At 34.3% G+C, this 128,172-nt stretch overlaps 18 protein-coding genes, 1 long non-coding RNA gene, 1 other non-coding gene and 2 pseudogenes across 22 annotated transcripts in view; 14 read left to right on the plus strand and 8 right to left on the minus strand.

Moving 5' to 3' along the window:
• Positions 1–4,315, minus strand: part of LOC9300400 (myosin-2) — a 6,942-nt gene extending 2,627 nt beyond the window's left edge. Inside the window, exons 1-16 of the mRNA XM_021014941.1 lie at positions 4,011–4,315; positions 3,080–3,755; positions 2,656–2,757; positions 2,419–2,562; positions 2,178–2,328; positions 2,039–2,066; positions 1,754–1,922; positions 1,575–1,638; positions 1,443–1,456; positions 1,273–1,357; positions 1,009–1,112; positions 770–908; positions 573–691; positions 329–481; positions 150–239; positions 1–70 (exon numbers count right to left, since the gene is read on the minus strand). The exon at positions 1–70 is cut by the window's left edge and continues 8 nt beyond it. Coding sequence (XP_020870600.1) covers positions 1–70; positions 150–239; positions 329–481; positions 573–691; positions 770–908; positions 1,009–1,112; positions 1,273–1,357; positions 1,443–1,456; positions 1,575–1,638; positions 1,754–1,922; positions 2,039–2,066; positions 2,178–2,328; positions 2,419–2,562; positions 2,656–2,757; positions 3,080–3,559 — 1,912 coding nt within the window. The 5' untranslated portion in view covers positions 3,560–3,755; positions 4,011–4,315. The remainder of the gene's footprint in view (positions 71–149; positions 240–328; positions 482–572; positions 692–769; positions 909–1,008; positions 1,113–1,272; positions 1,358–1,442; positions 1,457–1,574; positions 1,639–1,753; positions 1,923–2,038; positions 2,067–2,177; positions 2,329–2,418; positions 2,563–2,655; positions 2,758–3,079; positions 3,756–4,010) is intronic.
• A 6,467-nt stretch (positions 4,316–10,782) lies between these two features.
• Positions 10,783–13,751, plus strand: LOC9302111 (cytochrome c-type biogenesis ccda-like chloroplastic protein). Its single transcript, XM_021015029.1, has 12 exons — positions 10,783–10,897; positions 11,211–11,342; positions 11,562–11,620; positions 11,857–11,987; positions 12,080–12,165; positions 12,265–12,296; positions 12,527–12,688; positions 12,777–12,849; positions 12,952–13,052; positions 13,200–13,292; positions 13,423–13,469; positions 13,558–13,751. The coding sequence occupies exons 1-12, from the start codon at positions 10,831–10,833 to the stop codon at positions 13,631–13,633; spliced, it is 1,059 nt and encodes a 352-aa protein (XP_020870688.1). The 5' UTR covers positions 10,783–10,830; the 3' UTR covers positions 13,634–13,751.
• LOC9300401 lies at positions 13,740–15,162 on the minus strand. Its single transcript, XM_021015041.1, has 2 exons — positions 14,430–15,162; positions 13,740–14,342 (listed from the first exon to the last, which is right to left on the minus strand). The coding sequence occupies exons 1-2, from the start codon at positions 15,019–15,021 to the stop codon at positions 13,954–13,956; spliced, it is 981 nt and encodes a 326-aa protein (XP_020870700.1). The 5' UTR covers positions 15,022–15,162; the 3' UTR covers positions 13,740–13,953.
• A 1,764-nt stretch (positions 15,163–16,926) lies between these two features.
• LOC9302112 (probable ADP-ribosylation factor GTPase-activating protein AGD5) lies at positions 16,927–21,133 on the minus strand. The gene is made up of 11 exons (XM_021014983.1): positions 20,869–21,133; positions 20,152–20,210; positions 19,987–20,077; positions 19,497–19,551; positions 19,319–19,409; positions 18,970–19,201; positions 18,504–18,702; positions 18,197–18,369; positions 17,765–18,004; positions 17,579–17,655; positions 16,927–17,312 (listed from the first exon to the last, which is right to left on the minus strand). Exons 1-11 carry the CDS (start codon positions 20,917–20,919, stop codon positions 17,144–17,146), a joined length of 1,437 nt encoding a protein of 478 aa, XP_020870642.1. The 5' UTR covers positions 20,920–21,133; the 3' UTR covers positions 16,927–17,143.
• Positions 21,134–23,714: 2,581 nt separating this feature from the next.
• On the plus strand, positions 23,715–24,953 carry LOC9302113. Its single transcript, XM_002864279.2, has one exon. It carries the CDS (start codon positions 23,985–23,987, stop codon positions 24,717–24,719), a length of 735 nt encoding a protein of 244 aa, XP_002864325.1. The 5' UTR covers positions 23,715–23,984; the 3' UTR covers positions 24,720–24,953.
• A 2,950-nt stretch (positions 24,954–27,903) lies between these two features.
• LOC9300402 lies at positions 27,904–29,428 on the plus strand (annotated as a pseudogene).
• A 1,151-nt stretch (positions 29,429–30,579) lies between these two features.
• Positions 30,580–32,043, minus strand: LOC110225397 (uncharacterized mitochondrial protein AtMg00810-like). Its single transcript, XM_021015049.1, has one exon. It carries the CDS (start codon positions 31,963–31,965, stop codon positions 30,988–30,990), a length of 978 nt encoding a protein of 325 aa, XP_020870708.1. The 5' UTR covers positions 31,966–32,043; the 3' UTR covers positions 30,580–30,987.
• A 4,076-nt stretch (positions 32,044–36,119) lies between these two features.
• Positions 36,120–36,192, plus strand: TRNAF-GAA. The gene has a single exon. It is a non-coding gene; the product is annotated as a tRNA-Phe (tRNA).
• Positions 36,193–37,579: 1,387 nt separating this feature from the next.
• Positions 37,580–39,090, plus strand: LOC110225391. Its single transcript, XM_021015035.1, has 3 exons — positions 37,580–37,854; positions 37,940–38,276; positions 38,434–39,090. The coding sequence occupies exons 1-3, from the start codon at positions 37,632–37,634 to the stop codon at positions 38,885–38,887; spliced, it is 1,014 nt and encodes a 337-aa protein (XP_020870694.1). The 5' UTR covers positions 37,580–37,631; the 3' UTR covers positions 38,888–39,090.
• Positions 39,091–39,388: 298 nt separating this feature from the next.
• Positions 39,389–42,594, minus strand: LOC9302114 (receptor-like protein kinase THESEUS 1). Its single transcript, XM_002865994.2, has one exon. It carries the CDS (start codon positions 42,168–42,170, stop codon positions 39,612–39,614), a length of 2,559 nt encoding a protein of 852 aa, XP_002866040.1. The 5' UTR covers positions 42,171–42,594; the 3' UTR covers positions 39,389–39,611.
• A 13,542-nt stretch (positions 42,595–56,136) lies between these two features.
• On the plus strand, positions 56,137–58,349 carry LOC9300404 (PAP-specific phosphatase HAL2-like). The gene is made up of 4 exons (XM_002864282.2): positions 56,137–56,417; positions 56,729–57,392; positions 57,460–57,817; positions 58,070–58,349. The coding sequence occupies exons 1-3, from the start codon at positions 56,264–56,266 to the stop codon at positions 57,761–57,763; spliced, it is 1,122 nt and encodes a 373-aa protein (XP_002864328.1). The 5' UTR covers positions 56,137–56,263; the 3' UTR covers positions 57,764–57,817; positions 58,070–58,349.
• Positions 58,350–62,151: 3,802 nt separating this feature from the next.
• Positions 62,152–63,852, plus strand: LOC9300405. Its single transcript, XM_002864283.2, has 2 exons — positions 62,152–62,923; positions 63,315–63,852. Exons 1-2 carry the CDS (start codon positions 62,428–62,430, stop codon positions 63,695–63,697), a joined length of 879 nt encoding a protein of 292 aa, XP_002864329.1. The 5' UTR covers positions 62,152–62,427; the 3' UTR covers positions 63,698–63,852.
• A 1,996-nt stretch (positions 63,853–65,848) lies between these two features.
• Positions 65,849–67,416, plus strand: LOC9300406. The gene has a single exon (XM_002864284.2). It carries the CDS (start codon positions 65,970–65,972, stop codon positions 67,038–67,040), a length of 1,071 nt encoding a protein of 356 aa, XP_002864330.1. The 5' UTR covers positions 65,849–65,969; the 3' UTR covers positions 67,041–67,416.
• An 825-nt stretch (positions 67,417–68,241) lies between these two features.
• On the plus strand, positions 68,242–70,057 carry LOC9300407. The gene has a single exon (XM_002864285.2). The coding sequence runs from the start codon at positions 68,343–68,345 to the stop codon at positions 69,450–69,452; it is 1,110 nt and encodes a 369-aa protein (XP_002864331.1). The 5' UTR covers positions 68,242–68,342; the 3' UTR covers positions 69,453–70,057.
• Positions 70,058–71,126: 1,069 nt separating this feature from the next.
• On the plus strand, positions 71,127–71,854 carry LOC9300408 (annotated as a pseudogene).
• Positions 71,855–94,387: 22,533 nt separating this feature from the next.
• LOC9302116 lies at positions 94,388–96,499 on the plus strand. The gene has a single exon (XM_021022332.1). It carries the CDS (start codon positions 95,185–95,187, stop codon positions 95,836–95,838), a length of 654 nt encoding a protein of 217 aa, XP_020877991.1. The 5' UTR covers positions 94,388–95,184; the 3' UTR covers positions 95,839–96,499.
• Positions 96,500–96,798: 299 nt separating this feature from the next.
• LOC9300410 (trafficking protein particle complex II-specific subunit 130 homolog) lies at positions 96,799–104,862 on the minus strand. Its single transcript, XM_002865996.2, has 21 exons — positions 104,525–104,862; positions 103,920–104,149; positions 103,464–103,645; positions 102,950–103,133; positions 102,581–102,671; positions 102,202–102,362; positions 101,999–102,088; positions 101,740–101,901; positions 101,377–101,438; positions 101,053–101,143; positions 100,655–100,818; positions 100,282–100,495; positions 99,644–100,189; positions 99,343–99,555; positions 98,821–99,211; positions 98,642–98,732; positions 98,440–98,524; positions 98,143–98,329; positions 97,418–97,719; positions 97,213–97,303; positions 96,799–97,114 (listed from the first exon to the last, which is right to left on the minus strand). The coding sequence occupies exons 1-21, from the start codon at positions 104,586–104,588 to the stop codon at positions 96,936–96,938; spliced, it is 3,780 nt and encodes a 1,259-aa protein (XP_002866042.1). The 5' UTR covers positions 104,589–104,862; the 3' UTR covers positions 96,799–96,935.
• A 32-nt stretch (positions 104,863–104,894) lies between these two features.
• On the plus strand, positions 104,895–107,503 carry LOC9302117 (universal stress protein PHOS32). 3 transcript variants are annotated; one of them, XR_002331304.1, is made up of 4 exons: positions 104,895–105,699; positions 106,741–106,841; positions 107,062–107,114; positions 107,206–107,503. XR_002331304.1 is itself a non-coding variant. In XM_021022316.1 (3 exons), exons 1-2 carry the CDS (start codon positions 104,979–104,981, stop codon positions 107,067–107,069), a joined length of 729 nt encoding a protein of 242 aa, XP_020877975.1. In that variant the 5' UTR covers positions 104,896–104,978; the 3' UTR covers positions 107,070–107,114; positions 107,206–107,503. The 3 variants fall into 3 exon arrangements, 2 of the variants coding, with proteins under 2 accessions (XP_020877985.1, XP_020877975.1); XM_021022316.1 differs by lacking the exon at positions 106,741–106,841 and having other exon boundaries at positions 104,896–105,699; XM_021022326.1 differs by lacking the exons at positions 106,741–106,841; positions 107,062–107,114; positions 107,206–107,503 and adding an exon at positions 106,506–106,714.
• A 4,430-nt stretch (positions 107,504–111,933) lies between these two features.
• On the minus strand, positions 111,934–113,144 carry LOC9302118 (zinc finger protein CONSTANS-LIKE 2). The gene is made up of 2 exons (XM_002865998.2): positions 112,369–113,144; positions 111,934–112,287 (listed from the first exon to the last, which is right to left on the minus strand). The coding sequence occupies exons 1-2, from the start codon at positions 112,846–112,848 to the stop codon at positions 112,138–112,140; spliced, it is 630 nt and encodes a 209-aa protein (XP_002866044.1). The 5' UTR covers positions 112,849–113,144; the 3' UTR covers positions 111,934–112,137.
• Positions 113,145–115,189: 2,045 nt separating this feature from the next.
• LOC9302119 lies at positions 115,190–118,315 on the plus strand. The gene has a single exon (XM_002864289.2). It carries the CDS (start codon positions 116,041–116,043, stop codon positions 118,234–118,236), a length of 2,196 nt encoding a protein of 731 aa, XP_002864335.1. The 5' UTR covers positions 115,190–116,040; the 3' UTR covers positions 118,237–118,315.
• Positions 118,316–119,696: 1,381 nt separating this feature from the next.
• Positions 119,697–120,299, plus strand: LOC9300412 (calcium-binding protein PBP1). The gene has a single exon (XM_021015244.1). The coding sequence runs from the start codon at positions 119,813–119,815 to the stop codon at positions 120,206–120,208; it is 396 nt and encodes a 131-aa protein (XP_020870903.1). The 5' UTR covers positions 119,697–119,812; the 3' UTR covers positions 120,209–120,299.
• Positions 120,300–123,970: 3,671 nt separating this feature from the next.
• Positions 123,971–125,504, minus strand: LOC9300413. Its single transcript, XR_002329755.1, has 2 exons — positions 125,149–125,504; positions 123,971–124,889 (listed from the first exon to the last, which is right to left on the minus strand). It is a non-coding gene; the product is annotated as an uncharacterized LOC9300413 (long non-coding RNA).
• Between the last annotated feature and the right edge of the window lie 2,668 nt (positions 125,505–128,172).

Raw genomic sequence — 128,172 nt, forward strand, 5'->3', positions numbered from 1 at the left:
TTAGATCTAAGCACTCTTGATTGTCTACAAATTCGACCTTAGTCCAATCAATTCCATCTTCTTCATATTCCTGAACAGAGAAAATAATATTAATGGAGCAGCAACGCAGAAAGCATGTATTTAGTATCATTTACACAAAGAAAAATCACCTCTTGTTCAAGTTTGAATAAATGCCGGTTGAAGTGTTGCTGCAATCTTTCATTTGCGTAGTTTATACAGAATTGTTCAAAGCTGTTATTCTGAAACCAAGGAGAAACAGATCATTATCGTAGGATTCAAAAAGAAAAGAGATTAGTAAAAATCAAGAGCAGATATGGGTACTACTAACCTTAAATGATTCAAACCCATATATATCAAGGATGCTTATAGATCTTCCTGTACGTGATTTACCAACTTCCAGTGCAATGTTTATTTGCTCAACAAGCCAGTCAAAAAGGTTTGCATAAATAAATTTTGCTATTCCATCCCTCATGTCAGTTGCCTGTAGGTGAAAACGGTACAGCAACTCATACATCACCTAAGATCGATGTATACGAAAACAAGTAGCTAGAATGATGACTATTAAACATTACCTGCCGCAATGTCAGTTTTTTAGCAATACAATCTGTACCAGCTTGAAGTTTACGGGTGGACAAAACCACCATAAGCTCTTCTGCGTTGCAGCCCATTAACATAGCGGCATTGGCGACAGCTGTAAGAAATAGCAGCCAAATGGTAAGCAAGTATCACCAGGTTATAGTTTTTGATCAAGTAAGACAGTAGATTCTACCTTCATCCGCTACCACCTCCACATGATTTTCATTGTCAGTAACTCGGAAAGATACATTTCCTAGCCACAACACTGCCGCAAGCAATGCAAATGCCCGCTCTTGATGCTCTTTAGGGATTTGAACAATGTCAAAAGCTTCCTGCAGATATACAGATATGGTTGTGAGGAAAAAAGAAATACCAAAAATCTGGCAATGTGAAGAAACAGAGGCCAGCACTGGAAATAGATAAGACAATTACCAGTAGTTTGTGAAATTTCTGAGCATCATCAACACCGGCAATGGTCAAGCAATCACTCTGGCTCAGGTACGTATACTCACTGGCTGTTTTAAGCTTCAATCTCTCTACAAATAAACCATATAAATAGTAGTTTATCCAAAATAGAAAATAATCAGTATTATATGTGTGACTGTGTTCTACTTCAGTAAGGACACGTCTAAAGAATGTTATCTGTGGCCAAATAATCAAGATGCTGGTATTTGAAACTTCAATTTCAAATGTTACCTTTAAGAATCGGCGAAGCACCTGCACACAACTCATAAAATATATGGTAGGATCTTTCGCCATTGAACAGCTGAACCACTCTTGACTGGTCAAACAAGACTACCAATTAGTCACCAATGGATAAGTAGTGAACGTCAGATGAAAAATCTTCTCAATGGAAACATAATTACCTTCTCTAGTAGAACTATGGGCATTCAGCAAGAGTAGTTACGCAAAACATGGGGAAGAAGACAATAGAAACAAGTGAGCTTGAAATCTAAACAATATGACAAACAATAATATAAATGCTCAAATCGACTCACAAGTTTCAAGTTTGGCTCCACATATCTTTCCCATTGCACTAAAATGAATTTCTATGAGTTTACCCTGTGCCAGTTAAAATATACTGTTAAATTAACTTCTCAATCTACAAAAATGGTGGTCAAGCTGATTGATAATAACTTTGAAATATATGGAAGGGGAAAAGGAACAAACAACTCACAAATCGGCTAGAGTTAGCATTCCTTGATGTTTTAGCGTTCCCAAAAGCTTCGAGTATGCAGGTTGTCTTTAGGATTTCGTACTCTACTCCACAGCTACCTCCACCAAGAGCTGCCAAGTACTGCATTGCAAATTTTGCAGTCTCAGTTTTCCCAGCTCCACTTTCTCCACTACAGACGATAGTAATCAATTCATAGTTGTTGTTAATACCAGCGAATCACATCAATGATCAATCTATATAAAAGCATTCAGAAGTCTACAAAATTCAGACTGAAAAGACTTGTACCTTATAATAATAGACTGGTTCTTCTCTTCTGCATGTAGAAAGGTTCAAAATGTAAGTGCCAGATATTCATTAGAAGACCAATTAGGACTTCTCAAATCATGAAAATACGAAAAGGGGGAATATATATGCATCTCCTCACCTCTCATCATCTCATCATAAGCGGCATCCGCCACAGCATAAACATGTGGAGCATCCACAGCCTTCTTCTGATAAGCTGAGATAACATCATTTCCATAAATTTCGACATCCTTGAATGGATTGACCGCAATCAATACTGGTCCTGCTTTACTCTGAAAAAAAAACATGAAAGTTAGTTAGAAATTAAGCACCAAAAAGTGAGAAACTAATCAGAAGAGCCAAATAATGTTCAGTAAACTCACATAAATCACGTCTTGCGAATATCTGACACGAAGGTTATAAAGAACAGATGGTTCATTTAGATAACTGAGCTGTATAAGATCTTCAACACCTTCCAATATATCTGGGTTTGCAGGAAAAAGCTCTTCAGTAGACACTTTCACAACCTTTTATAACACCAAATCACAGAAACCTGAAAGTCAGACTGCAGAAACTCTTCAATATCATATGGAGAGTGCAACATCCTTGAGAAAACTTACATTTTCAGTGGACAACATAACAAACGATGTATCAGCAGAAGTAGATTGTATCTTCCCCAGTTGCCACAGCCCATTAGATACCCGACACCAAACTCGAAGTTTCTGAAATACAATACAAACACAGTAACCACAAGTTCCCAATAACACTATCCTAATTGTAATCAAAGAAAATAAAAACCAAGTTCTAGATCTCAACATTTCATATGTAATACACTAAACACAACCGTGACACCTCCAAGCAAAGCTATCTACCACGTACCACTTATTCTAATCAATCTATTAAGCCTCTTCCACATACACTCCCAGGTTAAACTTTCCTCACCACAAAGTTCAAAAACTCACTGCTCAAGTCACATCTTAATAGACTCATTCCGAATCCCAACACTTGGAAAAAACTCAACTTCACTATGAAACAAAAAGTTACCTTCTTGATGAAGTACTCAACGTTATTGTTCCACTCAGACTCAGGTTTATGCTCCTCCGTATTCTCCACCGGACTAACTTTAGCACTACTAATCATCATACCATCTTCTTCCTTCTCTGCTGCATACGGAGACTCTGACCTAAGACCAGTCCTCATTTTCTTACTTCCAAAACTATTCCTCTTAACACCCAAATCCTTCTCTTTCCTCTTCCCACCTTCCTCTTTCCTTTCCGATTCAGCTTCCACCGCAGGCGTCGCAGAAACAACACTTCCATTCTGATCTTCCATTACACTACTAACATTAAACTTCGCCGGAAGTGAACGACGAGCCGACGGAAGACGAGCTCTAGAATTAGGCCGAGAAGGAAGCGCCGGTGGCATATCTTTAGGCCGATCACACTCATCTTTCTGACGAAGAGACTCAAGCATCTCCTCTAACGAGCTTTTCGCTAGTGTGTTCGGCGATGCCGATAACATCATTCCTTAACTTTTTTCAATCACAAAATGAATCAAAGTTGAAAACTTTCTAAAAACCCAACACCAGAAAATCAGAAATCTCTTGTGCTGAGTCTTAATTGAGAAGCATTTCACGCAATCCAAGCTTCCATAAACCCTAATTTCTCAAATCACACGCCTCGTTAACCATGCATACTTCCTCGAAACCAGAGAAGAGCTTCTTGGGAAAGGAAAAAAAAAACAAAAATCAGAAATTCAGCGAAGAATCTCTCAACATTTGTTAAAACGCAACACAAAATTTAAAATCTCGAGGCTCCTTCTACATTTCTCATGAATGGGTTTGAACAAAAAAAAAAAAAAAATCTGACTTAAAAGAGAAATCAACAAAACCTGATCTTTAAACAAACCCAGAAAAGAAGAAGAGAAAATGAATTGAAAAGAAAAAAAAACGAAAGAGAGAGAGAGCGAAACTTACGAGGTCAATGGAAGAGACGAAGACAGAGACTCTCTCAGGTAAGTTTGTTACAGGAAAAACAGGAGAGGAAGAAAGAAAGAAAAAAACAAAATTTTTCCTGGGAAAATTTTAAACCCTAGGATTTTCTTTCTTGTTCTGAGAAAATGAGGATTTGTTTTCTCGAAAGGATGCAACTTTTTGGAAAGAAGAAGATAGAAGAGTAATGAATAATCCTCTGTTCTTCTTCCCTATTTTTCTCTTCGACCAAAAAAAAAAAATTCAAATTTTTTGTCTTTTGTTTTTTCTTTTGTTCAGACAAAAAAGGGTCCGAATCTGAATTATATTAAATATTAATGACTCAAAATTTCAAAATTAATTTGTGAAGATAACGTTGGTCGAAAATAACGTTGTTATAATCTGAATCACTAACGTTCTTCTTTTAAAGTGACCCTGTGTTTTAAGAAAATTACCATTAAGGCAGAATTTCAAATTATTAACTAGGAAGTAAATGCTCACTTTATATAATTTTCGGGTAGTAAAATCATCACATTGGTTACTTTTATATCATTTCACTTATGTATATTTTAGTTTAGTTAAAATAAAATAAAAATAGATGAAAAAGTAATGAATAAATATTAAAAGGTATAAGGAAACTAATAAACTTCGAGAAATTTTTCAACATGATTATTTGTATTAGATATTTATACATCATCACAAAACTAATATGATATATTTTAGTTTTTAATTTGTACTAAATTTCAAAGTCTATATTAAAATTGCTTAAAACTTTTGTTTATTTTGTAATTTTGTAAAATTATTATTCATTTCTTTATTCTTTTTGATTTTTTCATTGTTCCCTCTATAAATTGATGATATAGTTATCATTGTAGACAAAACAGTCACCTAATAACTAAGGTTTTTTACTCTTTTTTTTTTTAAGAGAAAACATAACTTGTTTAAAACACTAATCTGGCTATAGTGTCTGCTTAATCTAATAATTTTCTAACATTAATCTCCTGATTTTGCTATAATCAAGAGTTATATGTTAATATGTGTGTCTCCACTTACTTTGTTTTACATTTTAAAATCGTTATATCTTTTATTTAATTTTTGTCAACAAAGTTCAAACTAGCTCTTAGGTTATTTAAATTTTGAAAAAAACAAATGTACTAATTTAGTGAACATGAATAGACGTTGCCTTAATATTAAAATAGATCCACAAATGGCCAAAGTCAAAAGTATTTGTTTTAGAACGTGACACGTTGGAGGAGGGAAGACTGGTCGTTAAGGCTTTGGTTGATCAAAAAATGACGATAATACCTCTCAATCAAGGCGCTCACGTTAATGTCTCAGTTCCAACTACCCTTTCGATTCTTCTCCACAAACTCTCACCCCCTCCTTTGTAGTAGGGTTTGGATACTTTTTTTCCGTTATCTGTCTTCGATATGTTATGCAAATTGTATCCATCTAAAAGAAGGTACAAGTAGTTTTCGAATTTGGTAATAAAATACCATAATTCTATTATCCATATATATATATATATAAGTTAAATATTGGATATTGTTTATCGTATATTATTTCCGAGTCGAATACATATACTAATATTTTTTTATCGTAAAGATCAAATCGAATTAACGAATATTCTAAAATTTAACTGCATTTACTTCGTGGCTAGCTCCAGTATAAAGTTTTTTTTGACACTGTAGTTTGGTAAGAAATGAAAATCTTTATTTTCTTGCAATAATGTATTATATAATTTTCGAGACTTTAAAATTTTGCCTTCGGTTTGATTTCCCTTAAAACTTTAAAGCGTTATTTTCCCGTAAAACTTCGGGGTTTGTTTTCGGTTTATCCTGCTTTGTACTCGACATTGTAATATCTTTTGTGTATTTTAAAAATCTTCCAGTAAAAAAAAAAATATCAGTGACTAGTAGATTCGATATTAGTAGCTGGTATAGCTATCCACAAATGTAATCCTTCTTCGTAATATAACTGCCCTATCATTCTTTACTTCGACGCCCGAATAAAGACCTTCCAAATACACATTAAATAAATTATGTGACGGACACACGAGTTTGTAAATTTGAGTTTTATCATGGAAATTATTGATAAGTAATGTAAATAGAAAATGAATAAAGTAGACGTGGCTTCCGCTAATCTAGCAAATAAAAGAGCACTTAATTAGCGAAAAAGGCGTAAGAGCAAGTCAACAATACAATCCGGCTGAACAAATAAGGTGTCGCAGTCTTTTTCCATTTGGAGCTTTATAAAGTTAAGAGACCAATCGACAACAGAACAATACTAATACATTAATTGGTTACCCTTTTAATTTGTTCATGCCACGAATTGTTTGTTTTAATGTGCTTGACATTTAAAACCAAATATACGTTTTCCTTTATCAAAGAAAAAGTAAGACTCTAATTAATTTGTAGCTATAGAATTTCTTAAGATTTAGTTAGATATAAAAAAAATTGTTTAAAAGATGGAAAATGCATTGTGAAACCGTGAATGTTGTAAAGACATTGATTGGAAAATAAATTAGAAGTATTCTGATCAATTCTCACTAGATGTTCTTTAAATTGCAAGCGACATAATTTTGGAGCTAATTTGATGCGAGGTCAAGTAGATCCAACTACGAAAAACAGATAATTTTTAGATAGAGATAATATGATCGTTATTATTATTATTTAATCTGAGAACTTCAACTTCAAGTCAAAATCTAGTAACCAAAAGAAAGAAAAGATACGTCTAGTAGAGAAAAAATCAATTTATGACCTAAATCCACGTACGTGTAGGACTGATAACTAGACTAGACTAAGATTACTTGGTTATTTTAAAATTACTTGTAGATGATTGGTTATATAAAAGTTTTAACTTTTAATGAATCATAAACTTTGATGCCGCTGGTGGATCCTTATCACTCTAATCAAACACATTGTTATGTAGACTAGTTGATTGTTAAACATGCTTTCAATCAAAATTAACAATGATTAGATTGGAAATCTTTAATCAAAATAAAATAAAAACAATGATTAGTTCACGTCAATACTCGCCGATCTCAAGGGTATGCAAATATGGCTCATTTGATATAAAATGATCTCGGTGCGGGTAATTATTCTACACGCACCCGTAAGTATTTTAATAAGATCATTTCATAATCACAATGTTAAAATCTTTTAAAGCATGTCTACATTCGATGTTTACTTTTGATTTGGAGTATATATTATTTTTCTTAGGTTAAAGTAGACTACTTTTGATGTTTGCGGTCCAATTCAATGTGTTCGTACTTGATTATGAATGTACATAATACTCGTGATTTTTTAATGTGGCTTGTACAAATTTGCATTTTCTTATCAGGTTTCTTACGTAGGAACACATTAAATATCACTATATCAGGCTTACTGCATTCAATAGTTATCAATTTATAACATCAACGACCGTAATCGGCAATTAAGTTACCATCACTTCGCTTAACTTATGGTTTTTGTTCATAATATTTTCATTTTAATTTCGATCGGTAATTTTTTTTGTTAACCGGAGGAAATCATAGACCAAAACTCAAATTAATCTTTCAAAGTCCAAAAAATTTGAAATTTTATTTTAGAACGTCTACGATTAGGTTAAAAATGATTGAAATCGTAGTAGAAAAGACTCAAAATTTATTTAAAAAGCATTACAAAGTTACTTTTTATTAATTCGAAAATTTGTAAATTAGATCATTTTCTTACCAACTATCGATGGTAACAAATAGATATGCATCTTTTTCTAAGCATATTTTGATATTTTATGCAAGGCAAGTCAAACTTTATAAAACATTTCATCAAAAAAGTCAAATTTCTAATTTTATTGTCAACTTCTACCCGCTTAGACCATATGCAACGCAATAACTTATAGGATAGATCTTAGAATATAAAAATTATTAAAATAATGTTTTTTTTTCTTTTTTCCAACAAAAATTAATCATTAACCAACAAATGACCCTAGAACTAGTATTAGAACAGATCTTGATGAAGACCACAATTCAGCTTGTTCTTCTACTGTTTGAATATTTTCAATTTTTTAATACCTAAGATCACTACATCAGTTGCCCCGATAAATATGCCCTTAAAACATTATATACTCCTACTTAATTTAGTGATTGGTTAGAATTAATGGCCATATATAATACAAAATATTACACCAAATCAAATTTTTTTATATTTTTAAATTTCAACATTGTAAGATATATTTTTTTAACATTGTAAGATTTCTCTAGTTCTAACTATAGACAATTATATACTTTTTGTTTATTTTCCTTAAAAATGTAGACATGCGATGCGATGCGATGAGTTAAATGCATAGCATCATTGAACATGATGGAGAGAGTGTGCGAGTAATATCTTAATTTATTAATTTTCTGACATATCCACAATGGAATGTCCCCATTTACACTCATGTCTCTTCATGTCTATCCCCAGTCCGTTGTCCTAAAGTCTCTGACATTCTTCTTCTTTTACTTTTTCTCTTAAACAACATGCTTCTGTCTTTTTTCTTGTTTTGTTTTTGTAGTGCTTGTATTAGAAGTACGAGAGAAAACGTAATTCGCCAGGTCGCCTAAGTATCAAATTTATCAGTGTGGATCAAAACTTTGAATCGTTGTGGACTTGTAGTAATTGCATGGCAACTGTAGCCGATATATGTGCATGAGGACTTGAAATAACGTCTTAAAGATTGATCTACTAGGCTAACCACACAAAACGACCAAAAATGATTGAAATCAGACAATTAAATTATCAGTAATATTTCCAAGCAGACCAATTATTTCAAAGAATGAATGGTTACAAAATAAAATCATATTCTAATGGAAACTATGAATTAAGTTATACGTATCATATGCTCGATATAAAAATTTGGTATAGCTATTATCACATGCTATATGTGAGTTCAAGATTTTACCGATAGTTGCTAGCTCCTTAGAGCATCATTATAGGGGATGTTAGCTGAATCTTAGGTATTAAAGTTATTTAAATTAAATAGTTAATACCTTAATAAGCTACGGAACGTTTTTTAGCTAAGGAATTTAAATCACTTTAATACCTAAGAGGTGCCACGTGTCACGTTTTGATTGGGCGGATTTCACATATTCTACAGATACGCTTTCTAATTTCTTCGATAATAGAGCTCGAGTTCGTGATCGAGGTATGCATCAACAATTGAAGAATGATTTGGTCGAACATATATGGACAAAATACATAAGAAATTAAGTTTAAAATATTTGTGATTTATGTTATAAATTGTATCTCATGTATGTTTTAATTTTTCTAATTTGCAACAATTATTAAATTTTCTATAATTATAAATTTTATTTTTATATTAATATTTTTTTTTCTAAGAACCACATGTTAAAAGCCTACCATTAATCACACAAAAATCTTAACTCAAAAATACTATCTCTTAACAATCACTTTTACAAATAAATTATTTAAAGATTACTAAGATCTATCTCTAAGAAACTACCTGATGCTCTTAAAAAGAAATTGTTGGATCTTTTATATCAAATAAATCACGATTATTGAACTTTATGAATTGAAGCGACGTCTGAATAAGGGAAGAAACATGTAATTGTAATCTGTACCGTTCCATTTAAATAATTTAAATGTTGGATAAGAGTTTCTTTGAAATCCATGCATATCTTAAAATTGTCCCCACGAACCAGTGTCGACCACAACTTTTGATTTTAATACGTGTGAGTGAATGTTGGCTAGAAAGTATAACCCTAAAGTGGGCCAAAGTGTCTTTTATAAAATTGGTTTTGTTGAAAAGTTTGGTAAAATCAAGCTAAATATAAGATGACAATTGAGTTTATGCTTTTAAAAATTCACACTACTCACTAGCCCACTCATTGTGCGATGTGATATTAATCACAATAGTCAAATTTAACCCGAAAAGATTAAAAAAAACAAAAGATCTACGCGTTTTATAATTTCTTGTTGTTTTGGTAGTTTAATGGGCTTGTAAACATAAGCTTATAAGAGCATGATTAACAATGATATCTTAAAAATGATTCTTAGAAGTATTAAAGTTAAGAACTCTTAGTTTTGGGTCTTAGCTAAGCCACTTTTTTTAGTTTTGGGTCTTAGCTAAGCCACATTTCTTACTTAAGAACTCTTTAAGATACCCTTGTTAATGGTGGTCTAAGTACCATGTAAATATTTAGATGGTCTAAACTCGCATTAGTGTTCGATTGCTCCCTTGAGAACGTAAACCCATTTTAGCTAATAAACCTTTGAATCCATGTACCGGACTCGGCCGAGAGATGGATGGGTTAAATGTAACTACGATGCAACTTTCTCAAGTATTGATAGCATAACACATGCTGGTTGGTGCGTAGGAGATGAGAAAAGGTTCTCTAAGACCTTTAGCAGAGTCGTGTTCGAAGGCGAGTGCCCTAATCTACACCACAATTTGATGGGAAAAGAATCTAATGTAGGAACTGAACCATTATGTTATGATATAAAAGTTTGTTCCACAAGACTTGTAGCTAGCTATATGCTTAGAAAGAACTGCTAAAGATCGACGCTGACCGATTAGCCCGAATGGGAACTTCTAGTACTCCCTACTATTCTGAATCTTTGTATTTACCAATTTGGTTACCAGATTGGATTCATAGTGAATCTACACACCAATCATTAATATAAGCGAAGTTCACAAGTAATTAAAAAAGAAAAAAGAAAGATAATTAGTATAGTGGGCCTTTAGGCTTAAAAGATTCAGCCCATTAGTATATCATTAACAGTGAGCGAAAATTAGAAGACTGTGAAGCGAGAGAACCGTTAGACGACGGACACTTATCTGGAGAGCCATGAATCTAAGTGTGAACCGATGCATCACCGGTGGATTCTCCAGCTGCAGACTCACTCGCGGTGGTGGTGAGTTTTTCTTCTGATTTGGTTTTTAGTGTTACGAAAACTTAAAAGGATCAAGATGATAAACCGTTAGGGTAATAATAATCCTTTGGAATTTTGATTGAAGATGATGATGTATCGTTCGCATAGTTCTTAGTTGGTTGTATTAGTGAGGATTCTGATTGTGATCAGGAAATGAATAATCTCTTTGGAAAATTTTGAAATTGGGTCTCATAAGTCTCCTTGTCCTTATAACCACCATATCCACATGCTAGTTATCTTCTTCCTTGTTCTCTTATTGGGTCATTGGTGATTTTGATTTCTCTATGGACTACAGAGAAAAAATGGGTTCGTGCTGCCAAGAACTGTGAGCTGCAGAGAGAGACAAGTTTAGTGTCTGATGCTGTTTCTTTACATAGGAAAGAGAGCAAAAGTATGAAACTTGCGATGCTTGCTAGTGGTTTAGGAGGTAATGTTACTCTCTCCTCACTTCTGTCATTCTGTTTTATGGACATATTTTTTAGGGGGGAATTTTGTAGTTTCTTAATCTTCTATCATTCTACCGGAAAAGATGAGCAAAATCTAGTTTTTTCCCCCTTTTTACTTCTCTAATAGAAAGCACTATTAATGATGCTGAGTCTAAATTTATCTGATTATGAACACTTTCGACCTTTTCTTGGTTTTCCAGTGGCAAACTTGGTAACTTTTAGCTCAGCAAAGGCCGCAGACTTGAAGATGATTGTCTTGGTAAGGTTTAATCATAGATTTTGATCTTATTAGATTGTCTCTATACTTCTCTGATTTCTTGAGAATGTCTAAAGTTGTGTTTTTTTTTTCTCTGTGGACCTTATTCTCATGGGTTAGATCTCAATATTTTAGTTTGGAATTGCTTATGCTTTTCTGCCTTGAGATGCTTCTGCTTTCGACCATTATCTATTTGCTGTTTGTTTGTAAAATCAGATACTAATTTTCCCTTAAGACAGGATCAAGCCACTTCCATTTACATTTTGGCTGAAGGAAGCCTTGGAGATTCAGTCGGGAATTTCTTGTATTCAGCTAACCAACAGGCTAACGAAGCTGTTCAGGATCAGCTTTCAGCTCTCAGTGTAACAAGGTTTGTTTCTCGGGTTCTCTCTCAATACGCGCATTTCTGAGAGTTCGATCATCGAGTTCTCTGGCTCTCCTGCTAATTTATCCCTGTTGTAGTTTGGCAGTAATATTTGGGGCAGGCCTTGTGACAAGTTTGTCTCCATGTACACTAAGTGTTCTGCCTTTAACACTTGGTTATATTGGTATGATAACTTGCGTTTCTCACAAGTTATTTTAGAATCTTAGTTTGATGTTTTAATTATTGCCTCACCTGTCCTTAATAAGGCTGTAACATACTACAGGTGCATTTGGGTCTGGCAAAAGCAGAGGTCAGGTTAGTTACTCTCCAGATCAGATTTCTAGATAATAGCTGCCACCTTAGGAGTTGGTTGGATCATTGTCGTTGCGGAATGAAAAAATGTAAAAGAAGTTAAAGTTAGGTTCTTTTAAACAATTCAAACCTCCCTCAAAGGAACAGTAAACTCAGCCCCAGTCAAATGCATCATTCTTTTTATTCGCATTTATAGTAGTTTTTAGTGACCTTTCAGTTCTCCTTGCATTTAGGTTATTGGAGACACAGTTGCTTTCGCACTCGGATTAGCAACTACCTTAGCACTTCTTGGTATAGTAGCCTCTTTTGCCGGAAAAGCCTATGGACAAATAGGACAAGGGTTACCAGTAGCTGCATCCGGTCTGGCTATTGTAATGGGTTTGAATCTCCTTGAGGTAATTTTGTTACAATCAATTTCCTACTTATTTTTGCATCAATTGGAATGGCCATGTCTAACATAATGTATTTCCTCTCTTCGTACAGATAATCGAACTTCAGCTTCCATCTTTCTTTAACAACTTTGATCCTCGTGCTGCAGCAGCAAACTTCCCATCTAGTAATCCTTCTAAGACATTCCTTTGTGTGTGTTTTGGAGATCAAACTGTCTTTTACTTTTCTTTTGCAGTTTCTAACACTTTGTTAACAAAATATTTGTTAGGTGTGCAAGCGTATCTAGCCGGTCTCACATTCGCACTTGCTGCATCACCTTGTAGTACTCCAGTTCTAGCCACCCTTCTTGGCTACGTGGCTACTTCCAGGGTAATTCCCTTTTGTCTCCTTCCATTTGAAATTTTATCATCTCAATTATGAATATGAGAACTTTTCTACTCAGTTATCAAGTTTTAAGAAACAGTTTGAGTTTTAGCAAAACGCTGATATGGATAATGCAATGGTTGTGAAACACAGGATCCAGTAATTGGTGGAAGCTTACTGTTAACATATACAACAGGTTACGTTGCTCCACTCATCGTGGCTGCTTCTTTCGCCGGAGCTTTACAGGTATCATTCACTTCTTTATTCACCAAATAGTGAGCTGCAAAATTTCCTAGTTAAGGTTATAAAAAGTTTTGTGACGACTGATGAATTTGTAAAAATCTGCATATTTATTGTGACTTGATATTTTCTGCAGAGCTTACTTTCCTTGCGAAAGGTCTCTGCATGGATCAACCCCATAAGGTATTTTAGAGCCATCCTAAAGCAAAATGATTTTCATATTTTTGATTCACTAAATCTCTGTTCCATTATTTTCTATGTTTTGGTTCAGTGGTGCTCTTCTACTTGGAGGAGGTTTATATACTTTCTTGGATAGGCTTTTTCCTGCTGCTACCATGGTCATGTAAGTATTTGTACAAATAAAACTACATTACTCATTTCTGCCAAAAAAAACAAAAATGTTTGTAATGGTAAATAATTATTATGTAAAATTACAATCACTAGTCACTACTGTTTTACAGATAATCCTTCATTTGTAACCACACGAGTAACGTGATTTTTTCGCCCCAAAAGAATCATAACAATCATAAACACAAATTTTTGTTTTTCCTACTTCGCATTATTTTGAAAAAACCTCTTTAAGTGGTTCTAAAAAAGAGTCAAGTCAACTTTTGCGACTGTGCCGTCATTTTCTCCTTCACCGACACCTAAACAAAAACCCCAAAATTTACAAAGGAGTCCCTCCATTTACCATTTCATTATATTTAGCCAAAGATTCTAATCTTTGCAATCTCATCTCTTCGTTAAACTTCTTAATAAACGCTTCCACGCGGCGATTCAACTCCTCCTGTCCCGGCGACGGCTCGCGTTTCAACACCGTCTTCTCCTCCTCCTCCGCAGGGGTATTTATGTCATTTAAATTCTCGGACTTTGTCATCTTCTTTTTTTCTGGTGAGCTTTGCACGTGAGCTCTTTCTTGCCACGTGTCGGATTTAGTCAAGTGCTTAGTTAACGGCGTTGAACGTCCTTCCGTTATCTTCTTCCACGTCGTCTCCAGCGTGTCTTGTCTCCTCGGTGGCTTTGTTACTACTCCCAACGCCGTCTTTTTATTTCCACCTGCATTAACGGTGACAGCTCAGCTCCTCCCTAAAAATTTACGATTTTGCCCTCAACATATGTATATTCAAAATTTAAATATTTTACCTTCTGAATTAGATTTAAGAGATTTTTGCTGATGAAATCGCGGCGGTTTTCTCGTACTATGCTTAAGAATCGAAATCTCCGGCGAATCATTCTTTAGTTTTGGCATCTCCGTCTCCTGTTCCGGCGAATCGCTGCTCTGTTTTGACTTCTCCGCCTCCTGAACTTCTGGAAACTTCTGGGCATCCTCCACCGTTGAATTAATCGACACGTCATCGATTTTCTCAACAAATCCGGTATAATCAGAAACCACATGAACCACGTTTAAATAACCGGTATCGATATCAGAAGGTAAATGAACCGGTACCAAAACCGGAGTTATTACTTCAGAGATCTCAGAACCATCGACGGAAGACGATTTATGAGTGAGTTTAGAAGTAGCGACGATGCAGACGATGATACAGTTGATGACTAAGTAAAGATACGGTGGTTTTAAGAGGAAGACGGTGTTATCGTAAATAATCGGAAAGCAAGAGACCACGAAATGGGAAACGGGAGGAACGGTGAGAATCACCGCTGTTGCAATGGATAAAACGCCGGCGATTACGACGGTGGCCGTAGTTTTGAAGGAAGAGTTAGGGAGAAGAAGAGGCATTGAGAGAATTGGTTTGCTTTGGGAATTTCAAATTTGTGAGTTCGGTGGTGGTTCTTATCTACAAAAATTAAATAAAGAAAGATTGAGAAGTGTGTGTATTTATATAGAGAAATGGTGAATTTAAAAATGTGGTCCGTGTTTGTGTGGGCTTTTCTAATAGAATCAAAAGTGGGCCTATTTATTGAGGGGGCTTATCTGAGTGACACGTGGCAGTTTGGATTTGACACGTGGCAGTGAAGTTGGAAACTTATAATATAAGCTTGCCTAACATTTGCAACAAGATTTTTGACAATATAAGTACATATTTTATGCATTGTGTGTGATTAGAGAATTGTGAGATACGCGAATCTACCACCTACGTACCAAGTCGTACATTTGGTTTTTGTTTTTTTTCACTTCGCAACAACATTTTTGTCGATTGTCTTAAGTTTATTTATTTTTTTGAGGGGATAAAGTTTGAGTCTTAATTTTATGTATTTCTAGTATTAATTTGAGGATATGTAAAAAAAGAAATCTCAATTTTTGGTTTCTTATTGTAAAATTATATAATTTGAGAAAATTTATTGGTTTTTAGCAAAACAAATAAAAATAAAAGTAGTTACTGTTGAGCTAGGATTTTTAGGTTGTGTAGGCCGTTTTTCATTGACATTGTAAAATTAATAGTTGAAAGTCAGAGTGAGAATGCGAATTATGATGTATGTGAATAATGCTTTAGATAAGGACATGCAGATGTAACATAAAATAATTGAGATGGATGCATACGTATACATCGTTCTCAATTCTAAACGTTCAATTTTGTTTGCATATTAGTGTGCTTATATTAATAGTAGATTTGATTTGACAATTCAAACTCATGAAAGATATATATCGCATTACGGGTCAACAAGCACAACAAAATTCTACCGACCATTTTGGATTTTTGTTCGTGATACTGATTGATCTTCTTATGCATCATAAATATTGGCTATATCCTCTATATACTATAATAGAACTTAAACTTCAAACTTCTGCCCTAAGGTCGGTACAAGTCCGACATGGTATTTTTGGTTTAGTAATCAAATGAGCAAGGCTAAATTCCCACGTGGTGTTGTAGTTTATGTTTGTATTAGATCAAGGACGATAGACGTGTAAAAGAAAACAAAAAATAACATTAACAAATACAATGTTGTGTACAACAACTTAATGTGATGATGTAATTAACTAATTTGATCAAGCGAGGATTTGAAGAAATGGTATTTACATATTTACTTTATCATCACCGTTGATTAAAATTTTGCTTCTTATAGATTATACAGTTTACAATTACATCAATATTTGAACATATCATAAAGTAACGGATTGCTTGCATAACAACTCCTTTTAAAGCTTATCTAGAATTGAATTGGTTCACGAATTCTATCTAAATAAAACATCTAGTAACACAAAAGGTAAACAAAGGTTGGCGAGTGGGAGGGAGGTACACAAAATTGTGGTGGAGGAGGAGAATGAGCTTTAAGCCATTTGACCGAAAGCCCGACAATGCCAAACTCAACCCTTTTAAACGCTAAAACAGCCGTCCATAACAAGAAACAAGTTCAATATCAACACGTCGCCTTTATTGATCTTACCAATAAAGGTCGATTTATTTGTTTTCTTTCAAAGGCTTTTCGAAACCGTTTCTTTGTTTTGCTTAGTTCCAAAAAATTGTTATGTCACAAACTTTATACCCAAGTAAAGAATGTATAACTTATTTGATTTGGTTTAATTAACTAAAAAAATATTAACGAAAATTTAAAAACGACTACCAAAGAAAAGAAAACACAAATTAGCAGTAAGTGGAGGAGAACAATCCACGTTCTGTGGCGGTCACACCCATACATACTCACATTCACATGGATAAATCTCATTTTTCTTTGCACCCAAAAAAATACAAATCTCATTTTTCTTTCTTCTCAAGAATTACATCTATTAATTTTTCGTCAATCGAGTAAAATCATAAATCAAAGCCCTGCTACAACACAGGTCCATAGGGAAAAAAAATATGTTTAACAACTGTCCAGAGATGATTGTATATATATTCTTTTGGTTCTTCAAATTTGGAACAAAGATGAAAAGGCAAATTCGGAAAAAGTCTCTCTCTTGATCAATGTTTTGTGAACATTCCATCCATCAAGGAAGAGAAATCAAAGTCTTTGCCTGATTGTGAAGATGGTGTGGTGCTTGTTGGTTGTGCCGCGGATGATGACTGAGGTTTACCGGTTGAGTTTGGGGTCATACCGTTCACTTGATTAGCTTGTCCCATCGTGTAGAAACTGCATTAGTAGTAACAACCAAAAGATCATATGAGAGTTAGGTTAAGCGCTTTGATAATCTATTGCAAGATGTCAAAAAATGGACTTGACACAGTGGTGTTCATGACAACAAGAAAGCACTCTTTCACCAGACTGGACATATTAATACGAATGTTGGTTTAGTATCATATATTCAGACGAGACACACGGACGGAAGGAAAGGATACGGTTTAGCGTTTCAATGTTTTCAGAAAAAACAAAAAAGAGTTGCAGTTTTGTGTGCATACCTGGACGATGGGTATTGTAGCGTGTTCTCTTGCGGTTGTGCGGGTCTCATGTTCATGTTTGCGTTCATATTCATGTTCTAAAATTATGGCGATGTAACAGAGAGCAAGAATTAGTGAGAATTTTGCAAGAACTTGGTCAATGGAAATATTGATCTTGCTATAAAAAAGGAAAAGGGGAGATCTTACTTGCATAAGTTTCTGGAGATCAGCTTGACCACCTACGGGGTTAGTCATTCCGGGGATCTGGTACCCACCGGTGTTTGACCAATTTGCAGAAGCTACGTTAAGAGCATTAGCAATAGCTTGTTGATTCACGCCGTTTGGAGTGCCTCCAGCAGCTTTCGCTGCAGCCATGTAAAGGGCTTGCTGCTGAGCGAGCATAGCAACCTGTTGCTGATGCATGGCAAAAGGCGATACTATATTCGTCTGTAAAAAATAGAACACACATAGTTATATCACTTGAATCTGGTCTGGTGTTCCAAATGTCCAGTGTTGAAGAAATCATAGTAAGTGATAATAAAACACAAATCATATCGTTCGCTATATTTGTAATTTTAAGTTAAATAACGATACAGAAAGGAAACTTGGAAAGCTGAATATAATTGACTAATAATTTACCTTCTCAAACAGGCTCATGATATCACCTTTCACATCTTTTGGTGCTTGTTGGGTTGTTAAATTAGGTGTGTCTTTAAACAAATCCTCAATCCCAGTAGCTGGAGCTGGAGGAGAACTGCTCTCAGCAGGCTTCGCTGTGACAATTTTCTCTGCCGTTTGACCACTTCCAGCAGCTACAATTGTAGGATCAGAAATTAATATATTACTCCAAAGCATTTTCAAGAGAAGAACAATTAACATAAAGTTAACAAGGATAGGAAAACTGTGCCACGATGTTAAATTATGCACATGCTAGATAGATACATACACTGAAAGCCAGCCCATGAATTATCATCGGCAGGAGTTGCCTCATCGGCAGGAGTTGCCTCATCCATTGATAGCATGTTAAAGAGATCAGTAGCAAAATCCACCTTTGGAGGATCTGATGCTGGTGCAACATTTACTGCTTGTTTCTCCGTCTCCACTGGAGCGGCTGCAGACTCCATTTTCTGCTGTGGCTTTATAACCTGTTATTTTTTAGCATCATGTATCAGAAAACCCGGGGTTTGGATACTGTAAGAAAGAGACGTTGAAAGATTATGAGGCCCTAAAAACACAGTGAGTTAAATAATGATCTGACAGCTACAGCATATGCATTGACAAAAATAATGATCTCATAGCTGCTATCCTAAGATTATTAAATAAGATCAAGGAATACGGATTCTTAATAATGATGAGTAACTAAATGTAAGGCTGTTTAGTTATACAGATCTTCTGAGAAGTATTTTTGGTACCTGACTGGGTCCTTGGGGAGGCACGGGAAGACTTATCCTTGTTGCACCAACATTATTTCTTGTTCTAGATACTGGAATAGTTTTCCTCTCCTCAAACAAATTTACAGGACTACTACTGTGCCCATGCTCATATCCAGGCCCGCTTCTCTCCACAGATTTCCGTCGTTCCTGCTCGACTCTAGGGGGTGATCTACCCTTTTCCCCTCTAGAAACCCATCTCTTCTCTTCATACCTAGAAAAGTCATATATCACAAGAATGATTTCAGCGTCCATATGAATAGCAAGATAGACAGTTCAATGAGGTGGAACTAACTGAAAAGTTTGTACAATGAAAAAGAGAGATACATACTTTGCACGTATGAAATTCTCAATTCCAACTCTATCATAGTTTGGGGGTAGCTCTGCTTCCCAGTAACTATTTGCTTTCTCATTTCCCATAGCTGCATGCATATAAAAGATTATATACCTTACATGGGGTAACCAACTCCTGGATCAGTCATAGAGCACTAAGTTTGAAAGACACTTACACTGTATAAATGCAACCTGCTCGGGGAGCCATGTGTCCAGAGTGGCAGATCGAACCTGCACTCATCAGCCCACTCAGATTTTTTGGTAGAAGAAAAAAGTAGCTTATGCTTCTAAAGTTAACATCTACTCGACAAGAAGGACCCAGCTCATACAAAAATCAGAGGGAAAAACCGAATTATGTACTTTTTGTACAGAAATGCTTGAAGTTCGTGTGTAAACACTGGATAGATGACAATTTTTTCTAGTTAAGGAAATGGTGGCACAAGGAGGTGGGGAGATTTAATGCATTCATGTCAGACTTTTCAGCTCTTGTGATGGAAAATATAAAATGAAATTGCAAATATAGAAACCGAGCAGAAAACCAAATTGAAAATTTGTACAGAGAATTTGAGCCAAATGGAATGAGTTATTAATCGAATTAATATCTGAGCTTTCGTATACAAATGCAGTATCACGAAAACAAATGTAGAAAGGAAACTGAGAGACAACCTTTGATATGTGTACCCCAAGACTCCTGTGAATCCCAGAACATTGCATGCAGATAAAGATACCTAAATTAACACTAGCCCATCTTGGACCTCTGCAAGGCAAATGGAATATATAAATGAACCAGCATAATAATGCTGATAATTCACATCTGGTAGAAAACCATACTTTGTTTTACAGTCAGCACATTCCCTGTTCTCTGGATGTTTAAGAAGCCCTTCAAGAATCTGCAAATAAGTAACACCAAAATCAAGTGAATACTCAAGCAATAGACTCTATAAACGAAAAAATTATCTTTGCAGCCACAGGTAGGAGATAAGTTTCTGTAAATGAACACCGAAGTTCTCGAAGACTTGACATACATCATTTCTATAAAACATGTATGCATCACCAACCCACAAAAGCTGTCCCAACTACAACCAATAGTTTCAAACACGGGAGATAACTCAAAGCCTACCAAGCACAAATGAAAATCCCTAGGGGACGCTAAGCTCCTTGGATCCCTTTGTTCCATTGTTTCCAAAAATCAAGCAATTGAAAACGAATTTCAATAGGAAAACACTAGAATTCAACATTCAATGAGCCGGGGTTGAATAGAACAATCATCATAAATTCAAAAACCCGATCGTGATCTGTTGTTGTTCTTAGACAACAAATCGAAATAGATAAACCGATTTTCATTGCTGATGAATAATATTCTAGCTCAATCGATCGAAAAGCGAAGGATCGACGATACAAAACCTCTCCTAACTACAGGAAGTCGAAGAAAATGAAGAACGATAGCTGCTAAAACACAGATCCAATCGAATTGAGATCGATCATAGATTCCCAAATCCACAAAGCTCGGAGAAAAAAAAAAAAAACAAAAAATCAGAGATTCGAGACCTTTCTATGGCGGGCATTAAGCTCCTTGGAGACGTTGGCTTTCTCGTTCATGGCGGGTAGATAAAATCGAAGAAGGAGAATCGGAGAAGAATCGGCAAAAGAGGAAGAAGAAGAGCTGAAGAAAAATGATCTACGGAGACGACGAGGTCAAAACAGTCTTTTCCGCCTTCAGCGCTCTTCAATATCTCTCTCTTCTTCTTCCTCTTGAAAAAGAAAAATCCTTTTGGTTTTTGTCCTTTGAGAACGAGCGACCAAGAGAGAGAGATGGGTCAATACTCTTTGGACCGTTCAGATTATGGTACTGGTTTACTAATTCGGTTTGATTTTCAATTTGGTTCGGTTTAAATTCATTTCGGTTTAATTGTAAATAATTCGGTGACTGGGTAATTACACTTATAAACACACGAATATTTGTGAAGTGTAATCATATAAAAGTGGTTAATTAGTTTTAATGTAAATTACTACTACTTTGGTTTTGATTTATCGAAAATAAGGTCGGTTTACATGGCGGTTAAGTGTTTTTTTGATTGGTCATATATAAGATTTAGAGTGTTGCGGGTGGGAAATAAATCACATGGCCATCTCACCTGTTATGGAGTTGTTGTTGTATTGATTCCAATTTCTTTGTTTATTTATGTGATATTTATGGGACGCGACATATTTTATTTGCTAAGATTTTATCTGATGTGATGAGTCAACGAATGTTCCAACCAAAACAAATTTTATTTCAAAAAAAATATAGTATATTATTATCTTTTGGCTTCTTAAATTTCAAAATGATATTTTGTTGTCAATGCGAAACTAATCCTAACATTAGACAAACTCTAAATTTAATGGGTATTAGGTAATGTACTATGATATGTTGTGTGTGAATAAACCTAATTAAAAAATTTATAGTCTAATAAAGAAGTGGTCTATCGCGAGCTCTAAACCTCAGTTATCGGTTTGGTCTTAGTAACACTTCACTTATCTGTACATGTGGAATCTCATCGAGAGTTATCACAACTCTTAACCCGAGGCCTTCTAAGGTTTCTAACTCCATCCACATATACTTTCCAGTTTTGAACATAGATCCACTTACTATATTTCCATTTTAAGTCGCCTTTAGAAGAGATTTATGCGACAAACTTTGGCAATGTAATATGCTTTTTAGGGGCTGCGACGTCGCGATTATGATGGGATGAGCTTGGAAATATGGTCATATATAGCCTTCCTTCTTTGTTATCAGTGTGAGGACCAACTTTTCATGAGTATATATTCCACATCTAGAAGCAAGGTTTTACTCATATAGTAAATGGACGACTGCTTACTTTTGCTTCTCGAACTAACACCTAAGTCACAACGTGGGGTGAATCTACCAAATATATTAACAATGGGCTCGTCTGCCTAAGGTTTACCCAACAAAGATTATTTATCCAAGTACCTTTTAGTTGTATTAGAGGACCTTTTCGCTCTAGTTAGCCCATTTATAAATATGCGCGTTGTATAGTCATTTGAAAAAAAAGATAACTATTTTGGGCGAGTGTACAATCAACTCTCTCAGAGCCACTATTCTCTCTTGGGTGTTTCTAGAATTCTATTATGTTTTACGGTAAAAAATATATTATATGTGGCTTTGATCTTGTTAGAATTTACCTCTATGTTTTGTTGGGTCACAAACATACCAAGAAATCTCCTAGAAGATATTTCAGACAAATATTTAGTATTTAGTTTCATCTTAAAACTTTCGAATGTTTGGAAACCACCTCAAATGATTTGATAAGCACGTTGTCCATAAGTTTTTATTAACATTAACCAGATCAGCCAATAGAGTATATTTGTCCAATAGTTTCATAGGGCCACTAAAGAAAAACATGGCGTTAATCGTATTCTTGATAATATATTCTAAATATATATGACTGGCCGGGAATAAATAAAGTTCATGCACCTCTTTCCCCTAATAAGTATATCGAAAGTAAAAAAGAAGAAACTAAGAAACCGAAAACAACATAATTAAGGAAATACACAATTTCTATTATCAATATTAAGTCAGAATGAGAAAGCAGAATCAATAAATGGAGTAAAGCTGAACAAGACATAGCTGGAGTGGCAAGTGCAATGTTTATAAAACACTTAAAATTTAATTTTCTATATATAAGTGCGTTTATGTTTTTTTGTATTTGCAATCGTTCAATAAATGAAAATAATTTTATATTAAGTGTCGTTTTAGATTTTGAATTTTGTTTTCAAATAAGTGTGGTTTTGTGTTTTCAATGCATATATTTGGTAAAATTTTCAGTTTTAGCCTTATTAATTTAATGTCCTGACCAATGAAAAAATGATATATATAGATAAGGCGTAAAACAGAAAATTTATTTGGTTTCTTAATATTTGTATAAAAACTTTAAACGACACTTATTATTAAACAGAAAGAGTATTAAATATAATATTTTGATTACTTGGTTTATTAATTGTTATTTATTTTAACATATCAGTTAACAAGAAAAATGACTTTCGATTTTATAGAAGAGTTAGTAGTTTGCAACGGTCAATTTAACGAACCAAAGCGCGCCATTTTTAATAAATATGAAAAGAGATAGTTTATAAATTATTTTTATATGCTTTTACACATAATCATGCCTTATTTTTGAAATGAGTAAATAAATTTCAGATTATAAAAAGCCAATTGGTACATGAATCACACACAACTGTTATTTTGGAAGACAAAATGAGTAAAATCAATATGGTTAGAGAGAAACAACCATATTTAAAAACAAAAAAATTATATAATCAAACACTCGTGCAAATATAAGATATTGAAATTTAAATTGAACTATAACTTAAATTGGTGTATTTTGACACGTACGTGAAATGGCACTTTAAAGAACAGAAAGTCTAAACTCTAGATAGTTAGAGACACACCAATATCTTTTAAACAAAACTATTGAATTCAAAGTAATTTTATGGTTTCAATTAATATTTTTTTCCTCTTGGAGATTTTATACCTTAAAATAGAGAAACATAATTAATAATGCACTCAATAAATAGCGTTTCCCTTTCCCTAAATCACACAAAAGAGATAAGACATCACATAACTTTATAACTCTCAGCAAATTAAATTTTACAAACAAATTGTAATGGAGAACCAATCTATGTCTTCTTCAAGCTCCTGCCCACACAAACATGATCAAAAACTCAAAAGTTCCGTTGTGGCCGTGGAGGTCCTGGAGGAGGAGACAGTGAACAATCCGGACATGTATTATAATAAGATCTACATCTGTTACTTGTGCAAGGGAGTGTTCCAGACCCCTCATGCCCTTGGCGGTCACGGAACCACCGAGAAGGACCAAGAATTGGAGAGGCAGCAGAAGATCCAGATCGAGTCAAGGCTTTCTAACAAAGACAAGTCTAACTTGATCTTTGGTGGGTCTTCACAAGATGTTTTATCAAATGATAATCATCTTGGACTCTCTCTTGGTCAGTCCATAGGAGGTAGCAGCAGCAGCAGCAACGTTTACCCGTTGGTTAATGTTGGAGTCACAGACATGAACATGAACAACTATAGCTCACATGATTTACCAAATGATATTAATCTTGACCTTACTCTCGGTCCTTCTAACTCCATAGGAGGCAGCAACGATAACAACATAACTAACTCATATGTCAATGAGGAAGTCACTAGAAAAACCACGAATATGATCATTCCCGTGCGTCCCCGTGTGTCTAGATACCATTTTGTTGCTGGAAACCCGCTTGATTCAATCACTAGAAATATTCCTGATCCTTCTATTGCTCCTCCTCATCGAAACACTTATCTTTTTCATGATTCGTTTTCTTTACAAGAGAATGGCTCGGGCTCAAGTCACTCATAAAGTCTCCTCTCAAAGGGAAAGAACAAAGTCATGGTGCCTGAAGATGATGATAAGCATCAGTAGAAGAAGATTGGGCGTTATTATTATTTATTAAGTTTTCTATGCATTATTTAGTATTTCGCTTTCAGTTTAGAGGTATCTTATAACTATTGAGGTATTTGATCTCATATTTTCATTCAATTGTTTTTCTCTTTTTGTTTCCTTCTTGTCTTATATATAAATGTTCTTTTGCGATTTGTTAAGCTTTGATTATTTCATAAATCCTTTTATTTTTCAATGCTTATATCTCATGATTGTTCTAAAGATCTCTGCAATTTTCAAAAGTCATTGTCTAATTATTTGTAGGCGAATTTTATCTTTCAAAAGCCACAGAGATTCTGAGTTTTGCTTGAAACCCTTTGTTAACGAGACGTTATATCGATTCAACTTAAAATATATTAGTCTTTCCGATCTTATTATTAGTGTTGTATACTTGTAACCTCCCAAATTTGTTTTACACATGTCATCATCTTTGCTTTCAGGATTTTTTTTTAACAAAAAAAGAAGATAATTATCCTTTTTATATATTAATGTTAATGAATATAGTCTAGTTATTGAACCTATATATACAAAATATTGAATTTAAGAAACCATATGCAGAAAATTGGAATCTAGAGTCTGGTATAATAAAATGTTATCCTAGTCACAATTTACGGTTTACAATTTGTGATATGAGGAGGTTAAGATACTTAGGAAAATTTGGTAACACAAAGTTTACAAAACTGGAATTTTGAATATTTTGGAAAGTAACTCGAGTGATGATATAGAATTGAAATTCTCAGGTTCTCTATATATCATTGCAACGACTATATATCGTCTATTTCTAGAAATGAATGGATTTCACTTCGTGGCCTAGAGTTACGTTTCCCAATCGGACTTGTTTTGATTTGATTTGCGAGATGTCTCACATAAAGTATGATGGAACATTAGTGATAGAAAATAAGTCTTATGTAGGGTAAAGGAAGGATCTCAGACCTCTAAAATATTTTTTAGCTAGGAGTTGAAGTTGCAAGAAATTCAATGGGAATCTACCTTATCAACGTAAGTATGCGCTTGATATCATATCGGGAACTAGATTGATGGGAACAATCCTTTATGTTTGACGGTGAAGTATATTTTATATGACTTTATTTTTGTCATAATTTACTTCTCTGTTTGTTGGGACAAGAGACACCCGAAGGATTTCCTATAAGATGTCTCACACAAACATTTTGTAGGATTTTGTTTTATCTTAAACATTCGAATGTTCGGAGGCACTTGTCCAAATGTTTGATGTGGTCAACCAACCTCAAATAATTTGACGCGCATATATATCATCCATATTAATATATATCAACATTTATGGTTTTGTATTCTTAAACATCAAACATTGTTGGAATAGCTGTACTTTGATAACATATAAAAAGACACTTTCGGAAGAAAAAAAAAAAACATTAAACATGTTGTTAACAGATCTCTTATAAGTGGCTCTCACATTATTTTACCCAATGACATACATTAACAACTGATTACAATGGATGTGTGACTAAAACGGTTTTTCTTGGTTTTAGATTTCAGTTGGATCTGTTTGTATGTGAGAATATGAGTAGTTCGTTTTTCCAATGTGGAGCAATAGAGCTTGATATTTTGTACATGTGGTATCGATGCACACTATCTATTATTCATTTATCTTTGTACCACTAGCTACCACATTTGCCTCATTTTCTTTTGCATCACTACAACATTTGACACACTAGCTGGATAGAGAACCTCAACATTTCAATTATATATTACAATCTTTTAATGAAAAACTGGCAGCATTTTAATAATTCAACTTTATATTAGTTAATTTTTCAATTAAATATTTTTTGTTTTCAGTTATATTTAGGAAAAGAATTTGTTTATAATTAACTTTTCCGTACAACGCAAATTAAGTATCTGGTTCAAACAAGTTTTTGTTTGGATCATTTACGTCGAATAGGTTTATTATCTATATTTGGATCAAAGTTTTTTGTTAAAGAAAAATAAAATTTGGAATAACTGTAATCTTGGCATATAATGATTTCCCCAATTTTTTTTATATTTCTGTAAAAATTGAATACCTAGTAAAAATTATGTGTGGTGATAAGTCCTTAGTTATGGTCTTATGGATAACTAATGTATGTTGGGAAAATTTGTCCATAGGGCCACTAATTAAAGAAAAACATGGCGTTAATGGTAGTCAACTATTCACATGTTATATCTTCTAAATATATATGACTGAAAATGCATTTTAGGAATATTAAAACTGGCATTCTTTAAAGTTCATGCACCATCATTATTTATTTTAATTTTTTGAACAAAACACTATCATTATTTAAAATTGCCTTCATTGTGGGTATTTTTTTCCTAGTAAGTATGCCGAAAGTAAATAAAAAGCAAAGAAACAAAAGAAAACATAGAAAGTAAGAAACTGTAAACAATATAAATAAGGAAAATACACCATTTCTATTTATCATTAAGTCAGGATAAGAAAAAATAAGCAAATGTAGTAAAGCTGACTAAGACATAGCTGGAGTTTGTAAGTAAAATAACTTAAAATTTAATTTTCTATATACTGTGTTTCCGTTTCTTTGTATCTGCTATATGTATATAATAGAGAAAATAGGTGAAAATTAGAAAATATAATCTTGTATTAGCTTATTATTAGATTGTTTTGTTACATATCAGTTAATATTTTTTTGTCATATATATAAATAAATAGCTATATGAAAGCATAACATTCTCTTTTGTGGAAGAGTTAGCCGTTTGCAATGGTCGATTTAACGAACTAAAGCCCGTCATTTTTAAAACTATGAAAAGAGATATTTTTAAATTATTATTTTTTACTCTTACACATAATCATGTATATAATGTAACAATTATAGATAGTTATATTTGAACTGAGAAAATAAATTTTAGATCATACAAAGCCAGTTGGTACATAATGAACACAAAACTATTATTTTGGAAGACAAAATGTATAAAACCAACATGGTTAGAAAAACAACAATATTTTTCATGGTAGTTATATATAACACATCATGTAAATAAAATCTAGTCAAATTTGAATTATATTAATTAAATTGGTGTATTTTAACATACGAAGTATCATTGTAGAAAAAATAAAGAATAAAGCCAAGATAGTTAGAGACACAACTATTTCTTTTAAACAAAACAATGTATTCAAAGTAGCTTTACTGTTACAATTAATAGTTGTTACCCTTGGAGATTTTATACCTTAACGAGAGTTCAACACATTAATTAATCCCTCAATAAATAGCATACGTCTCCGGAGATGAGACATCATCATCACTCACTTCTACCTCTCAGCAAAGTTTTACAAAACAATGGAGAACCAATCTATGTCTTCTTCAAGCTCCTCCTCCTCCCCACAAAAACCTGATCAAAAACTCAAAAGTCCCGTTGTAACCGTGGAGGAGAAGGAGACAAGGAACAATCCGGAACAAAGGTCTCCTCAAGAGGTTGTGGCTGAAAACACGATCCTTGAGTTGCCTACTTTCGGATTTGAAGTTGTCCGAACGAAAAACAATACCGTGCTATATCGTCCCAAGACTAACAAGATCCACTTCTGTCATTTTTGCCAGAAGGTGTTCAAAAATGGTTATGCCCTAGGCGGTCACCTGAAGTGCCACAAAAAGGAGCGAGAATTGGAGAAGCAGCGGAAGCTTTCTGGTGGTACTTCTCTTGCTCCTTTCCAAAGCTTTCCATTGCTCTCTTCCGGCCCGTTTATGTATGGCCAAGGCGGTAGCAGCTACAAGCGGAAGATGACCGATTCGATGCCTTCTGGTGGTACTTCTCTTGCTCCTTTCCAAAGCTTTCCGTTCCTCTCTTCCGGCCCGTTTATGTATGGCCAAGGCGGTAGCAGCTACAAGATGATATTAATCTTGATCTCACTCTTGGTCCATCGTCTAAGTCCACAGGAGGCAGCAACAATAGCACTAACCCATCGTTCCCTGGGAATGTGTTCACTCCCATGCGTCCTTGTGTGTCTGGATACAATTTTGGTGCTGGAAACCCGGTTGATCCAAACACTAGGTATCTTCCTCCGTATGGAAACAACAATCTTTGTCCTGATTTGTTTTCTTTACAGGGGAATGGTTCGGGCTTTAGCCCCTCAAAAAGTCTCTTCTTAATGGCACAGAACAAAGCCATGATGCCTCCTTTTGCTTCACCTTATCCAACCACCAATCTTTGTTATGATTTGTTTAATGGTTGGGTTTCTAGCCACTCAAGCCTCATCTCAAAGGGGGAAAACAGATTCATGGTGCGTCCTTTTGCTCCTCCTTATGGAAACAACAATGCTTGTCCTGATTTGTTTTCTTTACAAGATAATGGAATGGGCTCTAGTCACTCAAAAAGTCTCATCTCAATGGAAAAGAACATAGCCATGGTGCCTCCTTTTGCTACTCCTTCTCGAACCACCACCGATCTTTCGCTTTCTTTACAAGAGAATGGTTCGGGCTCTAGTAACTCAAAAAGTCTCATCTCAAAGGGGGGAAAGGAAGTCGTGGTGATTGAAGATGATGATGATGATGATGATGAGGAGGAGGAGGATATCGTGACAATAAGTTGGTTGAACAAGAAAAAAAGATCAAGACGCGAGTAGTAATTTATCTATGTCCCTTTGAGTTTTTCAGTTTTCAGTTTTCTATTGAGACTTATGTTCACCTCTCTTCTTCTTTTTTCATGCATTTGTTTTTCTCTTTTTGTTTCTTTGTTGTCTTTCAAATGTTCTCTTTCCGTTTAGTGTAATGTTTCGATTAATTCATCAGTCCCTTTTCTTCAATTCCTTTATCTCATGATTGCTCTAAAATTTCTGCAATTTTCCAAATTCATGGTCCAGTTATTCGTAAGCGAATTTATTTTTCAAAGGTTAAAGAAATTCTGCATTTTGCTTAAAATCATTTGTTAAAGAGACATTAATTATCTTCATTGGTTGTTAACTTGTAAGAGACAGAAATATCAAGGGACTCTTTCCGATCTTATATTTGTTGTAACCTCCCAAAAAATAAGAGGCAGAGGTTCTTTTGCCGATTAGGGTTTCGCTGGTTCCGGTTTATTATCTATTGATTTCATTCGGTTTTAGAGTAACTAATCGGGCCCATCCAAGTTTGTGGATTGGTTATTATACGGTTACTTTGTATTAAGCCCAAAATAAAAAAAAACCCCAAACTTTTTTACAAAGAGATAATTATACTTCAATCAGGATAAAACTTAGACTCCATTCTTCAAAGGTCCTTTCTATTAAACAAAAATCCAAACTATTTTGTTTATCTTGTTCAAGAGAAATCTCTTTTCTAAGATAATTTCTTGTAGACATTTATTCGATAGCATGAAGATCGAGGTCTAGAAGTTGATAGTATTGAGAATTGTCTACTGGATGAACTGGATTGTTTTCTCAAACCAATGAAAGTCAATATATATATATATATATATATATATATATTTTTATTATAATGAAAGACTATTCATCATGCAAATTTGTATGTTTTCACTTTGCAAACCACACTAGTGAGATTCTAAGACAAGCTGTTTCAAGACATCTCATGTCGTGTCTCTAGCTCTATAATGATGAAGCATCTGACTAGCTTTTGTATTGTTTATGTTTTGATGTTATTGTGGGAAAAGAGCATCAAACTAAACATCTGAACGTAACGTTTTCGATCCACACAACTCCTTCCTTGAAGCCAAGGCCAACTCCTTAAGTCTCGCTCTCACTGCTTCTGGCGAAAGATCAGGCTCAGGATGACCTCTCACAAAATGTCAAAGAACTCTTGATCGTATAATCTTGATTTCTTAGTGTTTAGGTTCCATGTTGGTTCCTTTATATAGAGGTTACAACTTAAGCATGAAGTTAACCTAATACATTAATCAAAACCAACTAAGCTAAGCCCATGAGGCCCAATACCCCCCCTCAAGGTGGAGTGTGGAGGTTACAAACACCCAGCTTGACAAGAAAATCTTCGAATTGTTGTCTTCCCAAAGCCTTCGTCATAATGTCTGCGAGTTGACTAGTGGTGGAAACGTGTTTTGTAGCGATGACACCTCGAATAATCTCATCCCTGACAAAATGAACATCCCGAGCGACATGTTTGGTTCGAGCATGGAACACCGGATTCGCAGCAAGCATAATCGCAGATAAACTGTCGGAATGAAGAGTAATGGGAGCAGTAACCTCAATACCAAGCGTTGGTAGTAGTTCACGGATCTAGAGTAGTTCACTTACGGTGTCGGCCATGGCTCTATATTCTGCTTCGGCCGATGAACGCGATACGACGTCGTGTTTTTTCGTTTTCCAAGACAATGGTGAGTCGCCTAGTTGTATAAACCAGCCGGTGAGAGAACGACTAGTGATAGGACAAGCACCATGATCGGAGTCACACCAAGCATTTAAAGTCAAAGACGTGTTGGCCCGAAGTAGTATACCTTGACCGGGGCTATTCTTTAAATAACGAACAACGCGTAGAGCAGCATTCCAATGAGCTTGTTGTGGATTATTCATGAATTGAGATAAGATGTGAATGGCATATGACATCTCTGGTCTTGTATTCCCCAAGTATATGAGCCTACCAACAAGACGGCGGTAACGAGAAGGATCATGAAAAGCGTCGTCCTTTGCAAGAGACAACTTGTGATTTTGCTCCAAAGGGAAAGTGATAGGCTTGACGCCCATGAGACCCGTTTCTGCGATAATGTCGAGAGCGTATTTGCGTTGACACAAGTAGATCCCTTCAGGGCTGCGAGCTACTTCAATTCCCAAAAAATACCTTAAGGGTCCAAGATTTTTCATGTGAAAACATGTGCTTAAGTAATGCTTGAACTTGTTAACAACGTGAATTGAGCTGCCCGTGATTATCAAATCATCGACGTATACAAGGACATGAAGACGAGTATCACCTTTTTCGAGAGTGAATAAGGAGTAATCGGAGTAATTTTGCTCAAAACCGTATGTTTTCATAGCACCACCAAGCTTGGCAAACCAGCAACGTGGAGCTTGTTTCAAACCGTAGAGTGACTTGCGTAGACGACACACTTTCTTATTATCATCTGTGCGAAAACCCGGAGGAAATGTCATGTAAACTTCCTCGTCTAAGTCACCGTGAAGAAACGCGTTATGCACATCCATTTGATGAACTTCCCAATCAAGAGACGCAACTTGTTGTAAGAAAGCTCTAACTGTAATCATTTTGGCGACGGGCGCGAAGGTTTCTTCGTAATCGATGCCTTCTTTTTGATTGTTTCCTAGGACCACTAGTCGAGCTTTGTGACGTTAAAGAGAACCATCGGCATTGAATTTTAATCTGAAAACCCATTTGCAGCCAATTGGTTTCTTTCCATGTGGAAGATCCTCTACAGTCCAAGTACCATTCTCTTCTAATGCTTCGATTTCATCTTTCACGGCGTATCTCCAATTTTCATCTGCAATGGCGTCTTGATATGTTTTTGGTTCATGACTTGAAGTGATAGCAAGTACAAAAGCTTGATATTTTTCTGAAAATTGCGAACTGGATAGGTAATTGTCGATTGGATACGGCGTGGCGGACGGAGAAGGAGTGTAAACAAGAGAAGTCACGTAATCGGCAAGCTTCGCTGGTGGTTGTTTCTTACGATACCCGAAACCAAGTTTCTCTGGCTCGGAGACAGTTTCCTCATCACTAGAGGTCAATGGCGTGATGTTTGTGGCTGTTACATCATCATCGGAAGTAGCATGATCAACCGGAGATGTGGATGTAACAGGGGTTATGTCTGTGATTACGGCTGCAGGTGACGGAGTAGATGATGCAGAGGTCGGAGTAGGCGAAACAGAGTCGTGTTCTGGAGGCTGCGACGACCCATTTTCCCGAGGAGATGGTGAAATGTCAGTGGCTGGTGCATCAAATTGATCAACATCAAGATCGTCATTATCTTGAAGCAAAACTATGTTGTCATTACTTAAGCTCGGGGAAGAAGACAATGACGTGTTCAGCTCGATAGTATAAGGAAACACAGATTCGCGAAAAATAACATCGCGGGAAACTGTCACCACTCCAGTTTCAATGTTATAAACCCGCCAGCCCTTTTTTCTAAATGGATAGCCTAGAAAAACAGCTTTGGTACTCCGCGGTGCAAATTTATCACCTCCATGTTTCTGGTTATGGACGTAGCATAGACAACCGAAAACGCGAATATGATTCATTGGTGGAGGACGTTTATATATCAGTTCAAAAGGACTTTTCCCGTCAAGTATTTGAGTCGGAGTACGATTAATTAGATAACAAGCTGTCAAGGCGCAATAACTCCACAATTCAATTGGAAGATTGGCTTGAAAACGGAGAGCTCTAGCTACGTTTAAGATATGGCGATGCTTCCTTTCAACGCGTCCATTTTGTTGCGGAGTACTAACACAAGATGTTTCGTGTATGATCCCGTGTTCAGCAAAATAATCCTTTAAGCAAATAAATTCGGATCCATTGTCACTCCGAACAATCTTAACTTGAGCAACGAATTGTCGTGCAACGAGAGTTATAAAATCCTTGAGTCGCAAAGGTGCTTCTTGTTTTGAAGGAAGTAAATAAATCCAAACAGCTCTCGAATAATCATCAAGTATTGTTAGAAAATATCGAGAACCGCAAATAGAAGGAGTGCGGTAAGGACCCCAAAGATCGCAGTGAATAAGTTCAAAAGCAACACTCGTCTTATTATAACTCAAAGGAAAAGATTCTCTGGTCTGTTTAGCGCTAATACAAACGTCACAAGCCGTTGAATCAAACTTAGTACTAAAATCCAAAAACTTAATCATATCCAAAGCCTTAGAGGAAGGATGTCCCAAACGTGAGTGCCATAATTCCATAGATGACGAATCCACTGAATGAATGGCTGCAGCAACTTCCACTCCTCTTAAAAAATAAAGACCGTTCTCTTGTTCACCTGCGCCAATCAGGGTCTTGGTGATGCGATCCTGAATAATACAAAGCCGATCAGTAATCTGAAATACGCAATGACGTTCTCTAGTCAACTGTGAAACTGAGATGAGATGGCACTTCAGCCCATCAACAAAAAATACGTCCTGAAGACACAACGTGGAACCAAGCGAGACACAACCCTGTTTATTGGCCATAGTGTAACGACCGTCGGGTAGTTTGATAAGAACAGGAGCCATATCGCGAACATCAAGTAAGAACTCAAGAGTGCCTGTCATGTGATTAGAAGCACCAGTATCTATAATCCATGATTCAATGAAGTACTTACCCGAAAGGTTATTGGTGTTGTTGAGTTTCCGGTTTGCAAGTGTCTGCACTAATGAGTCCCATTCTTCATTACTCAAACCAATGATTCCAACACGGTCTGCAGCAGTTAACGGAGATGTGGATGTAGAGGGAGCTGACGCTGTGTTCAAGCTAGCCGAGACATGATTTACTTGACTAGTCGTGGAGCTTTTTGAACCCACCGATGTTGTTGTTATTCCACGACTAGCACCGGTTGATTTTCCAGACCTGTTTCGAGTATTTGTCTTGGCATTTTCAATCCACCAGTCCGGGTAACCAATCTTACGGAAGCAGTTGTCGGCGATGTGGCCGGTGCGACCGCAGATGGTACACGAAACAGAGCCTCCTCTGTTTTCAAACGCAGTGCGTGGTGTAGTTGTTTGAATAACAAAGCTGACTCCATCGGCTCTTTCTTCATGATTATTATTCACGTTTTTGGATTCTTCATCAAGACAGAGAGCATTATATGCGTCTTCAAGACTCGGGAGAGGAATGCGTGAGAGTAAGTTAGATTTTACGGCTCCATAAAGATTGTCGTCGAGACCCATAAGGAACTGATGTAATTTATCTTCCTCACGCTCCTTGCGAACCTCTTCCATTGTCTTAGCTTTCTGATAATCTGCGAGACTGCCCCACAGCTGAGTTAACTTGCCATAATAAGCTTCAATAGCAAGTCTTTTTTGTCTACAGTTGGCGAGCTCTGTCTTCAACCTTTGGACTCTTTGTCCATTTTTCACTCCAAATCTCTTCTGAATATGTATCCAGAGTTCGTGAGAATCATTGATGTGAGAGATAGAGGATGAAAGTTTTTCTTCAATCGTGAGTTTAATACACGACACCACTAAAGCGTTATTGGCGATCCAGTCTTCAAAATCAACGTCGTCTTCCGGTGGCTGAGGTATAGTACCGTCGACGAAGCCGAATTTCTTTCTTGCTTTTAGAGACAAGCGAAGGTTGTTGGCCCATTCATCATAGTTAGGACCGCGTAGCAAAGGCTTGGAGATCAAGGTGCCGGGATTGTCTCCTGAGGTTATATCATATGGCGATATCCTTCTTCTAGTCTCAACTCTTGGCTGTGCTAAAACGGATGTTAAAGCAGAAGAGGAAGAAGATGAAGTAGAAGATGATGTAGCCATAAGAAGATTTCGATGTAGAGAGTATCGAAATTTAGGTCAAAGAAATTAGAAACAGAAAAAATTGAGTGTTTAAGCGGAAGTTTTAGATCTTTAGATCGAGCAAAACCCTTTTGTATTTAGGTTTCCGGCTCTGATACCATGTCAAAGAACTCTTGATCGTATAATCTTGATTTCTTAGTGTTTAGGTTCCATGTTGGTTCCTTTATATAGAGGTTACAACTTAAGCATGAAGTTAACCTAATACATTAATCAAAACCAACTAAGCTAAGCCCATGAGGCCCAATACAAAATCGTCGCTTCCATATTCCAATTCCTCAGATTCAACCTTCTTAAAGCCCATGTTTCCAAGCCGGCGGATGAACGGTGCCATCTCCTTATAATGTGAGAATCTTGGAAGAACATCTCTACAAAACTCAGATTCATTCCAAATGATGAAACTGTTCCCGTTATTGCTCCATGAAACTATTGAATTCGTTGAAGGATCATCCACAATCTTATATAACTTTTTGCGGAAATAACGGCATCTATCTTTGCCATTATTTTCACGATCCATTCCCTAAACGCTCGAGATCACCCTAAAACCAAAACACACCGACGAGACAGAAATTAACTAATCAAAATTATAAGCAACAAGACAGAAATAATTAGACGAGAATCATATAACTTATAGAGGGGAAAAAAAGGGATATGATTATCGAGATCCAAACCTCGCGATTGTTTATTGTTTGTGCCTCTAAAACCAAACCTAGGAGGCTAGGACAAAAAAAAAAGCTTCTAATCTCACCGATCACGGTTTATATAAGATACTGAGATTCTTATTGGTCGTGAGTCGTGTCGCTATCTATGTTGATGAAGCACCTGACTAGGAATTTCACAAAAGATTTGTAATTGTTTTTTCTATTGCATAAGGTTTTGTAATTGTTTCGTCTATATTATATTGTTTAGGTTCTGATGTCATCGCGGGGATAGCTCAGTTGGGAGAGCGTCAGACTGAAGATCTAAAGGTCGCGTGTTCGATTCACGCTCACCGCATTTTATTTCTTAATTTTAGTTCTCCTCCAAAACGACACAGCCTTGATATTTCAGAACTAAAATTCAGAAAAATAAACTAACAAATCTTTCTTAATTTCATTTAGTTTGGATTTTCTTATCTCCTCTTTTATATCCGCTATATTTTCAAATTTTCATTGATATTTTGGAGGAACGTATTCATTTTCAACTTTTCATTGATATTTTGGAGGAAAGTATTCATGAATATTAAAATCACTAATGATTCATGATTTTAGATCCATGAATGAAAAATAGTTTGACTTGTTTTATTTCATAATAATCGTTCGGAAGTTGTGATTAAGTTTATCCTAAGTCACTTTAGTATAGTTTCATTATCTTCTCTTCCGTTGATAATCGGGCACAAGGTATCTAGAGTTACAAGTATAGTATATAATATATATGGCCGGTTAAGAACCAAATTCTCAAGCAATTCATGTCACTTAAAGTAGTTTATGAAGTTATGTATAGGTTTCTGATATATCACATTTTAAAATAATTAGATCTACAAGATTATTCGTCTATTATTGACACCATATAATTTACACCAACACTTGTAAAAGAAAAACTTTATTTGAATGTGAAACAGCTCTTGTAAGATAAAAGTATTCATGTATTTGTAGAAAATTTTGAAATTCAAAATGTACAATTGATGCATAGATATGAAAAAATAAAAAATAAAAATAGAACCTTACTTTGAAATATCAGAAACTAAACCACACAATTTGATACTTTTTTACCTTAACCTAAAAAGAAATCTAAGCACCTAAGAATCAAATTCCTTGGGTTGAGAAAACCAAAAAAAAAAAAAAAACCATAGAGAATAATTACATGAATTATAGTTTTTCTGAAAACATAATACTTGGTTCACGTATAAAATCATCCTTGTAACACCATGAATGAACCAATATCAAAAGATTCTAACAGGTCACAGGTTATATGTATAACACATGCTCAACAAAATGTCATTGTCCTGTTTATTAGGACCGATAAATGTGGATCACACTGCTTTCTTTCCTAACAATTTAATAACTTCGTTCTTATAATATATCAAATCTACAATGTTTATATATTTCTTGACGTATATATGTTCTTACCGTTATACTAAACATTTAACATTTGGATTTATAATATAGTCGTCATTACAAAATTAATCTTAAAACGGTGCCTTAAATTGGAGAAATTGTCATATTTTTGCTTAGAAACGAAGTAGTAAAAAAAGGTTAAGTGAAATAGTTAATGGTGTCACCGCGAAGTTCGTCCAAAGGCACACAGTCTCCAACTTGTATCTCAATAATTAATTAACATAATAGCCCCTTTATTAAGCAAGGATTTGACTTTTCACTCCTATAAATTCACAATCAACAATTCTCATCATCACCAAACAAATCACTATCCTTCTCTAATCAAACAGAAGAACAGAGATGGAGATCTCAAGAACCCTTTTGCTAGTGATTTCTCTGGTGGCTGCAACTTGTTTCTTGCAAGCCAAGGCAGCTGGAGTTTATTGTAGTAACCCTTACACTCGATGTTACCGCAAGTACATTAGATGTCCAGAGGAATGTCCATGCAAAACCGCTATGAGCTCCAAGAACAAAGTGTGCTACGCCGATTGCGATAGACCTACCTGCAAATCCCAATGCCGCAGTAAGATTTTTCGATTTCTATAATCATAAAGCTTTCACACATGTTTTGTGCATTTTCAAGTAAAGATCATAATGTTTTTTTATAGTGAGGAAACCAAATTGCAACAGACCTGGATCAGCTTGTTATGACCCGAGGTTTATTGGAGGAGACGGCATTGTGTTTTACTTCCATGGAAAGAGCAATGAAGAGTTTAGCCTCGTCTCTGACTCTGACCTTCAGATCAATGGTAGGTTCATTGGTCACAGACCCGCTGGTCGTGCGAGAGACTTCACATGGATCCAAGCTCTAGGATTCCTCTTCAACTCCCACAAATTCTCCCTCGAAGCCGCGAAAACCGCCTCATGGGACAACGAAATCGACCATCTCAAATTCAGTTTCGATGGCCAAGATTTATCTGTCCCAGAAGAAACTCTCTCCACCTGGTAAGTATTTAATTTCTTATGTCAACAACATGTGAGCTTGAATCTGGATGGTGACATAGTGATGTCATGGTTGATACTTGAAACAAACCTTTTATGGAACAATTTTCCTCTGTTTTTTTCCGGATTCTTGAAACTTATATGTTTTCTTTACAAACAGGTACTCACCAAACAAGGACATCAAGATTGAGAGAGTGAGCATGAGAAACAGTGTGATCGTGACAATCAAAGACAAAGCCGAGATCATGATCAATGTGGTTCCAGTGACAAAAGAAGACGACAGAATCCATAGCTACAAAGTACCATCAGATGACTGTTTTGCACATCTTGAGGTTCAATTCAGATTCTTCAACCTTTCACCTAAGGTCGACGGAATCTTGGGACGAACCTACAAGCCCGATTTCCAAAATCCGGCTAAGCCTGGAGTCGCAATGCCAGTGGTTGGTGGTGAAGACAGCTTCAAAACTTCTTCACTCCTCTCCACTGACTGTAAAACTTGCATTTTCTCTGACTCACAAGCAGAGTTTGATTTAGTTAAGTCAGAGATTAAATATGCAACTTTGGATTGTACCCGTGGAGCGTCTTCTGGATACGGAATCGTGTGCAGGAAGTAAAAAAGAATCATATAAACTTGGCTTAAAAGAAGAATAATGCCAGAGAGCAGTAGCTTCTACTGGAGATTTTCCAAAGTATAATTAAGTGAAGGAATAATATGTAATTTGAAATCTATTTGTATTGTATCATTCACTATATATTCTAATGTTGTATTAACGTTAATGATATATATTGTTCCAATAAATACTATTTAATCTACTAATCCAAATCAATAAGTTTATGGAGAGTGCAGAGGGAAAAGTGTCAATGTGTTATTAAAAAAAATTAATTTGTTACAATCAGTATGTTAAAATAAATTTCTGGTAAGATATCAAAAGTTGGGAGAGCGTCAGACTGAAGATCTGAAGGTCGCGTGTTCGATCCACGCTCACCGCAAATATGTAATTTTAATTTTTTATCTCCTCTTTCAAACACTGAAAACGACGTCGTAGTCACACTAACTCATAATCGAGATATTAACAAAACAAATGTATAATGAATTTTAAAAAATCTGAAAAGTTAAAGATATAATCACATTCTGATTCATGATTTGCTTTTAAAAAACATCAGTACTCACTATATTACAAAACAAATACACCGTAAAAATTCGAAAATAAATCCTGAATGAATCATTTTGTTGTTTCCAACCCAAAAGTCTTGAATAAATATGTTTCTTTCTGTAAATTTTTCAAAAACAAACAATGCTCTGTCTCTGTTTGTTTCACCAAATGTGTTTTTCTTCTTCTACCTTCCACGAGGATGAACAAGCTGCGAAAACACAGCACTAGTAGTCGCGTCTTCCGCATCATCATCAGTCCCGGTCCCCGAATTTACTCCTCTGTCGATTATACTCATACTGTTATCAAACGGTTCCATTGGCGCCATTGGGATCCCTGGAATGTGGTTTGTGCTATTGTCATCAGGTTCCATTAAAGCCGAAGATGTTTCTTCGAGCTGTAACGCGTACTCCAGATTCCACAATACATCTCCCATAGAAGGCCGGTCCACGCCATATTCTGCTAAACATTTCTCTGCAGTTTCGCCAAATTTCTTCAGTGATGCTGGATTCACTTTACCGGTTAAGTTACTGTCCATGATCTGATCGAGTAGACCCTTTTTCTGCCACACCATTGCCCATTCCGCTATGTTCACTTGTTCCCTCGGTAATACCGGGTTTAAAGCCGGTCTGCAACAGAGAACTTCCATTAGGACAACACCGAACGAATAAACGTCGGATTTCTCTGTTAACTGCTGTCTCCTGAAGTATTCCGGGTCGAGATAACCGAAGCTTCCTTTAACCGCCGTGCTCACATGGGTTTGATCGAGTGAAGGGCCGGTTTTGGATAGTCCAAAGTCTGCAACTTTAGCGACTAGATTCTCGTCCAGTAAGATATTCGTGGTTTTCACATCGCGGTGTATAATGCTCTGCGATGCACCCGTGTGTAGGTAATGTAATCCTCTCGCTGCGCCGATGCAAACCTCGAGTCTTTGTTTCCATGACAATGGAGGAAGATCAGCTCCGTAGAGATGACTCCTCAACGGTCCATTCGCCATGTACTCATAGACCAGAATCATTTCAGACCTCTCGTCGCAGTAACCGATTAGAGAGACGAGATGTCGATGTCTGAGTTTAGACAGCATTTCGATCTCGGTTCTGAACTCAGCCATACCTTGTTCAGATCGCGGGTTACCTCTTTTAACCGCGACTTTAGTCCCGTCTTCTAAAGTTCCTTTATAAACCCGACCAAATCCACCAACACCGAGCAACGAGCTCTCATCGAATTTATTAGTAGCATCCATGATTTCTTGAAACATAAAGCAACGGCCAAGATGCGTAGAAGCTAAAGAAATGCAACTAGCTGTGGCACTCTTGTGAGAAGCGGTTGATTTGGTAAGAGTCTGAGAGAGTCCATATAAAGGCAATGGCAACCAAGGATGTCCATTACCGCCTTCTTGAGGACTCGTCGACCTCTTCTTCCTCGAAGCAGCCAAACAGCAATAGCAACAAACCGCGATCAGCAGAACCACAGTAACCGCACCAACCGCGGAACCGATGATCACCGCTTTCTTCTTTTCCTTATCTGATCCTCCAGGAACAAGTGACTTAACAGAAGAAACACCGCTTAAGCTCTTAGCTTCATTACTAATCTTCAAAACCTCTAACCCATTCATAGTCGCATTCGTGATATCAGCTTGCGAATCAGGTCCAACGCTAACGGTTAAAACACCGGAAGATTCAACAGAACCATTGGAGATAAAATCCTTAAAGTAAGGAACTTTAAGACCATTAGTCAACGTAGAGAGATCAAGACTTCCAAGAGCAAGATCATCATTCACATAAAGATTGAAAACAAGCGTGTTCAAAGCTTGACTCACAATATCACAGAAATGAACACGAACAAAGTACCTGAACTCTGGATCAACAGGAAGAACCCAAGTAACATTAAAACTTGGACTCGCAACATTAGCCTCACCCATTGTATCAGCAGTAGCATAAACCATGTTAGGAGCTGTTTCTTGAGTCACAGAAGGAGAGTACTTAATCGAAGAAGGATTCGCTGTTACAACAAGAACAGAGCTATTAACATGAAGATACTCTGCATCGTTATCCCATTGTCTTCCCAATGTATCGTTTTGAGAAGTCAACAATGGTCCTCCCATGTTTAATCTATAGACTGTTTCAAACGCAAGCTGAGAGAGACCACTAAATGGTGTTGAAGGGTTAAGAGCCAAAGCTTGATCAGGGATAAGATTATCCGGAACAGAGACAACTTCAATAGCGTTGACAAAGACCACCGAATTGTTTGAAGGAATGAAACTTAAGGTCAAGAACTCTGAAGTGACATTGACAGTGTACTCTTTGAAGATGTAAGAGCCGTTGAAGTTGTTGAAAGAGAAGTTGTTCAAGAGCACGAAGTCGTCTGTTACGACAGTGATTGAAGCACAGGTTAAGTTCCAAGTAGAGTTCTTGATTGGTGAGAAATGAAGACGGATCCAATGTCGACCTAAAGAAGTGATTTTGAATCTGTAAGAAGCTAAACCGGAGAAAACACGAGCGGTTTGGTAGATGGAATTGGTTGAATTGGAAGTAGTTGATGATGTTGCAACAGAAGAGTTTCCGATTTTGAGTACAAGAGAAGAGTGGAGTGAATCTGGAACAAAGATTCTGTTTTGGAAAGTTATGTTTTGTGATGAGCCACAAGAAATCAAGTAATTGTCTGGCGGATTAAACAAAGCAGATGAAGTAGTAGTGTAACAAGAGAGGAACAAAAGAAGAACAAGTAATGATTTTGTGAACACCATTTTTTTGTGAAATCAAGAACCCTAAAACCCAAATCGAAAAACGAAGAAAACCCACAAGCTCAATGCTAAAAAGGATTAAACTTTTTGTGTTTGGAGATTGTGTTCTTGAAGAAGGTTGAAGATAGAGAAAAGAGTAGGGATTTTGAAGCTTTAGGGTTTGGATTCACATGGCGAGAAGAGGCAAATGGAGAAGAATGTGTGTGTTTTGGGACGAAGAAGAATCAATGAAAGACAAGAGAGCAAAGGAAGAAGAGAAAAGGTAGAGACTTTTTTAAGTGTTACTTTCTGCAAAACTTGTTTCTTTAGATAGATAGCTCATAGCTCTTTCCAGGCTGGTTTGATTAGGCTGTCATATTATTATTACAGAGGAGAAGCAACTCAATGGAAGCCTTCACAAAGGCCCTACACAAAGAGAAACAGAGAGAAAGAATATAGGATTAAAGAATAATAATAAGCTTAGTTTTTTTTTACTTTATAATAATGATTAATTAGTTAAGTTTTTTTTGTCTCTTGTAACTTGTACTAATGAAGTTGCATAAAATTAGCGGCGGGTATTAGCTGTTAATTTGAGTATTGTGTAAGGTATTTTTCAAAAAGATAAAAAGAATAAGAAAACGTTTATGTCTTTTGGTAGTTGTAATATTGTGGGTCACTTGTTTATCAATTACCTTTTGTTTCGATTACATTTTGTGTTTTTTCTATGGAACTATCTTTAATCAATTCATTTTGTTCATTTGGATTTCTCTACGAATAATTTTTCTACATGTATGTAAATACTATTCCCTACGTTTCGTTTTAGTTGTCGTTTAAAGTTTTTTCACACAAATTAAAAAAAACATTAAATTTTCTGTTATACCCTTTATTAATATATCTTATAAATTTTTTCATTGGCTAAATCATTAAAACAATAGGGATAATACTGGAATTTTTACCAAACATTTGCATTGTATTACGAAACAAAATTTAAGTCCTAAAACGACAACTAAAACGAAACGGAGGGATTATGTAGTAAAATTTGAGCTGTAGTTTTTTAGTTTATAGGTTATCAAGATTATTATTGTAAACAAAACAATTAAGAGTAATACTAGATCAACTAACAACACTAGAAATGCCAAAAAAAAATTCTTAAAAAAGTAGTTAACGGACAGGTATATAAACTACTGTGATAAAGAATGTACATCTATGATAGTAACTGATTCATGGTCTTAATTAAAATGAAGATAAAATGACAAAAGAAGCATATTAAAAGTGACAGAAGATTAACCAGTTGATCTCTGTAGACACTTGTTATAGTATCATAGTCATAATTCTTTGATATCAATCAAGTAGGGAATATTAGTAAGATGGATTTCGTAGACCAAAAATATGATTTCAATGTTTTTTTGTCAATAAAGTGGTAGCCGGTGGAAACCTAACTAATATTGTGATCGTGTTGCATTAATGGTGAAAAGAAGTTGTCTCTTAAATATGTTTCAACCACTAAGTTAAATAGCATTTGTTAGCATATATACTAAAACAATATACAAGAGCTTTTGATTATTTGGTAGCAAGAGGTAGATGTATAACTTATAATAACTGTTGAAAATAGGTCAAACCAGCCAAGTTCCCAACTAATTTATTATGGCATGAGTGAATCAATTAATTCAACTCATCTATTTATGGTTTCAGATTTTTAATTTAAACCAAACTAGCTACATTAGTTTTGGCTAGTTTGGTAAAGTATGATATATGCTATCTATATTATTTTATTTTGGTAAAGTATTATGCTATCTATAATATTATAGTGAAACCTCTAGGACTTATATGAAACTCGAAATTGAATATTATTTGTTGCCCAAAAACTCGAAATATAAATAAATAGTGGTGAAACAATTTTAAGTGGAACCCACAAAACGCGGCTTTTGGAGGACGGGAATGGTGGACAATGATGACGGCGCCGTAACAGACGGTGCTTCTCTTCGTTTGCATTTTGTGCTTACACTATGCATATCACGAAACCAAAACTGTGACGTTGTTTAACGGCAAAAAAACACACACACATAGAAGAGAGCAAATATACCCAACGTAACAACAAGATTTTGATTTGTCATGCATTCATAAGTTGTTATTTTTAAAGTTAGTATAGAAATATTTTGTAAATTGTATCTCTTTATAAAATATTTATTTATATTATAGTTTACAATTGTTATTATGTAACGGTATATCACGAGTCGACGAAACAATTGTTAATAAACTGAAGATTTAACCCGTATTAAAGCGGCATGTTAATGATATTTATAAATATTGATTCAAATTCGTCCGCCATATAAACCCGTTCCGAAATATAATCCGTTCCGTAATTTCTTAACCCGTCCCGTGATTTGTTTTTATTTTAAAATTTAATGATTATTTATTATATATAAAAGTTTACAAATCATATCATTCTCTAAGTCATTTATATTTTAATAAACTGAAGATTTAATCTGTATTAAAGCGGCATGGTAATGATATTTTAAAATTTTATAAATATTGATTAAAACTCGTCCAACATATAATTTCGTTCCGAAATATAACCCGTCCTGTAACTTCTTAACATGTCCCGTGATTTGTTTTCTAAAAGTAGTAATTTTTAAAATTTAACGATTATTTATTATATATAAAAGTTTGCAAATTGTATCATTTTCTAAGATATTTATATTTTATAGTTTACAATTGTTATTAAGTAACATTATACCACGAGACAATTTTTAGTTTTATACAATCTTTTCTAAATGAGATTCTTTTAATATGTCTAATATTGTTGATATTAAAAAAAAATAAAAATTTAATCTGTATTGAAGCGGCGGATTAATGCTATTTTAATATTTTTATTATTGTTGATTCAAAAACCCGTCCCGCCAAACCCGTCCGGCGAAAAAACTCATTTATTTTATAAATGTTGATCTTATTTATGATATGATTCTGAATTATTGTCTAAATATTTTAATCGATGTATAACGTTGAACACACATTTTCGTCAATTGGATAATATATGTCCGTTTTAAAAATTTCGAATCACAGTATATGCAGAAAAAAAATTGATTTTTTTTTTTACTTTATGTATTATATGATGATTCAAAACAGTTAAAAACAAATCAAACAAAAATGATAGGAGAATCATAATTCTAAATCTTAATCAAATCTTCTAAATATCTAAATTATTAAATATGGAATATCCGGTGTATGAGTTGGGTTAAATATAACCCAACCCAACAAACTTTTTATGACTAAAATTTGTAAACGGGTCGGGTATCCAAAATATCCGAGAACAATTTTACCCACCCGACTCAAAAGTGACTGCAAAAATACTAGTATAGATCTTATTCATCATGTATATTTAGAAAAGTTAAGGATAACTATTTATTTTTTACAAAATAGACTTTTTTTCTTTAATAACGTTTTTGGATCGACAAGATCCGATCCATAGCCAATCCTTAATACGCGAAGTAACACGATTTCGTGGAATCGAACTCCAGTTGGAAAAGTGGAGTTAAGTAGATTTAAAAATCTCTTTTAGAGTATTAAATCTTACAAACCGAAATTTATATTTTCATCGGTAATCCTTAGAAGATGAAATCATTTTGCGATTTAACAATTTTTATCAACAACACAATTTATCTTAGATTGTTATATCATTTATAGTAAAAGAATATATAGTATTAATTATATATTTTGCAGCTAAATAAAGTTTAATTATTGTTATGTTTATTATTTCGTTCTGTTTTAAAAAATGTTTATGATTTCCTTAGTATAGTTTTATATTTTTAGATTTTAAATTGTATATTAAATAGAAAACAACAATTTTATGTTAAATGTTTATATTCCCTCCGTTCTTTTATAAGTGATGTTGTAAGCTTCTAATTTTGTTCTTAAACAGATGATGTTTTTAATTTTCAATGCAAAATTAATTATTTTTTTATTAGTTTTGACGATTTATATTTTGTAGATTGATTTTTTATTGGTTGATTAGATAATAAATGATGTTTTAGTTTAAAAATAAATAAAAATTAAATGATTTTTTTATGTATATGCATTCTCTTATAACATCATTTATAAAAGAACGAAGAGAGTATTTATGGTGAGGTACTTTTTTTGTTTGATTACGTACTTCGTTAGACCTCATATTTCAAACATGAAAAAGACTATGGTCTTTAACGTGTTAATATATCTTCTCGTTACATGTTGGATTAAATAAGGTCTATATATATATATACATATATTTTGGGAATTTGCCAATCATAAAACGACATGAAAATTTCGTTCTCGTAAGCAAAAACGTAATTTTAAAGCAGCAAAAAGTAAAAAGAAAATGCAATTAATATTCTAAGAAAAATAAGATGATAGTGGAGGATGAAGTCGTTAGGTCACACCATGTGCTTGCACATGTGCTCGTATATCAAATCACATGATTCCTACAGCTGAATCTTTATCATTTACTTTAAAATTTTAACTTATTATTATTCGAATGCTGGAATTAGAAGACGACTACGTACTAACTTATAAGACTTTTTAGATTTGTTTACTTAATTAATCATTTATGGGACCTTAAAGGCACAAAAGTTCATATCAATTTCAGATTAACGCGTTGAAATTATATTTAGGGTTTGATTAAAATAATCCATCTTTTAATTATAATGTTCGTTAATTATGTATCAGCTCGATAATCAGACAATGGTCCAATAACTTCTCGAAAGATAAATTGATTGGAAAATTTCAGTGATATAATAATTATTTCAGAGTAATTCGCAGATTATTTAGTATTTACACACTTAATCTGTTTCAACTAAAATAAACTTGTTATCAAACTACAAGTTTCTATGATATGTTCTATCTCTTTTCTGTGGTTGTTAGTTTTTATAAATCACTAGGGACAAACATCATAATGTGTCATTTTCGAGGAAAAGACATTACATAATATCCAAATTGTTTAATTAACAATAATTCGCTTACTCACCTAAGATTAGAACATGTTGGACCCACTACCAAAAATCATTAACCACGTCTAATCTTTGTTCCAAATGTCAGTATGATATAAATCAGTTTGTCTTGTTCTTCCAAACAAATCGCTGTTGAAACGAGAAATAAAACTACCATCGAACTATTTTTAATCGTGGAATTAGTTATTTGATAATGTATCCTTCATACAATGCATATCCAACATATTATATATATATATATATATACAAACAATATATACGATACATATATCTACAGTTGTATAAACAGTTGTACACATAAATTGGAATTACAGCACAGTGATAAACATTAACATACACACATAGGATTCAGAGTTAATGTGTCAATTTTTAAAACTAATTGGTGTTTTATCGGGTGATGGATAAAAAATTAAAGAGAGGTTAATTATATGTGAATATTTGGTTAATTTAGTAGCAAACATGCTTTTATTGCAGGATTATTATTATTTTAGCTATTTTAAATATAAGTTTCTTTTGCCAATTTTTGACTCTTAAATGTGGATGAGATTCAAGAAAAAGAGAGATTATTCCTCTTATAAAAATGAAATGAATATTGAAATGTGGGAAAACAAAATGAAATGAAAAACGTTGGTCACGTCGAGACCGTCAATCACGTCGAGGCCGTGAATCCAGCCGAGAGCCGCGTTTCGTTCTTTAGCCTTTTTTTGGTAAATAATTTGAATAAAAAATATGAAACCAAAAAAATGAAGAAAATAATATGTCTAACGACTCTTTTCTTTGACTCTCATCATCTTTCCTTTTTAGGTCCAACCATTTCTTCTTGTATTATCTATCAAATATCATGAGATCCAAAATCAACTTGTAACTTCCTTACTGAACTAGACACACATATAGATAACCAACGAAGAACTTGGGTTCCTTAAAACCGTTGATTCAATCATAATTGTAAAACCGAAAATGCAATCGATAAAAATAATTTCTTTAGGTCTAACAGTTTGATTACTTAACATTTGTTATTGTAAGTTATAATGTCTATTTTCAATTTCGAATGTGAGGTTAATAGCATATTCGTTCAAAATTATGAACTTTTTCCTCTTTTGATTTGGGATGGAATCTCATTTTGGATTAGTGTATACATGTTTGATGTTTCTAAGAAGCAGTTAATAGATGGAATGACCCATATAACTTATATGAAAGTTAAGTATCTTTATTCATATTTAATGTGGAAATCTTTTTTTTGAATGATTTAATGTGGAATTTAAAAATTCTTTGGTAGAAACATCGAGATCTTTCTGTGATGGAATTGAGAATTTGAGATTTTCATTGTTCATATTGAGGTTGTGGTTTTGTGAGATTCTTGAAACTTATGTAGTAGTGAATTAGTGTGTGGTGGTTATATGTTGTTTGATCGATGTTTGGTTTGCTTTTTGTTTGGCCTCAGTGGGTGGAGGAACCAAACTTGCTTGTTACTCGTTTTGAGTACGCAAATCTCTTCCATAACGTGACAGATTGGTATAGCGCTTATGTTGTCACTGGTTTGCCTAATCGACCACACATTGTTTTCGTTGATGGACACTGCACGGTATGCTCCTCTTCTTGTTCATGGTCATAATCCTTTCATGAGTATGTTAAGTCCAGTGTCTTGCAGTTGCTCTTGGTTATAGGATATGGACTTTTTTGTGTGTTTATGGGTTTAAGTTTTACTCCATTATATTGATGTATAAAAAAATGAATCTAGTAGGAGTTTCATGTCCACGTTTTGAACCTTTTTGCAAATGCAGCTAGAAGAAACATGAAAAGCTTTGTTTTCCGGAATTAGATACGCAAAGAATTTCACCAAACCGGTTTGTTTCCGCCTCGCAATCCTTTCCTCGTTGGGATATGAAACCGCACTTTTCAAGGGCTTGACCGGAGAAATGCCTCTCTCTTTTTTTCATCTTTGGAACTAAATTTTCTGTTTGGGTTTGAGAGTTGAGACCAAAACCATTGTTGCTTACCTCTGCAACAGAAGCTCATTTTGCCATATAGCTCAAGGCCGGAAACAATGTTGCTTATTGGATTCCAGGGAATGCTTTTTAAGTCCAATTCATTTGATGATCAATATGTCATGGATTCTTGCAGTCTAAGCATGTGGATACATTATTGTAAAAACTATAATTATAGTTTTGATCCAGTGGCTGGGCACAATGTGAAGTTTCCCTAAATACATTTATGTTTTCTAATTTTTTCACCAACCAAATAATATAAAAACATAACTAATGTAGTTTCGACTTGAGTGAAAGACTTGCTGGGAACAATGTGCTTGTTGAGAAGAGGTACAAAAAGTTTCCAAATACTCGCAAAGCCATCCAACCGTTTAGGCTTTCAAATTGAATCTTTTGCATAGTGTTGAACTGTACAATCTTTTGCATCTTGCATAGCAATGGAGTTTCATCTTGATAAAAAATCTCTAAACTTAAGATGCAATGTAAATAAACTTTTCATATAAACAAGCTCTATAAGATGGAATCGTAGGACAAATAATCATTCAAAACAAGAACTTGTAGAGTGTAAACAGTATCAGTTGACGAGAATATCAATGGCTGAATCAAAAACAAGAAAACATTCACTCGCAAACTGACAAGTAATAAGTAGTGACCATCTCAAAAAAAGATGAAAAGAAACATAGTTCAGTGAGAAATCTAACCAAGATAATCTCTAGCACTCAATCCCTTAATACAACGTTGGAAAGAGCCACCGAGTCCCTGGTTCACATTATAAAACAACAAAATATAGAGATTGTATCAACTCATCAGAAATTCTTTAACTTTGAATCATATGGTCAAGTCATCCAAACGTGTAATGGACCAAACGAAATAATGGTAGTAGTAATAAATAAAGAACGCATAACTATAAGGGAAAATTAGATTGAGTACCACTTTTCAGAGAAAGTTTAGGTCCAGTACCACATTTGGGAAAAGCTTTTGAAATGTACCACATTTCAATGTCACATGCTTAAAGCCGGACGAAATTGTCCTTGATGGAGAGAGAAGTGTGTGTCAGAGAAAGGGACACCTTCCGAAATTTCTGCCGTCTTTTTTCTCTTTCCTGCGCATTGGTAACCGTTTTCGTCCCTCTGGCTGGTAAAACAAAGTTGTCCCCGAGTAAATCCAGATCTTCGTCTTCGGCTCTCTGGCAGAATAAAATAAAGATCAAGTTGTCCCCGAGTTAATCCAGATATCTGGCTGGTAAACCCACATCATCTGGCGATGGATAATTAAGAGATGTTGTCCCCGAGTAAATCCAGATCGCTGCAGGCTGGTAAAACCATATCATCTGGGATTCATGATAATAGAGCAAGCTGATGAAATCGGGGACAAGATCTAGACGCAACAGAGAATTTTCAATCAGGGACAAGATCTGGAGACAAAACGGCGTCTGACTGTAGCTCCTTCCCCTGACACATTCCTGACGCAAGCAGAAGGGTAAAATCGTTCAACCTCTACCACACAAATACCAAAAGTGGTATGGATGCTAAATCGATTTGCAATGTGGTACATTTGCTAGGAATTTCTAAAATTGTGGTACATTTGGCAAAATTCCCTAACTATAAACTATATAAAAAAACACAAAAAAAATATGTAAAACAATTGTTTGGCCACTATAATAAAATCTCGCTAACTACGTATGTTGGCATTCCTTTTTTTTTTTTTTTTTGGTTTACAATTACATGTACTGTACGTCTATTTATTATTGATTTATATAGTCCATCATTTTTTTTTTCTCAAATATATTACCCTCTCTGTTTTGGTTAAGATCACATATTTTAAAAAAAATTATTTTCTTTTTTAAAACCTACCATTTAAGAGTTGATTTAAAAAATTCAACCGATTAGAAAATAAACTGCAGAATACAAACAATCATAAAATATCAAATACATTTAAAGTTGCATAGAAATTTGCAAAACATCATATATTTTGAAACAAAATAAAAACTCTAAAACATCTTATATTCGAAACAGATGGAGTATATCAAACTATCAAAGGGGAAACAAAGGCTTTTAAAGCCCACAAATATTGTGCAGAAATAAAAGTGAGGTTCGACAAAGCCCACCAAATTAACATCAACTACATAAAGATGTTTGACATGAATACAGGTGACATATGCAACACATGTTGATGAGTCATCGGAAGTATATATCGACATCAACCTTCGCCGCCGACGAACACCCAATCCGGTGAGAAAAGCATCGCCGAAACATTGCACGAAGAATCTTTGTTACCACCGAAATAAATCTGAACGGTGCTCCAATTAAAAACCCAAAAAAAGATACTATCATTATCTATACATAGAAAACTTCATAATTAGTTCTCTCTCCTACTACTATTTCAAACACTCTGTTCACTTGATTTGGACCAATTTACCCTTGTCTTATTAATTGTTCTCACTTTTTCGTTTTTTTCATCTTCTCTTATATTATTTCTTTAGTTTTTATCACAGCTTCTTTATCATGATAAATACATATGTTAATGTTTATGTTAGTTGATACCAACCATATAATAAATAAGTTAACACAATACATAATGATTTATCACATGACGATTATAATTTTACCAGTGGTGATGGGTGATGATGTTACCGACAGTAATAATTTTACAAGCGGTGGTCATAATTAAAATAGCATCGGAAAAAGTATGGCTGCAAAAGAATTTCATAGTGGATTGAATCGATTGAGCTACAAAGTTCAAGACCTTGGCAGAATTATGGAATGAGGAATTTGCCAATTGGAGTTTTGATGAGGTTAATCGATCCAGATAGAGGAATGAGCATTGTCGACGACAAAGACCATTGTCACATTTTTCTGGATTCGATTCTATAGTACGGATAACAATTTAATTAGCAACGTATATAAAATATTAACATATTTTAAACATAACAATTATATTATCATGATAAATGAATATGCTAATGTATAAGTTAGCGGAAATGATCAAATTATTAAAATAGATAAACAGGGTAATACATAAGTTAGCTTATATAATCATATAATAAATGTTGTAACACGATAAATGATAAATGGTAGTTTACCATGTAACTTGTAAAATTATCGCGATATAATATGACTTATCATGTTAATCATGTAAGAGAAAGACTAATCCTTTTTTATTGAACTGATAGATACACAAAAAAAAAAAAACATTGATTCTTAATTTTAAATCGATAAATATTCATTTAACACATTATGTGTAACCTTATCGTGTTAGCAAATTATTTAGCATATTAAACGAATAATAGATATAATGCTAACAAAATAATTAACTATCCAAAACTGCAATTATCGGAATCATTTGAAATGTTTATCTCGTCGATAACTATTTTATTATATCGCTAAACAATTTCTTACATGCGGAAGGATATTTTTGTCCAACTTATACAAGTTGATGAGAGAGATCTAATTATACAAAAAGCACGTATATATTCTTAATTTTTCATTTATTTGGGTATTTAGATTAAATTAACCCAAAAAAATAGCATAAGGGAATTGTAATATTGATTTTTAAGTTTACTACTATTTGAATGATAATAAAAATAAATATTTTTGTAGCACTAATCAAAAGAACAAAAAGGTGAACTACCACAATCAGCTACTTTTTGGTCACACAATTAAAAATAAATGAACTTTTCGTTTCCTAGCCACAACGAGAGTGTGCCAAAAAAAAAAAAAAAAAAAAAGCCACAACGAGAATCCACCGTACGATTACTTGGACGGTTAACAGGCTTATACTATTATTTATTGTTCGCAGCTTAATATTAACATAATTTAAGCGTAAGGCTTATTAATTAAATAGATTATCTCTATACTATTAAAAGAGAAGTACAAATGAAAATGGGTCGGGTTAAAATCAGAAAATTAACCCGAAATTCTAAAATCGGATCTTTGAAATTTTTTTGAAATATAAATTCGAATTAATAATGAAAAATCGAAAAAAAATCAAATATTTATGAAAATCAAATAAAATCTGATTGTACTTATGGTAACTAATAATAAAAGCATATTCCAAATAATATTATACATTAATTACGTATAATAAATTTGTTCATATATTTTTGGGACTAATTCCATAACAATCAACGTTTTTGTCATTAATTTCGCTTATTTTAGCCAATTATCATTAATTGAAAGATATTTTACTTGCTTCTAAAGATTTCTAGAAAATTTATCACAAATAATCCATCTGTTTTATAAATTAAATTGATAATTTAATTTTGGTAGTGTAAATTAAATAGATATTTTTATTTTGGTCGTGTAAATTAAATAGATATGAAATCCATGTAACTAATTTTAATTTAATTAGATTAAATCGAAATTGTGATATTTTCATACCTATAGCTTACCAAAGAAGTTTAATTTTCAATTTATAAAGATTTCGTGAATATGATTTTAGAATTATTCAACAAGATGATAAGTATTTATTAAATTTTGTGAATCATGAAAAATAATAATTAATTTTTAATCATTATACTTCATCTTTCAATCTCTCATCTAACAAATAAGATACATATTCTATTATTACTATGTCCAAACTTCATTTTGTTGTATGACTAAATAATATTCCCATTAGAACTGTAAAAGCGAGTTGATTCGTCCCGTTAAGTCCGTTTTGCGATAGACAAAAAATATTTTGACTTGTAGTTAGTCGGTCCGCACGACCCGCGGGTAGCATATATGAAATACAAATCCGTCCCGCGAATGTATGCGGATTTGCGGAATTGTCCATGGATTTTGTTTAAATAATTTTAAAGTAACCAAAATTTAAAATACTACTAAAATAAATAAATAAATCAAAATACTATTAAAAGTTTGTTTAAATTACCACATGTTGAATAAATTATAATTATATCAATAAATACTAATATGCGGGCTGATCCGCCAACCCGCAGATGAAAACCGATTAAACCTATGACCCACTGCGAATTAATCCATGTGGCCCGCTTATTTGCGGGTTTAATATATTTTCCCAAATCTGCCTCATAGTGAGATGATCTGGGCTCGACCCACGGTTTTTGATCTATTTTGACTGCTCTAATTCCCATGAATCGTCTAATTTTAGAATTTTAAAACACAAAATTCTATTTTGTAAATCATAATTAATACGATGGATATATTTAGGGCTGGGCAATCGGGTACGCGGGTCGGGTTCGGGTAAAACCCGATCGGTTTCGGGTAAAACCCGATCGGTTTTGGGTCCTTCGGGTAGAGAAGTTTATGACCCAATAGGGTAAATCTAAAATATCGGTTCGGTTTCGGTTCGGGTCCAATCGGGTTCGGGTCGGTTTGGGTTTAAAATTTCAGAACCGCTAAATACCCGAAAAAATCGGGTACCCGTCGGGTTTGGGTAAATTATACCCGATTATACCCAAATACCCAAAATTTTACCCTAATACCCGAAAATTTGCCCAAATACCCGAAATTTTTACTCGAATATCCGATTTTTATCCAAAATTTTATCCTAATATCCGAATTTTTACCCAAAATTTTACTCGAATAACCAAAATTTTATCCAAACATCCGAAAAACTTACAAATATCTCATGTATAAATATACTTAGTCTTAAGTATTTAAATATAAATGTATTTCTTTTTTGGTAATTACTCTCGGATATTTGGATATAAATATATTTAACTCAAATATTAGATATATTTAAAATTTTATATATAATTTCGGGTAATCGGGTACCCGTTCGGGTATCGGGTTTGGATCGGGTTTTACCCTATACCCACGGGTACGACAATACAAGACCCAATAGGGTAAATAGCTAATACACGTACCCGCCCCGAACCGGTTTTTTCGGGTCGGTTTCGGTTTGGGTTTTCGGGTCCGGGTTTTTTGCCCAGGCCTAGGTATATTTATAAACAATTTTACATTTTCTCTACAAATCGTTATTATGAATATTCTCCCGCGGTGGACCGCGGGTCCGATCCTAGTATTCAATTAATTATACAGCTACACAAGAGCTTTCTGTCCACATGCACGACCACCATGCATAGTCCCTTCTTTACGGTCTCTATTCATTTGACCTCTTCATCTAAATAATTTCATTTGTGAAGTGAATAGAAAAAAAAAAAAAAAAAAACCGTCCATGTGTTTATTTTTTCCCCAATTGCTATAATAAGTTGGTTGGGTAGATTTGTAGAGAAAATATCAGACGAATACGAAAAACTAAAGTCAAATTATTTGAAAAATTAAAGTATACAGTACGTATGAAATAACGAGGATGCGAGAAATTTCATAAAGACAACTTTTTTATTTCGTTCGACCTTTTTTCGCACGTGTTCCCTTATTCACCTAACTACAAGTCTACAAAGTACCAAACCCACCCACCATCACACGTTACGATTTTCTCCTAAATTATACGAAGTGTTTTGTGTTGCCTTCCAAATATAATATTATTCATTTTCTTTTTCTATTTGTCAAACGTGAATATGTCTCGGATACCATATTGTATTAAAAAGGAAGTATTTAGTTTTCAATTTCTTGATTCTTCAAAAAAATGCTCGCTAAGATAGTAAGAAAAACAAAAAAAAAAAAATAGTAAGATGCCAAAAAGATTCTTTTCCAATATCGTTTTATTAGAAAAGCGTCGAAATAAATAAGCTTAATTTGGTATGATATCAATATATCATCAATCAAGTAGTGAATCACATTTCTTAAACTAATAACACTTCTAAATACAAAAATTAGCATAATGTTGCAAAAAAAAAAAAATTGTAAGGAGAAAAAAAAATGTATTCTTACAAAAAAAAAAAAAATAGTAGTAGTATTACAATTTTACAACAAAGAAAATAAATATTTTTATATTTTAGATACTTTTGAAATCAACGTTGGTAAGTTGTTGTTATAAAGGAGAAAAGTGTGTTATTTTTTTAATTCCGGGAATAAAGAATTTAATTATTATTCTAATAAAATGCGACAGAGCCACAAAAAAAAAAGTATAAAAAGTAAATTAAAATAATAATTATCATTTTGTATATATAAAAAAAAAAAAAGTGGAAACAAAGGAGAGGAGAAGAAGCAGTGGAGAGAGAGCATGTGAAAGAAAAGCGTGAAGCTTTTTGATATCTCTTTCTCTTCCTTTCCTCCTATAGATTTCGCCGGCGATGGTGGTGGAATCCTTAGAAACGGAGATTGACACGGCGGTGCGTGTGGTTCACCTCGCTTCTTCTCTCTGTGTTAAAGTTCAAGAGAAGCTTCATCTTCCTAATGGTGGTCACGTTAAGTCTAAAGACGATGATTCCCCTGTCACCGTCGCAGGTTCGATTTCTCTGTTTCTCTGTTTGTGTTCTGTTTTTTTTTCATAATTGTCATTTTGAGATCTGTTTGTGTTAAATTAAAAAAAAAAAATCGAATTTTTGATATTTGATTGTGTCACGAATTGCTTATTGGTGTCACGAATTGAGCTAAAATCGAATAATCATAGTTACTTGTGTTCTGTAATTTGTTGAGAGATGAAACAAAATGTGTTTATCTTAAATTACAAAATCTTGTAACTTCTCATCACTTCAAATGATTCTCTGTATTAGTAGTGTACCAAAGTTTTAAACTTTTGTTGATTCACTTAACAGATTTTGGTGTTCAAGCAATTGTGAGCTGGGTTTTAGCTGAAGTTTTTGGTGATCAAAACCTTTCAATTGTTGCTGAAGAAGACACTGAGACTCTCTCAGACGCTGATTCTTTAGGTCTTTTAGGAGCTGTGTCGAATGCGATTAATGATGCATTGTCTGAAGCTCCGAAATACGGGCTTCCGAAGCCAGATAAACCATTGGGATCAACTGAAATTCTTAAGGCTATTAGTCGATGTAACTCCGTTGGAGGGCCTAAAGGAAGGCATTGGGTGCTTGATCCTGTTGATGGAACATTGGGATTTGTTCGCGGGGATCAGTATGCTGTTGCTTTAGCTTTGATAGAGAACGGTAAAGTTCTGTTGGGGGTACTAGGATGTCCTAATTATCCGGTTAAGAAAGAATGCTTAAGTAACGGTTGCAACCAAGCTATGAAGACGAAATCTGTACCGGGGTCAGTATCGAAAGGATGTGTCATGTATGCAAAGCGAGGAAGTGGTCAAGCGTGGATGCAACCGTTGATTGTTGGAGGAATCCCAGAATCTGCAACACTTCTTAAGGTTTCCTCAGTCGATGATCCGGTTTTAGCTACGGTTTGTGAGCCAGTAGAGAGAGCAAACTCAAACCACTTGTTCACTGCAGGACTTGCCAATAGCATGGGAGTTAGGTAAATGTTGTTTATTCACTCTCTTATTCAAAAGTCTCTTTATTGACCAAAAGTTTTTGCTCTGCAGAAAGCAGCCGATGCGAGTGTATAGCATGGTGAAATATGCTGCGATTGCACGAGGAGACGCTGAAGTGTTCATGAAGTTTGCACAGTCGAGTTACAAAGAGAAGATATGGGATCACGCGGCTGGAGTTGTTATTGTGGAAGAAGCTGGTGGTGTGGTGACTGATGCGGGCGGAAAAAACTTAGACTTCTCGAAAGGAGTTTACTTGGAAGGTCTTGACCGTGGAATCATCGCATGTTCTGGTCAAGTATTACATGAAAAAATTATAGGTGCTGTTTATGCTAGTTGGGAATCTTCCAGTCTCTGAAAAAGTTTATCCACAATCCTCAGTTTGGTGCAGCATCATCAAGCCAAAGCAAAGGTAAATAAGAAAACAAATTGTCCTCTTCAAGATTCTACAAATGATCATATTTGTAGATTACTGCATAAAGCTAGTGTTCATCTATAGATTAGACGAATCCGGTTTGATTTTGGTTCTGCTGATTTTAGTTTATGAAATGTAGAGACCAACATGGAGACTGGAAACTATTTGGTTCGGTTTTGTAGATAAAATATCTTTAATTTGAAAGATTTATAGACTCGGTTTTTAATCGGTTTATTTTTTCCGGTTTAGGGGGAACAAGGGCCACTCCGGTTTATGATGAGCAAGGGCCAGTCTCTCTGAATGTGAATGGCGGAGAAGTAAATATAGTCAAGGAAGCAGCGGCAAAAGTAAGAATCTAGTTTATTTACCTATCTAAGAGTAATAAAGCTGCTGCATTTCACGAACCTTTATGTTCTATAATCTTAATGAACGATATCATTTTTAATCTTCGTCCTGTAATTTTTTCCCCTTCAAAATGCGGATTATGGATGTCGTTTTCTGACAAAAGATAAAAATTTCTTAAAAAGCTTACTCCATTTTCAATGGTAGATGAACAAGGATTCGTCAAATACGACCCAAATTGTCTCTCAAATTTTAAAGATTCAACTAGAAATTACGGAAAATAATTAGGTCCAACCGGTAAAATCCAACTTCGTTCCAAAAAAAAAGATATGGTAATGGTCCATTTTTGAGCTAATAAATTTTGTTTATTGGGCCGACCCGATTGGGTTCTGACCATTTTATTAAATTAGACCGAATTAAATCAGAAAATGTTAAATCAGACCGAATTAATATGCCTTGAACTCGGTTTAGCCGACATGTTTGGCACACTAATGAGAATAGCTTAGTTAGTTAGTCTAAAGATTAAAAGTAAAGTTTGATTCTGCCGACAATTTTCTTAGATTTGGTGGTATTTAAAAGATTTCCCTCTTTAATTTTATCAAATTCCAACCTTCAAATAGGCTTTTCTCACACATTTATTGAAGAATTTATCATTATCAGTCACAATTTTGCGTCTTCATCTTTGTAAGTACATAATTACTAATAATTCAATTCTACTACTAATAGAGGAGGGCCAAAGTGTCAGTAATGATGCATGAATGGTTAGCTCTTTCTTATGAATTCAATTTTTTCGTTTTTTTTTTTTCATTTCATATTTATTTTTGTAAACTTGTAAATTGTGGAATAATAATAATATATAGCTACATAAAATGTAATAAAAGATTAGCTAAAGTAACAATTGGTCTCATTATCATATACAGTTTACCTATGTCAAAGAGAGTCTCATATACAGTACCTATGATGTTATAATTGTAAAATAGTAAACCATTTCTTTACTTTTGTCAATAAAATTAGTAAAACTTTTCATATGAACATTTGTCTGCCAAATTTTATTCACTCTTTTGAAGTAAACGTATAATATAAAACTGAGTAGCCACATCCCAGAAAATACAAATATAATGTATTTGTAAAAACAACTACGGATTGGTGTTCATCTAAAATTATATATTAAGATTTTATCGACAGTTAACATGTAATTTGCCTGCCGACGAAACCATGATAATAAAGATATATATATATATATATATATATTATACATATATCTATATCTATATATTTAATTATTTTGAAAAATTGGAACGTACCTCACCAGATACATGTTTAATTGATACTAATAAATAAAATTGTGACATGTGTCCTCTCAGATTTTTGAACATCCAACTAATAGTACATGTGCATGTAATCTCCATCTCAAATGAAATCGTGATAATTAAATTCAGAATTCGAATTATACTAACCATAGTTAAATAATTATACGATATTTTCATATATAACTTTGACATTTCTCCAATTGATTTATTACCGATATTTTCATATATAGTTTACAAATGATTTAAGTTAATTTCCTAAAAAAGCAAAAAAATGATAATAAATTCCATGTGCCTAATCAAGTGTCGGAGTCAGATTCCGACCTATACGAAAGACCTTAGCATGTGCTACTTCATTCACTAGCACCACAAATTCAACTCTCTCTTTTTTATCCCTTTCTAAATAAAGGAGAATGGTTCGAATATTATAGACATGAAAGTTCATAAAAATTAAATCACATAATTGAACTTGTGTGATATTCCAAGGTTTTAATAGTGATATGTAGCCATGTAGGTGAAAATTCTCCATTATTGATTTATTGTATTGCACCTAGCTAAAATATCCATTATTGGATAAAAATGTTAAGATATAGAAAATGTCTATTCGAATTAAGATATAAAAATAGTTAATAGAAATTTGAATATAAAATATAAAATTATATCTTATTAAAATAAATTTGTTATTGAAATTTGGATATTAAAATATAAAATTATAATGGAGTAACAGAACAATAATAGTAATTAAGTTTGTAATATGAATAAAGGCAATATTAACGAGTAAGAATAAAATAGGTAAATCTCTATACTATTAAAAGAGAAGTACAAATAAAAATGGGTCGGGTTAAAATCAGAAAATTGACCCGAAATTCTGAAATCGGATCTTTGAATTTTTTTTGGAATATAAATTCGAATTAATAATGAAAAATCGAAATAAAATCAAATATTTATGGAAATCAAATAAAATCTGATTGTACTTATGGTAACTAATAATAAAAGCATATTCCGAACAATATTATACATTAATTACGTATAATAAATTTGTTCATATATTTTTGGGACTAATTCCATAACAATAAACGTTTTTGTCATTAATTTCGCTCATTTTAGCCAATTATCATTAATTGAAAGATATTTTATTTGCTTCTAAAGATTTCTAGAAAATTTATCACAAATAACCCATCTGTTTTATAAATTAAATTGATATTTTTATTTTGGTCGTGTAAATTAAATAGATATTTTTATTTTGGTCGTGTAAATTAAATAGATATGAAATCCATGTAACTAATTTTAATTTAATTAGATTAAATCAAAATTATGATATTTTCATACTTATAGCTTACCAAAGAAGTTTAATTTTCAATTTATAAAGATTTATTGAATATGATTTTAGAATTATTCAACAAGATGATAAGTATTTATTAAATTTTGTGAATCATGAAAAATAATAATTAATTTTTAATCATTATACTTCATCTTTCAATCCCTCATCTAACAAATAAGATACATATTCTATTATTACTATGTCCAAACTTCATTTTGTTGTATGACTAAATAATATTCCCATTAGAACTGTTAAAGCGAGTTGATTCATCTTGTTAAGTCCGTTTTGCGATAGACAAAAAATATTTTGACTTGTAGTTAGTCGGTCCGCACGACCCGCGAGTAGCATATATGAAGTACAAACCCGTCCCGCGAATGTATGCGGATTTGCGGGATTATCCATGGATTTTGTTTAAATAATTTTAAAGTAACCAAAATTTAAAATACTACTAAAATAAATAAATAAATAAAAATACTATTAAAAGTTTGTTTAAATTACCACATGTTGAATAAATTATAATTTTATCAATAAATACTAATATGCGGGCTGATCCACCAACCCGCGGATGAAAACCGATTAAACCTATAACCCACTGCGAATTAATCCATGTGGCCCGCTTATTTGCGGGTTTAATATATTTTCCCAAATCTGCCCCATAGTGAGATGATGTGGGCTCGACCCGCGGTTTTTGACCTATTTTTACTGCTTTAATTTCCATGAATCGTCTAATTTTAGAATTTTAAAACACAAAATTCTATTTTGTAAATCATAATTAATACGATGGGTATATTTATAAACAATTTTACATTTTCTCTACAATTCGTAATTATGAATATTTATAAGTATACTACACGATTCGTTCTACTAAAAAACACACACAATATTAAACGCAATGTATGTAAACCAATATTCTCCCGCGGTGGACCGCGGGTCCGATCCTAGTTTAATGAATAAAGGAGAAATAATGTTTGAAATTATGAATCCTATGTTTTTTTTTTTAATCTTAAACGATATTTTTTTAAAAAGTCTAATCATCATGACTCGTGATTAAGAAACAAAACAAGTTTAAAAATCTTGTAAAACGACAAAACAACAAAAAGGAAAGAAAAGAAGAGAAAATTAATGTTAGGGGACTTCAGATTTCAAATTCTTATGAAATAGTGATAAGTGATAACTCACCAAACAAACAACTTAAATTTGTATTTCTTCTTTATACGAAAAAAAAAGAGAGAAATGAAAACATGAAAGAGTGGTCACTCACCAAACAAACAACCTAAATTTAGATAAAATACCATTAATGCTAAATTTATATATATAAAAAATTAAAAAGCAATTAAATCCGGAACGGTTACACATTCAAATTCGTGTTTTGACTGTTGAATACAAAAACAAATACATACATACACACACATATATCATTATCTAATGTTATGCATGACACTACTTGACAGTTATAAATAGAAGCTCCACATGAGAATCATAAAAAGCTTCATTGTGATTGCTCAACGTTTTAGATTCTGTCAGAGTCTCTCTCTTCTTATCCTCATGTTTCTTTGATCTTTGAACCAAAAAATTTGTAACCGTCTCTGTTTCTTCTTCACTCTGCTCGGAGAAAAACTTTGAAATTTTCGCATCTAATGGGGAAGACAACGAATGGAACAAGAGATTGGGCTCAGATCTACGCGATTTACGGGATCGAGCAAAAACATACACTCATCTTCCTCATCATCAACGCGATTGCTTTCTCTGTTCTCTCCACCGTCTTTTTCATCTACTTTAACCCGATCTGCGTCTTCTTTCAATCGTTTCTCTTCTCTAACGCCGCCGCAGCTAGATTCTCGGCTGGATTCTTTGGAGCTGTTACGGCGATTTCCGCCGTGTGTTTGTTTTTCGCGGCGGCGAATTTTTTTTACTCTGCTGTGCCGCTTAGGTATGAGATGGCGCAGAGGATGGTTGGATCTGTTGGAGATTGGTCGAGTGTGAAGACGGCTCTTGATTTAGGATGTGGTCGTGGGATTTTGCTTAATGCGGTGGCGACGCAGCTGAAGAAAACTGGTAGTTCGGGTCGGGTCGTTGGGTTGGATCGGTCGATGAGTACTACTCTCTCTACTCTTCGTACTGCTCACATCGAAGGTTCGTCAGTTTTTTTTGTTTTCGTTGACTTTTTGACTCGTTTTCTTACATTTCAAAGTCGTTTCTCGTTGACCAACATATTATTTTGTAGATTTGCGACAATATTGCGTGATTAACGGTTTCTAAATTTAAGAAATAGCTATATATATATTATATAGCTATTATCAACAGATTTATCTAGTGAAAATTTGGATTAACAAATTAAAAACTGTATATGTTAAGCTTTTTTAATCTGCCGACTTAGTGTTTATACATGTCATTATAGGGAGAACCGAATTTTGTAGGATTTTTGTAAATCTGTTTTGTTTTTTTCTTGTCATATATTATTCATTGATTTTTTTTAGTTGAGATGTGTTTAATTAGTAAATTGATCAACCTAATTTGTATATAGGAGTACAAGAGTACGTGACATGCCGTGAGGGAGACGTAAGAAGGCTTCCGTTTAGTGATAACTACTTTGACGTGGTGGTTTCAGCCGTGTTTCTTCATACCGTTGGGAAAGAATACGGTCAGAAGACGGTGGAGGCGGCCGCAGAGAGGATGAGAGTACTTGGAGAAGCGGTGAGAGTGTTGAAACCCGGCGGAGTTGGAGTGGTTTGGGACTTAGTGCACGTGCCGGAGTATGTGCGGCGGTTACAGGAGCTAAGGATGGAGGAGATTAGAGTTTCGAAGCGAGTCACTGCGTTTATGGTTAAGAGCCATATGGTCTCGTTTAAAAAACCTAGTCAGCATTTTGTGGGATCTGGTGAAGTACGTTTAGATTGGAGATGTTAAATAAGGTTTTTTAAAAAATTAATGTAATTTCATACCCCTTTTTTATTTTAGTGAATCCTAGAGATTTTCATCGATCGACGGAATGTGTAAATACTTTTATCAGTTTATATACTTATGGAGTGTTTTTGTTTTAAAAAAAGTTTTATCCAATTAAATCAGTCTTGCATTTGACTGCGACCCCATTAGTTATTGTAGCTTGATTGAAATATCACCAAAGAAAGCAAAAACACAAATTCACGCTCAATCACAGCAAAATTCTTGAACACAAATTCACGCTCAAAACAAAAATCACACGAAAACATAACACAAAACACTTCCAAACCGAACGCATGCATATTCAAAAAAAAGAAAAGAAACAAAATTCACGTTCAATCACAGTAAAACTCTAACTCAAACAGTAAAACTGAACATTAGGAACAAAAAACTACATTCCACGAATTAGGACACACCATAACTGACTTTTGAATAAGCATCTACTTTCTTGTGTGATTGAGCATTTCTGGTTATGATCTATCACACAAGAAATATGACCCTTTTGCACAACCAAAAGGCTTACTATTTCTTGTAACTTGAAGAAAGAGCCCTCTTCGGATTCCCAGGAACTTGTTTTTGTGGTTATCTCCATAATGTTTAAGGCTTTTTAACCTTGATGATGATTTCCTAATTGGTTTTGCTTACTATATGGTTATAGTTTCTGAAGGAATCATGGGCGGTAGTATATTATGGTTGATCTAAGATATTTGAAGTTCTTGTAAGTTGAGCACAATCTATACTGACAGACATTCAATAATGAATTTGTCTTTAACATTTATACGGTTTTCAACGGATGTGAAATTTACTTGTCGTTTGAAACATTTTGCATTACTTTGTCCAGGTTAAAAGTATGAATGAGAAGCAACCTCGTCTGATTTGATTGTATAAATTTTGTCTTGTGATTATTATTATTTTTTGATATATTTCGCCATGCTCAAAGTACATCATAACAAAATGTTCTAATCTTTTACGAGCAGCAAAGAATCTTGGTGTAGCCAAAAACAAGTGACTCTTGGATGATGTAACATAGTTCCGGTAACTCTCTCTCATAAAAAAAACACACACACAGCCAAAAACGTTCCTTACACTCGAAACAGAACAAAAAACACACTAAACCGCATGAAAACGTAAAACACAACCAAAAAAAAAAGAAACATTAATCTTAAAATTGCAAAAATAAACTCCACGACTCCACGTAAATTCCAAGAATTCACGATCAGGAAAATTTCAAAAATTCTCGATGATTTGAATTCCACAAATCCGATCACATAAATTAATCACAAAATTTGTTTGACAGTAATCTTTAAATACACGCAAAAAGTAATTACAATAAAATGTAAAAATAAGCTCCATAACTTCATGATCACATAAATTCCACAAATTCACGATCACATTGAGTTTTGCTTCCTCTGAACACACATTTTCAATATAGCTTTGTGAGCAGCATTACTGACTTGTATAATTTAACTCAATTCTTGTTTCAGTATTCACTTCATAATGTATTTTTGAGCGTCAGTGAACTTGTAAAATTTCTTGCTATCAATTATTACATTGTTTTTAACCAAAAAAAAAAAATTATTACATTGTTTACGGCTTCACATTATTTATTGGTATGTAAAGTTTGTTTTATTGTTGTTGTTGTACAGTTTTTTTATTTTATCAATCTTTCATAATAAAATGCCTCATAATTTATAGTTTTATATTTTTTGTGAAGGATTTTTTGAAACGGGTCGGATATTCAAATAACCCGAGAGTATTTTTACCCACCCGTCACCAAAGTGTTGCAAAAATACTAGTATAGATATAGAGATAATTACATCGTTATTAAAAAGAAGGAAATAAAAGTAATTCCCGCTATCTGGGTTCGAGTAGTATTGACCACCGAGATTCGAGCAATTTAATATGGTTTCTTGAGACTCCATGATTAGCTTTTGGGCTTAGAATACATTTAGGATTACCTGAGGTAAAAAAAAAAACAAAAATTTCTTTCACAGTGTTAAATCGTTTTAATATCAGTAATAACACAAGATTTCGATCCAAGTATATATACCCTTATATCCCTATCCAATAAACCAAAATTGTAGCAAACCAAGTAATCAAATCAAAATTTTGAACAGATCGAGAAATTTTTGGTTCTACTGACCGCATAATATTCTTCAACTAGGGTTTGTTTATTTATTTCTTAATCTAATCTAAATCTCTTGCAGCTTTTGCATTTCGGTAAAAACATCTCTTACGCATGTCTCTGGTTCTCAACCAGCCCTTGAAGCTACTATGCTTTCGGAGGAAACCTGTACTGGTAAGATCCTCTCTGATGCAAACCCCTCCTTGTTCAATCGTCGGCGTTCAACCTTGTGGAGCTGATCATCTCGGGAGACTCGATGTTATGATGATGTCTCGACGCACTTGCTTGGAAAAGAAGGTGCCTCTAGAGTTGGTGCACAGTGATCCCATGGTAACGATCGGGTCATCCCATGGTTGGGTAGCTACTTTGAAGGACGACGGTATATTGCGTCTCCAAGATGATTTAAACCCGGCTGCATCGGATATGAACCCTAAACGCATTCCCTTGCCTCCTCTTGTAACTCTGCCCCATTGCCAAACTCAAATCGTCACCAATGTGTCAATGTCTTCATCTTCTCCCGAGGATGAGGACTGTGTCGTGGCTGTCAAGTTCTTAGGACCTCAGCTCAGCTTTTGCAGACCGGCTCAACGTAAACCCGAGTGGATCAACGTCAGAATCGCAAACCCCTGTTTCTACTCCTCCCGTGTCATGTATTCGGAGAAAGATGACATGTTTCGCATTCCCGGATCTGGAGGCCATCTCATTGGATCATGGGATCTCGGTACACACATGCACACACCCAAGATTCAGAAGCTGCGATTTAAAAAGTTTCCCAATCTTGCAAAGACCACACGGAAGCTTCTGGATTCTTGCTGTACAAGCGAGCACTTGGTGGAATCACGATCCACTGGTGGTGAAATGTTCTTGGTTAAGTGGTACAAGAGAACCTCTGAGATCGTCAATGGTGTTGCGAAAATGGGAACCGAAGCTTTAATGGTGTTCAAGCTTGACGAACAAGGAAACGCGGTTTACACCCAAGACATTGGAGATCTCTGCATGTACCTCTCAAAATCTGAACCTTTTTGTGTCCCTGCTAGTTCCTTTCCAGGTCTCCCCTCTAACCAGGTTATAATCTATGATTTCGACGAAGCAGGATTTTTCTTTCTGGATAATTTACGCTTCATTGGTGGTAATTCTACATTTAGGGCTCCTTTCCATATTCCACCTCCAAATATGAACAACTAGCACGTTACATAGTTTGGAATTTTCTTTCTTGTTTCAATTATTCAAAGATCAGATTAATATGTTTTTTTTTAATAATAAATTCTTTGTGAGATTGATATGCATATCTCATCAGTACTCTTTCATGCACTTGTGTTTAAGCAGCAATCATTCATATGTGTGTGCCTTTCAAAATCGTTTTGTTGCTTTCGAGTAAGTTACTTGAGATCAGGGGATATGAACTGTATTATTTCACAATGTTATATTTTTAGTTTGAATCCTCCACCAATTGTTTTTGTTATTTTTGAGTGTTTAAACTTTGTATATTGAGTGACTCAACCCTTAGCTTGGGAGACTCTCTGACTGCTTCAGTGTCTTTCAAGTATTCTCAGATCTCAAACCCTCTGACACGTATAGAGACTTCCCCACATTTTGCAAACTTTCTTCTTAATCAGACTTAGCTTCAAGCTTTATCTCAATCATGTACATCTCACATTGTACGTTGTTCTAAAATTTGAGGATATTGATTCTGGAGTATGTATTGTTATGTAAATAAGTATTTATAATTAAATCAAGTACGTGAATAGTGTGTGACGAATGAAGTTTCTCTTTTAGAGGGAATAAGAACAACTTGAAACAAGAAAATTTGGGGTACCATGAATCATAATCAGATATTTAAAAGTATTTCGAATCTTTAATGTTTTTCGCTGTTTCCATATATTTTAACATGTTATTTTTCTTGACAATAATCTCAACTCTATAAGCTTTGTTTAGATAATTGTCATGCCGATTAACTTGTTGAAATCAATCTGTAGTTCCAAAGCATTTTTGACAAGTAATCAGAAAATTCATACAAATTCAAGAGTCTCCTGCACTAAAAACATCAGCTAAAGGACACATAAACACTAACAGCTTGAGATTTTTTTTTTTTTTTTTTAATTGCAGCTTGAGAATTAATACAAAAGAAACTTAATTACAAGGTCACAAATCCATAGTCTTTAGCTCGTCTAGTATTTAATAAACAAATTCATCTAATGAGGTTAATTTACACAATAACCAAAATACCTTTTTTACACGTTAAACAACATATATAAGCTTCATATAAAATAGTATTGAACTTACTCGCATATGGAAAATACTATTCGAAGAAACAAACTTCATATAATAAGGTTTGAACGTGGTTAATTAAAATGATATCCAATTAAGATTGTATCGGATCTTGGTGGTTATTTATGTGAACATCTCATCAACTAGGGTTTTGTTTTGTTTACTCTTTCTTATTTGATTCTCTTGCAGCCTCGCTTTCCCCTAAAACACTTCTTATCAATGGCGCTGCTTCTCAACCAACCCTTGAAGCTACTATGCTTTCGGAGGAAACCTGTGTTGGTGAGATCATCTCCTCTTCTCTCTAATGATGGCTTATCATCTTCTTTGCTGCAAACTCCTCCTTGTTTCATCGTCAGCGCTAAACGTTGTGGAAGACTTGCGAAAGAGGGAAAACTCGTGATTTTGAATCCTTATGAAGATGACTGCACTTCTTTGGATAAGAAGGTGCCTATGGCGTTGTTGTATGATAATGAACTTGTAACCATCGGTTCATCCCATGGCTGGATAGCTACTTTGAGTCAGGACGACGGACTACTGCGTCTCCAAGACGATCTAAACCCGGTTGCATCGGATACAAACCCGAAACGCATTCCCCTGCCTCCTCTTGTAACTCTCCCTCATTGCCAAACTCAAATCGTTACCAATGTGTCATTGTCCGCATCTTCTCCTGAGGATGAAGACTGTGTTGTGGCTGTCAAGTTTTTGGGACCTCAGCTCAGCTTTTGCAGACCGGCTCAAAGTAACTCCGAGTGGATCAACATCAGAATCGAAAACCCTTGTTTCTACTCATCTCGTGTCATGTACTCCAAGAAAGATAACATGTTTTGCATTCCCGGATCTGGAGGACACCTCATTGGAACATGGGATCTCCGCACACACAAGCATAATTTGCAGAGTTTGCAGTTTCAAAACCTTCCCAAGCTGACAAAGACCAAACAGAAGCTACTGGATTCATGCTGCAAGAGCGAGCACTTGGTTGAGTCACCAGCTGGTGAAACTTTCTTGGTTAAGTGGTACAAGAAGTCTTCTGGCAAGATCATCAAGGGTATTGCGCAAATGAAAACACAAGCTTTAATGGTGTTCAAGCTTGACGAACAAGGAAACGCGGTTTACACTCAAGATATTGGAGATCTCTGCATTTTCCTTTCAAAGTCTGAACCTTTTTGTGTCCCTGCTAGCTCTTTTCCCGGACTGTGCCCTAACACTGTCACACTCTTTGACTGTGACGAAGGCGGCTTTGTCCATCTGGATGATTCCACCATCATTACTGATGTGATGCCTACATCATTCAAAAGCAATTACCTTATGCCACCCCAAAAACTAGATTAGTACCGTAGTTTGGAACTGAGTCTTTTCTTTTCTTCTCCTATATTATTACCATGGTCATCATTGGTAATGGTCACTAGTTTTATCTTGGAACGGAACCCTTTGCTTAGTTCCATCCTAAATCTCTATTTGCTTAGTTACATCATGAGTCTGCTTTTGGGTTTCAACAGGTTCTTTTCTACTACCTTTGTGTGTCTCTCTCTATAGCATATCTAGTAACCACTCAACATCCTTCACAAGCATCATTCTTTCAAGAAATATCAGAAAATCCCCATTATTTTGATGTCTCTGTTTCATCATGTCCCTCACATAACAATGGCACATGCATTGTAAAAAATAATCCAGAGCATAACTAAAAAGGAAAAACTGATGCAAGATCATAAAGAAGCCACATTGAGTATTCTGGCACCTTACCTTCAAACAAATCAACACGTTTCTAACTAACACAAATCTGATTCAACAAAAATAATCCGGAGGAACGACTTCACAACGCATTGAGATCTAAGAGCATCTCCAATGGATCCAATGGACTCTCTCCATTTTTTTTATGATTAATTCTTAAAAATAGTTACAAGAGAACTTTTAATTTTGTTTTTTTTTAGTTTTTAATACTCCAATGGTAGTTTCTCTTACAAGGTTCTTTGAAAAAAAATTTAAAATTATTTATTTCATACAACTTAATAATAACTATTGCAAATTATAAAATATTAAACATATATTATTTTGAAACATTTTAAAATAGATGTGCGAATTTTTTTTTGGAAAAACGATTAACTGTTCTGTTGATTGTTTCGAAATTTTATGGTACATGCTCGCATAATATTTGAAACCGAACTTACAATACTTGATCTGTTTTCGATTGTTTGATGGACGATGGTTTTGTGGTTTAAGAAGAAGAACAATTTTGAGTTTTGTTGATTGTTTTACTTTGAGATATATGAGAGAAGAAGCTTGCATTCATAATATATTGTTGTAACGAGAGCATTTTGTAACTTAAACAAGAGCATTCATTATATAAAAGTTAGAAGCTCATCAATAGAAAATAAATGACGTGTTTGTTACAAAACATCCCTTTCAAAATCGTTTTGTTGCTTTCGAGTAAGTTACTTGAGATCAGGGGATATGAACTGTATTATTTCACAATGTTATATTTTTAGTTTGAATCCTCCACCAATTGTTTTTGTTATTTTTGAGTGTTTAAACTTTGTATATTGAGTGACTCAACCCTTAGCTTGGGAGACTCTCTGACTGCTTCAGTCATTTTGAAATGAGTAGATAAATTTCAGATTATACAAAGCCCACTGGTACATGTATCACACACAAAACTATTATTTTGGAAGACAAAATGAGTAAAATCAACATGGTTAGAGAAACAACCATAATTTTAAAAAATTTGTATATTCAAACACTCGTGCAATTATAAGATATTTAAATTTTTATTGAACTATAACTTAAATTGGTGTATTTTGACACGTACGTGAAATAGCACTTTAGAGAAGAGAAAGACTAAACTCTATGGTTTCAATTAATTTGTTTTTGCCCTTGGAGATTTTATACCTTAAATTAGTGAAACACAATAATTAATAGTTTACGCAATAAATAGCGTAAATCTAACAAAAAAGAGATAAGACATAACTTCTAACTCTCAGCAAATTAAGTTTTACAAAACAAATTGTAATGGAGAACCAATCTATGTCTTCATCAAGCTCCTCCACACACAATCATGATCAAAAACTCAAAAGTTCCGTTGTGGTCATGGAGGTCCTGGAGGAGAAGGAGACAGTGAACAATCCGCCCCAGTATTATAATAAGATCTACATCTGTTACTTGTGCAAGAGAGCGTTCCCAACCCATCATGCCCTTGGCGGTCACGGAACCACCCACAAGGAGGACCGAGAAATGGAGAGGCAACAGATCGAGTCAAGGCTTTTGAACAAAGATAAGTCTAACTTGCTCTTTGGTGGGTCTTCACAAGATGTTTTATCAAATGATAATCACCTTGGACTCTCTCTTGGTCCATTGAAGTCCATAGAAGGTAGCAGCAGCAGCAGCAACGTTAACCCATTGCTTAATGTTGGAGTCCCTAGAGGACCCACAGATATGAACATGAACATGAACAACTATAGCTCACATGCTTTATCAACTGATGATATTAATCTTGATCTTACTCTTGGTCCATCTAAGTCCATAGGAGGTAGCAACAATATCATTAATAACTCATCCTTCGATGGGAATCTGATCATTCCCGTTTGTCCTCGTGTGTCTACCATTTTGTTGCTGGGAACCCGCTTGATTCAATCTCTAGAAACATTCCTCCTTCTATTACTCTTCCTCATCTAAACATCAATCTTTCTCATGATTCATTTTCTTTACAAGAGAATGGTTCGGGCTCTAGTCACTCATAAAGTATCATCTCAATGAGAAAGAACAAAGTCATGGGTGCCTAAAGATGATATTAGACTAGATACGATATATGTATATCCTAGATTTACTAGATACGTTCTTATCTTCTATGATCAACTCTCCTTGTATAAATACTCTCTTTGATTATTGGAATACACACACTTTTACATTCTATTTCATGGTATCAGAGGAAAAAAAGCTCCTTTGACCTAAATTTCTTTTTCACCGCAGCCTTCGTTGCTCTGTTTCTTCTTCTACTTCTGTTCTCTATTATACGATGTCTTCAGAATCTGCCTTGGTAACGAGTACGTCTTCATCTAACACGTCCTCAAACACTGCATATCATATCAACGCATCAGACAACCCTGGTGCTTTGATCTCTTCTGTTGTTTTAAAAGAAAACAACTATGCTGAATGGTCTGAAGAACTACAAAACTCTCTTAGAGCCAAACAAAAACTTGGCTTCATCGATGGATCCATCCCAAAGCCGGCCGCTGATCCCGAATTAAGTTTGTGGATTGCCATAAATTCTATGATTGTTGGATGGATCCGCACATCTATCGATCCAACAATTCTCTCTACGGTTGGTTTTGTTTCAGAGGGAGAATCTTCGTCGTCGCTAACGGTGTCCGTAAGACACTGTTAAAAGATGAAATTGCTGCATGTACTCAAGATGGACAACCAGTTCTTGCATACTATGGGCGTTTGATTAAACTATGGGAAGAATTACAGAACTACAAGTCCGGACGCGAGTGTAAGTGTGAAGCTGCCAGTGATATCGAGAAAGAACGTGAAGATGATCGAGTTCACAAGTTTCTTCTCGGTTTAGACAGTCGTTTCAGCTCCATCCGATCTTCTATTACTGATATAGAACCTCTACGGTTCTACCCGATCTCTATCAAGTGTACTCCCGAGTGGTTCGTAAAGAACAGAATCTCAACGCTTCCCGTACTAAGGACGTTGTCAAAACAGAGGCGATTAGAGCAAAATCCCCAAGAAAACCAGCCTTCTACTCGTGGTCGCGGCTCCAATGGTCGTGGAAGCAGCTCTGGTCGTGGAGGTAATCGTTCTTCTGCTCCCACTACTCGAGGTCGTGGTCGTGCTAACAACGCTCAAGCATCCACTCCCACCGTCTCCGGCGATGGCAATGATCAAATAGCTCAGCTCATCTCTCTCCTTCAAGCTCAACGTCCCAGCAGCTCCTCTGAACGCTTGTCGGGTAACACTTGTCTTACTGATGTGGTTATTGATACTGGTGCTTCCCATCATATGACAGGAGATTGTTCGATTTTGGTTGATGTTTTTGATATCACTCCTTCTCCGGTTACCAAACCCGATGGCAAAGCCTCGCAGGCTACGAAATGTGGCACACTTCTCTTGCATGACTCTTATAAAGTTCACGATGTGTTGTTTGTTCCCGATTTTGATTGCACTTTGATCTCTGTCTCTAAATTACTTAAACAGACAAGATCAATTGCAATCTTTACTGACACATTATGTTTCTTACAGGACCGTTTTTCGAGGACTTTGATTGGGGTGGGGGAAGAACGTGAGGGAGTATATTATTTTACCGGTGTCTTGGCACCTCGTGCACATAAAGCTTCGTCGGATTTTGCGATCTCTGAAGATTTGTGGCATCGTCGTCTAGGACACCCTTCTACTAGTGTTTTGCTTTCTTTACCGGAATGTCATCGTTCTTCACAAGGTTTTGACAAGATTGACAGTTGTGATACTTGTTTTCGTTCAAAACAAACTCGTGAGGTTTTTCCTATTAGCAATAATAAAACAATGGAATGTTTTTCTCTAATTCATGATGATGTATGGGGTCCATATTCTTGTTCCGTTTGGACGTATCTCATGACTTCTAAAACTGAAGTCTCGCAGCTCATTAAGAATTTTTGTGCTATGTCTGAGCGTCAATTCGGAAACCAAGTCAAAGCATTTCGTACTGACAATGGAACCGAATTCATGTGTTTAACTATCACGGAGATAATTGAGGAGCCAATTTTGTCAATCGTATATTGACTATATCAATCTCATATCAATCTCTTATTCTGTAATTAAGTGGGATTAGGGCTACCCTAGACTCAATGTCTTGTATATATACTTGTAATCTCATCACTAATACAATCATCCAATTCAACATTCTTATATGGTATCAGAGCCTCCCTCTTCTTCTCTTTAAAATCTCTCTGTTCTCATTCTTTTTTTTTTAATACCTCTCTGTTCTCTCCTTCCTCTCGTCAATGGCAGAGAACAACAACAACAACAACTCCGAAACAGTAGCCGTCACCCCCACCACTCTCGTGAATGTTAACATGAACAATGTTATCAAACTCAATGCCACAAACTATCTCATGTGGAGCAGACAAGTTCATGCCATCTTTGATGGTTACTCTCTTGCAAAATTCCTTGACCCATCCGCCGCCGTTCCGGAGCCGATCTTGGTTGTTAACGATGTTAACACACCAAATCCTGCCTTCGATCTATGGAAGAGACAAGACCGCTTGGTCTATTCAGGCCTCATCGGCGCACTCTCAGCCTCTGTTCAGCCCCTTGTGTCCCGTGCTCTCACTTCTGCCGATGTGTGGCTCACTCTTGCTCAAACCTACGCCAAACCTAGCCGTGGTCACATCAAGCAACTCAAACACCAAGTCAAGCAATGGACAAAAGGTACACGAACCATCGACGAATACTTTCAAGGTCTCACTACTCGGTTTGATCAATTGGCTCTTCTCGGCAAAGTCATTGATCATGAGGATCAGATTGAGTACATTCTCGATGGGCTCTCCGAGGACTACAAGTCGATAGTGAATCAGATGGAAGGCCGTGATGTTCCTCCAAGCCTCACGGAACTACATGAGAAGCTTCTTAATCACGAAGCTAACCTCATGACAGCAGCTCCTCCCTCCTCTCTTCCGATCACAGCCAATTATGTCACCAACAACCGCAACAATCGCTCTACTCCGAAACCACCAAGCAACCAGCAGATTCAACAATGGAGACCTTCATACAATCCTCGTGGCAATGATTCCCGACAGTCCAAGCCGTATCTCGGGAAATGTCAGATATGTGGTGTTCAAGGCCATTCCGCTAAACGCTGCTATCAACTACAAGCCTTGACTAATCAACAAGGCTCTGCTCCACCGCTCCTCCCAACACCGCCGTACCCTCCGTCTCCATGGCTGCCTCGTGCAAATTTAGTCACAGCAACTCCTTCTCAGCTGAGTCAGAATCCGTGGATCCTCGACTCCGGCGCGACACACCATATCACATCCGACCTGAGCAACCTCTCTCTTCACCAGCCGTACCATGGTGGTGAGGAAGTGATGATCGGTGATGGCTCTGGTCTTCGCATCTCGCACACTGGTTCAACATCTCTTCCATCTTCCTCAAAACTCTTATCTTTGCGTGATGTTTTATGTGTGCCGAATATACAAAAAAATCTAGTCTCGGTGTATCGACTTTGTAATGCTAACGGTGTTTCGGTTGAATTCTTTCCTGCACATTTTCAAGTGAAGGATCTCAGCTCGGGGGCCCAATTACTCCAAGGTCAAACTAATGGAGAACTCTATGAGTGGCCCATTACCAAGCCTCTACCAACTTCGTTTTTCATTTCTACGTCAAATAAACCCTCTTTACAAGAGTGGCATTTTCGTTTGGGTCATCCCTCCTTTCAAATTTTAAAAACAATTGTTTCTCAATTCTCCTTACCTCATTCTTCAAAACAGTCCTCTTCTCTTTGTAACGACTGTTCAATAAATAAAAGTCAAAAACTTTCTTTTTCCGAAACTTCAATCTCCTCCTCTCGTCCTCTTGAAATTTTGTTTAGTGATGTGTGGACATCTCCGGTGGTTTCTACGGATAATTATAAGTACTATCTTATAATTGTAGACCATTACACTCGCTATACATGGTTGTATCCTCTCAAATTAAAATCTCATGTCAAAGAAACATTTATCAAATTTAAAGCACTTGTCGAAAATAAATTCCAAACCAAAATCGTCACATTGTTCTCTAACAATGGTGGCGAATACATTGCCCTCAAATCTTTTCTAGCCACACATGGTATTTCCCACCTAACCACTCCTCCCCATACCCCTGAACATAACGGGTTATCCGAAAGACGACATCGTCATATTGTCGAAACGGGTCTTTCTCTTCTCACACATGCTTGTATTCCAAACACCTATTGGATATATGCATTTTCTGCTGCGGTATACCTTATTAACCGTATGCCTACTCCTATCTTATCACTTCAATCTCCTTTCCAGAAACTTTTCCAAACCAATCCCAACTATGAAAAGCTCAAAATCTTTGGGTGCTTATGTTTTCCATGGTTAAGGCCGTATAACAACAACAAGCTTGATCCAAAATCCTCTCCATGTGTCTTCCTAGGATACTCTCTCACTCAAAGTGCCTACTTATGTCTTGAACCTTCCTCTCAACGTATATATGTTTCACGACATGTACGTTTTGATGAAACTTCCTTTCCGTTTAAAACACTACAAAGCTCAATTCCTTCCACCTCTGAACAAACAACCTCCACAATTACGTCCACACCAATTCCCTTCAACCCACCGTCGCTCATAGAGATCTCCAATGACACGCCTTCGAACTCGGGTTCTTCACCATTGGAAGTGTCTGGTTCGAAAACAACGGCATCATCGTCGCATTCAACGACGTCCTCATCGTCGGCTCCATCGTCTCTAGCAGCTCCGCCGTCACCGTCACCGTCGTCACCGGCACCGTCCTCACCGGACCAACCAATTTCGCCGGCATTGCCCAGCCCTGCCTCCTCTGTTTCACGATCACCATCGTCTTCAAGTCACAATTCCTCTATGGGCCAAGAGAGAGAAGCCCAAAGTGAATCAATGAATCAGGCCCAAGAAACTCAAAAAGACAATCAAGCCCAAGAAGGTCAACAAGACAATCAGGCCTAATCTCAAAATCACAATGCTGCGTCTTCCTCACACTCGTCTCTACCTCCTCTCAACCCAGCAAACACTCATCAGATGGAGACTCGATCGAAAAAGGGAATTGCGAAGCCGAATACGAAGTACTCGCTGGCCATGACACTTGTGAAGTCCCCGGGTCATGAACCGCGCACTCCCCTACAAGCGCTAAAAGATGAAAAATGGCGTCATGCGATGTCCGAGGAGTACAATGCTCAGCTTGCCAATCACACATGGGATCTTGTCCCACCTCCGCCAACGACAGTCAATATTGTGGGCTGTAAGTGGATTTTTACAACAAAATATAATCCTGATGGCTCGATTCGCAGGTACAAAGCTCGTCTAGTAGCAAAAGGCTACAATCAAGAAGCGGGACTTGATTATTCTGAGACGTTTAGCCCAGTTATCAAATCAACAACCATACGCCTTGTTCTCGGTATTGCTGTTGACCGCGATTGGCCTATACGACAACTTGACGTCAACAACGCATTCCTACAAGGTACTTTAAAGGAGGATGTTTATATGGTTCAGCCTCCTGGTTTCATTGATGGCGATCATCCGGATTACGTATGTCATCTTAAAAAGGCGTTATATGGTCTTAAACAAGCCCCACGAGCTTGGTACCATGAGCTAAGAAATTTTCTTCTCTCCGTGGGTTTTCAAAATTCAGTGGCAGACACCTCACTTTTCATTTTGAAGAAAGGCAAGTCTTTCATCTATATGCTGATCTATGTGGACGATATACTTGTCATGGGCAACGACAATGTTTTGATTAAAGAGACACTCGATACTCTGGCTAGTCGATTCTCTGTCAAGGAACATGAAGAACTTTCATACTTTTTGGGTATTGAAGCCAAACGCACACCATCGGGTCTTCACTTAACTCAGCGTCGGTATATTCTTGATCTCTTAGAGCGTACCAACATGCTCTCCGCGAAGCCAGTTGCTTCACCCATGGCGTCGGCTCCGAAACTCACCCTATTTAACGGTACGCTACTCACTGATGCTACTCAATATCGTTGCGTTGTCGGAAGTCTACAATACTTAGCATTCACGAGACCCGATATTTCTTATGCTACGAACCGCCTATCTCAGTTCATGCACGCTCCTACAGATGAACATTGGCAGGCTGTTAAAAGAGTTTTACGATACTTAGCGGGTACTCCTTCACATGGCATTTTCTGCGTCGGAACAACTCTCTCTCATTGCATGCGTTCTCTGACTCGGACTGGGCTGGAGATAACGACGATTATGTCTCCACAAATGGCTACATTGTGTATCTTGGAAACCACCCGATATCATGGTCTTCGAAAAAGGAAAAAGGAGTAGCTCGGTCTTCTATGGAAGCTGAATATCGAGCTGTCGCCAATACCTCCTCCAAAGTTGCTTGGATTTGCTCCCTCCTCAGCGAACTCGGCATACATATCACTGCTCCTCCGATCATTTATTGTGATAATGGTAGAGCAACTTATTTATGTGCCAACCCTGTTTTTCATTCACGGATGAAACATATCGCCTTGGATTATCATTTTGTTCGCAATCAAGTACAATCCGGCTCACTTTGTGTTGCTCACATCTCCACTCATGACCAGCTTGCGGATACACTAACCAAACCGCTGCCTCGTTCCACGTTTCAGCGTCTTACATCCAAGATGGGAGTCTCAAGAGCCCCTCCATCTTGAGGGGGCGTATCACGGAGATAATTGAGGAGCCAATTATGTCAATCGTATATTGACTATATCAATCTCATATCAATCTCTTATTCTGTAATTAAGTGTGATTAGGGCTACCCTAGACTCAATGTCTTGTATATATACTTGTAATCTCATCACTAATACAATCATCCAATTCAACATTCTTATATTAACATCCTACTTTCAAACACACGGCATACTCCATCAAACGTCATGTGTTGATACTCCACAACAAAATGGTCGTGTTGAAAGGAAACATCGACATATCCTTAACGTTGTGCGGGCGTGTCTCTTTCAAGGTAATCTTCCGGTCAAATTTTGGGGTGAAAGTATTCTCACTGCTACTCATCTTATAAATCGCACACAATCCGCTGTGTTAAAAGGCAAAACTCCATATGAACTCCTCTTTGGCGAAAGACCCTCCTATGATATGCTTCGCTCTTTCGGTTGTTTATGATATGCTCACATTCGCCCGCAAAACAAGGATAAGTTTACTTCTAGAAGTCGCAAGTGTGTCTTTATAGGCTATCCTCATAGCAAGAAGGCATGGCGCGTTTACGATCTTGAAACCGAGAAATTTTTGCAAGTAGAGATGTTCGATTTCATGAGGATATATATCCATATGCTACTACTACTCAATCTGATGTTTCACTACCTCCTACTTCTACTCCAATGGTGAATGACGACTGGTTCTTACCTCTCTCAACTCACGATGATTTAAAGTCCAGTGATGTTGAACCACCGTCCACTTCTTCTGATGAACAATATGGATCGAACGATCCGTCATCTAGATCGATCGATCCCGCATCTTCTCCATCGACGATTCTTATACCAGAGAAGATTGGATCGATCGATCACTCTCCTTCTGCTTCTAGATCGATCGATCCCTCGGCGTCTGACCCGTCAGTTTCAGATACATTACCCGAACCGGATCCTACTAATCCGGATCTCCTTAGCACCAACGAATCTTCTACATCTCCATCTCCGGGTCTCCCTGAGTTATTGGGCAAAGGTTGTAAGAAAAGAAAAAGTCTGTTCTTCTAAAAGATTTTGTCACAGGAACTTCATCAAAGAAGAAAACAGCATCTAATACTATACACTCTCCCTCACAAGTTCTATCCTCTGGTCTACCCACTTCTCTGTCCTCTGATTCGGTCTCTGGTAAGACTCTTTACCCTCTCTCTGATTTTCTCACTAACTTTGGTTATTCTGCAAACCATATTGCTTTTATGGCAGCTATTCTTGATAGCAACGAGCCTAAGCATTTTAAAGATGCTATATTAATTAAAGAGTGGTGTGAAGCAATGACTAAGGAGATAGACGCCCTCGAAGCTAATCACACTTGGGATATTACAGATTTACCACATGGGAAAAAGGCTATCAGTAGTAAGTGGGTTTACAAGTTGAAATTCAATTCGGATGGAACACTTGAACGTCACAAAGCTCGCCTTGTGGTTATGGGCAATCATCAAAAAGAGGGAGTCGACTTCAAAGAAACATTTGCTCCCGTAGCTAAGTTAACAACGGTTAGAACCATTTTGGCTGTTGCTGCCGCAAAAGATTGGGAAGTTCACCAGATGGATGTCCATAATACCTTTTTACATGGTGATCTTGAGGAAGAAGTCTACATGCGGTTACCTCCAGGTTTTAAATGTTTTGATCCCACTAAAGTCTGTCGCCTTCGCAAGTCCTTGTATGGTCTCAAACAGGCACCTCGTTGCTGGTTCTCTAAGTTGTCTACCGCACTTCGTAACATTGGTTTCACTCAGAGTTATGAAGATTACTCGTTATTTTCTCTGAAAAATGGTGGAACGATTATTCACGTCCTCGTCTATGTTGACGATCTCATTGTGGCTGGTAATAATCTTGATGCTATCGATCGTTTCAAAGCACAACTTCATACATGTTTTCACATGAAAGATCTCGGTAAGCTTAAGTACTTTCTCAGTCATGAAGTGTCTCGTGGTCCGGATGGATTTTGTTTCTCTCAACGCAAATATGCGTTGGATATCGTCAAAGAAACTGGTCTGCTAGGTTGTAAGCCTTCCGCTGTTCCTATTGCTCTAAATCACAAACTTGCTTCCATAACCGGACCGATGTTTGCTAATCCCGAACAATACCGTCGCTTAGTTGGTCGGTTTATCTACCTTACTATCACGAGACCTGATCTTAGCTATGCGGTTCACATTGTTTCTCGGTTTATGCAAGCTCCGTTGGTTGCTCATTGGGAGGCTGCGCTCCGTCTCGTCCGTTATCTCAAAGGCTCACCCGCGCAGGGCATCTTTCTCCGATCAAATAGTTCTCTTATCATCAATGCTTATTGCGACTCTGATTATAATGCTTGCCCTCTCACACGACGATCTCTCTCGGCATATGTCGTTTACTTGGGGACTCTCCTATTTCTTGGAAGACAAAGAAACAAGACACAGTCTCCTACTCTTCGGCTGAAGCCGAGTACAGGGCAATGGCATATACGCTTAAAGAACTGAAATGGTTGAAAGCTCTACTCAAGGATTTGGGTGTATATCACAGCTCTCCCATGAAGTTGCACTGTGATAGCCAGGCTGCCATTTATATTGCGGCAAATCCTGTGTTTCATGAGCGCACTAAACACATCGAGTTGGATTGTTATAAGGTCCGCGACGCTGTTCTCGACAAACTCATCACTACTGAACACATTTATACTGAAGACCAAGTCGCTGATCTCCTTACCAAGTCGCTACCAAGACCGACTTTTGAAAGACTCTTGTCCACGTTAGGTGTTACAGATTACGTACCATCAACGTGAGGGGGGGTATTAGACTAGATACGATATATGTATATCCTAGATTTACTAGATACGTTCTTATCTTCTATGATCAACTCTCCTTGTATAAATACTCTCTTTGATTATTGGAATACACACACTTTTACATTCTATTTCAGATGATGATAAGCATCAGCTAGAAGAAGATTGGGGTCGTGATTATCATCAATGTATCTTTGATTTTTTTCAGTTTTCTATGCATTATTTAGTATTTCGCTTTCAGTTTAGAGGTATCTTATAGCTATTGAAGTTTTTGTTCTCATTTTTTCATTCAATTGTTTTTTTTTTTCTCTTTTTGTTTCCTTCTTGTCTTATAAATGTTCTCTTTTCCGATTTGTCAATCTTTGATTAGTTCATGAAGCCTTTTATTTTTCAATGCCTATATCTCATGATTTTTGTAAAGATTTCTGCAAGTTTCTGATCTTTCATAAGTTAAAGAGATTCTGAGTTTTGCTTGAAATCCTTTGTTAACGAGACATTATATCTATTCAACTTATAATATATATATTAGTCTTTCCGATCTTATTATTAGTGTTGTAACCTCCCAAATTTGTTTTACACATGTCATCATCTTTCAGGATTTTTTAACCAAAAAGATAATTATCTTTTTTTTATATATCAATGTTAATGAATATCGTCTAGTTATTGAACCTATATAATATGTAATTTAAGAAACCATATGTAGAAAAATGGAATATAATCTAGAGTCTTGTATAATAAAATGTTGTCCTACTCACAACTTACAGTTTACAGTTTGTGATAAGAGAAGGTTTTGTTCAAAAAAAGAAGAGAAGGTTAACATACTTAGGAAAATTGGGTAACAAAAGATTTGCAAAACTGGAATTTTAAATATTTTGGAAAGTATCTGAGTGATACAGAATTGAAATTTTCGGGTTCTCTCTATCCTTGCAACGACTATCGTCTGTATCTAGAAATGAATGGATTTCACTTCATGGCCTAGGGTTACGTTTCCCAACGGAACTTATTTTGATTTAGGTTGTGAGATGTCTCATATAAAATATGATGGAACATTAACGATTAAAAAAGGGTTTTGTGCAAATAAAACTTTAAAATCGTTAATTTATGCAATTTTACTTTTTACGTCCAAAAATGTAAAATAATCCCATAAAATTCAAAATCAAACGAGATCAAAACCAAATACTAAGAACAGAGGTAAACAATCTTTAAATCTGAAGAAATTATACTAGGCCCAAGCACAAAACATAACCTGCGAAAGAGATCTCTCAAAACCAAGTAACCAAGACTTCATAACCCAGCAAGTAAAGTGCAAAACTGAACTCATAAATGTAATATCGATGCACATTATCTATTATTCGTTTTCTTTTGCACCACTAGCTACCACATTCGCCTCATTTTTCTTTTGCACCACTACAACATTTGCTAGACTAGCTGGATAGAGAACCTCAACATTTCAATTTTTATATTACAATCTTTTAATTTTTAATGAACAAGTTTTAATAAATCAACTTTAGATTAGTTAATTTTTCAAGTTAAATATGTTTTTTTTTTGGTTATATTAACGCAAGAAATTCGTTGTATAATTAACTTTCCCGTACAACGCAAATTAAGTATCTGGTACATAGAAATTTTTATTTGGATCATTTACGCCAAATAGTTTATTATGTCTATTTGGATCAACGTTTTTTTAAAAAACAAAAATAAAATTTAGAAAAAATGTAATCTTGGCATTAGCTGCATAAAAAAAACAAATTCTGAATGCTATTATATTTATTTCTGTAAGAAATAAATACCTAGTAAACCGTATTATGTGTGGTGATAAGTCATTAGTTATAATGTATGTTGGAAATATATTTGTCCAATAATTTCATAGACTAATTAAAGAAAATGTGGTGTTAATGGGTAGTCAACTATTCATGTTATATCTTCTAAATATATGTGACTGAAATTGCATTTTTAAGAATATTAAAACTGGCATTCTTTAAAGTTCATGCACCATCAGTATTTAAAATTGTATTAATTTTGGGTATTTTTTTCCTAGTAAGTATACCGAAAGTAAATAAAAAAAAAAAAAGAAACAAAAGAAAACATAGAAAGTAAGAAACTGAAAACAACATAATTAAAGGAAAAAATACAATTTCTATTTATCATTAAGTCAGGATAAGAAAAAACAAGCAAATGTAGTAAAGCTGACTAAGACATAGCTGGAGTTTGTAAGTACAATGACTCAAAATTTAACTTTCTATATACAATGGTGTGTTTCCCTTTCTTTGTATTTGCAATTATCATATACATATAATAGAGAAAATAAGTGAAAAATAACATCATTCCATAAAATAGAAAATATAATCTTGTATTACTTAGCTTATTAATAGATTTCTTTTACATATCAGTTAATATTTTTTGTCATATCAATTGCTATATGAAATAACATAGAGTTAGTAGTTTGTAACTGTCGATTTAACGAACCGAAACGTGCTATTTAAAAAAAAAATATTGAAAAGAGTTATATTGTTTTGTTTTATTTACTTTTACCCATAATCACGTATACGGTAACAATTATAGTTATATTTTAACTGATTAGATAAATTTTAAGATTGTATAATTTTATTTTGATTATTAATTTTAGGATTTCACATGTAGTATACCGTCCCATATTAATATCGATCTAAACCCGTCTCAACATATAATTCTGTCCCGTGAAACTAAACATCATGTTGTTATTTTTCTATTTAATAATATTTTTTATTTAAAAACATATGATTCGGGTCCATTTAAAAGTTTGCTTTAAATAGTTCTCATAATATATAATAATTTTTAATTATTATAGAGTTCAAATATTATTAATGTTATAAACTTTATATAGAATTTAAACATTATAAATACTTTAAACGTTTAATAAAGTTTAAATATTTATAATGGTTATACTTCTTATAAATTCTTATAAAGTTCAAATATTTATAATATTTGAAACTTCATAAAAGATTTAATATCGACTCAAATTACATATTTGTATTTTAATTATTCTATCTAGGATTCCACCCGTAATATACTATCCCGTATTAATATCGACCCAAACCCGTCCCACCATATAACTCCGTCCCGTGAAATTAAACATCATTTTGTTAATTTTCTTTTTATTAATATTTTTTTAAAAAGATATATAATTTGATTTAGTTTAAAAGTTTGCTTTAAATGGTTTCCATATAATATATATTTTTAATTTTTATAAATTCAAATATTATTAATATTATAAACTTTTTATAAAATTTAAATATTATAACTACTTTAAACTATTTTTTGGTAAGGATATAGACCCTAGTATTGAAATAGGCCGATGCACATTTATTTTCTTTAGAACGTGAACGCCTAAAGTTGGTTCACCAATTCACAAATCACAAATTATATCGATCTAGTCAACAAAATCACGTAAACCACACAAGAAACCAATTTGTCAACATCAACAATTTCCTTTCTTCTCCAATAACATTGACTCATCAGAGAATCAATAAATAATTTGGTCTGTCTTTTTGTTTGTGTATATTTTAGATATTTACTATTGAATGGAAAAAGTGTAAAGATGCTGCAATTAAATGAATCTTGAAGGGTATAAAGATTAACCTTCACGGTACAATGCTGGAAATAGGCCATCTGGTGAAATGACCACAGGGCCATTTGGTAGAGCTTTTCCGTCCTGCAGCCAGTAAGAAAACATGATTCCATAAGTAGCAGAGGGATATCATAACAACAGGCTATAGTAGCCTCACACATCATCATTTCAGCTCCCTAAGCTTCTGTTATTAATTACGATTACATATGGATTAAGTGCCAATTCACAAGTAAAATGATATCACTCTTACCTGCTTCAGATTATTTAAGAAACTTCTCGTTAGATATGCCTGAACGATGGCACGAGCGCTCTGAAACAGCAACTGATATCCATTCTCCTGAAAAATCCAAAGCAATGTACAGCAGAAAGTTAGATCCATACTTACATAGTACAAATATAAGATATACAAATCACGTAAACCACACAAAAAACCAGTAGATTTTTGTTTGTGTTTAGAGATTGGAGAAATGAGTGAGTATTTATAGTGTTTTGATAGTTAGTAGGGTTTTAGGTTAGAGAATATTCAAAATCTTGATGAGCAAGAATTTGATATCTTTGAAAATCTTTAAATCGTCAGAAAAAAAAATATGCTACGTATATGCTTGATTAAATAAGGATAAAATCGTTTAGTGATGTGACATTTCCAATTTGTTTATTTGAGACGATATTCAATTAATATTGTTCAACTTTTGTAGGAAACAAATGTTAAATACAATAAAATCTCTAGCATTAAAATAGGAAACTATTTGCTCTGTAAATATATGTTTGTTATGTAAATATATATGATTTCTATATTTACTAAATCAATCATTTAATTTCGATTTATATAATACTAATTTAGATTTGATTTTGATTTTATTGTTTTAGTAGTTTATATTTAGTAGATATGATCGATATTTTGATTATCAATAGCATTTAAAATTAAATATTTGATTTCCATATATTTTAAACTCAAATCGAGGTTAGGAAAAATTAGGAATGTTTAGTGAGTTAATTTATTGTTTTGTAAAATTTGCTTAATACAATATTTTTGTCAGATTATTTTTGTAGGGACTAAATGTACAAATACAAAATTGTAAAAGGATTTTTTGAACCAAATCTTCTCCAAAAATGTATATATACTAGAAATTAACCCGCGGTACACCGCGGGCCTATAATTTTACTAAATAATAAAATTAATTTTTCTTTTTCAGGTTGAGAGCCCGCGGTATACCGCTGGAAATATTAATTTTACATGTTGTGACATTGATTTTAATATTGTATATTTTTAGTAGAGAAAATTGTGTAGTGTATGAAAAAATGATAAATTGTTTACAATAAAAATCTGTCATATTAATTATGATTCAGCGGTAAAATGGAATTTTGAAATCTTGGTAATGAATGTTTTAGGGGTAAGGAAAATACTATGTTTTTAGGAAAACATATACTTAGACACGCCGCACGCGTTTGTATTAAACAGATATCAAAACAAAAAAAAGAATTAAAATCGTAGAAACATTACATCATTAATAGAAAATAGAGAATACACAATGAAAATAAAAATTAGATTGCTCAAAAACTGAAGCATAGATGCTGAGATATCAAAACAAAAAAAAGAATTAAAATCGTAGAAACATACCATCATTAATAGAAAATAGAGAATACACAATGAAAAATAAAAATTAGATTGCTCAAAAACTGAAGCATAGATGCTGAGAGAAGTTTGTGTGGATGAATGAAAAATGATTTGCCGAATAGCAGAGCCTATATTTATAATGTTTAGAATTAGGTTGCTTTATTAGGGTTTTAAGAAAAGCATATTCTGCAAAATATTCTATAAGTAATTAGCGTAGATATGCTATAGTTAATCGCATCAGAATATCTAAACGAAATTAATTTTACTTTCTATCGTTAAAGATCTTAACATATTTGATTTGCGCTTTCGCGATTTTTATAATTTTGCAGTAAACCAACTTTATGACTTTCCATAGTTCAAGATCGTAGAGAATATTTGATGGTTAATCTGATAATTAGAAGATTCTATATATCTTAGCGAAATTTTTTCCCTAAATAACGAAGAAGTTACCATATACTCGGAATTGTATTTGTTGATTTAATATTCGATTTTAAATTGAATAATTTACATAGAAGTTACCATACAAGTCCGGTAAGGTTTCTTATTTTTGCTGTAAAAAATACTCATATATCCGATTATCATTATTTCTATCAAAAATACCCAATTTATTAACTACATTTATTTTATAATAATTCAAAATAATATAAATATAACATCAAATAAAAGTGAAATGAGAATTATATAATTCTGTTTAAATTAGGTCGAGAGATTGTAAAAAATTAGCTCAAATTTGTTAATTAGCATTAACTCATCATATTTTATATCTTTTTCTGTAAAAATCGTGAAGAATATATGTCATAAATAAAGAGTTTAGATATAGAAATAGTTAAAAATATAGATATTTTTAGAGTTTATAAATTAATTTCGTTTTGGATATTGCCAAAATTTAAAGAAAGATCCAATTGAATATTTTTGGTCACAAAAAAAAACCTACCCATAAAGATTAAAATTTAGGATTATAGTTATTTCAAATTTTAAACTAATTTAGATTTTATAATGTTCATAAATACGAAAATAATTTGTTCACCTATATCAGAAAATATAACTAAAACAAATTACGTAATATTATATAAAAATTTAAAATAAATAACTATTTTCATTTTATGGTGTAGACAAATTATTATTAGTATTTATGTAATTTAGTTTCAAAAATAATTTAGAAAAATAACAAACATTAAATTTTATAACAAAACAAATTATTTTCGTAAGAATTTGTCCCCAAATTAATATTTACAAAATATTTATTTTAATCACATATTCTTTCTATATAAAAATAAGTAGTTAGATAATTATGGTTAGAAGTAGTTAAGGTAAATAACAAATATGGTTAGTTTAAAGATATCATATATATATATATATATATATATATATATATATATATATATATAACAAATAAGATTATTTACCATTAAAATAGGTAACTTATTTTTTTTTATTATACGCATATTCTCTTAAAGAAAATTAATAATTAGGTGTGGGGAGAAGTTAAGGAAATTAACAAATATGAATTAATAAAGGAATTAATTTCGTTTTAATATTGCCATAAATTTTTTCAGTTTGAAATTAATAAAGGCTTCATTTATTAGTTTGAAATTAAGACAACATCCCTAAAATTGCTTATCCAAAATCCGAATAGACTAAAACCGGATCAAACCCGGATCCAAAAGACTTTTTGCAAAAATCTCCTGTAAAAATGTATATGTAGATATATATATATTGTTAAAAAATAAATACATTTTTTTCTTTAAAATATATATATAGTTAAAATCTGGACATTTATTATGAGCATAAATATGAAAAACGATTTTCCATTAAAATCGGCTATTTATTAAGGTTATTAATATGAAAGATTATTTACCATTAAAATAGGTAACTTATTTGTAATTAAAGAAACATTAAATGGAATTGTTATAGCAATTATACTCAAAATATTCGTTTGTTTTTATTACAACATCCCTAAAATTGCTTATCCAAGATCCGAATAGACTAAAACCGGGTCAAACCCGGATCCAAAAGAATTAAAGCAAAAAAGTACTATAAAAATGTATATGTAGATAGTTATATTCTTGTAGTCACAGATGTAAAATGATTAAATAATTACATCATTTTTAGAAACTGAAGCTAACTCATATAATTAGCATCTTTTCTTATTGATGTAAAATTTCTATCATTTTTTAAATGATGTTAACAAAAATTAGTGAATATATCGATTACTTAATTGATGTCAATTCATATATTTGTGTCAATTCTTTACAAGTGATGTAAACCAATATAGATTTCTATCAATTTTATTGACTCAAAACAAATCAAAAATGATATCAGTTATTATAATTGATGTTAAACCACAAAATTTGTCTCACTTATTAACAAGTAATTTAAAATAATATCATTTAATTTTGTGATACTATTTATGTGATGTAATACACACTTTTTTTTGTAGTGAGAGTGTCAAATCAAAAGGAAATGAAAGAGTTATTTGGGGGCTAAAATTCAGGTGTGGGGCATTTTCTTTTCATTGTCTCATCCTCTTTTGTCTCCCTCTCTTCTTTACTCTTCTATTTTTTTACCCACAAGTCGTGTTTGAAATAACGACGTATGGTTCAATTAACTATTCTATTATTTTCGTTCATATACAATCCCCTATATATTAATAGAGAAACATTTTTTAAAAAAAAACTTATCATCATGTGTTATTAACAAGATTGGCACGCTGAAGTGTCGCTCTCACAATAATTTGGCTTTTATTTAGATAATTACCCAAGATTTATTAGACTATTTACAGAATTTGCCATTAGTCTCACACATCCATATATCCCATTAATAATTAAAAACATACACTTTTTGTTTATCTTATATTACTATATTACTATATTTTCTTTATATACATTTATATAAATTTTATTTAGCGGATGGATAAACAATCTTTTTATTTATATTTATATTTATGTTTATATTTAAATGATAAAATATATACATTTGGTTCAAGAATCTCGAATTCAAAACTACAAAATTTTTACATCTTTCATAAATTTTTTACTTAAATAAATAAGATAATCTCCTTTCTATATATGTTACGAATACTTAAAATCCTATTTTTTGGAGGAGTTCTAACTTTTCGAAGAAAAACATTATAATCACATTTGTATATAAACCAAAATCTGGCCACATTATAACCATTTCGTAAATAATCCATTCATAATCTAACAATCTTAGATTTGGAACACTACAAAATCTTAGCTTGGAAACTATCAAATCTCATCTTTGCTAAATTTTGGATTTCTTATACTTATTAAAAAAAAAAAAATCTTTTTATACTACAAAATCTCGAAATCTTTAAAACATACGGAAAGACATATTGCCATAAATGGTAACATTTCGTCAATACTTTTTTATCACGTTGAAGCTTTATTCAAGGTTCAAATATTTCACGGGTAAAACATATTCTTATATGAAATATTCCCAAATTTGAATAAAACAAAAAAACATTTGTTTTTTTCAATGTTTGTTTCGTTTTACACAAACGGATCTTGGATCCCGGATAATAATTTTAATCATAATAATTTTACTTGAATCACTTCATCTCGCACATCGTGCGGGTTGTTATCTAGTATATTTTTATTTTAGATTAATGTAACGTGAGTTAAATGTATTACTTTAGTTGCTTTCTAGAGGAAATAAACATTTTTTCATATCAAAATGCCAAATTTGAGTGTCAAGTTCTCAACTAAACATAGTAAAAGTTTAAATGATAGAAATGCATTTGGTGTGTTGTGCACAAAATAAATTATAACAATGTGCATGTGAGAATACCTGGTGCATCAACGAAAACATTAGTTTAGCGAAGGAAGCAGAGCGAGCTCATTACTTGGTGCTCAATTAACATTCTCTAATTTAGCACTTATACTAACTCATTTCCAATAAAGCACTACGATTATTCATTTAAATTCCTATTAATTCTTGATAGTAATTCCTTCCTTTTTAAGTATAATTTATTAACTGAAACATACAAATATACTTAGCGTGAATCTTGACATCGACAGCCATCTCCTATGAAGGTAGAAAAAATTTGGTGTTATTATGTAACAATAAAAATATAGGGCTAAAAGACGAAATAAAAGAAATTTCAGCCTATCTTCTAGGAATGTGGAAGAAGTTTGATATTATTGTTTAGAAATAAAACATAGGAATAGAAATCGAAAATACAAAAAAAATTCAGGGAGTTGGTTTTAAAAAGCGGTAGACAAAGTCAAGGATCAATGTGTATATATTCAATTGTTAATTAAATTTCGGTTTACAAAACAAACCGGAAATACTCAGATTAGGGGGGAAAATACTCCCATGTGATTCGAAATGTAGTTTGAATTTTGTAAAGAGTGTTTTAACTTTTAACGGACCAAAAATATTCAGATTAGGGGGGAAAAATATCATTTTCAATTTTAAATCCAAATGGTTTAACGGAATAAAGCAGGGTATTTTGGTAAATTACATATTCTTAAGTCTTAACCACTACAAATAGAAGCTTTTATTTTTCTCTCTCGACAACTATTCCGACTCAAAACAAACAGCTTCGTCGTCTCTATGGAGAGCTTTTACGATTTCAAAATAGAATCAATCCAATTATTGATCCAGAGATGAAGATCAATTAATCACAGTGATGAAGTCTGATGGATGCGATCGTATTTTGGCGAAATCCTTTTTGTGATTGAATCAGAAACCTTCCCAGAACAGAAGAGTGTGATTGAATCTGGGATCTGGTGAAGTACGTTTAGATTGGAGATGTTAAATAAGGTTTTTTAAAAATTAATGTAATTTCATACCCCTTTTTTATTTTAGTGAATCCTAGAGATTTTCATCGATCGACAGAATGTGTAAATACTTTTATCAGTTTATATACTTATGGAGTGTTTTTGTTTTAAAAAAAGTTTTATTCAATTAAATCAGTCTTGCATTTGACTGCGACATTAGTTATTGTAGTTTGATTGAAATATCACCAGCCGTTTAAAAGAGTCTTTTTTTTTTTCATATTTATACAAAGGGTTGTAGAGTACGCAGGACGATGTGATGCAAGCCAGATTAGAAAAATTAGGTTGGATATTAGTACTGTATTTAGCTATACCAAATAAAGACAGTTGATTATGTGGAAGCTTTATGTTTGCTTAAAAAGAAAGTGATAGTTTCATTGTTAGTACTTAGTGTCAGTGTCACTCTCACTATGTATTAGATTGGTTCCCATTCAATTAATGTACAAGTAAACTCTGGAATAGTTATGGGTCTGTATAACAACACTATTAGTAATAGTAGTTGATTTTGTTAAAAATATACAATAACCTGACCCTATATATTAACAATCTCTTGGTAGATCCTACATTTATTAGTACTACTCTCTTTGTCACATCTCTCTTTTAAACCATAACTTTACATCTAAAAGTAAAAATATATTCTATAATATGAAAAGATTTATATATCCATATATATTGTTTGAAAGTACTCGAAATCCTTTATCATGCAAGTATTCGCTCCATCGTTAGCTCTTCATTAATATCAATGATATAACGTGCCACTAGAATTATGTAGCCTGTTTTGTATTTTTCTTAATATCAATGGTAAAGTTAAGAAAAAATAAAGCTAACGCAGAACTTTTGATATAGTGCTATATGTAAATTTAAGAATTTTGAAAAAAATTAGACCCTACTAAAAAACTGGTGGTACGTATTTTGTAATATAATACTATATGTTATAACAGCATTGGATATGATATGTTAGAGCATGGTTATAGGTGATATTTATAAAATATTATTAAAATTTTTTTAATATTATTTATAATATTTTGTTTATTGTTTGAGTTTTTTAATGATTTTTAATGGTTATAGAAGATACTCATAAAGTATCATAAAGTATAGTTATATGTGAATTTTTAGAAATTTTTTTTCTGTTTTTTACCTCACGAATCAGCTGCCGCCACCTCACCCGATACTGAGTATCAGAAGTATCATTCTACTGATACTGATCAGGCCCAACTGTATACTCTGATCCATTAAACAATTACTTATGGGTTTCTGATACTTTCGTTATATCAGTTATGTACATGGTTTTATCTCCTCTAAAAGCCTTCTTGGGAAACAACAACAACAGCTCCAACTTCCATACCAAATTCTTTTGAATAAAACAAAAATTTCAGATGATTACTTTCTTTGCCACTCTACTTTTTATACGTTCAGTCGTTTTACTTACTTTCAGTCGTTTTTCGTTTTCTTCTGAAAATTAATGATTTTACTTTTATGCCAATACACAACATTAGAGCTGCTAATGATGATTTTTGGATTAATCTATAGAAATTCATGTAAAAAGTGGTTGACGAAAACTAAAAAAGGACATTTTTGATGGAAAAGTTGCAAACTTAAGCTGAAATGCAAATTTAGCAAGATTAGAGTATCATTTGCTAAAGCTGGTATCCATAAAATGCAAAACTGCAAACAGAAAAAAAGATGAGAAACCCTAAAATGCAAAATACAAACAAACACAAACTAAAATGCAAAATCAAACTGAAAAAGATGTACGATTAGCGTTCAAGAAAGCGCTAGGCGTTAAACGGGCAGTGATCTAGTACCTAGCACCTAGAATGCTGGTTTGCCCGATTTAGTGTAAAGGAGTATGTCACGTGATACTAGATGAGACGACTTTAGGAGGTGTAGCAAATTAAACTGTCCTATAAAGTTGACGCGAAGAATTACAACACTTGTTGTAGTTATCATGAAGACAAAATCTCGCATCAGTCGATATTCTTTTAATCTCTAACTATTCAGATGATGTTTTTTCTCTCTTTCGAACTCGATATAAACAAACAAATAATTAAGAATCAATAAAACAATCAACTTCAGTCTTCAGCCTTTGAAATAATTTTTCTGTTTCTTGTTTCTTCTTTTCTTTTATGATATCTGACTATCTTATATATATATTAACATTAATGTCCCTTGATGACATATTTGCTAATTTTGAATTATACTCTAAATATAGTCCTTTTATTTATTTATACAATAATAGTATAGTTTAAAATTCTTACATTTAATTTGAAAAATTCTCATAAGGTCTCTCTATTCACATTTAAAAGGTTATAGTCTTTCACATGTTTTATCCAGATTTCACATTTATTTTATGCTGTTAAAATATTTATTTTCAATTATAATCAATCCACAATATTCTTTTATCACGACATGTTCTAATACGTTGGGTTTGTACTAAATCGTTAAAGAAACGCTAAGTGTCAAGTGTCAACGAACCACATCCTTAATTGAGAAGATTGGCTGAGACGTAGAAGCGTGTAGTCTAGCATTCCTCTGTTTCCAGTCACTACAAGGGAGTATAAGTTAAATACCTTTTATCAAAAATTTCCTAAACGTTTTATTATTCATTTTTGAGTTATAGACTTTGTTAGATGGTATAAGATATGAAAATGACTAAAGTTATTTAGGTTATAATAATACCCCATTGAAAAATCTTATTCTTATTTTTCACTACGATGGTCATGACCCTACAATCTAAAGACCAACGTATTGTGGATCAGTGGATGATGAAGATTGATAATTAGTTGCAGGGTTTTGTTATCATTGTTTGAGACTTTGAGTAGTCGCATGTTTCAATTTGAGACTTTGAGTTCATGTATCAATGTTCTAGAGCATGGTTTATGCAACATTTCAGCAACAAGTCGCAAAACAATGTTTCAGAATCTTTGTTTCTTATGTTACTTCTGGAATTTGAGTTTCAGTTTAACTAGTTACACTTTTTCTCTTCACTTGTGTTTTGTCTAATCATGCTTAAGGTTCATGTTTTTTTATTAGTTTCACATTCTCAACAAGGATCACAAATTCAGACTATTCAGTAATGTTTTACACATAGCCAATAACGGCCCAATAACTAAGCAGCCCAACACACATCAAAAGGAGAACCAATTTGGAATCAAATAGCCCAACAATGACTACAAGAAAAAAAAATAAAACGGTGGCCCAAGATGGAGAGTAATCAGGTAAACCAATCTAATTACGGATTCCACGAAGCTGAGATGACAAGTCAGATGAAACAGAGAAGACGAGAATGGAACATGTTGTTTGGTCCCAATTTATAAACTTCTTTTGCTGGAATCGAGATTGATTAGTTAATTTAAATTATAAAACCAGATTTTGCGCACCCTAAAACTTTGTTCAGACAAAACCAAAACCCTTTCTGTTCTCCCCCATCAAATGATCAATTTATTGAAAACAAAATTCCGAGATTTTATTAAGCATTTTGGAAAATTGGAAGTTTATAGCAAAAGACACGTGATTTCATCGAGACCGTTGGTTGTTAGTAGTGACTTTGGAACGGGTGGTTGAGATTTTAATGAAGTAAATAACATCAGTAGTAAAGCGTTGAGGGAGGGAAGGTAAGCAATCGTAGCCGTTGGATATTGGCAGTGGATTAATCGTAGGGCCGATGTATGGTTATTTGTTTTTCGACTCTTTTCTCTTTTGGCTTTTCTAAGATAAGCAAAATTTGTAATCCAAAAACTTGGCTGCCAAGGCAATTTCCCCTATTAATTATGTAATGTTTTTAGGGTTTTTAACTTTTAAGTTAGCGGAAAAGATCTGAAAATAATCATTTCTTAAAAAATTAGGGTTTTACTTTTCTGTGAACATATCAATGTCTCTGCTTCTCAGACGGCTGTCGGAGCTTTGCCTTTCGAAACCTGCGTCCGTGAGGTCTTCTCTACTTCTCTCTAATGGCTTCTCATCATCGTCTTTGTTGCAAAGCCCTCCTTGTACCATAATCGGCGCTCGTCGTTGTGGACCGTATTTTGGAAGACTCATCATTTTTAACGCTAATGAAGATGACTCCACTTATTTGGAAAAGAAGGTGCCTATGGAGTTGGTAGCTAGTGATCCAATGGTGGTGTATAATAATGCAACTGTAACAATAGGGGCATCTCATGGATGGGTAGCTACTGTGAACAAGGACGACGGCATTATGCGTCTCCGAGATGATTTGAACCCTGCTGCGTCCGATACAGATCCGAGAAGCATTCGCCTGCCTCCTCTTGTCACTCTGCCTCATTGCCAAACCCAAATCATCACCAACGTGGCCATGTCATGTTCTTCTCCCGAGGATGAAGACTGTGTTGTTGCTGTCAAGTTCTTGGGACCTCAGCTCAGCTTTTGCAGACCCGCTCGAAGTCACTCCGATTGGACCAACATCAGAATCGAAAACCCCTGCTTCTTCTCCTCCCGTGTCATGTTTTCCAAGAAAGACGACATGTTTCGCATTCCCGGATCTGGAGGCCACATCATCGGATCATGAGATCTCCGCAGACACAAGCACGATCCCGTATTGCAGAGATTGCGATTCCGAAAACTCCCCGAGCTTCCCAAGACCAAACGGGAGCTTTTGGATTCCTGCTGCATCACCGAACACTTAGTGGAGTCCCCAGCTGGTGAAACATTCTTGGTTAAGTGGTACAGGAAAACTGCACCCGCACCCAAGACTATCAATGGTATGGTGAAAATGCAAACAAAAACTGTGATGGTGTTCAAACTTGATGAAAAAGGAAACGCTGTTTACACTCAAGACATTGGGGATCTCTACATTTTCCTCTCAAAGTCTGAACCTTTCTGTGTCCCTGCTAGCTCTTTTCCCGGCATGTCCTCTAACCGCGTCGAGATCTTGGATGTCAACGAAAACGTTGTTGTCGATCTGTCTGATTACTCCATGACCGGTGGAAATGCTCGTTTCGGTGCACCTTACAGTATTCCACCCCAAAAACTAGACTAGTGGTTTGCTTAGCACCATCTCACTCTCGTCAAGCAATAGACTTGTAGTAGTACAACTGTATTCCATTGTTACAACATGTTAACTATGTACGTGGGTTCTTTTACATTAGCTAATGACCTGTATGCTGTTTATGCATTTGTTTGTTCCCTCATGTGAAACTATTCTCATTGGTGTCGATCAGTTTCCATTTTCCACGATCGCAGTTAGATTCCACTGTTACAATTGGCCTACATCTTAAGCCAATTGTCTACTGGTAGCTTAATTACGCAGAGAGTATTTATATTGGTAATACATTTGTAGTACGTTTATATTGACAGCAATGCTTTTTGGAAGAAGGAAGTACATTTGTAGTACGTTTATATTGACAGCAATGCTTTTTGGAAGAAGGAAGTACATTTGTAGTACGTTTATATTGGTAAGCCGCTTCACTTGCGTGTTTAGTCAGTGTAGTCGACTTCGAGTTAGTCTAGGTTTGCGAGATGAGATCCATAAGTCGGAAGTAAAATCGTCACAAAAGAAAAATCACTCTCATCATTGATGATCCCATACTCTGATATTTCTTTGATCGCAAACAAAATAAAAATACAGAAAAAATGTTTTCTTGGAAAAAATATAGTGAGATTCTATTACTTGATAGGTACGCAGTAGGAAGAACTGAGAAGTGGAGGCAAGACACATACTAAGTGAGGACCCGATGGATTGCTGCTTACATTTGCTTCTTCTACGTTTGGCAACCCGAGTTGAGGAGGACGGACATAACCCGCAACTAACGGGACACATAGTATCGAGATTACTACTCTTGAACCTGTAGTATTTATTGGAACCAGCCAACAAAATTAAGAACATATCATCATTTGTTGTTTCTTGCACTAAAACAAGTGAGAAGAAGAAAAGATTACTTACCTTGCTCCTCTGAGAGAGAGACATGGCCTCTCTTCCTACCAGCGATCATCCAATTCTCCGAATTTGCATTGACTTCATATAACACCTCATCCTTGTGTAAATAAAACAACAACATTTGATGAACATGCCGATATTTTAAAGTAATATATAGTTTCAATAGATAGGAAGAAGCTATATCGAGTAGCTCGATATGGACATCACTTACATGTTGTTGTTCCACGGCTTCACTTTCTTTGAGATCTTTAAGCCTTTCCACTCTCCACTGCATGGTGATAAGTTTCCCGACCCTAAGCCCATCAGAAGGAAGTGGGAGGAATCCAACTGTGAGGCAAGGATCAAGCACTGGACGCTGTAAAACAATAGCACTCTTGAACACCAAATCTCTCCCTTCAGTATCAGTTCCAGTGTGATCTGCATCCACTGGCTTGTGTGCTCCAGCTGCCCTATCCCCATGGATTCCATATTTGATATTCAGAATGCTCTCTGGTAGCTGCAAATCTTTCCCTTCTGTCGTACAAACAATTAGTTAGTTTGCAGTTAATAAAACCTATTATATTCTCTGTTTCATATGCATTGTATGCTTATAGCCACACATAAAAGGGAATCACCCAAATACTTGCATAATTCGATATAAAGCATCCTGATTGAGAAGGTTCAAAGAAACTAAGATCTGTGCAAACTAGATAAGCCTACAGAAACGAGTTATGGAAGAAATGAACAAGACAAGAGTTCAGGGGTTTGACATGTTCTATTAGGTTGATCTTCCTAAGCCCTTATCGAACTCTCTTCAAATCTATATTAGAATACTTTTTGTTCTGGAATCATAAATAGCTGCAAATGGCGTTATGAGTTTAAGTGTGTTTGACCAAAACTAAGATATAAAGTAAAAATCTGAGTCATATTAACCGTTCTTCAGAAGGATAGGAAAACCTGATGACATAGTCTTGTCTAGACATATACTGAACACGACTGCTGCTCTAGATCCTGGAGACACAACAAGCGGAAAGAACGTTGAAGTCGGTCTTCCATCATTTTGTCCATGAACAAATCCATCTTGAAGATCAAGCCAAGCATCAAGAACTATCAAGTTCGCCTTGACTAGGGAGTGTAGCATAACCTGTAGATAGAAATTACTCATTGATAATCTTGAGTGGACGTGAATAAGATTGAGGGAACAGAGAGGTTAAGGATAATATTGTTAAATTTTAAGGAGCTAAAGTTGGCTACCTGCAAGACCAAAGTGCCATCATTGCATTTGTTTGCCACCCTTGTGGTCACATCAAAAGGGTCGGTAAAATGTGCAGCTATGGTTCTGCTCACATAACAAAATCAGAAGAAAATATGATGAGGAAAAGAACTGTTTGAGTCGGGTCAAACCTCTGATGTGGACAAACGATGATCAAGATTTGCCACAACAAGGAAGAAATACCTCTCAAATATCTGGTTATGATGCACCCCAAATTCAAGTTTCAAAGCTACAGTTCTCATTCCCTCTAAAATATCTTGTTTCAGCGGAGTGACTGTTAACGCAAAAAAAATATGATCATTGGCCAGTGGATGTGACACAAACATGTCATATTAATCAGAAAATCAATGTCTGTTGCAAACCTGAAGATGACCCTCTAGCAAGCTTCTCACTCAATGCACGAACAGGGACCCACAGAATAGAACTCACATTGCTTGCCCAATCTGAGAACACTATTTTACCTTCGCAAAGATTAAGCACCTCTGAATCCCGTTTTGGAGAGACAGGTCTATCTTCTACAAAAACATCAGCTTTTGATGCACCAGCATCACAATCTGTGTCCATGTATCTCTCCATCTCAATGCCATACGAGTCTTCAATCTTTAACCCTGGACCAGTATCAATGTGCAAGATGGCGCCTTTAAGTGAGTAAGCAATAGGACGTACTATGATACCAATCCACTGGGCTTCATTTATTAGCAGCGCAGAAGATACAGCTGCAGCAAGATCAACCAGAGCTCTTGGTTTGGAAACCTAAGAATAAAATGTCTATCGTATCAACAAAGGAAAAAGTGTCCACAAGAGTTTACTCATGTATGTACTCAATGATTTTCTACCGTTCCAAAAGCTGTATTTAATTTCTTAAAATTGGTTTGATTGTTTACCTTTAGGATAGGTCTGGTTGGCTTTTCATAACTCATGAAGTCATCACTATCTGCAGGACCACCCTTCGAAAAGCTGTGAGATCTGAATCTCAAGCGCCCAATCTGGCCAGTAACAACTCCCAAGACATAGGAACCGGGTTTTTGTGGAGGCAAAGCAAAAGTGATAGTATTCCTTCCAGGCTTTAGCACAGTTGCAGCGGAACTCTTTAAAGCCTGAAAGCCAGTCCATATACAAAGTTCTTAAGAACGTGAAATTTGATAAAAGAAAAGAACGAGAAAATTCATGTCTTATGGAGCAAACCTGGCCGCCTTCGTCAGTGTTGTTGGTGGCTACCAAGGTAAGACTAAGCGAATCAAGGGTGATATCATCAGGAAAGCCACTCCACACAGTAACAGATAGATTCCCAGGGTCTCCATCACATAACTGAAGTGGAGGGCCAGTATTTCCAGAAAACGTAATCAATGATGACACATCTAAGGGAACTGGGTTCTTCATTTCACTGTGTGCAAGAGTAACAACCTCGGACTGAAAAGCTTGCCGCTCCTTGGACGAGAATAAACCTTTATCCAACGAAAGTAGTCTAACACAAGATGACATGTACCCCGCTTGATCATTAAGAATCTTTTGACACTCAGCTAAATTAGGCAAGACTTCTGCCAGTAAATCTTGCCATCCTTCACCCGCATAAAGGGCACAAACTTTTTCATAAGAGTTTGCAGCCAAATCATATTTTCCGTGCTTGAAGCAGACAGCTGCAATTTCCCCATCAAGAACGACTCCATGTCTCTTCCACCAAGAACGGTGATAGTTTTCGGCAGCACCTTTGGTTAGATTAAGATATTTATTCTGCCACAACAAAATTTATAAATAAGAAGCTAGAAGAAAGAGCAGCATAAAAATCAGAAGATGTCCTTATGTAAATGGTATTAGCATGCTACCTCAAAATCCTGAATAGATGACAATGTCTTCAACAAATCATGATCTGAAATGGTAAGTCGCAGAGCATGCTCAGCTGCAACAAAAATTTCAGCAAGCCTCATAGGTCTATCTAGGGGACTCTCAAAATTTCCAGGTGAAGAATTTGTTCTCGACATGGGAGGTGCTTGTACTTTAAGTGATGAAGGGGTTCTCGGAGACGCTTCTAAACCTGATCTGTCGAAATATATAAACATATCATTTTAGTTCCTTAAAGAATAACAGAAGGTGATGATTTGCAATACTTCCTGGAAACTTCGAAGAAAAATGAGATTAAGTACTAACACATTTGAAAACAAGAAGGGCTAAAGAACAGGATTTTATAAATTTCATTACCCTTCAGTAAAACTTGGGCGGCCATCAAATATTTCAGGAATATTTCCGGTAGACAGAGAAGCCCTTCTTCTGTTAGCCACACGTAAAAGGACAGATGGTTCAAGAGGTAAAGCTTTCCGTTGAATACCAAAGTGCTTGGTCTTTGTAGTTGCTTGAAGAATAGTCTGTACCAAAACAAGGAGATAAGTATTCTAAAAGAAAAAACAGATGGTAAATATAGTTACGCAGACCTAAATCTCGCATACAATACATTTACAAATAATACCCTGTTATTATGTCAGTGTCCACTAGAGGCCATGCAAGTACAGCTAACTCTTAGCTCGAATCTAAAGCATGATTGGCTTCCATAACAATGCTATCAGATAGATTCACATTCACGCAGCATATTTATATTATACCTTTTCTTTTTCAAGCACCTCAGAGGAAGCGTCTTGTGGAAGAGATGGCCAGACAGCCGGTTTTGGCCAAGGCAGCATACTGAGACAAGCACTGTCCATAAAATGTGTAGGAGTTACTACTAAACATCATCAGCATAGCCTAATCCCAAAGAGAAAGAAAACTCCACATGCTTTTTTCAGCAAATAAAGACTTGATCAGTTTTTTAAAGTGAAACATATACTTCCTCACTAATTGGGTAATCCTTTCTCTACGGGAAGTCATTGGAGAACTAATACTGCTATATAACAAGTAATGCACATGCTATAACAAAAATAGACCCGTACCTGTTCAGTGGACTCTTTTCTATGTCAGTTCCATATCCTATCAGATATCCAAGTCTCATGAACTGCCATGATCAGAAAGGCATTTCAATGGGCATAAGCACTTGAATATAGTATCCAGATTAAATTTATATGCAACCAACAAATCAACTTTTTAAGTGACTGGACATGAAGGATCTAGTAGACATCACATAAGACAATTAGTGAACTATGACATAGACATATGCAATATCAACTCAAAATAAATTATTCAACGGAGAACTCCATTCAAATTCCAGTCAGAAATTGAAAGAGGATGTCAGCAAATGGGAAGAGTAACAGGGGTTTTGTTCATTGTACAAATTTTGAAAGCAAGCAGATTTCTACCTTAACCCGTGAAAGTGAATAGAGATCACCCTGAAGACGGAAGAATTCCTTCTCAATATCAGGTGCAACAACTCCATCATGGTGATGAGAAGCAGTTGCTTCGATCAGCGCTAAACATGCAGTAATTACCCAAACTTCCCGCATACAGAAGGGCAGTACACTCTACAAAAATATCAAAAGAAGAGAGGAAATAAGCTTGGTCAAATCAATAAATCAAAAGTAAGATAATAAGCGTTTCTTTAGTAACAGTATAGGCTACCTCATGGAGGGTCAAGGCCTTTGCAAAACTAATAACAAAAGAATAGCCCCTAGATGCAACTTCAAAAGGACGATTCAACTTGAACAACAGCTGCAAAGAACCACATAGAGGTAAGCTAATGAAAAGGTTGTTAAAGCAAAGCTACAGTTTAGAATGGAGAAAAGGACACTGTGATCAATATGATGGCTCTTGTGTGCACCAACCCTAGATTGACAGGCAAAGAGATACTGCCTAAACTCGAATTCTCTAAAAGAATCATCTTGCACAATCTGTGTCAATGGTTTGCTTCCTGGTTTCAGCAGCACAGCTTGGTCATCTTCACTGTCGAATCCTCCAAAATCCCTCTGTTTCCCAGGCATATTAACTGCATTGAAGGTAATGCATGATCGCTTATTTTTCAGAAAAAATCTTGAAAAAAGAAATCAGTTTGTTGGATGACTACTGATCCCAAATGCTTTTAGAGATAAAGATATATGTCAGGTTTCTCAAAACCTAAGAATATAAAATATACCAAACAGACAAAACATGGAGCTTTTATTGCCACGGGTCTGCAAGAAAGAGATACAGAGGTAGGAAAAGAACCTGTTTCCAAATAACAGAGCTCTAGTTCATCATATTCACGTAATGCATCTTCATGAAGATGAGCCATCTCAAATATGAAAGCCAAACTTTCCTGAGATAGCATAGAACATTATGACCTTTAAGAAAATGAGAAAAGTTTCATCAAATGTGACTGCAAGGACCAAAGGTGATTTCTAAGCTTAACAGATGGGGATTCTTTTCATACTTCTATGGAAGCAACAAAAGGAGCACATAAATCTCCATCAAAGAGTTTATTACAACAGTATAAAATCTAATTTAAAAAAGGAAGAAACAGGATTATGAACCATTTTATTCATCTGCATAGAAGCCACATTCACTTTCCTTTCGGAAATTGAGAAGAGAGCTAACCTTCAGGATAAAAAAGTTACAAAAGTTCCATATTGGCATAAACCGCTGCTCACTGAGCTTGCGTATCTCATCCTCGTAGAATTGGGCACGCCTATCCAAGGTATTCCTGATGCACTCGGTAATCTTTAATTCCAGATCCTCCCAAAAATTTCCGTCAGGGCCATGTACATCCAGCTTACAGCACCTTAAAAGCATTGCAAAAATTATCAAATGAAGACTATGTATGGCATGCATAAATTAAGTAAAACTGATCAAGTAAATAAAAAGGTGTTGTAGCGTTTTTCATAAGTAAATAACTTACAGATAACTTCCTTTAAATGAGTGATTTATGCATCAAGCAAAAATATAAGTAATTGAAATCGTGCAACTGTTTAACCTAATCTATTTTTATTAGAACTGTGGTAGGAGCAATTAAGTGTCGTTAGGCATCTGGCGTGGTGTTTTTATTTATTCTTGCCTACTTGTATCAAAGCAAAAAAAAAACATAAAACACAGTCCAATCTGCATTGCTGACCTTTCTCTCTTTTTTGAACTGAAGTCAACTTCAAGCTTCGCATATACTTTCTTGACAGATTTAGTTGCTTGATCATTACTTGGATGAGCTTTAGATACAAATACAATAAACCATTCCCTCTCATCATTCTGAACAATTAATTTCAGACGTGGTTTGAGAATGTTTTTAAACTCATCAAGATCCTGCAAGGTCAAAGGTATACTCAGAAAAGCTAGAAGAACAAAAATTGTCGAACCACATAAGTGATAAATCTAACCTAATCCAGAAACAATATACATTAGAAACGGTGCCTACTATCTAGACATTGGTTCTTGTCTCTTATAGCAAAGGAAAATAGAAACATATATCATCAAGCACATCATCTTTGTTTCATATTTTGGCAAGTGACTACTCTCCACTGCCAAGAATGACACAGAGAAACGAAAACAAAAAACAAGATATCAACAAGACAAGTACCTCACATGTGACAAGAACAATAGTTGCATATGGTTCTCGAAACCAGAACAAATATTGCTCCTGCGGGAATCGACTACGAAGTCTCGCGTCTGTAGTTAATATGAATTCAACCGGCAAGTTCTCAACAAAAACCGGATTTCGAGTCTTGTTTGTCAAGAATGCTCTTTTTAATGGCTGATGTTCTTCAAATAAACCTTTCACTGTAGGCCACAGATCACACACATCTTCCACTGTAACAGGGAACAAAAAGAAAGAGAATACATCTTAATACTAACGAACAAGTATAGTTAAAAGGTCAGAAACAAAGAAATCCTCATGATCAGTTCTCTCACTTTCCAATTTCAGAGAAATTCAGGAATTGATGCTCATTTCTAAGCACTTTTAGCTTCATTCATGAGTATAATCTGACCAACCAACAACCTAACAAATTCATATCACCTCCTTCAACTACAAAGAGAAACTTTCCACTAATATCTAACTATGACATCGCAAAAATGTGGCAAAAAAAAAGAGGAGAAGTAAGATCCTAATAGAATGCAGCAATCGTAGAGAAACAAAAACCCTAGAAAATTATAGATTTGAAAAAAAATTGGGGAGAAATTTACCGGCGGTGACGAGACGATCGCAGGAATTTTTAATCGACTGGAACTGAGCCAAGTAGTTCGCCATCTGAGTCACCGATCTAAACGAAACATACGAAAACCTCGATCGATAGATACAGAGAGATCAGAATTTGAGTGAGGTTTCGTCTTCAAGCTGCAGGAAGAAGGAAGTGGAGGAAATCACCGACGCCGGAGATCTAGTGAATCGCCTTCTTCAACTATCGCGCTCAGATTTAATCCTGACCGTTGGATCACTCATGTCTATTAACTACATCTATGTTGGATTGCTTGTCGTTTTTAGGTAAAATTAACGGCATGTAGTCTACTGTTTAAAAAACAAAAACAAATATTAAAGAATTGGAGAAAACACGCTTCTTTCTTCTCCGTTAAGAGAAACCTCTCTCACTCTTCATTTCATTCACTTTCCGACGAACAAAAACAACATCTGAAAAAAATCATGAATCCAGATTCCGATCATCCTCAGCTTCCAAACATCAAGATCCATCACCCTCCTTCTCCACGTCACTCTCACCACCACCACTCCTCTTCCACTCCCTCCTCCGCCGCAACTCCAACTCCAACTGCCGGAGCTCGTCGTAAAATCGGAGTCGCCGTTGATCTCTCTGAAGAAAGTTCTTTCGCTGTCCGTTGGGCTGTAGATCACTACATCCGTCCCGGAGACGCCGTTGTTCTTCTCCATGTTTCTCCAACCTCCGTCCTCTTCGGTGCCGATTGGGGACCTCTCCCTCTGAAAACTCAACCTTCTGTTGAAGATCCAAACGCTCAATCTCAGCCTAGTCAAGAAGATTTTGATGCTTTTACTTCAACAAAAGTTGCGGATCTAGCTAAGCCGTTGAAGGAATTAGGGTTTCCTTATAAGATCCATATAGTGAAAGATCATGATATGAGGGAGAGATTATGTCTTGAGATTGAGAGGCTTGGTCTTAGTGCTGTGATTATGGGAAGTAGAGGTTTTGGTGCTGAGAAAAGAGGAAGTGATGGCAAGCTTGGCTCTGTTAGTGATTACTGTGTTCATCACTGTGTTTGTCCCGTTGTTGTGGTTAGATATCCTGATGATCGTGATGGACCTGTTCCTGTTGTTACTGTCAAGTCTGGTGGAGATGATGATGAAGATGTTGTTGCTGCTTCTGCTTCTGCTCATCATGAACACATCAAAGGTCAGGGCTCAATTATCTCTATCTCTATGTGATTCAGTGATTGATTGATGAGCTTCTTTCGTAGTTTTTTTTTTCATGGATGTCTCTGTTGATGTGTTAGATTTAGATTCAGTAGTGTAGTGAGTGTTGTGAATATGTTGATAAATATTGCCATAGATGGTAGTACAGGAAAATTATAGCTGAACTAAGATGATTTTGTCGATTTAGTGAGAAATATTGTCCATGTTCATTGCTTTGCTTACCCGAAAGTAGAGGATGATGGTCATGTACATAGATGATTTCCTAGCTTTAGTGTATTCATTCTATGAATTTGTATATATCTTCTTCATCTGCCGAAACTGTTTCGATTTACTGAAGTTAGTTGTATAGTATATATCATATTGTTTGGTGGTTATGGCTAATTTGCTGTATTATATGTAGAAGATTGTTGTTCCCCTACACGTGGGAAAAAGAAGCGCCGACATCGTTCTATTTCTTGCATTGTTTACACTACCCATTGATTGTGTTTAGATTAAAAGTAGTCTAGCACCTACTACTAGTCCAGAAGAAAGTTTCTTTTGACCCTTGAAGAATGAACTTTTCTAAGTGAGTTTGTTTGATTTTATTTTTCTCTGTTGGTTTAGTTTGAGGCAACATTAAGTATCGTTAGCATCCAAGTATTATGATTCTTGACTTTTAAGCTTCTATAAGCCCTCATTTCGTAAATTGGTGAATGTATCCTTGTTGTTGTTTGAAAATCAAATAGTGCAGTATTTCTAAAAAGGAAGCTTCAATGATATTTTTTGTTGTTGTTTGCTTTGATCCAGACTAGGAAAGGTTACAATAGCAGGGATGTTAACAGAGAAAAATCTAGGAATGCATGGGAATGTGTAGAAAGAATCTGGTTGTGTAACATGCGAAAAAAGTTTATCTAAACTCTTGAGTAATGTTTAGATATCAAATATAATTGAGAGTTGCATTACCTTGTTACTTTTACGATAGAAAAGTTCTGATGAAAACTTGTCAAATAAAGTTACTGAGTTTCGTAGATTGCTTCTTCAGTAAGATAATCACTGGTGTTAGTTCTAGAACGTTTGGCATACGTTACAAGATTGGAGCTGCCTAGTGAATCTGTCAAAAGATTCTGATTGTATACTGATAAGGTAAAAAGGCTATATAATCTGAAGGTTACATTTGTTATCTTCACCATACTGCATCACGACTAGCAATGTATAATCTGCATGGTTTATTAAGTGATTCCTCTCTGTGTATCTTCAAACATTGAAATATGTTGTGATTAAAGGGTTATTCCAGTAAATTTATCTATGATCTGACCAAATGACAATGTCTTATTCCTTTTTTGTTCCTGTGTTTCTACCACAGATGAGTGATGATTCTTGGGATCTCGTCAGGTTCACCCTCTTCGCATCATCTAGGTAATATAAAAGTCACATAATGATCTCTGTAAGCTTATATTGTCTACATTTATCTTGATTATTGTTCTTTCATGTGTTTGGAACTGAAAAGGTACACAAATCAAGTAGCGGTGTTAGAGGAATGTTCAGAGGAGTGTTTGAGTGTGTGGTCTATCTTCAGTCACAATGTTGATGAATTTCTTTGGGTTATGTAATGGTTTCTGCATTAAACATGAAGGAGTTTGTATGATTACTGAATCCCTTTTAAGGAAGAAGAAGGATTATGATTTTCTTTAATAAAGACGGGTAGTGTAGGTTTGTTCTATTGTGTGAGTGTGTGAATCTTGAGTCTGTTTAGATTTTAGTTAATGTGAAAATCAAATAAAGATTTGGTTGATTTATGGTTTTGATTTGACTTGTTGGAATTTTGATTAATCTAAGGATTGAAGTTTTGAAAGATGGGTGTCTCCAAAAGAAACAAAAATGTTTGGTAATTCGTAAAACTTGTTTGGTTATTAGGTCTAATTTCTTTTGCAAATTTAGAGTAGATGACTATAATATCGGATTATACATCTGTTCAAGCGGCGGACATGTACAAGTAATGCCTTTTATAACAAAAAAAAACTTTGGATACAGAATGTCTAATCAGAAACAAGGTGTGAATATAGAACAAACCATATGGCAAATATAGTTTACACGGATGTATAGATCTCAAATACAACACTAAATTCACAAACAATCTAATTTGATATGGTAAACAAATTCAAGTGTGAGAGGTAAGGATCAAACAATGTACATCAAATCTCTCCCTTCAGTTCTCAGTAGCCCTATTTGATTAGTCGTAATGCTCTTTGGTACAAATCTAGATCAAACCATATGGCAAATATAGTTTATATAGACGTACTAGATTTTAACCCGCGGTGTACCGCGGGGCTATATTTTCTTAAAAAAAATCAAAATGTAATTTGTTTGATAGATTATTTTGATTGTTAATTTTAGGATTTCACCCGTGGTATACGATCTTTTATAAATATCAACCCAAACCCGTCCCATCATATTACCCGTCCCGTGAAATTAAACATTATTTAGTTATTTTTCTTTTTAATAATACTTTTATTTAAAAGCTATATAATTCAAGTCAATTTAAAAATTTCTTTTAAATGGTTCCCATAAGATATATATACATATATATTAAATTTGTATAGAGTTGAAATAATATTAATATTACAAATTTTTTATATAATTTAAATATTATAAATATTTTTAAAAATATGTAATATATATTTTTTGTTATTGAATAAGAGGATATTATGTGTAAGAAATGTAGAAAATAAGAGTTTAATATTTTTATTATGGAGTCGCAAAAAAAATCTTTTATTTCTATACATGTTATTCATTTATTAATAATAAAAGAAAACAAATCCTTTAAATTAGATATTAACTAAAATAAACGCACCATAATTACTTATTAAGTAACAACCAATAAATTTCACCAAAAAATAGGTAACAACCAATAAATTCTAAACGCAGTAATTAAAGAATGAGATATTAAAAAAAAAATATCAAATAAGATATAAGAATCTTAAAATAATTGAACATCTAAATAATTTAATTGTTAGTGTCGATTTTAATGCCTTCATTAATGTGGATTTTTTTTTTTACAGAGAAATATTTCCTAAAGATTATCACATTAATGACTCAGAAAATTAAGGAAGATATGAATTTATGATTCTCGAAATCGTATTGGTAATATCTTTAAGTAATATTTTTCAAATTTAAATAATTAATGTCAATGGCATTCATCCGTAAATAAGGTCCAACTCCAGGATTTATTTGCTAAAAGTCATTCAAAAATGTATATATAGATAGATCTCACATACAACACTAAATTCACAAACAATCTAACTTGATCTAGTAAACAAATTCAACTGTGAGAGGCAGGAATCAAACAATGGACATCAAATCTCTCCCAATAGCCCTATTTCATTAATCGTAATGCTCTTTGGTCTAAATCTAGATTCTTGGAAATGAAAGTCTAAATGGCCAAACAACATAATGTTCTTATGAGTATATAGTTTATGCTCATACACAAGCAAGAACAATCGACTTCCACATTGCAAAAACTATACAGTCAGATAAATGTCACACTACTCTCTATATACTTAAGCTATCAAATTTGTTAGAGCAAATTCAAGAAAATATATTTCATCACTTTGTGCCAATTAAAAGATATAGGATATGATGAAAAAAAAAAAAGATATAGGATATATATATATTTTTTAAGTAGTGTAAAAACTTTTGTTTTGTATTTTAATGGCTCCACTGTATTTGTCTTGCCCCATTTTTAAAGCTTGTTCAATCTCGTGATTATCTTGAATCTTCATCAACTTTCTTTCTTTACTTGTAGGAGTACTTGTTTCTCCAATCTTCAGATTCATGAACTCTTTCTTCAGATCCGACAACTCTTTGAATGGATGCTTGACTTTATCGTAGAGATTACGGATGTAGTGACACTTACTTGTCTCCACAATGAAACGATGACCAAGAACTTCAAAGCCTCATTCTTTGGTGAGAACCTCCGGTTTCACCACCAACTTCAGCTCATACTGTAGGTGGTTTGCAACTCCTTGAGTTCCAACTTTCACTTGATTCTTCCACTCAAAAACCTTAGTCTTTCTCATCTCTTTCATCACACTTGAAAGAAAAACAATGAAAACAGATCTCATTTTCGTTTGAAGAGAGAAGAAGAAGAAGAGTGAGTGATGAGGAGAGAAGCAGATGAAGAGTGTTATATATACACCATTCATGAACTTGAGCTTCAAGTTTGATATAAAGCATTGTATTCATCGTTTCAAAATTGAAGACCAAGCTCACAATGACTCAATCGTACCAGATTTGAACAAGAGGCTAATGATGATGGGTATAAGATTTGAATTACAAACTGCTCATTCCCAAGATGTTCAATGTTTGTTTTACAGAGAAAGAGCACAAAGAAGAATGACGCAGACCACTTTAATTTTCTGATTTTTTTCCTCTCAAGCGTTTTTGCGGTTTATTCTAACCGATTTGATTATCTTGATTGGGTTTTACTTGAGTAATTGATTATACGGGATGCTTATTAATGCCGAATGTAAAGCCTAATTTTATTTCATCTTTCTTTTCATATTTTAAAACATTTTTCAAAAGAATGGATTGAAATTTTAGTGGATTTAAATCCATATAATACAAAGTATAAGTTTGTAATAATCCGTAAAATTAGTATAGTCACATATACTATATGACTTAGCTTATTTTTCCTTCTCTTATGGTCTCTACCTAAACGAAAATTTAACAAATCTAAACTTATATATATATACTATATTTTAATCCGCGGTACATCGCATGATAATTTATTTTAAGTTGTTGTTGAAACATATATTAAAACAACTTCTTTTCACCATTGAATGTAAGATGATCCCAATATATAAGGTTATGTTTCCACCGGCTATACTTTATTGACAACAAAACACTGAAATAATATTTTTTCTAATAAACGAAATCCAACTTACTAATATTCCCTACTCGATGTGATCAAATTAATATAATGACTCTTTGATACTATAACAAGTGTCTACACAGATCAACTGGTTAACTTATGGTCGTTTTTAATATGCTCTGTTTTGTCATTTAATCGTCATTTTAAGTAAGTCCTAAAAAACAAAAAGCCCCACATAAACTCAGATTGGACATAATAATTAATGAGAATATCCGAACATCTCCAACAGTAATGTATGGAGGAATGTCTTAAGATTAAAAAAAATAGAAAATAATATAAAGTAGGAGAGAGTGTAGACACAGTTTCTGGTTTGAGAAACTTTGAAAAACTGTGTCTACACTTGTCTTTTTATTATTGGCCAAATTCTTTTTTTTATAATTTATAATTTAAATAAATAACTTATTTATTATAAATTAATTAAAATAGTATTTTTGAAACATCCACACAGTGTCTGATGGATGGAGATGTTGTAAGTAGCGAGTACCTTGTCCACATTAAGTATGAACAACGATACTTAAATATAACCACATTAAGTGATATGCATCATTCCATCTATTGACTGTTTTTTAGTTGGAAACATATATATACAATCACATGCATGATGATATATACTGATCCAAACTGAGAATCCATCCTAGATGAAGTTCATATCATTTTGAAGGAACATGCCAATAACCTCACATTCGAAAGTGAGACATTATTATCTCTAATTATTTTATTCATATCCACAAGTATTTATCCAAGTGTAAACCTTAAAATCAAAATTATTATCTCTAATTATTTTATTCATATAATAACTAGCTTCAAAAATTAATCTCCACACTATTTTAGATTTTAGTATTTTGAAGCCGGCTTAAATGAACGGTCTTTGAAAAGAGATGCAATGAGAACCACATGCTTCAATTAATTCATTAAAACCTTGGATCTTGCATAGTTGCATCATATTTTTTTTGTTTTTTTTTGGAGCTTATTAAACACAGTTTAGAGACAGACACGATGGTTTCAACGCGTTTGACGAATAAAATAAAACTTTAAAAGGAGGACCCAATGGAATTTAATATCTTCTTTTTAGTGGTCGCAGTTACAAAACTAACGACATTCATACGTTATGTACTCTTTAGTTGTTGCTGCCAATTAAATAATATCTCAGATTGGCATAATTATAAAATTTTGGTTTTGGTTGGTGATCTTTCAAACGTTATAATAATATCTCATGTTTCACTAATTTAAAAAATTGCTTCATTTTTCTTTCTTTGTTATATGATTTTATACTACATGTATGAATATATTTTATAGGTAACAAAATAGCTTAAACAAAAAATAAATCAACATAATAATAATACAAAGCTTCAACAGCTACGAAAAAGCTTCAATACGAATATATATTAAAATGTCTTAAAACTAACTCAACCCACTAAAAAGTATTGTTAGTAATGAACGGTGAGGATTAATCTATCAACCAACGAAAGAATCATCAACGGCTAAAAATCTCTACTTTTATTGGCGATTTCAATAAAATGAAGACGACGATGATGTATCACATCCCTCTGATTTTCTCCTCCCTCCTTGTAATTTCACGACTGAGTTCATCACAACCGTTGATCTTGACAAAGCTTCGTCTCTCGATAATCTTTTCAACGGACGAGATTCGTTCTCCTCCTGCATTTCAATAAAATTAAAACAATAAATTTCACGATCATTCCTAAAAAAAATAAAGAAGATAAAGAAAAAGATTCATACATCGGAGAGGTTAAGATCCAAATCAAGTCTCGTCCTTTTCACCACCAGATCTCCGTCGCCGGTACTAACAGAAGACGACGAACTCACCACCGGAAGTTCTTCCGCTACCGCCGCCGGCACAACCTGATTCTCCACTTCTTCCTCATCGCTTTCCTCATCATAAGATTCAGCATCATCATCTTCTCTACTAATGATCTCTACTTGGTTCAGATTCTGATTCTTTCCGGCGACGGAGCTGTGATTCTTCTTACGAGCTAAACAAGACTCACAGATAGAAACAGTTGGGCCAAGACGAAGCCCAGAAGCTTTCCAAGACGTGTGTGACTGACACGCGCTACAAAGAAGACAACGCGTGTGTTTCGCCACCAGAAAATTAGCTCCGTGAACTTTACCGTCACAATCCCAACATAAACTCGCTTGATCTGACTCACAATACATTCTCGCTACTCCACAACATAACTCGCACTTCTTCTTCCCCATTGATCTTATCTCCACAACCACAACCTCTCTCTCTCTCTCTCTCTCTCGATGTTTGTGTTATAAATATTCTTGGTAAGGACTTTGCTTCTCTCTCTCTTCTCTCGTTTCTTCTGCGGACACAAATAAGAGACAGCGAAATAGCGAATTGTGTTATGAGAATTTCGTGGCGAGTTTTATGTGATTTAATTCTTTTCAAGGGTATTGTCGTCTTTTACTTTTCACGAAACGATTTTTCACGTATTTTTTTAATGAAATGCAAGAAGTTTCTAATTTTAAATTTAGGATAAGATTAAAGGATTCGTTCAAACTTTAAATTTCATGGTTGATAATTTGTGGATAAATTATTGTACTAGTAGTTCTAAATTTGTTTTTAAAAATTATTAAGGTTTCTGCGGCTGAGTATTATTCTCGAATTCTTAAATTTAGGAGAGATAATAATATGATTTAAAAAAGCAAATGTTTTTATTTACTTGGTCCTGAAACCATGTACTGGGGACAAGGCTCCCCTATGGGCGAAGTCTTTCTTACGTGTCGAGATATGATTCGTTTTGATGTTTCAGCAGATATTTTATGCGGTTATATTTTTTAGTTAATGACGTGGCCTCGTAAAGAGGAAAGGGAGATTCGGAGTTATCCTACGTGGACGAATCAGGTTCTGTAATAGACTTAGAGCCACGTGATCCCCACCTGGGATTTGTCTGGTCCTCAATACACGTCTAATGGGGTCCACTTCTTCTTTTCTTTTCTTTTTCTTGTTTTTTTTACTTTTTCATCTCTCGTTCCGGTCCAAGCATTTTGTGTGAATAAGGTTTTCGATTTGTTTTTGAAATGAATAGTGAATTTAATATCGTTGCTGTTACGGTATGATAATAATGATGATATCAGATTTTAATATGCATTTTGGGTTGGGAAGTTTTGGTGTCCATGAAATCAACCAGCTGGTTGCTAGAAGAAGAACCTAATTTTATCAACCACTTTTAGTGTTCCATATATTTACATAATCCAAATTAAATGTTTTTTTTTCTCTAAATCAAAATCAAATCCAACCACTAATTTTACTTCATATCATTGGCAAACTCGATATATTACTTGTCATTTGCTAATGGTAAAAAAAATGTGTAATTGGGAAATTATTAAATCTGGATTATAAAAAGAGAGAGAGAGAGAGGGGCATGTTTATGAATTTCTCGGCCAGGTTCATTTGCCATTAATTAACCAATTTGGTTTTAAAAATTACTAAAAACCAGGATAGATCATGACCCAAGAAGCTTGTAGCTAGATAGACAAATATTTTTGTCATTGAAAATGTTTACTGTTGTGAGTTGTCGACAAAAAATCGTTTTGATTTTCTGTAGATGATAGAGTTTGATCTGTAGTTTTGATGCAGAGAACAAATTAAATTATCTTGATCAAAGAAGACCACTAAATCACATGTTCTTGGTTAATCGATTTATCTAAAAACAATTTGAGAGAAACTAATTTCCATAAAATCTATGCACCCTTGTTAGATATAGATCCACTAAACTAGATGTTTGATAAAAAGAAATAACAAGGCACCAACTTAAATGAATGATAAGTTAGAACTTTGAACTTAGCACATAGATGAATGGTTAAATATCCAAGTGTTGGTATGTTAACTGATTCGAATGATGCCGATTTAGCACTTTCAGACTCCGATATGATTTTAATTCGAACGAAGTTATTTATGTTTTTTTTTTTTGAAACTATCAAGAACTTTATATACGAAAAGTATAATTCCTAATCTAATTTATTTGTGGACCGAAGTATCACAAAATATGAAAATATGTCAGTGTTGTGGTCTTGTGGATGTAACGTGTTCGGAATAACGTCTAATCACGAAATTAAGATTAAGACTAGAAAAAGATAGATGTAAAGTCATTTTATGAAAACAAATAATACGTAAAATGTATATAAGAACAAAAAAAGAAAGTAAAGTTGGGCCTACGTAACATGCTTGAGAAATTTTTACGTGGCGAAGATTAGTGGTGTGAAGGATGAAGTGTGAATTGTGAAGAATCAAAGGAACACGAGATGTCTTCATTTGAGAGCCACATGCATTAAAAGGCGATGATGAGTGGAGCCGTGGAGGTGTTTTGAGTTTCAGGGTTTTTCTTTTTTTTTTTTGTTACTTTTAAATGTGTGTGGATGACAACTTTAGAACAATTTAGAAGAAGCCTCGAATTCCATACACAAAATATCTCACGAATTTCTCCTTATTTTCCTTGTTTCTTTTTCCATTTATGTTTTCTTTTCCAAGTTTTTAAGAGAGATGTAAATTACAATAAAAAATTGTTCAGTGAGTGATCATATAATTTATATCAAATTAATTATATGATTTTCTTATATATACACTAAGATTTGTTTATTTTTATCTGTCAAACTGGTCAAACAAATAACACAATGAATATCCAAGATCTCAGATACTACAAGATAAAAGTATTACAACATCAACTTTGTAGCGTACGAAAATAACTTTAGTTAATTAGAGTTACTTAACATCAATTATACGATTTGATAAGTACCAAACTACCAACAAATTATATGACATTGCACATCATCATTGTCCAGCGGAGAAGAAATATTGAATTTGTTAAAAAAAAAATACAAATTCTTCGAAGTAAACTAATTTGGGCTTTTGTAACTTCAAAGCCCTCAAGTTAAAAATAAAACTATGGTAGCAATTAATTAGCAACGTAAGAAAAAGCTGAGACAGTTGAAAAGAAATCGCCAAACCTATTGTTCTATGGTAGATCTGATTGTAGCATCTATGAAATTTAATTTTCTGATTCTATCATTAGCTCTTAATATCAATTATATAACGTGCCCCCAAACATTAATTATACATGTAACCTATTGTTCTAACTTCTTATTTACGGTGAGATTTTTTCCATTTAGCTACAAATTTCCTTTTCTAAAAATTATTTATTAACGTTAAAAAAAAAAAAGGGGAAATCAAAACACCGTTTAACTTCAGCGTCGCTCTACAAAATAAATCAAAATTGCTTATAAATTAGGGTTCATCATTGACTCATACTTCTGCCAAAATAGGGTTTTACTTTTAAGTGATGTCGTCAAAAGGTACAAAAACTCAATCAATCCACGAATGATCGTTTGTTAAAGCGAGGAAATCAAATTAGGGTTTATCCGATTTCGAGAGATTCAAAAGGTTTAATGGGAATCGTTGCTTCCAAGGGAGATAGTAACACTCCATTGTTGAATCTGTGTAAGGAGAGGAAAGAATTGATCAGAGCAGCTAGAGATGGTCGTTATCACTTAGCGAGATCTCATCTTCTTTACTTTAAATCTCTTTTAGATTTTAGCAAAGCTCTTAATCAGTTTGTTCATAAGGATTTGGTTGTGATTCCGTATTCGGATGATGATTCGTCTAGTAGTGATATAATTTGTTCTGGATCAGATTCAGACTCGGATACGGATTCTGATTCGGGTTCAGATTCTGATTGTTTAGTCTGTGATCAATCTCAAACAGCTCCGTTGAGCAACAATGAGGATCAGAATCCTCGAAACCCTGAGTTTGGAGATGGAACTTGCGGTTCAAGTAACAATGGTCAAGAGGGTATGGAGAAGTCAAGAGAAGATTTAGGGTTTGAGTGGAAACAGTTCGTTAGTGATCCAAGTGAAGAAGAGGTGAAAGGTTCGCAAAACGTTTCTTCTGTTGAACAGAAGACTTTCGCGAATGGTGATATACTCGGTTTGTACGGTCCCGTGTATAACACGCAGCAGTGCGAATTTATCAAACCTGATCAAAGAGATGATGAGGTTGAGAGTGATGGATTTAGAGAAGTTAGGGAGAGAGAAGGGATTCCTGATTTGGAACCTGAAAGTGATCATAATAGTCTTATAAGAAAGAACCAAAAGAAGACAAAGAAGAAGAAGAAGGTTGCAAGTGAAATTGATAAGCAAGATGTTGAAGCAAACACTTGTAATGGAGATGTTGCAGATGAGACTGATAATTCTAGTGGAGCTTGCGAGCGAGAGACAGCAAAAACTCCAGAGATTGTTACTGAAGAAGTGACAAGATCAGATGAGGAAGTTGAAGAAGAGACAAGATCAGATGAGGAAGTTTCTGATGAAGCGTATGAGTCTTCTTCTTCTTGTTTTTCGGAATCTTCTGGTTCGGGTTTGACTGATCTAAGGAATGTTGTAGAAAGGATCACTCGTATATGCGAGAAAGCTGTGGGTGATAGTGAAGTCTCTGAGTTGCTTGAAGTAAGCAGAGTTGTTCATCATCAACCTTTAGGATCTCAATTCAAGGGATTTGCTTCAAGGGTACTTGGTGGTACCGGGAATTCGACTCGTGATTTGATTTTAAAGCGCCGTTTTCGCTTAGATGATGTTGCTGTTTCACTCTCTATGACATTAGAGAAGCTTTATATGTGGGAAAAGAAGCTTCACGCAGAAGTTACAGTAGAAGAAAAGCTTAGGGTTTCTTATGATAAAGCGTACAAGATTCTGAACAATCTTGATCAAACCGGAGCAGAATCGAGCGAGATTTACGAGGCGGAAACTGTGGTTAAACTCTATTTATCTAAGATTAATGTTTCGGTTCGAGCGGTTGAATCGATTTCCATGAGAATTCATAAGATAAGAGACGAAGAGCTTTCGTTTCAGGTGATTGAGATCATAAACGGATTCAAAAGAATGTGGAGATTCTTGGCGAAATGTCACCATAAGCAGTTTCGAGTGATTGCGAGAAGCAAGTCTTGTGTTCACATTGTTGAAAATGGATCTAGCTCGAGGAAAGCTACGCAGCAAGTCGAAAAACAGATTAGAAGATACAGAGAATCTTTGAAAGGTTACATTGATTCTCAGAGAGGTTTCGTTAAGCTCTTAAACGAATGGCTTAGCCGAAACATCATGGAGGATGATGAAACCGAGATCGAGGCTCCTGAGATATTTAGGGTTTGCAGCGAGTGGTTAAGAGAGATTGAGAATGTGGATGAGATTAAAGTGTTGAGTGCTGTTGAAGAAATGAGATTAAGATTTCGAGGGTTAGGGTTTAAGCAAGTAGAGGAAGAGAAACAGAGGTTGAGAACAGAGAGATTGTCTAAGGAGTTAGAGAAGAAGACGAAGGAGTTGGAGGAGATCCGGGGAACGGCGCATGGTTCTGGTCCGACGGCGAATATGATGGTGGGACCTGAGTTGTTGTTTTTGAGAGAGAGTGTGACGCAAGAAACAGAAAAGCATGAGAGAATGATAAGAGAGCTAAACGACGCCGTATCGATGAGTATGCAAGAGTGTTTGGTTCCTGTCTTTGAGGCTTTGGAGGATTTTTGTTTTGCTAATTTTAAAGCATATCAGAACATTAGCATCGTTTCCACAGAAACTCTATTATTGTGTCAATCATAGAAATAATCAAATAAATATGTAAAGAATTTCATATGTTGATAATTTAATCAGATTTCGTATTGTATAATATCATTCATATATTTGACTTTGAATGTTCTTCATATTTGTTTGTCCAAAAAAAAAAAAAAAAAGAATGTTCTTCATATTTTGGCGAAATTATCGAACTATAAGAGTTTAATGCTTCATTGCTTGCATCTGTAAGTTTTATTCTGGTTATTGATCATGAACCCGTTTTTGGTATATGACAAGTCATGGTTTGTTATTGTTTGAAATATATTGGAATTTCAAATATATGTTCGATTGGTCCCGAAAGATCTGATCAAAAGTTTTATTGTTTGATTTGAATCTTGATTTAGGTAGAGATAATTAATTTTAATCGATGAAGTAATTGACCAAGTCAATAAATCAAGATTCAATGTTCTTTCTACGAACCCGGTTCGTTTTGCGGTTGAGATTCATGCATTCATTTTATTTATAACCATTATGGATAATGATAGTGATTAATTATCCAATAAGGAAGAGATTTGGTTGGATTATTTTGGAGGGTAATAATAAAAATATAAAGGCATGCAATAGAAGAGGCAGACCAAGTGGAATATTCTGTCTACCACAAACGAAGTTTCAATAAAGATTGTTACATGTTAATGTTTTCCAATAAGCGACCAAAAATCTGGATTAATAATTTATTATCGCACCCAAAAGTCACTATAAACTTGTGAACTTGTTATTTTGGAGACTTTTCTCACCTAACTACATCGAGGAAAAATAACTTATATACTCTCTCAATTGCCTTAGTTGGTTAACATTATGCTCTAAGAGCATGGACAGTAGGACAAGCAGGTGGGTATAAATTTTGGGGTGCAGGTATTAAAAAAATGAAAAAATTGTCTCTCTCTTCACACCCGAGTGTAAGTTTACACTCGAATGTAACACTTTTTATCTCTATCTCTCTCTTTCTTTCTCTTTCTCTTTTCTCTTTTGCTTTAAATTATAATACTAAAAAAATACTTACACCCACACAAACACATTTGCCACTGCTGATGGTCTAATGGCTTTGGTGGCTATTGACGATTATAAAATGAATATTTTCCCAATTTTGTTGTTTCAATACTAACAAAATAGAAAATCAAAACCATATAACTCTAATGTTTCCCACATGAAATTCCACACACACGCAATGAAAACCATACCGACCAAATCTTTATGTGTGTTTTAAGTGTGATTCAAAACTCAAAATATATAACATTTTAAAGAACTTTCCTCAATCAATGGAATCTAAAGTCATTTGCCTAAGAAAGTCAACGAAACTTCACATTCAAAGTAACTTTATCCTCCCGTGGGAACAATCACATTCATCCATAATGAAAAAAAGACATTTTCTTATACCCTTACGTGAGCTTCCAAGAAGAAACCAAAATTTTTAAAGATTTTTCCCCATTACATGTAGATTAGTTGGCTTCAAGTTTCCATGGATGTTCCTTCTCGGAAATCTCAAATTCTCTTCCTTTTTATATAAAACTCAATCACAACACAAAACCCATCGCTCAAAACAATCAGTTTCTCTCTTTCAATTCTAATGGCGTCGCCTAAATCCCCAACAAGACCAAACCAAGAAAATCAAGAACCCAAGTTCCAAGATTTCTTCCCAACAATGGCCGGTAAACTCGGTGGAGAAGGTCTAATCGAAGAGCTTTGCAAAGGGTTCGAGCTTCTCATGGATAAAGACAAAGGAGTAATCACATTCGAGAGCTTACGAAGAAACGCATCGACGGTTCTTGGACTTGGAGATCTAACGGACGACGATGTTCGATGCATGATCAACGAAGGAGATTGTGATCGAGATGGTGCGTTGAATCAGATGGAGTTTTGTGTGCTCATGTTTAGACTAAGTCCTGAACTTATGGAAGCGTCACGGTGTGTTGTGACGGAGGTGATCGAGGAAGAGTTTTCCGATTATAGACACCGTCATTGATAGAGAAACCTTCTTTCTGTGGTAGAGACTTTGACTATTTTTCAGACAAAAACAAAAAAAAACAATTTAATAATTTATTATGTTATTTTTATGGGGCTTTTGCAAAAATGCCACTTTTCAAAATACCCTTTTTTTTATACCTTATAAAAAATGATCTTAAAAATATAAGACTTACCCAAATATGTATGTATTATTATTAAAACATACACAAACTACATTTCTATGTATCTAAAATCTTATAAATACTTTATAAATACCATATAAATGCATTTTAAATACCTTTAAAAAACTTTAAAATATCTTGTAAAACCTTTGAAAAACCTTAAAAATCCTTTAAAATAACTTGTAAAACCTTTAAAACACCTTATAAAACCTTATAAATACTTGGATCGAGTCTTCAAGTAGTAGTTACAATCCATAAGTACCTTATAAACCTAATAAAACTTTATAAAAATTTCAGATTTAAAAAGAGGCATTTTTGAAAAGGAACACACCAAAAAGAGTATTTTTAACAATTTCCCTATTTTTATTCTCTCTTTGATTTTCCATTATTGTTGAGGTTCATAGAAATTGTTTGGATTTTATCGAAGTAGCAAAGGAAAATCTTAACTGATTCAATTCTTCTTTGTTCAAACTTTTTTAGTTTAGGCTTCGTCTTGTAAAACGTCGATAGATTATAGTCATTGACCAAAAAAAAAAAAACTGATAAATAAATAATTCTTGAGAGTAAAAGGAATATAAATGTTCAAAATTACTTACAAAAGTAATAAATAAAACCACTGAGTAGTTTTGGGGGTGAATAACAAAACTTTAACCGAAAAAATTAGAACTAAAGTAGGTGCTTAGTTTAATCTTACAACCAGTTTGTTAAGCATTTTCGAAAGTTTTTAAAAACTTAAGGCTTTTCAGTTTTTAAGTTCTAAACATTTTTTCTTCAATCACAAGTTGCACATGTTGTAAAAACGTTTATTTTCTTTTTGAATATAATTTATCATTAAATTCAAAAAATAAAATAAGGTTTTTAAGAAAGTGATCAGTTGCTGGCAAACAAAAAAAATTCTGTTTTGGTTTAGTTCCTCTAAAAAATAAATAAACGGGGTTTTCTATTTTGAATTAGATTGTAATATATTGTGTTTATATTTTGTTAGCAAAATGTTTTTTAGTTTCAACATGAATGTCGATGTGTAAAGTCATACCTTCTTTGTTGATATTCTGATTAATGTGGACTGAAACTTATACTTTGTAGAAAGATATATATTAAGAAATCTTCAAGATTAAGTATATGAACAATTAAATTATTTTGTTGGACATTCTAGTTGTGATGCATTGAAACTTATCCGCGTTGTTATGAAACAATACGCGTTGTTGCGACTATTTTCTTTTTCTTTTTTGGTCATCAATTTCTTTTATAATAAAACATTAAAAAAAATAGATCCACTTTCTAGTAAATGAGTTCGAGGACATCATAGTTGAAATGAATATATAGTTCCGAATCAGTTAAAGTACATAAAAAAGTTTCTTACATTTCTTTTCAAAGTTGAAGGATATATGTTTGTTTTTAGGGATTATTACGGATTTTGCCTTTTTTTATAATGACATTTATGGATTTTGTCCTTTTTTGAATAATTTATGGATTTTGCCATTTTTTAACACTTAAAATGTACGTATTTATAATTTTTTTTTGCAAAAATACGTACATTATACCAAATACTAAATCCTAAGAACAACTGGAACCGACTAAACCCAAACATAACGAATGAAACGCATGTTAAATCATATTTTTGGAGCCTAAAAAATGGCAAAATCCATAAATTATTCAAAAAAGGGCAAAATCCATAAATGTCATTATAAAAAAGGGCAAAATCCGTAATTAACTCTTGTTTTTAACTAGATCAACAAACAATTAATCCTCAATGTTTAAATACTAAACTAATTTAGAAACAATCAACAAAAATTTGATTGACTAAACAACATACAATTAAACTAAATAGACACTAACCATCCATGTCACAATCTTTCCCTCAAGCTCACGACCAGAAGAAGTTTTATTAATCGCCTCCATGTGGGAAGGCTCCTTCGCCTCCAAGCGGACGTAATAAATCTCGATTTCATTTCCATTTTTCCTGCATGTGTTTAGTATCAATATACAATATAACATATCAAAGCAGTAGAAAATCCTGCTGCAGAAAAAATCATTATATGCAAGTCTGAGACAATCGATTCATTACTGTTCTTTAATTCAAAAGTTATTCTAGAAATATACTAATAGATATTGTATCATTTGATAACGTTTCTGATCACTTGAAATTTTTATATGAAGATGTGCTGAATTCAATATATATATATATTTTTTTATTGTATATTTTTCTGCCACGATGTATAGGGTACCAATATATTTCTATTAGGAGAAATTTTTTTTTTCCTCTATTTGGTGAGAGCATCGATGTGCACCTTAATGGCCTAAGACATCAATATAGCTGCATTTATGTGAAGTAGAGAAGTTTAGTTTGTTTGACGTAATTATTCAATTGAGAGAGTCTATCCTTTTTTTTTTTTTGCCAGCCGAGAGAGTCTATCCTTTTTCATCTAAGGTTTTCTTTTGTTTTGTTTTAAGTCTAAGATATTCAATATGTGCTATGGTCTATGGCTATTAAGCCTCTTTGATTTTTTTTTTTTCCTCTTAATTTTGTTACCTTCCGTGTTCTCCACAAATGTGTTGCTCTTTTCCTCCATTAATTCGAGTAAAGATGAAATGAATAAAAATAACAGTTAAACACTTGGATCTTCATGTTATAAAAATAAATTTTAATATCATAAAAAAGATTTAGGCTTTGAATGGATGTTGACCATGCAATTTAGTTTTCTAGAGTTGGCTTTTTATTTTTGGAGAGAAATAACGTAGCTGAAGAAAAAAAAAATTGATTTATTGGAGAAGTAAATATCAAAAAACTTAAATGGCCAACTAATATATAAAAGAAAGTTTTCCTTGCACATATAAAGAAATGGAGGGTACTTACCAAAAAAAAAAAAAAATGGAGGGTAAGCTATAATTTTTTAAAAACAAACGTCTTAACACATCACTCATCGAAGTCCACATTTAATTATTAAAACTCTGAATGTAATTTCAACTTTCAACCACCTGATCATGTTTCTACTTTTCAATAGTTAATTTTCTTTTTATAAAGCAAATATGGTTGCAAACTTGCAATTGTGAGTGTATCATCATGTAGGCTAATGCGTGTAGCCATGCAGTTCCTGAGATCCTGCTAAAAAGACCAAATCATGCATGTACGTATCTTAAGCGACACTTTGGTCAATAAAGCTATATAAAAAGTCGATTACTTTGTTTACACGAAATATCAGCAGAATTAGGGGTGAATTGGTCATTATAAAAGAAATGGGGTATAAAAGCGAAGCATCCTTGAAACGCAAGCCATCTTTGGCATTTTATCATTATCTTTTCTTTTTATCTTTAACTGGTTATTGGACATATATATATATATATATATATATATATATATATATAGTTTTATTGTCTTTACAAGTGAAACTTAAAAGTTACTAAATCGAAGACTATATGAATGGTCCAAGCCTCTACTTTTGGCTGAAAGTTTGAATATACAACCATGGATTATAATTGTATTTCACCATGGATTAGAATTAAGCACCAGTGAACCTAAAACGTCGCAACTTAAACACCAGCAGAAACTACAAAATGCAGAATTAACAGAATAAGAGCATCATTATTGATGGACTCTTAACTTTTGCTCTTAACATTATTTAAAATTAAAATTTTGCTTTTTGAAAGCTAAGATACAAAGAGAATATCTTAACAAAAATGTTCTCCAATGGTTGGTTCTTAAGAAAAAAATTTCAAATTTTTGCAAAACAATATTTTCCAATACAAACATTCATACAACCAAACTCATACAAGCTTTGATATCTATCATTTTCACTAAACATGTCTCTTGCATGCTGTTTCTTTTTTGCAAACTGTCATCAGAGAAATCCTTGAAATGTTGCCAAGAACATTCATCATTATTGCACCTTCCACGTAACTCGTACATGCAGAGAGGCCAAGAAGGGTCCACCTTCAAATAAAAGGTGTAGAAGCCAATTTTTTTCTCAAATACTGTAGTTTCAGTCAAGCTCCTACATTGTCTTTTATCACTATATAGGCTATATGACTTGTTTTGAAGTGTATATTCTGGTCCCAGAGACGTAATTGAAAACCTTGGTACTTTCAGATGATAGATTGTGCTCCGAAATAAAGGACCTGACAAAGCTACAGACGATAAAAGGTCATTCTCTGGTGAACTCCTATGGGACTCCATATCTATAGATGACTGAAATTCCTCCATTGAGCTTCAACACAAAACCATGTGAGGTTTTTGAGACACATAAAGACAATTGACAAAAAGATTCAAGCTTTAACACACAACTCACATTCAAACAGAGATTCAATTTGACAAAAAAACTATAAACTTTGGTTCTAACAAACCAACGAGGCATTAAACCAGAATGATTAAAGTTCATAGGTGTTGACTAACCTGAATAATTAACTGCACATCATTGATATCTAGACCACGAGCAGCAACATTTGTAGCCACCAATGTAGAAAACTTGCCATTCCTAAATCCAGCAAGAGTAACCTATAATCACATTCGCAGCCAAACAGAACCTGCAACCAAAATCAAACATAAACTGAGTCTTATTCCTAGTCATTGGATAACATCATTTTAGTTTAAACAACTTCCACAGCTAATTACAAGAATAGAAACTTCCACAACTTCCACAACTCAATCATAGATACAATGCTCCATAGAAATAAAACCATAATTACTATGTCATCACAGTGAATTATATCTCACAAAAGAAAGAACAAAGTAAATTCAGAAAAGCAACTATATCAAACATATAAGGAAGGAAGAATCTGGCACCTTTTGGATCAACTTCACGAGAGATCTTAATGGCATCAGATGTAGCAAGATCCTGATTTGCAGGGGAAATAGCTAGTATGATGCAGTTGGGCTGTCAAAAGCCCAAACCTGACCACCGACGACGGCAATGAGTCCCACAGAGTTGGGAGGGAGCTTCCCTCGCCGTAATCTCCCAGAGCTGTACAGGCTCTCTGAATCTTGTTCACAAGCGCAATCAAAATCTCCATAACAAAATCAAACCTAATCAGCTCCGATTACTCAACGGCGGAATCAATATTCCGGAAGTCTCTGGAAGAGAATCAACAGACTTCTCCTTCCAAACAGACCAAATTAAAAATCGAAAGCCTCCATGGTTCGCGTGAAAGAGAGAGAGAGGGTAGGAGAAGAGAGAGAGGGAAAGGAGTAGAATAAAAGCTTGACACGTGTACGTCTCTTAGGTGAATAAAAGCCTCTTAGTTAAGGAACGTTGTTTAATGTTAAAGGAGAAAATTCAATAAATTTAATCACTTTTATTCCTAAGATTTTCTTAAGATCTACCTAACATACTCCCGTTAATGATGCTCTAACGAAATGAAATAACATGATCTTAATTTCTTCTCTATGTCGATGTTTTCCTAGTCGTTAGAAATTAGATACTCGAGTGCTGACACCATGATTATGTAAACGAAGAAAAAGTAATAATGCATTCCATACTAATTTGATAGGATGACACGTCAAAATCACGTCCAAATTTAATTATTTTATCTCGTATCACAACGATTACTATAGTATATCTATATCTATCGTCAAATAACGTATAGTTGTAATTTTATACTATGTGTTTTTTATTGGAAAATTAGATGCATAGTCGTAGTTTTATGTTTTGATGTAGAAAATTAAAAGTCAAAAAAGTAACAAATAATAATAATGACGAGAGCGATGATGCAAGGGCTTGAAATCGGAATATAAATTCGATCACGAGCTGTCAAGAACTAGATCCAATGGCTAGATTGTCATCGTCGGAGATCGGACGGACAAGATTTGTTGACCCTACCCCTCGGTCAATTTAACACCTACTTGGTTGTCTTCATAGAGCTCGGACCATATTCGTTGACTTAATCACTTTCTCAAGAAAAATTATAATCCTTCTCCATAAATATCTTATCGATAGATTCTTCAAAATTATGATGCCAATTAGTTGTGAGTTATGTGTTGGCTATGCATTTGTTGTAACAAAAATGAGGTTGAGTGATTGGTTTGGTAAAAAAAAAGCTACTCCCTTTGTTCATAAAAGATTGATGTTCTACTTTTTATTGGTTGTTCAATAAAATTTGATTTTCTAGTATTTTTCTTTTATTTTTGTTAATTTATAGTAGTAAATTGTAAATTTCAATATTCAATGATTATAAATCATTAAAGACTACCATTGGTTGATAATTATTAAAAATATTTTAAACTAAAAACAATGTTAAAATAATTAAACAATGATTGAGTTCTTAATATATGTGACAACTCCAAAACATCAAACTATTAGGAACAGAGGGAGTATTTAGTTAATTTGAAAAAATTTAGAATTTATACGACGATTCAAGGAATCATTTTTCCATTCTTTAATTTAATTGAAATATATAATCGTCCGTTTATATAACAATCCATTTGTATGGTCTTTTTAATTCTAGTTTTTTCTGTTAACTAATACGTGTTAGTCACTAACATATCTTGTGTCAATGTGTTAAGATTGATTAGTTGTTAAATAATGTAAAATTTGAATATATTAAACACCATAATTCATGTTTTGAAAAAGACATCTTCTAGAGAAAACAAGTAAGCCGAGAAAGCTCTGTTTTATATTAAAATTAAAAACAATTTTTGAGGGAAAACGAACATGATGATGATGAGCGTGACAGCAACATATCATCATTATTATGTTATTTTTAATTTTTAAAAGAAAACCAATGTTTTAATTTCCCGCACCAACCCCACTTTTCTTTTTTCTTTGTCCAATACCAGACCAGGTGCGAACGACGGCGTTTTACTTTGACCACGTCTACCCCCTATATTATCCGAAATTTTCAAAATTGCCCCACTAGTTTTTTTTCATTCAATCGTTAGCTAATTATAAACCGAAAATGACACTATAATTGATTAATTGTGTGGTTTTGCATTGTTTTTACCAAAAAAATGATTATGTAAAATCGTAATTTATATTTGACATTTTTGCGATTATGCATTTTACTTACAGTTTTTTCTCCATTTTAATTTTTTTAAAACTATTTATTACGTCGTTTGATCTATCATTTTTATGACCAATTATGTCGTTCTACAATATTAATGATAAAAGACAATGTATGTTTGTTAAGAACCCATCATGAACAAAACTAAATTTGAAAAAAAAAATAGTTAATGGATCTGTTTAAAAATCATCAATGAGTGGTTAAATATTTAAATATAAGAGAAATTGTTAAAAATGCCCCTTTTTCAATACCCCTTTTCAAAAATGCCCCCTTTGAGAGTCTATTTTTAAGTTTGCCCTCTTTTAATTTTTAATGACCATTTTACCCTTATTTGAAACAAAATTAGGTCCACAAAATACAAAATATTTTTTGGTGGGAAAAGTGATCCCGCAATTTTCCTGCCAAAACACTTGTAAAAACCTTTAAAAAACCTTGTAAAATTTTCCCGTAAAAATTTTTCCCGCCAAAAAATTTTCCCGCCAAAAAATTTTTTTTGCGGGAAAAGTGATTCCGCAATTTTTTTTGCGAAATTTTTTTGGCGGGAAAATTTTTGGCGGAAAAAATTTACAAGGTATTTTAAAGGTTTTTTACAAGGTATTTACAAGTGTTTTGTAAGGTTTTACAATGTATTTTAAAAGGTTTTACAAGGTACTTTAAGGTTTTATAAGGTATTTATAACTTGTAAAACCTTATAAAAAACTTGTAAAACCTTATAACTTGTAAAAACCTTATAAAATAGCTTGTAAAATCTTATAATATATTATAACTACCTTGTAAATACGTTGTAAAACCATTAAAAAGCATTGTAAAT

Source organism: Arabidopsis lyrata (assembly GCF_000004255.2).
Source record: "Arabidopsis lyrata subsp. lyrata unplaced genomic scaffold ARALYscaffold_8, whole genome shotgun sequence".
NCBI classification, from domain to species: domain Eukaryota; kingdom Viridiplantae; phylum Streptophyta; class Magnoliopsida; order Brassicales; family Brassicaceae; genus Arabidopsis; species Arabidopsis lyrata.

What these genes read in the sequence shown, in the direction of transcription:
- LOC9302111 (XM_021015029.1), top strand. Translation starts at nt 10,831, where the DNA reads ATGAATCTAAGTGTGAACCGATGCATCACCGGTGGATTCTCCAGCTGC. An exon ending in AGCAGCAAACTTCCCATCTA is followed by an intron (nt 12,850 to 12,951) that starts GTAATCCTTCTA and finishes AATATTTGTTAG; the next exon opens with GTGTGCAAGCGTATCTAGCC. An exon ending in CTTTCGCCGGAGCTTTACAG is followed by an intron (nt 13,293 to 13,422) that starts GTATCATTCACT and finishes TATTTTCTGCAG; the next exon opens with AGCTTACTTTCCTTGCGAAA.
- LOC9300401 (XM_021015041.1), bottom strand. Translation starts at nt 15,021, where the DNA reads ATGCCTCTTCTTCTCCCTAACTCTTCCTTCAAAACTACGGCCACCGTC. An exon ending in TCTTAAATCTAATTCAGAAG is followed by an intron (nt 14,343 to 14,429) that starts GTAAAATATTTA and finishes CCGTTAATGCAG; the next exon opens with GTGGAAATAAAAAGACGGCG.
- LOC9302112 (XM_021014983.1), bottom strand. Translation starts at nt 20,919, where the DNA reads ATGAACGAGAAAGCCAACGTCTCCAAGGAGCTTAATGCCCGCCATAGA. An exon ending in ATCTCCAGAAACTTATGCAA is followed by an intron (nt 17,656 to 17,764) that starts GTAAGATCTCCC and finishes CCATAATTTTAG; the next exon opens with AACATGAATATGAACGCAAA. An exon ending in CTACAATACCCATCGTCCAG is followed by an intron (nt 17,313 to 17,578) that starts GTATGCACACAA and finishes CTACTAATGCAG; the next exon opens with TTTCTACACGATGGGACAAG.
- LOC9302113 (XM_002864279.2), top strand. Translation starts at nt 23,985, where the DNA reads ATGGAGAACCAATCTATGTCTTCTTCAAGCTCCTGCCCACACAAACAT.
- LOC110225397 (XM_021015049.1), bottom strand. Translation starts at nt 31,965, where the DNA reads ATGATTACAGTTAGAGCTTTCTTACAACAAGTTGCGTCTCTTGATTGG.
- LOC110225391 (XM_021015035.1), top strand. Translation starts at nt 37,632, where the DNA reads ATGGAGATCTCAAGAACCCTTTTGCTAGTGATTTCTCTGGTGGCTGCA. An exon ending in CTGCAAATCCCAATGCCGCA is followed by an intron (nt 37,855 to 37,939) that starts GTAAGATTTTTC and finishes GTTTTTTTATAG; the next exon opens with TGAGGAAACCAAATTGCAAC. An exon ending in GAAGAAACTCTCTCCACCTG is followed by an intron (nt 38,277 to 38,433) that starts GTAAGTATTTAA and finishes CTTTACAAACAG; the next exon opens with GTACTCACCAAACAAGGACA.
- LOC9302114 (XM_002865994.2), bottom strand. Translation starts at nt 42,170, where the DNA reads ATGGTGTTCACAAAATCATTACTTGTTCTTCTTTTGTTCCTCTCTTGT.
- LOC9300404 (XM_002864282.2), top strand. Translation starts at nt 56,264, where the DNA reads ATGGTGGTGGAATCCTTAGAAACGGAGATTGACACGGCGGTGCGTGTG. An exon ending in TTCCCCTGTCACCGTCGCAG is followed by an intron (nt 56,418 to 56,728) that starts GTTCGATTTCTC and finishes TTCACTTAACAG; the next exon opens with ATTTTGGTGTTCAAGCAATT. An exon ending in GCCAATAGCATGGGAGTTAG is followed by an intron (nt 57,393 to 57,459) that starts GTAAATGTTGTT and finishes TTTGCTCTGCAG; the next exon opens with AAAGCAGCCGATGCGAGTGT.
- LOC9300405 (XM_002864283.2), top strand. Translation starts at nt 62,428, where the DNA reads ATGGGGAAGACAACGAATGGAACAAGAGATTGGGCTCAGATCTACGCG. An exon ending in TCGTACTGCTCACATCGAAG is followed by an intron (nt 62,924 to 63,314) that starts GTTCGTCAGTTT and finishes ATTTGTATATAG; the next exon opens with GAGTACAAGAGTACGTGACA.
- LOC9300406 (XM_002864284.2), top strand. Translation starts at nt 65,970, where the DNA reads ATGTCTCTGGTTCTCAACCAGCCCTTGAAGCTACTATGCTTTCGGAGG.
- LOC9300407 (XM_002864285.2), top strand. Translation starts at nt 68,343, where the DNA reads ATGGCGCTGCTTCTCAACCAACCCTTGAAGCTACTATGCTTTCGGAGG.
- LOC9302116 (XM_021022332.1), top strand. Translation starts at nt 95,185, where the DNA reads ATGTCTCTGCTTCTCAGACGGCTGTCGGAGCTTTGCCTTTCGAAACCT.
- LOC9300410 (XM_002865996.2), bottom strand. Translation starts at nt 104,588, where the DNA reads ATGGCGAACTACTTGGCTCAGTTCCAGTCGATTAAAAATTCCTGCGAT. An exon ending in TCTTTGCCTGTCAATCTAGG is followed by an intron (nt 102,089 to 102,201) that starts GTTGGTGCACAC and finishes GGTTCTTTGCAG; the next exon opens with CTGTTGTTCAAGTTGAATCG. An exon ending in AAGCCGTGGAACAACAACAT is followed by an intron (nt 97,304 to 97,417) that starts GTAAGTGATGTC and finishes TATTTACACAAG; the next exon opens with GATGAGGTGTTATATGAAGT.
- LOC9302117 (XM_021022316.1), top strand. Translation starts at nt 104,979, where the DNA reads ATGAATCCAGATTCCGATCATCCTCAGCTTCCAAACATCAAGATCCAT.
- LOC9302118 (XM_002865998.2), bottom strand. Translation starts at nt 112,848, where the DNA reads ATGGGGAAGAAGAAGTGCGAGTTATGTTGTGGAGTAGCGAGAATGTAT. An exon ending in TGGATCTTAACCTCTCCGAT is followed by an intron (nt 112,288 to 112,368) that starts GTATGAATCTTT and finishes ATTGAAATGCAG; the next exon opens with GAGGAGAACGAATCTCGTCC.
- LOC9302119 (XM_002864289.2), top strand. Translation starts at nt 116,041, where the DNA reads ATGGGAATCGTTGCTTCCAAGGGAGATAGTAACACTCCATTGTTGAAT.
- LOC9300412 (XM_021015244.1), top strand. Translation starts at nt 119,813, where the DNA reads ATGGCGTCGCCTAAATCCCCAACAAGACCAAACCAAGAAAATCAAGAA.